At 39.0% G+C, this 121149-nt stretch overlaps 1 protein-coding gene across 4 annotated transcripts; it reads left to right on the top strand.

The window, feature by feature from the left end:
- The first annotated feature begins 45446 nt into the window (after positions 1 to 45446).
- LOC307181042 (gamma-taxilin-like) lies at positions 45447 to 107049 on the top strand. 4 transcript variants are annotated; one of them, XM_079911811.1, is made up of 11 exons: positions 45668 to 46107; positions 46190 to 46282; positions 58274 to 58577; positions 60249 to 60340; positions 93588 to 93758; positions 95238 to 95432; positions 97801 to 97920; positions 99682 to 99756; positions 101725 to 101817; positions 103786 to 103881; positions 104833 to 107049. In XM_079911811.1, the coding sequence occupies exons 3-11, from the start codon at positions 58331 to 58333 to the stop codon at positions 105151 to 105153; spliced, it is 1410 nt and encodes a 469-aa protein (XP_079767937.1). In that variant the 5' UTR covers positions 45668 to 46107; positions 46190 to 46282; positions 58274 to 58330; the 3' UTR covers positions 105154 to 107049. The 4 variants fall into 4 exon arrangements, with proteins under 4 accessions (XP_079767938.1, XP_079767937.1, XP_079767936.1 ...); XM_079911812.1 differs by lacking the exons at positions 45668 to 46107; positions 46190 to 46282 and adding an exon at positions 45447 to 45619; XM_079911810.1 differs by having other exon boundaries at positions 45668 to 46282.
- The last annotated feature ends 14100 nt before the right edge of the window (positions 107050 to 121149 follow it).

Raw genomic sequence — 121149 nt, 5'->3', positions numbered from 1 at the left:
TCCCCATCCCCCCTCTTTTTTTTGTGGTGGTGGGGGGGTACGCGGGCCTCTCACTGCTGTGGCCTCTCCCGTTGCGGAACACAGGCTACAGACGCACAGGGTCAGTGGCCATGGCTCACGGGCCCAGCCGCTCCGCGGCATGTGGGATCTTCCCGGACCGGGGCACGAACCCGCGTCCCCTGCATCGGCAGGCGGACCCCCAACCACTGCACCACCAGGGAAGCACCCCCTCCCCCCTCTTCTTCATCCTCTAGTAATGGACTATTCTTACTTTCTGTCTCTATGATTTTAACCACTCTAAGTACCTTGTATAAGAGGAATAATACAGTAGTGTATGAGTGTGTGTGTGCGTGCGTGTGTGTGTGTGTGATGGGCTTATGTCACTTAGCATAATGTCATGGGTGAGGTTCATCCGTGCTGTAGCATATCGCAGAATTTCCTTTCTTTTTAACGGGGAATAATATTGCATTGTATATATGTATGAAACACATTTGGTTTATCCAGTCGTCCATCAGTGGATGCTTGGGTAGCTTCCACATTGTGACTATTATGAATAATGCTGCAATGAACATGGCTTTACAAGTATCTCCTCAAAACTTGCTTTCAATACCTTTAGATATATACTGAGAAGTGGAATTGCTGTACCATATGATAATTCTATTTTTAGTTTTTTGATAGATTGCCATACTGTTTTATTTTTTAAATTATTAAAAATATTTTACTTTATATTGGAGTATAGTTGATTAACAATGTTGTGTTGGTTTCAGGTGTACAGCAAAGGGATTCAGTTATGCATATACATGCATCTATTCTTTTTCAAATTGTTTTCCCATTTAGGTTGTTACACAGTATTGAGCAGAATTCCCGGTGCTACCCAGTAGGACCTTGTTGGTTATCCATTTTAAATACAGCAGTGTGTACACGTCAGTTCCCAAATCCCTAACTATCCCTTCCCCCCACTGCCATACTGTTTTCTACTCATTTTTCTTTTTTTGGCTGTGTCGCACAACTTCTGGGATTTTAGTTCCCCAATCAGGGATTGAATCCAGGCCCCATGCAGTGGGAGTGTGGAGTCCTAACCACTGGACCACCAGGGTATCTCCCATACTGTTTCCTATAACAGCTGCAGCAATTTACATTCTCACCAACAGCGCACAAGGGTTCCAATTTCTCCATAACCTCACCAACACTTGTTATTAAAAAAAAAATTAGCCATCCTAATTTCATTGCAGTTTTGATTTGTATTTCCCATATGATTGGTGATGTACAACATCTTTTCATATGTTGACTTATATTATTTCGGAGATATGTCTGTTTACCTATTTTTAATCATTTGTTGTTGTGATTGTTTATTGTTGTCGAGCTGTAAGAGTTCTTTATGTATTCTGGACATTAACCCCTTATCAGATAAATGATTTGCAAATATTTTTTCCTATTCTGTGAGTTGCCTTTTCACTGTAATTATTGTGGGGTTTTAATGCACTAAGTTTCTAAGTGTAAGGTAGTACCATTTGTCTATTTGCTTTGGTCGACAATGCTTTTGGTGTCATGTGCCCAAACCCCTTGCCAAATCCAATGTTATAAAGCTTTCTCCCCACTTTTCCCCTAGGATTTATATAGTTTCAGCTCATACATTTAGGTCTTTGATCCCTTTTGAATTAATCTTTGGTGTGGTGTAAGGTAGGAGTCCGATGTCATTCTTCTCCACCTAGGTATCTAGTTTTCACAACACTGTTGAATAGACCGTCTTTTCCTCATTGCACGGGTTTTACCACCATTGTGAGAATTTATTTCTGGACTTTTTATTCTCTTAATCTATTGTCTGTCTTTATGCCAGTCAAACCCTATTTTGATTCTTGTAGGCTTGCAGTATGTTTTGAAATTAGAAAGTGTGAGACCTCCAACTTTGTTATTTCTCAAGATATGTTGGCTATTTAGGGTAACAGACACTCCGGTTTTGTATCTGCCAATGGAAAGGGGTTTCAGGTGTATGATTTTAAGGATTTGTTGGCATTCTTCATCCACAACTGCACTTGCCTCCTTTATAGTACCCAGAGAAGGAAATGTAGGTGTAAAGGAGAAAGAAGATGAAAACTAGTTTTCGGGGCTGGATCATATCATCCACATTCATTTAGGACGTTTTTGTGGCGACTCTACAAACTGCGGGGAGTGACAGCCAGTCTCCCCATCTAAGAGACGGCAAGCCCAGGGCCGGGGTGTCGGAGCCCTCCAGCGGCGTTCTACCCTGGCGCGCCACCTGCTATTCAGCAAAGTGTGCCTTTTCCCCTGCTAATATGGATCCTGGCAATCGCACGTGGTCTTGGAGCTCCATTTTAGGTCGCCTCGCTGCCTCCCTAATACACTTCTGCTGGCACGCTGAGGCGCCACAATTTTGACCGCTCCGGTGGGGAGATAAGGCGGGTCGGACCTGGCCAGAGCCTGCAGCTTTGAGTACTGCTTCGCCCGAGGCCGTGACGGTCTCTGAGTGTGGGTTTGGCAACTTCGACCCTGTCATCTCTTCTTAGCTGGGGGTTCGGTTTCTCTAATCCCCCTGCCCCTTTTCCCCACCTGCGAGATCTTTTGGGGGGCATAATCTGCATAAAAATAAAGCAAGTGTTTCGTTCGTTGCACGGAGAACTCCTTATTGATGCCTCATGTTTGCAGTTTTCGGTTGTTGGAAAGAGTTCAGGGTGTTTGTACTGCCTCTGGTGAGAAATAAGGGGAGTGCGATTACCCCAGGATATCCTGCCCTGTGCCCTGCCCAGATCTGTACATCTCCCGGGCCCCGCCGCGCTGCGTCCACAGTAAGCAGGGGCCACTGGGCGGCATATTAGGACTCAAGTCAGGGCTGCCTAATCACCAGCTGCCAACACGTGTGGCGCTACCCGGTGCTCCCTTTCTCTCCAGCGGGTTCGACCCACATTCCGGCAACTGGCCGCTAGTTTTAGTCTGCACCACTGCTTTTTTCCCCGGGCGACCCCCCAGCACTCGCGGCCTTTCTGTTGCTCGCCGACAGCTCCTCTTGCTTGGACAAGTAGCTGGGATGGCGCCAGCCACGTGGAGCCAGTAAATCAATCATTAACCCCAGGCGAGGTTTGGCAAGGGAGCTGCGATCAGAGCCAAGTCATCGGAGCCAGGGCAAGGCCCTCACCCTGGGTTGGGAGCCGAACAGTTGCCAGCAAGCTGGAAGCCTTAAGGGAGAGGGCGGGTCCTACCAGTGCATTGGGTCGTCTCCAGGAACTACAGTTCTCCAGGCCTTTCAACTGCGCACCTTGCCGCGGTTGGAAAGTCAGTTATTGCGATGCCTCAGGGCAGGCTTGAGCATGAACGAGCTGCCCCTGGCTTTGCAGTCTATTGTCCCCAGCAGAGATTACTTCTTTGCCTCCTATGCTTGTAAATTAAAGTCATTCTAAGATTTTTGCATAACGTTATTTAGTGCAGCTTTTTTTTTTTTCCGGTATGCGGGCCTCTCACTGTTGCGGCCTCTCCCGTTGCCGAGCACAGGCTCCGGACGTGCAGGCTCAGCGGCCATGGCTCACGGGCCCAGCCACTCCGCAGCACGTGGGATCCTCCTGGACCGGGGCACGAACCCGTGCCCCCTGCATCGGCAGGCGGACTCTCAACCACTAGCGCCACCAGGGAAGCCCCCTAGTGCAGCTTCTTTATAGCATAAGATTAGAAACAATGAACATGTCCAGCAATTACTTTGATGATACATTCATACAACACAGTATTCTCTAGATGAGAATATCAAATCTATTCTTGATTAAATAGATCTGTACTTTAAAATGATCCCTTGATAATGATCCCAAGGACTGTTACTAAGAAAAAAAGGGGTGGCATACAACAATTTGTATAAAATGTGTTTTAAATATCTCATTGGAAAAAGCAAGAAATTGGATCTGGGAGGTCACGCAGCAAGAATAGGAGACACATTCCATTTCTCAGCCATTTCTCTATAGGCTTCCCTTGGTAACAGTGGACAAACAAGCATGAAGGCATGTTTCTCCTGTTTTCATAAATGAGAACCCGTTATTGCTGTTTGGTATCTCCTTTGTGAAATTTGTAGACATGTCTTACAGCATATCTTTGCCAATGATAACAGAAGGTGGTGCTATATTTTGTGGTGCTATAGATAACATCAATTTCAACTAACTCCTCCATCTTTCCACCACATTCTGCAGAAAGTATTCAGTATCAGTACATACTTCCTTCTTTTCAAAAATGATGGGCATTTGTCACACCTCCCCTTACTTGGCCTTTCAGGAACACTCAACAAACATGAGCACTACTTCTATAAATTACTTGATTCTCTTGGCTTCAGCATACACAGCCCTGCCCTTATAGAGAAGTGTATACAGTCTTGTTGGTGAGATAACTGTCCAAGGAAGACCTCTCAGAACCTATTAAGGAGCCGACAAGTGGCCTGTGTGGTTGCCCCTTGGACAATGAGGTAAACCGTGGCAAGCACTGACGTGGCATGGAGTGTAAGCTTTGCTAAGAATTTGGTATTTTGTTTCCAATGCCGCGGGAACTACTGGGACAGTGACATCTGACATGTTTTTAAAAGATCTTCCTAGTTGCCCTGTGGAGGATGGCCTAGAGGAGGATGAAGCAGAGATCAACTGGAATAATAATCATGGATAATAAATATGGATGTGAGAGAATGGAGAGAAGTTAGGCTTATTACAAAATTTGGAAGTAAGTTTATCTTACTTTCTGTTCCCTGGGTTTCTGAACTTTTTCCAATCTCCTTCTTACTCTTCTCTGTACTCTACCCGTTGCCTTGGGCCTTGGGCCTCCCCTATTCCCCACCACCATAGAAAAACCCATGCCTTTAAATATCACCTATTTCTGATGACTCCTGGACAGAGAAGGAACTGCATTTCAGGGAACAAGTTAGTTGTAGGTGTGTGTTATAGGGAAAGGGGAGTGCCTGGATTTTCAGGTAGGGCTTTGTAGTTCTGCTGAGGATTGAAGCAGAAAAAAGTGGAAAGTGAAGTTTGAAACCAGAAGATTCTCACCCTCTGAGAAAGGCCCAGGGGACATCCATGGGAATATGTGATGCCCTATAAATCCTATCCTTGTAGAACATCACGACCAAGAGACGAGAGAAGAGCACCCTAGCCACAAGCAAAATGAAGCCAAAAATCAAAGACTTGTTTTAACACTGTGCCTGTTGCCAAGCAGTGGGTCCTTACTTGACAGCAGAAGACCACAACTGTCATTCCCTGTGACCTGCTAAAACCAGAAGAGTGAGTTGAGATCACATTTGACCTTCGGGTGTTGAAGTACTTTTAAGTTACGCCATTTGAACTGTAACAGTAACAGTATGTCTACAATGCATTTGATAGCAAAACAAGTCCTTCTTAATTATGAGTAATTTCTGCATGAGTGCCTCACTGTTATAAATCACATTATTAGGTACATTTTGCTCTGCATTTAATCCCCAAAGTAATCCTATTTGATAGGTATTAATATTCACATTTTATAATAGAAAAAACTGAGGTTGTACAGTTACCCTCAAAACAGATATAGCTTCTACAGGCGTCTACCTGTCTCCAAACCTAGGATCTCTCCAGTAGACTGTACTCTTTGCTCCCATGTACCTGCACCATTCTCCCAAACCTTAAACTCTTTCTGGGATCAGATCTTACATAACTTCTTCAATTATGTACTTCAATACCATCCTGGCAACTTGCTAACTGTGATAAATACCACAAAAGAAGTCTGTTCCTTTCTGGGATCAGCAGGTGTCAGATGATACATTTTGTTCACCATAGGACATAATAATTTATAGAATCTATTATCCAACTAAAGAATTGCCTTCCTCAGAGGATTCTGGGGAATTGCAGAGTAGAAGCACCAGAAATCTGCCTCCCCACATAGACAACAATAGCACTGGCAGAGTCTGTAAAACTGTTTTGGAACTCTAAAGTCTATTGAGGCTTGCAAGTTCCAGAAGACTTATATGGTAAAATGCAGATAATTTTGGTCAACTTCTGCTCTTAGAAAAACAGCAGCTACCCAGTCAAAATGCTGGTGGCAGGAAGCTGCCCATGTTCCAGGAGGAGCTTGCATACAGCATGCAGGAACAGGGTGAGCAAAAATGACCTTGTCTCTAAATGTTGATGTCGATTGCTGCTTATGATCACGAGGTACAAAGAAGCTGGCAGCCACTGCTGTTTCTCTTACTCTCATTGCTGTAGGTCCATCCCTTTGGACCTGAAATGACTTCTAGAGGATTTAAAGAACCTGTGCCTTTTTAGTTGCTCTTCATTCTCTTTTTCCACTTCTGACAGCCAGACATTAAAGACTATGACATTAAAAAACAACTGCATAATGGGGAAAATTAGAAAGTGACTGCACATGCCCCGGAAAGACTCAGAGAAGACCTTAAGTTTATACCTTAGGTTGATCCCTGGGCACAGAGACAGCCTACAAAAATCAAAAATAAATAAATAAACAAAAGCAATAACAAAATACAGTTGACCCCTGAAAAATGCATGGGTTAGAGGCACTGACCCCTATACAGTTGAAAATCTGTGTATAACTTGACAGTCAGCCCTCCATATCCACGATTGTGCATCCACAGACTCAAACAAGTGCAAATCATGTAGTACTGTGGTACATACATATTGAAAAAAATTTGCATATAATTGGATCCACAGTTCAAACAGTGTTTGAGGGTTCTTCAAGAGATGACTGAAGAACAAACCTTGACAAGGTAAGAATATACTTTCTTAAGTTACCATTTTATTAGATTCAAATGTCCAGTTTTCAAAAACAAACAAGAAAAAAAAGGCATACAAAGAAAGAGGGAAATATGACTCATTCAAAGAGAAAAAAAATAAAACCACCAAAACTTCCCTTGAAAAATAACTAATGGCAGATATAATAGACAAAGACTCTAAAGCAACTGTCTTAAACAGCTAAAGAAACTAAGGAAAATGTGGAGAAAATCAAGAAAATGAGGTATAAACAAAATAGCAAATCAATAAAGAGATAGAAAACCTAAAAAGAAACAAAACAGTTCTGGAGCTGAAAAGTACAATAACTAAAATGAAAAATTCACTAAAGGGATTCAAAGTCAAATCTGAGCAGGCAGAAGAAAGAATCTGTGAACTTGAAGGTAGCACAATGGACATTATCAGGAACTGAAAGAAAAATTGAGTGTTATAATTTTTAGATGTTAAATATAATTGCCATAGTAACCAGAAAGAAAACAGCTACATAATATATAAAAAAAGGAAAAGGGAATTAAAACATTTCACTATAAAGTAACAATTAAATTTTTTAAACACAGTAACAGGAAAAGAAGGACAAAAATAGTTATAAGACATATAGAAAACATATGGCAAAATGATAGAAAGAAGTCCCTTCTTATCAGTAATAACTTTAAATATGATTCAACTCTTCAATCAAAAGAGAGAGATTGGCAGAATGAATTTTTTAAAAACATAATTCAACTACATGCTTGCTATAAGAAATTTACTTTAGATCCCCAAACACAAAATGGTGGAAAATGAAAGGATGGAAAACTATATCCATGCAACTAGTAACCAAAAGAGAGCAAGACTGATGTACTAATATCAGATAAAATAGAGTTCGTTTCAAAAAAATGGTTACAAGAGACAAAGAGGACATTATATTGCCTATGAATAAAAAGTTCAAATAGCACAATGATATAACAGTTGTTAACATTACGTACACAATGACAGATCATCAAAATATATGAAACAAAAACTGATAGAATGGGAGGGAAAATAGACAATTCTACAATAATAGTTGTATATTTCAATACCCCACTCACTACACTGAATAAAACAGCCGGGCAGAAGATAAGCAAGGAAACAGAGGACTTAACACTGTAAACCGACTAGATCCTACAGACATACACAAAACACTCTGCCCAATAAAAACAGCATATACATTCTTCTCAAGTGCAAAAGGGACATTTTCCAGAATAGATCATATAGAGCACAAATTATCTCAATAGAGATTAAAAAATAGATATTATAGAAAGTATACTCTCCAACTACAAGAGAGTTAGAAATCAATAACAGAAAACAATGGAAAATTTACAAGATGGGCGAATTACACACACTTTTAAACAAGCAGTGCATAAAAGAAGAAATTACAGGAAAAATTAGAAAATACAGATGAATGAAAGCAAACAGAGAATATGCCAAAGCTTACCGTACACAGTGAAAGCAGTACTAAGGGCAAATTTATATCTATAAATTCTTACCTTAAAAAGCAAGAAAAATATCAAGTAAACAACTTAAATTTACAAATTAAGAAATTTGAAAAAAGAATAAACTAATTCCAAGGTAGCAGAATGAAGGAAATAATAAAGATTACTGCAGAGATAAATGAAATAGAGAATAGAGAAATAACAGAAAATCAACAAAATGACAAGTTTGTTTTAGGATTTACTGTATAGCACAGGGAAATATATCCAATATCTTGCAACAACCTATAGTGTAATATCATCTGAAAAAAACACCAAATTACTATGTTGAACATCTGATAGTAAGCCAATAATGTAAATCAACTATATTTCAATTTTTTAAAGTTTGTTTTTTAAAAAGAACAACAAAAATTGAGAAAACTTTAGCTAGCTGTATTAAGAAAAAAAGAGAAAAGTTTCAAATTACTAAAATTAGAAGTGAAAGTGGGGACATTACCACTGATTCTACAGAAATAAAACTTATTCTAAGAGAATACTACAATTATGCCAGCAAATTGGACAACTTACATGAATGAATGATTCCTAAAAATATAGAACCTGCAAAGGTTAAATCACAAAGAAATACAGGGTGTGAATAGACCTATAATTAATAGGATGATTGAATCAGTAACAAAAAATCTCTCAACAGAGATAAGCCCTGGACATGATGGCTTCATTGATTAATTTTACCAAACATTTAAAAAAGGACTAATACCAGTCCTCTCAAACTTTTCCAGTTGAAGAGGGGCAAACATTTTCTAATTCATTCAATGAGGCCAGTATTACTCTGATACAAAGCCACATGAAGACATTACCACAAAAGAAAATATAGATCACTATCCTTTATAAATCTTGATGCAAATATTTCAACAAAATAGTAGAAAGCTAAATTCAGCAGTATATTAAAAGGCTTATAAGCCTAACCAAAAAGGATTTATTGTTGGACTGCAAGGATCATTCAACATAAGGAAATCAATCAATGTAATACACCACATTAACAGAATGAAGGGGGGAAAAAAAACACATGATCATCTCAATTGATGCAGAAAAGCATTTAACTTAATTCAACACTGTTTAGTAATTTACAAAAAGACTCAAAAAACTAGGAATAAAAGAAAACTACGTCATAATAAAAGCCATACACAGTGAACGTTATACTCAACGATGAAAGACTGAAAGCTTTTCCTCTAAGGTAAGGAAAAGTCAAGGATGCCTACTTTTACCACTTCAATTCAACATAGTATTGTAAGTTCTAAGCAGAGCAATTAGGAAAAAAATAGATATAAAAACACATAGATGAAAAGAACAGGATTGATGGAACCTTCCTTGTGGTCCAGTGGTTAAGATGTCATGTTTCCACTGCAGGGGTTCGATCCGTGGTCTGGGAACGAAGATCCCACATGCTGCGCAGTGCAGCTAGGGAGAAAAAAAAAAGAAAGCAAAAAAAGAAATAAAGAAAAGAAAAGAACAGAATTGAGAGTGCAGAACTAAACCCACACTTTTTTTGCCAATTAATTTACAGCAAAAGAGCCAAGAATATAATACAGGGAAAGAAAATCTCTTCAATAAATGGTGAGGAAATTGGACAGCTACATGCAAAAGAATGAAACTGGACTACCTTCACCGTTCACAAAATCCAACTAAAAATGGATGAAAGAGTTGAATGTAAGAGCTGAAACCATATAACTCCTAGAAGAAAACATAGTTCGTAATCCCCTTGACATTGGTCTTAGCAATGATTTTTTTGGACTTAACACCAAAAGCAAAGGCAACAAAAGCAAAAACAAACAGTGGGACTATACCAAACTAAAAAGTTTCTTCACAGCAAAGGAATCCATCAACAAAATTAAAAGGCAACCTATGAACTGAGAGGAAATATTTTCAAATTATACATCTCATAAGAGGTTAATATCCAAAATACATTAAGAATTCATACAACTCCATAGCAAAATAAGAAACATTCTGATTTAAAATGGGCAGAGGATCTGAACAGACATTTTCCCAAAGAAGTCATATAGATGACCAAAAGACATGTGTAATGGTGTTCAACATCACTAATCATCAGGGAAATGCAAATCAAAACAATAATGAAATATCACCATACACCTATTAGAATGGCTATCATCAAAAAGACAAAAATCAAGTGTTGACAAGGATGTGGAGAAAAGTGAACACTTGTGCACTGTTGGAGGGAATATCAATTGGTACAGCCATTATGGAGAACAGTATAGAGGTCTCTCAAAACAAAAACACAAACTTGAAAAGATGTCTGCATGCCCATGTTCATTGCAGCATTATTTACAGTAGCCAAGATACGGAAGCAACCTAAGTGTCCACTGATGGATGAATGGGATAAAGAAAAATGTGATATATATGCATATATATAGTGGAATATTATTCAGCCACACAAAAAGAACATGGATTTTTGGCAACAATGCATGACCTTGAGGGCATTATGTTAAGTAATAAGTCAGAGAGAGACAAATACTGTGTGATCTCTCTTATATGTGGAACCAAAAAAGAAAGCAAGCAGGCAAGAAAGAGAGAGAAAGACAACACCCCCCCAAACTCATATACACTGAAAACAGATTGGTGGTTATCAGAGGTGGGGGTGGGGAGTGACTGAAATGGATGAAGGTGGTAAAAAGGTACAAACTTCCAGATGCAAAATAAACAAATCCTGAGATGAAAAGTATAGTATGCTGATTATTCTATAACAATACTGCATTGTACATTTGAAAGCTGCTGAGAGAGTAGATCTTAAAAATTCTCACCAAAAAAAATTTTGTAGCTGTATAGTGATGGCTGTTAACCAGACATTGTGGTGATCATTTCACAATATATACATGTATTGAATCATTATACCGTATACCTGAAATTAATATGTTATATATCAATTATACCTCAATAAGAAGAAAAAAGTTCATCCAAATTGGGAAGAAAGAAGTAGATTTCTCTCTTATCATATACGTCTGATCTTATATACAGAAAAGTAATGACTCCATAATAAAACCGACTAGGACTAATAAATGAATTCAGCACAGTAACAAGAAAATAAGTCAAAGAAATACAAAACTCAGTTTCATTTCTTTTCTTTTCTTTCTCTTTTATAAATTTATTTATTTATTTATTTATTTTTGGCTGCTTTGGGTCTTCGTTGCTGCACGCAGACTTTCTTTAGTTGCGATGAGTGGGGAGATACTCTTTGTTGCAGTAAGCGGGATTCTCACTGCAGTGGCTTCTCGTGTTGCAGAGAATGGGCTCTAGGTATGCCAGCTTCAGTAGTTGCGGCACACGGGCTTCAGTAGTTGTGGCACGTGGGCTCAGTAGCTGTGGCATGCAGGCTCTAGAGCGCAGGCTCAGCAGTTGTGGCACACGGGCTAAGTTGCTCCGCGGCATGAGGGATCTTCCCCGACCAGGGCTCAAACCCGTGTCCCCTGCATTGGCAGGAGGATTTTTAACCACTGTGCCAACAGGAAAGTCCCTCAGTTGCATTTCTATACACGAACAATAAACAATATGAAAAAGAAATTACAAAAACAATTACATTTATAGTAGTATCTTTTTAAAAATTCTTTTATTAATTTTTCTTTAATATCTTTATTGGAGTATAATTACTTTACAATGGTGTGTTAGTTTCTGCTTTGTAACGAATTGAATCAGCTATACACACACATATATCCCCATATCTCCTCCCTCTTGTGTCTCCCTCCCATTCTCCCTATACCACCCTTCTAGGCGGCAACAAAGCACTGAGCTGATCTCCCTGTGCTCTGTGGCTGCTTCCCACTAGCTATCTATTTTACATTTTGTAGTGTATATATTTACTTGCCACTCTTTCACTTCATTCCAGTTTATCCTTCTCCCTCCCTGTGTCCTCAAGTCTATTCTCTATGTCTGCGTCTTTATTCCTGTCCTGGCCCTAGGTTCTTCAGAATCATTTTTTTTTTTTTTTTTTAGATTCCATATATATGGGTTAGCATACGGTATTTGTTTTTCTCTTTCTGACTTACTTCACTCTGTGTGACAGACTCTAGGTCTATCCACCTCACTACAAATAACTCACTTTCATTTCATTTTATGGCTGAGTAATATTCCATTGTATATATGGGCCACATCTTCTATATCCATTCATCTGTCGATGGACTCTTAGGTTGCTTCCATGTCCTGGCTATTGTAAATAGAGCTGCAGTGAACATTGTGGTACATGACTCTTTTTGAATTATGGTTTTCTCAGGGTATATGCCCAGTAGTGGGATTGCTGGGTCGTATGATAATTCTATTTTTAGTTTTTTAAGGAACCTCCATACTGTTCTCCATAGTGGCTGTGTCAATTTACATTCCCACCAACAGTGCAAAAAGGTTCCCTTTTCTCTACACCCTCTCCAGCATTTACTGTTTGTAGATTTATTGATGATGGCCATTCTGACTAGTGAGAGGTGATACCTCATTGTAGTATTGATTTGCATTTCTCTAATGATTAGTGATGTTGAGCATCCTTTCATCTGTTTGTTGGCAATCTGTATATCTTCTTTGGAGAAATGACTATTTAGGCCTTCTGTTCATTTTTTATTTATTTATTTTTTTTACGGTACGCGCGCCTCTCACTGTTGTGGCCTCTCCCACTGCGGAGCACAGGCTCCAGACGCGCAGGCTCAGTGGCCATGGCTCACGGGCCCAGCCGCTCCGCTGCATGTGGGATCTTCCCGGACTGGGGCACGAACCCATGTCCCCTGCATCGGCAGGCAGATTCTCAACCACTGCGCCACCAGGGAAGCCCTTCTGTTCATTTTTGGATTGGGTTGTTTATTTTTTTAAATATTGAGCTGCATAAGCTGCTTGTAAATCTTGGAGATTAGTCCTTTGTCAGTTGCTTCATTTGCAAATATTTTCTCCCATTCAGAGGGTTGTCTTTTCTTCTTGTTTATGGTTTCCTTTGCTGTGCAAAAGCTTTTAAGTTTCATTAGGTGCCAGTTGTTTTTTTGTTTGCTTGTTTTTAATTTCCATTTCTCTAGGAGGTGGGTCAAAAAGGATCTTGCTGTAATTTATGTCAGAGAGTGTTCTGCCTATGTTTTACTCTAACAGTTTTATAAAACCTGGCCTTACATTTAGGTCTTTAATCCATTTTGAGTTGATTTTTGTGTATGGTGTTAAGGAGTGTTCTAATTTCATTCTTTTACATGTAGCTGTCCAGTTTTCCCAGCACCACTCACTGAAGAGGCTATCTTTCTCCATGTATATTCTTGCCTCCTTTATCAAAAATAAAGTGACCACATGTGCATGGGTTTATCTCTAGGCTTTCTATCCTGTTCCACTGATCTATATTTCTGTTTTTCTACCAGTACCATACTGTCTTGCTTACTGTAGCTTTGTAGTATAGTCTGAAGTCAGGGAGCCTGATTCCTCCAGCTCTGTTTTTCTTTCTCAAGATTGCTTTGGCTATTCGTGGTCTTTTGTGTTTCCATACAAATTGTGACATTTTTTTGTTCTAGTTATGTGAAAAATGCCATTGATAGTTTGATAGGGATTACACTGAATCTGTAGATTGCTGTGGGCAGTATAGTCATTTTCACAATGTTGATTCTTCCAATCTAAGAACATGGTATATCTCTCCATCTGTTTGTATCATCTTTAATTTCTTTCTGCAGTCTTACAGTTTTCTGCATACAGGGCTTTTGTCTCCTTATGTATGTTTATTCCTAAGTATTTTATTCTTTTTGTTGCAATGGTAATTTTTTCAAAAGCTTTTTCTGCATCTATTGAGTTGATCATATAGTTTTTCTCCTTCAATTTGTTAATATGGTGTATCACATTGATTGATTTGCATATATTGAAGAATCTTTGCATTCCTGGGACAAACTCCACTTGATCAAGTTCTATGAGCCTTTTAATGTGCTGTTGGATTCTGTTTGCTAGTATTTTGTTGAGGATTTTTGCATCTATGTTCATCAGTGATATTGGCCTGTAGTTTTCTTTTTTTGTGGCATCTTTGTCTGCTTTTGGTATCAGGGTGATGGTGGCCTCATAGGATGAGTTTGGGAGTGTTCCTCCATCTGCTATTTTTGGAAGAGTTTGAGAAGGATAGGTGTTAGGTTTTCTATAAATGTCTGATACAATTCGCCTGTGAAGCCACATGATCCTGGGCTTTTGTTTCTTGGAAGATATTTAATCACAGTCTCAATTTCAGTGCTTGTGATTGTCTGTTCATATTTTCTATTTCTTCCTGTTCAGGGTCGGAAGGTTGTGCTTTTTAAGAATTTCTCCATTTCTTCCAGGTTGTCCATTTTATTGGCATAGAGTTGCTTGTAGTAATCTCTCATGATCCTTTGTATTTCTGCAATGTCATTTTTTACTTCTCCTTTTTCATTTCTAATTCTATTGATTTGAGTCTTCTCCCTTTTTTTCTTGATGAGTCTGGCTAATGGTTTATCAATTTTGTTTATGCTCTCAAAGAATCAGCTTTTAGTTTTATTGATTTTTGCTATTGTTTCCTTCATTTATTTCTGACCTGATCTTTATGATTTCTTTCCTTCTGCTAACTCTGGGGTTATTTTTGTTCCTCTTTCTCTAATTGCTTTAGGTGTAAGGTTAGGTTGTTTATTTGAGATGTTTCTTGTTTCTTGAGGTAGGACTGTATTGTTATAAACTTCCCTCTTAGAATTGCTTTTGCTGCATCCCATAGGTTTTTGGGTTGCCGTGTTTTCATTGTCATTTGTTTCTAGGTATTTTTTAAAATTTCCTCTTTGATTTCTTCAGTGATCTCTTGGTTATTTAGTAGTGTATTTTTTAGCCTCCATGTGCTTATATTATTTGCCAATTTTGCCCTGTAAATGATATCTAGTCTCAGAGCGTTGTGGTTCGAATAGATACTTGATACAATTTCAATTTTCTTAAATTTACCAAGGCTTTATCTGTGACCCAAGATATGATCTATCCTGGAGAATGTTCCATGAGCACTTGAGAAGGACATGTATTCTGTTGCTTTTGGATGGAAAGTCCTATCAATTAAGTCCAATTTGTTTAATGTATAATTTAAAGCTTGTGTTTCCTTTTTCCAGAAAATAAAACTGCATTCAAACTGCATACATGAGCCAGAATATAAAACTGCATATAGAACTGCATTCAAAACTGAATCTCTGGAGGACACAGCTGAGGATGGAGTGTTAAAACTTATCAAATTCTTTGAAACTACATAATTTACACAATTTGGATGAGCAGGGAATTAAATTGCATATCACCTTAAGATAATAAGTATTATGGCATAATAATATAAATTATCATACATATTTGGCCTAAGGTCATTATTAAGATCAACTTCCTCTGTAATTTACATTTTTCAGCCCATGGCTGGTCACCAAAAAGAGAAACCTACTCCAATTAATTGCAGTAAAAGAGTTTAGTAAAGATAGACCGACACCTGGAAAAGAGGAGCAGTCAGGCATAAGGTCAGAGGAGGTAAGATGGCCTAGGGACCTCTGTATCTGCCGAAGAGCACCGTCACCCCAGAGCTCACCTACTCACTGAGAATCTCCACGTGCCAGTACTGCTTCAGGGTTTCCACAGCCTCCTCTACCAAGATGCTGGTCAACTCTAGTTTCAACCCAGCATGCATTTAGCTCAAGTATCTACCAGCATCTGACTAAACACACACTACCTGTCTTAATTCTAGAGGGCCAAGAAAATGATAATGGCATTGCCGGCTTAGAATTCAGGGTGCAATCGGTTAGTGCAGTGACCCTGAGTCAGAGGAGTTTTCTTAGGAAGAGGGTTAATGCTAAAGTATATTAACCTATATGTAAGCCACATAGCTATTGTTATTAAATAACCTTTTTATAAAAATTAATTATATGTTATGTTGTAATTTTGTCTATTACAATGAATGGATATATGGTATCTACATGTACTTTAGAAATTGATTTGTAAGGTTATGGGCCCGTAAGGAGAGTTTTATTTATTTATTTAAACATTTTATCGTAGTATAATTGCTTTACAATGGTGTGTTAGTTTCTGATTTACAACAAAGTGAATCAGCTATACATATACATATATCCCCATAGATCCTACCTCTTGGGCCTCCCTTCCACCCTCCCTATCCCACCTCTCTAGGTGGCCACAAAGCACCAAGTTGATCTCCCTGTGCAATGTGGCTGCTTCCCGCTAGTTAGCTATTTTACATTTGGTGATGTATATATGTCCATGCCACTCTCTCTTTGATTTCTTCAGTGATCCCTTCGTTATTAAGTACTGTATTGTTTAGACTCTGTGTGTTTGTATTTTTTACAGGTTTTTTCTAGTAATTGATACTTAGTCTCATAGCAATGTGGTCAGAAAAGAAACTTGATATGATTTGAATTTTCTTAAATTTATCAAGGCTTGATTTGTGACCAAAGATATGATCTATCCTGGACAATGTTTCATGAGCACTTGAGAAGAAAGTGTATTCTGTTGTTTTTGGATGGAAGGTCCTATAAATATTAAGTCCATCTTGTTTAATGTATCATTTAAAGCTTGTGTTTCCTCATTTATTTTCATTTTGGATGATCTGTCCATTGGTGAAAGTGGGGTGTTAAAGTGCCCTACTATGATTGTGTTACTGTCAATTTCCCCTTTTATGGCTGTTAGCACTTGCCTTATGTATTGAGGTGTTCCTAAGTTGGGTGCATAAATATTTACCATTATTATATCTTCTTCTTGGATTGATCCCTTGATCATTATGTACTGTCCTTCTTTGTCTGTTGTAATAGTCTTTATTTTACAGTCTATTTTGTCTGATATGAGAATTGCTACTCCAGCTTTCTTTTGATTTCCATTTGTATGGAATATCTTTTCCCATCCCCTCACTTTCAGTCTGTATGTGTCCCTAGGTCTGAAATGGGGCCCTTGTAGACAGCACATATAGGTCTTGTTTTTGTTTTCATTCAGCCAGTCTATGTCTTTTGGTTGGAGCATTTAATCCATTTACATTTAAGGTAGTTATCGATATTATGTTCCCATTACCATTTTCTTAACTGTTTGGGGTTTGTTATTGTAAGTCTTTTCCTTCTCTTCTGTTTCCTGCCTAGAGAAGTTCCTTTAGCCTTTGTTGTAAAGCTGGTTTGGTGGTGCTGAATACTCTTAGCTTTTGCTTGTCTGTAAAGATTTTAATTTCTTCGTCGAATCTGCATGAGATCCTTGCTGGGTAGAGTAATCTTGGTTGTAGGTTTTTCCCCTTCATCAATTTAAATATGCCCTGCCACTCCTGTGGCTCGCTGAGTTTCTGCTGAAAGGTCAGCTGTTAAACTTATGGGGATTCCCTTGTATATTATTTGTTGCTTTTCCCTTGTTGCTTTTAATATTTTTTCTTTGTATTAAATTTTTGATAGCTCAATTAATATGTGTCTTGTCATGTTTCTCCTTGGATTTATCCTGTATGGGACTCTCTGTGCCTCCTGGACTTGATTGACTATTTCTTTTCCCATATTAGTGAAGTTTTCGACTATAATCTCTTCAAATATTTCTCAGTCCCTTTCTTTTCCTATACTTCTTCTGGGGCCCCTATAATTCACATGTTGGTGCATTTAGTGTTGTCCCAGAGGTCTCTGAGACTGTCCTCAATTCTTTTCATTCTTTTTTTTCCTTATTCTGCTCTTTGGTAGTTATTTCCAATATTTTATGTTCCAGGTCACTTATCCATCCTTCTGCCTCAGTTATTCTGCTATTGATTCCTTCTAGAGAAATTTTAATTTCATTTATTGTATTGTTCATCATTGTTTGTTTGCTCTTTAGTTCTTCTAGGTCCTTGTTAAACATTTTTTGTATTTTCTCCATTCTATTTCCAAGAATTTGGATCATCTTTACCGTCATTTCTCTGAATTCTTTTTCAGGTAGACTGCCTATTTCCTCTTCATTTGTTTGGTCTGCCAGGTATTTACTTTGCTCCTTCATCTGCTATGTGTTTCTCTGTCTTCTCATTTTGCTTAACTTACTATTTTGGGGGTCTCCTTTTCACAGGCTGCAGGTTCGTAGTTCCCGTTGTTTTTCACATCTGCCCCCACTGGGTAAGTTTGGTTCAGTGGGTTGTGTAGGCTTCCTGGTGGAAGGGACTGGTGCCTGTGTTCTGGTGGATGAGGCTGTATCTTGTCTTTATGGTGGGCTGTGCCATGTCTGCTTCTGTTTTTTTTTTTTTTTTAATGTCTTTATTGGAGTATAATTCCTTTACAATGGTGTGCTAATTTCTGCTTTATTACAAAGTGAATCAGATATACATATACATATGTTCCCATATCTCTTCCCTCTTGTGTCTCCCTCCCTCCCACCCTCCCTATCCCACCCCTCTAGGTGGTCACAAAGCACCGAGCTGATCTCCCTGTGCTACGCGGCTGCTTCCCATTGGCTATCTATTTTACATTTGGTAGTGTATATATGTCCATGCCACTCTCTTGCTTTGTCACAGCTTACCCTTCCCCCTCCCCATATCCTCAATACCATTCTCTAGTAGGTCTGTGTCTTTATTCCTGTCTTACTCTTAGGTTCTTCATGACATTTCTTTTCTTAAATTCCATATATATGTGTTAGCATACGGTATTTGTCTTTCTCTTTCTGACTTACTTCATTCTGTATGACAGACTCTAGGTCCATCCACCTCATTACAAATAGCTCAATTTCATTTCTTTTTATGGCTGAGTAATATTCCATTGTATATATGTGCCACATCTTCTTTATCCATTCATCCAATGATGGACACTTAGGTTGTTTCCATCTCCAAGCTATTGTAAATAGAGCTGCAATGAACATTTTGGTACATGACTCTTTTTGAATTATGGTTTTCTCAGGGTATATGCCTAGTAGTGGGATTGCTGGGTCATATGGTAGTTCTATTTGTAGTTTTTTAAGGAACTTCCATACTGTTCTCCATAGTGGCTGTACCAGTTCACATTCCCATGCTGGTGTGTTTTGCGTTATCTGTGAACTTATTATGATTTTAGGCAGCCTCTCTGCTAATGGGTGGGGTCGTGTTCCTGTCTTGCCAGTTGTTTGGCATAGGGTGTCCAGCACTGTAGCTTGCTGGTCACTGAGTAGAGCTGGGTCTTACGGTGAGATGGAGATCTCTGGGAGAGTTTTTGCTGTTTGATATTACATGGAGCCTGGAGGTCTCAGTGGGCCAATGTCCTGAACTTGGCTCTCCCACCTCACATGCACAGGCCTACACCCAGCCGGAGCACGAAGACCCTGTCAGCTACATGGCTAAAACAGGGACTTTAGTATCCGGTAAATGGTGGCACAGACGATGGAAGAGTTTTCGCTTGGTGCTTGATTTCCAGACAAATTGGGAGTGATTTTTGGACTGAAACATGGGAGAGGGGCTTCCCTGGTGGCGTAGTGGTTGAGAGTCCACCTGTCGATGCAGGGGACACAGGTTCGTGCCCTAGTCCAGGAAGATCCCACATGACGCGGAGTGGCTGGGCCTGTGAGCCATGGCTGCTGACCCTGTGTGTCCAGAGCCTGTGCTCCACAACGGGAGAGGCCACAACACTGAGGGGCCCACGTGGTGCAAACAAAACAAAACAAAAAATAGATGGGAGAGGCAACCTTGCTTGACTACGTGTAGCCCAGGAGCCTGGCAAGAAACTTTGCTATATATGAGCAGTGAGGCAGGGGCTCTCCTGAGGCAACGGATCCATCCTTTCAGTATGGGAGAGCCCAAGCGCTGAGGTCTCGACTGCAGCCCGCCAGCAAGCACCTATAGTACTATCTTAAAAAATAAAGTACCTTGGAATTAATCTAACCAAAGAGGTGAAAACTGCAAAACATTGCTAAGAGAAATTTAAGAAGAAATTAATAAATGAAAACACACCCATATGTTATGAATTGGAACACTCAATATTATTAAAAATGTTCATATACTCAAAATGATTTAGAGATACAATTCAATCCCTTCCAAAATCTTTGATGTTTTTGCAGAAATAGACAACCCATCCTAATATTCATATGAAATATCTACTGACCCTAAATGGCCAAAAGAATCTTGAAAAAGAAGAACAAAACTGAAGGACTCACATTTCCTGAGTTTATTTTTATTTTTTAGATTTTTTAAAATGTGGACCATTTTTGTTTTTTGTTATTTTTGTGGTACATGGGCCTCTCACTGTTGTGGTCTCTCCTGTTGTGGAGCACAGGCTCCAGACGCGCAGGGTCAGTGGCCATGGCTCACGGGCCCAGCCGCTCCGCGGTATGTGGGATCTTCCCAGACCGGGGCACTAACCCGTGTCCCATGCATCGGCAGGTGGACTCTCAACCACTGCGCCACCAGGGAAGCCCTGTTTTTGGTTTTTTGGTCGCAAGGCATATGGGATCTTAGCTCCCTGACCAGGGATTGAACCAGCACCTTGTGCATTGGGAGGTGAAGTCTTAACCACTGGACCAGCAGGGATATCCCCACACTTCCTGAATTTAAAACTTTCTACAAAGCCACAGTATTCAAACTGTATGTTACTGGCATAAAGCCAGACATACAAACCAATTGAATAGGTTAAAAGCTCCAACTATATGCCAATTAAAGCAGTGCACCAGGAAAAAATAGATAATATGACTAGTAATGCAATTGAATCAGTGATTTAAAAAAAAAATGACGGGCTTCCCTGGTGGCGCAGTGGTTGGGAGTCCGTCTGCCAATGCAGGGGACACGGGTTCGTGCCCCGGTCTGGGAAGATCCCACATGCCGCGGAGCAGCTAGGCCCGTGAGCCATGGCCGCTGAGCCTGCGCTCCGCAACGGGAGAGGCCACAACAGTGAGAGGCCTGCATACCGCAAAAAAAAAAAAAAATGACAACAAATGAAATTCCTGGACCAGATGGCTTCACAGGTGAATTCTATCAAACATTTACAGAAGGTTAATATCCATCCTTCTCAAACAATTCCAAAAAATTGTAGAAGAAGGAACACTTCCAAACTCATTCTATGAGGCCAGTATCACCTTGATGCAAAAACCAAAGTCTGGGAGCATTATATCTGCAGCTTTATTCTTTTTCCTCAGGATTGTTTTGGCAATTCTGGGTCTTTTGTTATTCCATATAAATTTTAGGATTCTTTGTTCTTTTAGAACAAGTATATTTATAATAGCTATAAATGGAGTATAACCTTTAAAAATTGTGAATCACTCTATTGTACTCTTGTAACATATAATATTGTGTATCAACTATACTTCAATAAAGAAATATATATATATCTTGTTTTCTTATTTTTAGACATCAATCCTTTTTTCCTTATAAATAGGAAGGTTCCAAAAGGCTTCAGTTTGTACTATACCTATTGATAGCTACTGAAGCTGAGACGTGGAGATGCAGTAAGAAAGTGGTAGCACAGACCAGAAAGAGATCCACGGGAATTTCAGTAAGTTCTTTTACCCAGGGTAATGGGAACTACTTCAGTGTTTAACACCGAAGTAGTCAGTTGGCACGACTTCTAATAACCTTCCTCATTCCCTTGGAATAAGTGAAATAAGAGTTTAGACTTCAAATCTCATATGGTAATGATTAATCAAAACATAGAGAAGAAGGCCAATTTTATAGAAATTATGTCTGCTTCACTAACGTGCTAGAACCAGGGAAGTCCTGGGAAGTTGCTTAATCATGCCAAACTACATTGTTTGTACCAATGGTGAATTTTCAATAGGAGAGGGTGCTCCAGAGAGGCCTGTGTAAGGTGGGTCTCTTTAGGGACCTGCAGAAGGGTGGCCTGAGCACATGTTCAGGCCACTTCAAAGTTATTTATTTTTATTATATTTTCACTATCTTAAGCCAGAGTTTCCATCTTTCTTGTTCATTTTATTGCCAATGAAGCTTATTTACTGAACAAACTTTTAAGGGATCTTTTACTTTGTTCTTCAGAGTTGACTTGCTAGGACTTGAGCCTTTTTTGCTTTTGTGACCAGATTTTACTCTCAAATTCTGTAGGGTTTTTTCACCTCTAAATCCTGCTAGTGTCTTTCTAGGGTAGATACGATTCACTTCATTTCATCATTGTCAGGTTCTCAGGTTGAAGGAAGGAGAAATGATCTCTTGGCCAGTGTGGTCAGATTTCCACATGAAAAAATCAACATATTGAAAAAGCTGCGAATCTGATTTGGTCTACTTGCTAAAATATAACTTCAAGCCCCTTCTTTTCATACTTTCTAATTTTTCTTATACACAAATTAGACATTTTCTCTGGAAAATAAATCAGGCCTATTTGTAAGGCTCCCTGGAACTAATAAAGGACAGGAATGCAATGCAAGTCCTTGGAAAGCAAAGAGAGCAGAGCTGCCAGGGGTCGGTCGCCAAGCATGGAGAGCACACATGACGCACTCCACATGCTGTCAGCGGCCGCATTTCAGCCGCTTACTAAACGGGCGTATTAGAAAGCGTAGGAGTGCAGCCCCTGCCGGTGCCCTTGCCTGCCGCCTCCTCGCGAGCTTTCAGCGCAGACTGCCCTTCCCGGGGACTGGGCATATAGACACAGCCACCTAATGTCATTAGTGGCTGAAACTTGACACAAGCCTTCCCCGCCTCCCCGGGCAGACACTCTTGCACATCCTCTCCCTAGCCCCTCGTGGCAAGTTTACTTTCAAAAAATTGGTCCCTGTTTCCGCCGCGAAAGCTCACAGTGTGCTGTACAGGGGATAGGAGAGAACTCCCTGCGGGCTGGGAAGGATTTCTTCACCAGCACGGAAGCCTAGGGTGTTCTTAGGCCTCCGGCTGGCCTCCTTCCCAAGCGCAGGAGTCTGGCAAATTTCCCCCAACGCTACCGGTAATTGACCGAGAGTGCCTGTGATGCTATGCGAGCGTACACCTACACACACACACACCTACACACACACACACACACACACACACACACACACACCCACCTCTGTCACTCCTACCCGGGCCAACAGGTCCCGCGAACTTTCAGGCCAGTGGCGGTACCGTGTGCTCAAATTCTCCACAGTAGAGAGACGCCAAGGTGAGCCCAAGCTGAGGAAAGTCAGTCCAGTACAGAGGCCGCAAATGCTGTTAACAGTAAGCTGGTGTTAAAGCGAGGACATACTAGGTGTGGCAGAGCACTGTAAGTCCACACCAGACTCTGGTAATGGCAGGGCAGGGGCTGATAGCAAGACAAAGTGGAAGGAGAGAGCCAGAGAGGGCCTATGACAAATGCAAGAGTGCCAGCCGCGCAGCCGAGACGCTGAGGCATGCAGCCAGGCGCTGACTAGCTTGCCCAGTTTAACCTCGCCAGGGGACCAGGACACCAACTCCCCTGAGATCTGCTGTGGAGGGGGTGGTCATCACTGATCCGTCCCACTCTTTTCCCTCCCCCTCCCTGAGCCCGAGATAATGTGAAGTTTACTGGCACGAGCTCGCGCCTGGAGAGTTCGAGCTCGCATCTCCGCCCTGGTAGATTTGATTAACAAGTTATTTAACTTTGTAGTTCAAGACATGTACACTCCAATTAGTTTCCGTCTGTGGGTCCCTTGACAATGGAAAGAGACCCGTATGACACCTGTCTGAGTAAGTAGGAACCATATAATGTTCGAAGAACCCTTCAATCTCAGGTCCTCTGCTGCCTTCCCCAGGTGATCACAATCACCTCTTATTAACTATAACTTCTCCCAGCCGGTGCAGCCTGGGATGAAACCTGCAGCTTTCCCTCTTGTGCTCGAAGCACCCACCCTAACACATACACATGTTATTCTCACACTTAAAAAAAAAATCTGCCAGTGTACTGGGAAACCGCACAGTCTGTCCTGTGGCCTGGTGATAGCTAGATGGTAGAAGTAAGACAAACAAGAAACTCAGGTGGCTAGACACTCCTGCCATAACAGAATCCAGTAGAAAAAGGCTAGTTCTCAGGGAAGAAAAGCAAGATTATAATTCTGCTTGCAAATAACCACCTACGTAGACAAAAACACAAATTATCTTCTTCATAATGAAAACATAAAAACACATTTTTCCTTGCTCTTAAACACAAGCAAGATTCTCATATACTCATGGGGCACAACCAAAGGAGAATAAACACATCTGAGACATTATTTTTTTTCTGCTCCAGAAAAACAAGAGGAACTAAGGATTCCAGATGATAAAAAACCCACTGAAGTGCCATCTTAGACACCATATAATATTATTAATTTTATAGACTCCCTTCTTTTATCATAGCTTGAAAGTAGTATGGATTGACTTGGAAATTTTTCCCTGGTTATAAGATTGAGAAATCACCTCAGAAATTCATGGCAATAGTATGGGAAATAATAAATGTTAGGTAAAAGGGAAGAAGTATTGGGAAATAACAGTCAATGCACCTATGACTCTTTGTCCTGTAATGATTGTCAGAAAACTATCAAACAGAAAGAACATGCCACTTTTCTCTGAACACAAACAGGTAAAGTTAATACCCTCAGACTGCTACAGATCCCCTTCTGACTTATTTTTAGGCCTAGCAGCCTGTAAGTGCATTAGGTATTTTGAGTCTGGGGTTCACCTATTTTTGGGGACCAACAAGAACCTCTGAAAAACATCCCTCAGAGGAAAGGAAATTCTAGGGCAGATATTGCTATATAGTAACTGCTTTTTCATTTCCAGTAACTTTGAGGATGTGCCACTATTAAGCTCTGAGACTTCCTACAGATGTCCTCCTCCTCCATACCCCACTATTTGCACCAAAAGCTAAGTGTCTGAAGTCGCTGCCATGAGAAGCACACCCTCTATAATGTACCCTAAAATGTTAATTTGTTCCAGATAGTTTTAAACAATGAAGGAAAAATTTTGAAAGCAAATTTTGCTTGACTTTGAAAAGCTATGATATGTTCAGAGATTTTATCCTAGCAAAGTTTACTCAGTTTTGATGGGCTCATTTCCTTGTTTTTTGTTCAACTTCACTGTCAATATGATAGAAAGTGTTATCAAATAAGAAAGGATGCTCAGCCTATGCTCTGTTAAATTTGAATAGGGAAAATCTTATTAACATAAATGGCTCAGAACTTGTATAATTTACACAAAGCTCCTAGAGATTTGTTCATGTCATTTACTTTGACTGATATTAGACAAAAACGATACAGCATTAGCAGTCATATTCAGTTGTTTTTAGTGTTTTCAGTGTTAACTTGATCACTACCCTATTTTTTTTCTTTATTTTTTTTATCTATTTATTTATTTGGCTGCGCCGTGTCTTAGCTGCAGCATGCGGGATCTTTGTTGCAGCACACTGGATCTTCATTGAGGCATAAGGCATCTTCGTTGCCACGTGCAGTATCTTAATTGCAGCATTTGAACTCTTAGTTCCAGCATGTGGGATCTAGTTCCCTGACCAGGAATCGAACCCAGGCCCCTTGTATTGGGAGCATGGAGCCTTAGCCACTGGACCATCAGGGAAGTCCCACAACTCTATTTCTTCTATTGAGTACAGCATCTTTTAGGCCAGTGGTTTTCAATTGGGTTGCATGTCAGATTTACCTATTGAATTTTATTTATTTACAGATGATTATGATCTCTTTCAGACTTACTGATATTCTTCATTTGATGTTCTTGGTATATCCTTAACATATTCTTGGTATATCCTTAATATTTTTGCTATATCCATTGGATAGTATGCACATTGTCTTAGATTTATGTTTTATGTTAAGATTTTTCCACTGTAAAACTTTTGCTTATTTTTGTGTCAAATATATTGTGTACTGCCTTATTTGAAAGTAGCCATATTATTATTTTTTATAGACATTTTGTTCAAAACTTTTATGAGTTAGCTTTGTTTTATATGCTACAGAAACAACCAAATTTCTTTATCAGTTGCAATACTCATTATAAGCTATTATCAGATTTTTCACATTTGAAAATGATCAGTAATAAGTTAACTACAACCATTTTAAGCCTTTAGATGTCTGTCTGTAGATAGCTCTTTATTTGTTTCATTGAAAGTACTTGCAATCATCTACAGGCCAGAATACTTCATCTTCCACAGAAAGGACTGTCTCAGACCCCATGGTTATTCAAACTATTGCCACTTCAAATATATTGTTGGGTAGGCTTCTGGTAATATAGTTTAGACAATATTGCAGTTGTATTGTTGGACAGAATCAAGATCTCCAGCACTCTTTTTAGTAGAGAAAAATTTTCATAATACAACTATCCTAAGATCTAACAGAACATGAATTAAATACACAGGACTGAATGAACTGATGGGGAAATATTGTTGATATTGTTTTGAGGCTCTACTTTTGGTTGTGAGGGAAGCCCTATCTCTTTCTTTTTAAGCTATCTATAATTCAAAACAATTTAGTAGCTTTATTCTGCTTTGCTAAACTGAAATGAAATAGTTAAAAAGAATATCTCACTCTCCCTGCCTGACCTTTCTGAAGGGTCCGACATTGGAATCTCTTATTGAGTATTCTTATTTTCATGGCAATATAGTTATTTGCATAGGTTTGATAAGAACTGTCCTTCCTGTTAACAAGATACAATCGGAAGCACTGTAGACAACCAAGATCTTGCCTGGCATGTCATATTTTTAAATGATAGTAATTTAATATCAAATCAATCCAGGAAAAATCTGCCAGGGCTGGGAACTACTGCCCACAGGTCAAACTTATAGTTCAAAGTCTAAAAGAAAACACCAATCAATCTATGTCTTCTTCCCCAGTGCTACTCCACAGAGAGCCAGGCATGATACATCCAGCAGGGAAGGACACAAAAAGATATGACCAGGGACTTTCAAGGAACTAAGTTTGACCTTGTGGATTCAGTGCTCACAGAGCTGTCTTGGGAAAACTGGACCAGTACCTCATTTAGAGGGTCTAGGTGTACAGTTAGTAAGGAGGGTCACTTCCTGGCTGACCCAATTAACTTAGAGTATTGGGAACCTCAAAAATAGAGGAATCACTGAAATACATAAGTGCTGCAAGTAAAATCTGATGTCAGTTCTTGAATTTGACTTTCTAGATTTAGGGGCTTTTAAATGAGATTTCTTATGAAAACCTTCAGAAAAACAAAATTTCATCTTCTTATGAGATTTAAAAAGAAATCAACAGAAAAGTCATCCTGAAGATGTTGGAGGAGTAAGACATGGAGATCACCTTCCTCCCCACAAATACATCAGAAACACATCTACTTCGGAGCCACAGAGGAGAGTGCAGCAATACGGGTATAGAGGGCAAAATGGAGAGATTCCCACACAGAGGATAGGTGCCAACCAGCACTCACCAGCCTAAGAGGCTTGTCTGCTCACCCGCCGGGGCGGGTGGGAGCTGGGAACTGAGGCTCCGGTTTCAGAGGTCAGATCCCAAGGAGAGAACGGGGGTTGGCTGCATGAACACAGCCTGAAGGGGGCTTGTGTGCCACAGCTAGCCAGGAGGGAGTCTGGGAAACAGTCCGGACCTGCCTAAGAGACAAGAGACCATTGTTTCAGGGTGTGCAAGGAGAGGGAATTCAGAGCACCGCCTAAACAAGCCCCAGAGATGGGTGGGAGCTGCGGCTATCAGTGCAGACCCCAGAGATGGGCATGAAACACTAAGGCTGCTGGTGCAGCCACCCAGAAGCCTGTGTGCAAGCACAGGTCACTATCCACACAACCCCTCCTAGGAGCTTGTGCAGCCCGCCACTGCCAGTGTCCTGTGATCCAGGGACAACTTCCCTGGAAGAATACAAGGCATGACTTAGGCTGGTGCGTCACCCCGGACTCTGCCCCCCCAGGCTCACCCCACATTCCGTACCCCTCCCTCTCCCCGGCCTGAGTGTACCAGAGGCCCCTAATCATCTGCTATTTTAACCCCGTCCTGTCTGAGTGAAGAACAGATGCCCTCAGGTGACCTACACTCAGAGGCGGGCCAAATCCAAAGCTGAGACCCAGGAGCTGTGCGAACAAAGAAGAGAAAACGAAATTTCTCCCAGCAGCCTCAGGAGCAGCAGATTAAATCTCCACAATTAACTTGATGTACCCTACATCTGTGGAATACCTGAAGAGACAATGAATCATCCCAAAATTGAGGTGGTGGACTTTGGGAGCAGCTGTAGACTTGGTTGCTGTCTGCATCTAATTCGTTTCTGGTTTTATGTTTATCTTAGTTTAGTATTTAGAATTTATTATAATTGGTAGATTTGTTTATTTGATTCAGTTGCTCTCTTCCTTTATTTATATATATATATAAATATATATATTTTTTTTCCTTTCTCTTTTTGTGAGTGTGTATGTGTATGCTTCTTTGTGTGATTTTGTCTGTATAGCTTTGTTTTTACCATTGGTCCTGGGGCTCTGTCTGTTGTTTTTCTGTTTTGTTTTGGTTTTTTTTATTTTTTATTGTGGTACGCGGGCCTCTCACCACTGTGGTCCCTCCCGTTGCAGAGCACAGGCTCCGGACACGCAGGCCCAGCGGCCAAGGCCCACCGGCTCAGCTGCTCCGCGGCACATGGGATCCTCCTGGACTGGGGTACGAACCCATGCCCCCTGCATCGGCAGGCGGACCCTCAACCACTGCGCCACCAGAGAAGCCCTTTTTTTTTTTTTTTTTTCACTATGCTTTTGAGACCTTATTATCATTGGTGGGTTTGATTTTTGGTTTGGTTGCTCTCTTCCTTCTTTCTTTCTTGTTTTTATTACTTTTTAATTGTTTTATTTTTAATAGTTTATTTTTATTTTAATAACTTCATTTTATTTTTCATTCATTCTTTTTTTCTCCCTTTTCTTCTGAGCCATATGGCTGACAGGGTCTTAGTGCTCCATGCAGGTGTCAGGCCTGTGCGTCTGAGGTGGGAGGGCTGAGTTCAGGACATTAGTTCACAAGAGACCTCCCGGCTCCAAGTAATATCAAATGGCGAAAGTTCTCCCAGAGATCTCCAACACAACGCGAAGACCCAGCTCCACGCAATGACCAGCAAGCTCCAGTGCTGGATAACATATGACAAACAACTAGCAAGACAGGAACACAGCCACACCCATTAGCAGACAGGCTCCCTAAAATCATAATAAGGACACAGACACCCCAAAACACAACACGGAATGTGGTCCTGCCCACCAGGAACACAAGAACCAGCCTCATGCACCAGAACACAGGCACAAGTCCCCTTGACCAGGAAGCCTACACAACACACTGGAGGCAGACAGCGAAAACAACAGGCCTCTCGCCACTGGAGAGAAAACAACAGGAACTACGAACCTGCAGCCTGCAAAAAGGAGACCCAAGACACAGTAAGTTAAGCAAAATGAGAAGACAGAGAAACACATAGCAGATGAAGGGGCAAGGTAAAACCCCATGAGACCAAACAAATGAAGAGGAAATAGGTAGTCTACCTGAATAAGAATTCAGAGTAATAACAGTAAAGATGATGCAAATTCTTGGAAATAGAATGGAGAAAATACAAGAAACATTTAACAAGGACCTAGAAGAACTAAAGAGCAAACAAACAATGATGAACAATACAATAAATGAAATTAAAATTTCTCTAGAAGGAATCAATAGCAGAATAACTGAGGCAGAAGAACGGATAAGTGACCTGGAAGATAAAATAGTGGAAATAACTACCAAAGAGCAGAATAAAGAAAAAAAAATGGAAAGAATTGAGGACAGTCTCAGAGACCTCTGGAACAACATTAAACACAACAACATTCCAATTACAGGGGTCCCAGAAGAAGATGAGAAAAAGAAATGGACTGAGAAATATTTGAAGAGATTATAGTTGAAAACTTCCCTAATATGAGAAAGGAAATAGTTAATCAAGTCCAGGAAGTACAGAGAGTCCCATACAGGATAAATACAGAGAGAAATACGCCAAGACACATATTAATCAAACTGTCAAAAATTTAATACAAACAAAAAATATTAAAAGCAGAAAGGGAAAAACAACAGACAACATACAAGGGAAGCCCTATAAGGTTAACAACTGATCTTTTAGCAGAAACTCTGAAAGCCAGAAGGGAGTGGCAGGGCATATTTAAAGTGATGAAAGGGAAAAACCTATGACCAAGATTACTCTACCCAGTAAGGACCTCATTCAGAGTTGACGAAGAAATTAAAACTTTTACAGACAAGCAAAAGCTAGGAGAATTCAGCACCACCAAACCAGCTTTACAACGAAGGCTAAAGGAACTACTCTAGGCGGGCAACAGAAGAGAAGGAAAAGACCCACGATAACAAACCCAAAACAATTAAGAAAATGGTAATAGGAATATACATATTGATAACTACCTTAAATGTAAATGGATTAAATGCTCCAACCAAAAGACATAGACTGGCTGAATGGACACAAAAACAAGAAAGGCTGTCTACAAGAGACCCACTTCAAACCTAGGGATAATTACAGACTGAAAGTGAGGGAATGGAAAACGATATTCCATGCAAATGGAAATCAAAAGAAAGCTGGAGTAGCAATTCTCATATCAGACAAAATAGACTGTAAAATATAGATTATTACAAGAGACAAAGAAGGGCAGTACATAATGATCAAGAGATCTACCAGAAGAAGATATAACAATCATAAATATTTATGCACCCAACATAAGAGCACCTCAGTATGTAAGGCAAATGCTAACAGCCATAAAAGGGGAAATCAACAGTAACACAATCATGGTAGGGGACTTTATCATCCCAATTTTACTAGTGGACACATCATCCTAAATGAAAATAAATAAGGAAACACAAGCTTTAAAGTAAACATTAAACAAATTGGACTTAATTGATATTTATAGGACTTTCTAACCAAAAACAACAGAATACACTTTCTTCTCAAGTGCTCATGGAACATTCTCCAGGATAGATCATATCTTGGGTCACAAATCAAGCCTTGGTAAATTTAAGAAAATTGAAATCGTATCCAGTATCTATTCTGACCACAACTCTATGAGACTATATATAAATTACAGGAGAAAATCTGTAAAAAATAAAAACACATGGAGGCTAAACAATACATTACTTAATAATCAAGATATCGCTGAAGAAATCAAAGAGGAAATTAAAAAATACCTAGAAACAAATGACAATGAAAATACGACTCAAAACCTATGGGATGCAGCAAAAGCAGTTCTAAGAGACAAGTTTATAGCAATACAATCCTACCTCAGGAAACATTTCAAATAAACAAGCTAACCTTACACCTAAAGCAATTAGAGAAAGAAAAACAAAAAACACCAAAGTTGGCAGAAGGAAGGAAATCATAAAGATCAGATCAGAAATAAATGAAAAAGAAATGAAGGAAACGACTGCAAAGATCAATAAAACTAAAAGCTGGTTCTTTGGGAACATATACAAAATTGATAAACCATTAGCCAGATTCATCAAGAAAAAAAGGGAGAAGACTCAAATCAATAGAATTAGAAATGAAAAAGGAGAAGTAACAACTGACACTGCAGAAATACAAAGGATCACAAAAGTTTACTACAAGTAACTCTATGCCAATAAAATGGACAACTTGGAAGAAATGGACACATTCTTAGGAAAGCACAACTTTCCGACCCGGAAACAGGAAGAAATAGAAAATATGAACAGACCAATCACAAGCACTGAAATTGAGACTGTGATTTAAAATCTTTCAACAGGGCTTCCCTGGTGGCGCAGTGGTTGAGAGTCCGCCTCCCGATGCAGGGGACATGGGTTCGTGCGCCGGTCCGGGAGGATCCCACGTGCCGCGGAGGGGCTGGGCCCGTGAGCCACATCCGCTGAGCCTGCGCGTCCGGAGCCTGTTGCTCCGCAACGGGAGAGGCCTCAACAGTAAGAGGCCCGTGTACTGCAAAAAAAAAAAAAAAAAAAAAATCTTCCAACAAACAAAAGCCCATGACTACGTGGCTTCACAGGCGAATTCTACCAAACATTTATAGAAGAGCTAACACCTATCCTTCTCAAACTCTTCCAAAAATACAGAGGGAGGAACACTCCCAAAATCAGTCTATGAGGCCACCATCACCCTGATACCAAAACCAGACAACAATGTCACAAAAAAAGAAAACTACAGGCCAATATCACTGATGAATATAGATGCAAAAATCCTCAACAAAATACTAGCAAACAGAATCCAACAGCACATTAAAATGCTCATACACCATGATCAAGTGGGGTTTATCCCAGGAATGCAAGGATTTTTCCATATACACAAATCACTCAATGTGATACACCATATTAACAAACTGAAGGAGAAACACCATGATCATTTCAACAGATGCAGAAAAAGCTTTTGACAAAATTCAACACCCTTTTGTGATAAAAACTCTCCAGGAAGTACGCACAGAGGGAACTTAACTTAATAAAGGCCATCTATAACAAACCCACAGTCAACATCATCCTCAATGGTGAAAAACTGAAACCATTTTCACTAAGATCAGGAATAAGACAAGGTTGTCCACTCTCACCACTATTATTCAACATAGTTTTGGAAACAGCAATCAGAGAAGAAAAAGAAATAAAATGAATCCAAATTGGAAAAGAAGAAATAAAGCTGTCACTGTTTGCAGATGACAGGATACTATACATAAAGAATCCTACAGATGCTACCAGAAAACTACTAGAGCTAGGCAATGAATCTGGTAAAGTAGTGGGATACAAAATTAATGTACTGAAATCTCTGGCATTCCTATACATTAATAATGAAAAATCTGAAAGAGAAATTAAGGAAACACTCCCATTACCATTGCAACAAAAAAGAATAAAATACCTAGGAATAAACCTATGTAAGGAGTCAAAAGCCCTGTATGCAGAAAACTATAAGACACTGATGAAAGAAATTAAAGATGATACAAATAGATGGGAGATATACCATGTTCTTGGATTGGAAGAATTAACATTGTGCAAATGACTATACTACCCAAAGCAATAGATTCAATGCAATCCCTATCAAACTGCCAATGGTATTTTTTTCACAGAACTAGAACAAAAAATTTCACAATTTGTATGGAAACGCAAGAGACCCCAAACAGCCAAAGCAATCTTGAGAAAGAAATATAGAGCTGGAGGAATCAGGTTCCCAGATTTCAGACTATACTACAAAGCTACAGTAATGAAGACAGTCTGACACAAAAACAGAAATATAGATCAAGAGAACTGGATAGAAAGCCTAGATATAAACCCACACACATATGGTCACCTTATTTTTGATAAAGGCAGCAAGAATATACAATGGAGAAAAGAAAGCATCCTCAATTATTGGGAAAACTGGACAGCTACATGTAAAATAATGAAATTAGAACACTCCCTAACACCATACACAAAAATCAACTCAAAATGAAAAGACCTAAATGTAAGGCCAGACCCTATAAAACTCTTAGAGGAAAACATAGGCAGAACACTCTATGTCATAAATCACAGCAAGATCCTTTTTAACCCACCTCCTAGAGAAATAGAAATAACAACAAAAATAAACAAATGGGACCTAATGAAACTTGAAAGCTTTTGCACAGCAAAGGAAAAAATAAACAAGACAAAAAAAAAAAAAAAACAATTCTCAAAATGGGAGAAAATATTTGCAAATGAAGCAACTGACCAAGAACTAATCTCCAAAATTTACAAGCAGCTCATGCAGCTCGATATCACAAGAACAAACAACCCAATGCAAAAATAGGCAGAAGACTGAAAAAGACATTTCTCTAAATAAGATATACTGATTGCCAACAAACACATGGAAGGATGCTCAACACCACTAATTATCAGAGAAATGCAAATCAAAACTACAATGAGGTATCACCTCCCTCACACCAGTGAGAATGGCCATCATCAAAAACTCTACAAACAATAAATGCTAGAGAAGGTGTGGAGAAAAGGGAACCCTCTTACACTGTTGGTGGGAATGTAAATTGATACAGCCACTATGGAGAACAGTCTGGAGGTTCCTTAAAAAACTACAAATAGAACTACCATACGAGCCAGCAATCCCACTACTGGGCATATACCCTGAGAAAATGATAGTTCAAAAAGAGTCATGTACCATAATGTTCACTGTAGGTCTATTCACAATAACCAGGACATGGAAGCAACTTAAGTGTCCCTCGACAGATGAATGGATAAAGATGTGGCACATATATACAATGCAGTATTACTCAGCCATATAAAAAAACGAAATTGAGTTATTTGTAGTGAGGTAGATGGATGTATAGTCTCTCATACAGAGTGAAGTAAGTCAGAAAGAGAAAAACAAATACCGTATGCTAAAACATATATATGGGATCTAAAAAAAAAGTGGTTCTGAAGAACCTAGGGGCAGGACAGGAATAAAAATGCAGATGTAGAGAATGGACTTGAGGACGTAGGGAGGGGGAAGGGTAAGCTGGCACAAAGTGAGAGAGTTGCATGGACATATATACACTACCAAATGTAAAATAGATAGCTAGTGGGAAACAGCCGCATAGAACAGGGAGATCAGCCTGGTGCTTTGTGACCACCTAGAGGGGTGGGATAGTGAGGGTGGGAGGGAGGTGTAAGAGGTAGGAGATATGGGGATATATGTATATGTATACCTGATTCACTTTGTTATAGAGCAGAAACTAACACACCATTGTAATGCAATTATACTCCAATAAAGATGTTAAAAAAAAGTCAACAAGAGCAATGTATATGTGTATAAACTATGCAAATTACAGTAGTCACTTATATTGATCTGTAGGGATTCTGAGCATTTCATTCCTCTGAGCTATTTCAAATCTGTAAATTTAGAGAACCAATCTTTTCTGTAAACATGTACATTTTGTTCAAGAGAGGTTCAATTTACCCCTCTTCCAACCCCCCTCCACACACACACTCCTCTTTTTTTTTTTTTTTTTTTTTTGTGGTACGTGGACCTCTCACTGTTGTGGCCTCTCCCGTTGCGGCGCACAGGCCCCGGACGCGCAGGCTCAGCGGTCGTGGCTCACGGGCCCAGCCGCTCCGTGGCATGTGGGATCTTCCCAGACCGGGGCACGAACCTGTGTCCCCTGTATTGGCAGGCGGACTCTCAACCACTGCGCCACCAGGGAAGCCCCACACACTCCTCTTTTTAAGAAGTTAAAAGCAACAACAGCAATGCTGAATGTAGCTTTAAGCTTCAAAAATAGTTGTTCTTAGAGTCCCAGGAATAGTAGACAACAGTGGTGCACCCACATAAACACACACCCAACAGGTAATGGGCCTAATATTTTAGACAAATTTTGGGTATGTTCTTTCCATAAACTTTCCTCCTGAGACAATATGAATAGAACGCAAAGTGGTTGTCGGGCTCTTGCTGAGTTCTCTCGGAGCACTTCTGGCATTTACATGCTGCCCATCCCACTTAGCTTTAACTTTCTGATATCCCTGGAGGCATAGGGGGCCGACCACAGCCCCAGGTCACTCAGGGCTCCTCTGGTACCCAGAAAGGAAGCAAACAGCGGCAGCACGTTCGCAGGGAAAAGGGGGCAGGGGAAGGTGAGGTTGCTGGTCACTGTCCTAAGGGAGAAGCACTTCAGAATCCTGCTAATGGGGCGCTCAGCATACTAGGCAGGAGAAATAGCCTAGAAGTGAGGCGTGCCAGTGGCCCTGAGGATCCTTTCCTTCAAAGGAAAGCACTACCACCAGCAAAACAGAGAGAGTTTTAAATTGGAGTGTAGGATGTTAAGGGGTGGAGAGGGAATCAACGTGCCCCACTTCCCTACTGAATATTCTTTTCTTTTTTTCTCTCCACCTCTCCGCCAGGGGGAAACAAGGGAAGCACTTGCCTGTTATCCTCGGAAAGTACAAAACTTTTCAGTCTGGGGAAAGGCAGTTGACTTCGATACAGGGGTCAAGAGGCACACATTGAAGGGGAAAAGCTTACAGGAAGACCCGGGAGAGAGGCCGGCGCACAGGGTGGAGGGAAAGCTGGTAAGGTTAACCGAGCTGGAAACCTAGCAGCTCGACTGAGCGCAAAGGTACAGAGCAAGTTGTAATTAGCCGACCTTGTGACCTAGTGGAGACTACTTAGCCACGGCTGTGGTAACTTAACAACGATGCCAGCCACTGCGGAGCAGCCGGGTATGCGGTAGCCTGGGCAGGAATTGTTGGACCAGTAAGGAGGGACTGGGGAGAAAATCATGAGTAAACTCAAAGTAGTGCTTTCTGCACAACGCTCCTCAGACACACACACCTTAAGAATGGCCTAGAATCAGGCTTCATGCTGAAAATCCGAAGATAGTTTCATGTTTCAGGTTTTATTATTTCATTTTCTTCTTCAACATACTTCAGTATTTCAGGAAAGTTGCCTGGAAGATAAAAATGTCAAATAAATTTTATTAATGAAAGTCGCTGAAAGACTATTCTGCTGACGCATCAAACCACAGTTTATATCCCCCAACTCTCTTTGAATATCCTCCGTGAAAACTCTCCAATCTTTGTACCAGTTAACGCTGTATCGTGTTAAGATCTTTACCCCTTACTAACCAACCAAGTACGCTACTGCCAATTGAAAACACCAGTGTTAATTGAAAAGTGAAATCTTCAAAAATGCATACCAATTTTGTCCTTTCCAGCCCCCTTTAATTCCTACTAATACGTTGGGACCTGTTGAGGTAGTGAACTCTCTTATCGCGGTAATAATGAAGTAAGCTATTTGTTTTACCAACAGGTGTTTAAACTGTATTTTCCAAGAGCCAACACTTAACAGTTTTCAACCTTGGAGAGCCGGGGAGGGTGGAGTAAGCAAAGGTCCACTGAGCTCACTCACACTGAAAGTGGGGGACAGTGTGAGGTCTGAGGGGTGTTTGGTCTCTTTTTAGGATTGACCACAAATCAGATAAGTCCCCTTGCCTGCTCTGGCTCTGCCTTTCCAAGGTGGCGGGTCAGTTTTACCCTAGCGGGTAGGAGCCCTTAAGGGGAATGGCAAAAGCAGACCCAAAAGCCCGGAGTAGAGGAGTTGAGAAGAAGCACAGAGCTGGCTTGTTTTTTATTTTATTATTTTTTAATTATTTTTTTTGCTTTACGCGGGTCTCTCACTGTTGTCCGGACGCGCAGGCTCAGCAGCCATGGCTCACGGGCCGCTCCGCGGCATATGGGATCTTCCCGGACCAGGGAACGAACCCGTGTGCCCTGCATCGGCAGGCGGACTCTCAACCACTGCGCCACCAGGGAAGCCCTGGCTTGTTAAATGAAGACCAGGAGTAGGGCTCAGAGGGAAGCATCCTGGTGAGTGCTGTGTAGGACTCGGTGAAAGGTCCGCCCCACCAAGGAACCGCCCGAGGCTCCGGATGGCAGGACCTTCTGCGCCTGCAGTTCCGGACGCGAAGCCCAAACAAGAAGCTGCTAAGAGGATGAGCTGGCTTGGTAGTGGGCCGTGGGGAGTAATTATAGGGGGCGGCCGCGTCCTGGGACGCGAGGTGGTGGGGGGCACAGCCCTGGGCTGCAGCCACCGTCTGCAAGAGCAGACAGTGCTTTCTTGGCATTTGTGTCGGTCTGTTACGGAAGAAATGAGCGAGTCGGGTAGGAGGGGATCGCTTCGTGCGTGAAGAGCGCAGGGTAGGGATCTTTCCCTGACCGCAGCTGATCAACAGCCTGGGTAAAGCCGAGAGGGAATGGTTTACCCTTTACTGAAAGTCGTCCCTTTTAATATGTCAAATTAATCCGTCCTCTTGGTAACCGGTTAACCTACTCGCAGGCATGCCACCTCTCAGCAACATATAAGCTCCAAGTTTTTTGGAGGAAGCGGGTTGAGTGATCAGAGAAGAGAAAAATAGCCGGGATAGAAGTGGGAAGAAAAGAGGGAGGTACTGTTGGTCCATTTCAATTGTCTACACTTTGTACAGTTGTAAAAAGGTCCGTGACAATAAGGTGCGGATAACTCATAAGGCTGCTGCACAGGATAACCACTAATTTCATAGATTGTCCTCACAAGGACTCCTAGTGTTGGAGACAGCATCTTCAAACCCACTGGCTCAACTTCCTTCGATGCTTGCAGGTATCACCTAGCTGCCCAAGCCTTTCTGAAAGTCACAGTTACACTGACCTTTAAAAATAGTTTTCCAAAACACTTTCGGAGGTTTCCGGAAGATTGTGCTATGGCTTCGAGCTTGACAGAGCAAGTTAAACTCAATTGCGTGGGAAGTGGACGCTTCAACGCCACACATCTTTTATAAGCTCCCACACGTGCATTTCAAGCTATAATAAGACTTTAATTTTGGGTGCTCTTAGTTTCTCTATTTTTCCCCTGTACTAATTTTGCGTTTATTTTTGAATCGACTTTAGCTCATTTATGATAGTGAAATTATTTCCCATTAAAGGTAGCAATGATGGGGACTTTAATTGTATAATCTGATCAGATGATGTTTTCTGTAAAACAATTAGAGGTTTATGGACATCTGGTTAGATGAAAGAATCTAATTTATTAATCTCTGTCTATTTTAGCTCAAAGCAATTAAGAATTTTTCATCCTGTGAAGCAAGATAATAGATCTTTGATATTTGGAATAATGAGTGTTTTGCCTGTTAGTTTCTATGTTTAACTTTTCTTGTAGTTGGAATGGTTTAATTGAAGATGCAAACTTTTGTTCTTGTGTCCCAGTGTCTCTCTGTAACTCAGAAGGTACCTCTCATTTTGTGTTTGTAATTTTTTAGAATACAAAACAAAGGAATTCTGAATTAAATATTTCTAAATATCCAGAAAATAAAATGAAGCTCCTTAAAATGTAACTGTGCTAGGAAAATAAATACTCTTCTTGTAGGAAACAACTCAGAACAGTTTTAAAAATCCAAATTCACAAATCCAGTCAAATTTTTTTCAAATGAGACTAACCATTTTTGTTCAATAAAAACACCTTTGTCTTGTCTGATTAATAATTGTTAAGTAAAATACAAGCATACATTTTATCCTACTTAGGTATTCTTTTTCCAGGTTTACTGATAAGTAAGCTAAAGTTATTTCCATTTAATGTTTAGGCTTACAGAGAAAGTAAATCTGTTTTTTAAACCAAATTGAATCATTGTTATGACAAACTGATTTCAACAGTAATCATATTTTGTAATTTGTAAGTTGGATGATTATTTTCCAAGATATTTAGGTATCTTAAAATGTTGAACTGTTAGAAAATTGAGTAGGTTAATGTTTATTTATTGAATTCCTAGATTACTTCTAAGTAAGATAGAATATCTTATGTATTAGGAGCAACAATGGCAGAGAAATAAATTGTACATGTTTCTGTTTTTCAAGGCAAAATAGTTTTTTCGTTCTAACAAAGTAACTCAGATTTCAACAGTTTGTTGTCTTTATTATTTTGTTGTTGGTGGTGTCCAGACCTTGTTACACTCTGAAGTCTTATTGAAGACACCAAAATATTTTTCTTTACATGAGTTATAATTATCAATAATGAAATAGTAATTTTATCGCTGACTCATTTTAATTATTATTATTATTTTGGCTGCGCCACGAGGCATGTGGCATTTTAGTTCCCTGACCAGGGCTCCAAACTATGCCCCCTGCAGCTGAAGCGAGGAGTCTTAACCATTGGCCTGCCAGGGAATTCCCTGCTGATTCATTTTAAAATAGCACTAATACACATATTGCATGGGTTAACATATGTAAGATGTTATGCAAATAGCATCTTGAATTGTTTTGATCTTGAGTACCCACTGAGAAAAAAATCTCCATGTTCAAGAAAAATGTTAATTTCTTCCAGAATATAAAAAGATATATTTCCAAAAAATTTGGAAAGTGAATTTTACCTGCATTGGTCTATATTACCTGAACGTGAGAAGAAGTGTTACTGATTTTTTTGGCAATGTTTGCTCTGTTTTCATGGCGTTCCTTGTTTTGTCTTACTGATTAATGTGTTTGCCTACAATATGAAAGGATTTTCTTAACGTTCTGTGTTACTTGCCTACATGGTAAAGATTTGTGACTTACCAGAATAATTTCTGTGCTTTAGGTTGACTTTAATATTGTTTTATTATTTAGGAAAAAACAAAGACAGACAAAATATTTCATCACTTACAGAAGAGCTTGTTTTATTTACAGCCATGTTACGTGTATGTTTAAAATATTTTTACTGTCAATTTAATTAAATAGGTGATAAGCATTTATTATCATATATCAAAAAACTAATTTTAATCATGTCCAATTCTGCTCAATGTTTCTGACTTTTGCCTTCTAAAGATACCCTAAGCATAGAAAAAAATTCAGAATATCTTTAACACTTAAAACTATCTTTCAGGGCTTCCCTGGTGGCGCAGCGGTTGGGGTTCCGCCTGCCGATGCAGGGGACGCAGGTTCGTGGCCCGGTGCGGGAAGATCCCACATGCCACAGAGCGGCTGGGCCGTGAGCCATGGCCGCTGACCCTCAGCGTCTGGAGCCTGTGCTCCGCAATGGGAGGGGCCCCAACAGTGAGAGGCCCGCGTACCGCAAAAACAAAAAACAGAAAATGTTATAGAGATTTGTTCTTCCATATTATAAAAAGAGAGATGCTAGAAATATATGCTTATGATATATGTTGCTATTAAAGAATTGCATAGGAAAATTTTCAAATCAAATGAGACACTCAGTCTTGACTAGGTTAAATTTATTTCTGTAAGTGCAATTAATTTAAATTTAATTTAATTTAATTAAAATTAAATTAAATTTAAAGATTTAATTTAAATATTTTATTTTTTGTGAAGAACTTTTTTAAATTCAGAAATTGCATACTTTATCCAATTATACGAGGAAGTTCGTTCAAGAGTTTTGTCAGTGTCATCACTTTCTATATTTTTAGGTTCAAAGAAAACCCTGGTTAAATTGACTATGAGTTAATTAATTTCTGTTGCATTTTTCTCTGTCTTTTAGTGCTTTGCTGGATGATACTAGGCAATAACTATATAGTGTGTAAAGTAATAATTTTAGTTTTTATTTTATTTTAAATGTTTGTTCACAACTTTACTTCAATTTGGATCTAGCATCTTCTACACCACTGTTTTTCACTTGGCCATGCACAACAAACTTATTTATGGAAATTTGTGAAAATCCTTCAGAGTTGCCTATTCAAGTCCTTTGCCTATTTTTTAATTGGATTGTTTGGTTTTGTTGTTGAGTTTTAGGTGTTCCCCTTGTATACTAAATATTAAGCCCTTATCAGAGATATATGATTTGCAAATATTTTCTGCTTTTTTATTCTGTTGATGTCTTTTGATGCACAAATTTTTTAACTTTCATGAAATCCAATTTGTCTATTTTTTCTTTGGTTGTCTGTGCCTTTTGAGTCATATCCAAGATGTAGTAGCCACATCCAATATTGTACAGCTTTTACCCTATGTTTTCTTCTGAGAGTCTTATTGTTTTAGGTCTTACATTTATGTCTTTTATCTATTTTGAGTTAACTGTTGTAGATGGTGTTAGGCAAGGGTCCAAATTCATTATTTTCATGTGGATATCCAGCTATCCTTTCCCCATTGAATAATCTTGGCACTCTTTTAAAAATAATTTGACCATAATGGGATTTTTACTTCTGGATTTTCTATTCTATTCCATTGGTCTCTATGTCTGCCTTTATGCCAGTACCATACTGTTTTGATTACTGTAGCTCTCTGGTAAGTTTTGAAATCAGAAAGTATGAGTTCCTCCATTTTGTTCTTCTTTTTCGAGATTGTTTTGGCTATTTGAGGTCCCTTGAGATCTGCAAAATATGTCATTGTTACTCCCAACTCTTAAAAATAATTATGTCAAAGGACTTAAAGGGCAAAGTCATAACTCATACAAATACACTAAAAAGCACGTTAAAGATTGTGGTTATATTATAAATGTGGGTATCAGTGAGGTACCATAAACAGTACACAAGTCAAATAAGCACCTTTTTAATATGGAGTATAGGAATGTTGAGAAACACACGTAAATGATTTTTCTAGGGCTGCTATAAAAAAATTATCACAAAATAGGTGGCTTAAAACAACAAACTTATTTCCTCACAGTTCTGGAGCCTAGAAGTCTGAAATGAAGGGGTTGATAGGGTGGTTCATTCTATGGGCTTTCTCTGAGGGAGAATCTGTTTCATGACTTCCTCCTAGCTCTCAGTGGTTTGCTGATAATCATGGGCATCTTTTGGCTAGTACATGTAGGGGAAAGTATGAAAATTCCACTTCAGAGAATTCATTTATCTGTCTGTAGAAGAATTTTGCATTGCTGTAAGACAATTAAAGGATAGAATTTTATAACCTGGAAGAATGTAATGTAAACATTGATTAGTTTTACATTGAAGATATCAGGAATCTTTTTGTTTATCCCCCATGTGCTTATTACTTGAGAAACTGAATTGGAAGTAATGTAACAGAGAGAGGTTCAAAATATTAGATTGCTTTGGATTCTCTTTATCTCTTACATTCCTACATGGATTTGCAAAGTCTTTTACCGTTTTTTTTCTTTTTCTTTCTTTAAATCAGGAAATGAATGCCTTTTCCAGGAGAAGGGAGACTAAACATTATTCACAGTGAAAGGGAGAGGTTAGGCCATGTTTACAAAGTGCTTTAACATATTCTATCTTTTGGTCATCAGAAACACATGTGAATTCTGCAGGATGAAGCTATTATTCTCATATTACATATCACATATATAAGTCGTCTCACCAGGTAAGTTTCAGGAAGCTAGTATTACTCACTGACCTTGGTTGGAAACCAGATAAAATTAGCCTCCTTTTGCCCCCACCTGCCGTAAAAGTCAATGTCATCAGTAAATACTGCATCCTTTTCTGAGCTCTGTATGCTTGAGATCCACACCATATTCTGCCCAGGCAGTCCCAGCAGCACACATTTTTAGGCAGCTCCTTCCACAGCCTGGAAATGCAGGAACTGTGTCTTTCAACTGTTTCTGTTCACCTAATGCAGGGAGAACAATTTTTAAAGCTTTCCTGCAGACGGACCCTCTGGACTGTTGCAATAGCTTTTGGGCTTGTGAGGGAGTTGATTCCTGGAGGGACAGCAGGATTGGTCCTGTTATGGGTGGAGCAATATCTGTGATAGATATAATTCTCACAGGAACGGGAGGCATAGGTGTCTTGTCAGTATATGCTCTCCTTCCCAGTAAATTTAGATTTTGCCTGGGCTGGGTGGAAACCCAGTTGTGTGTCCTGGATCTAGTCCATGACCTTGAGTGAAAAACAATGCATGGAGACACAGGGCACGCCATATTTTGGAATCCTGAGAGACAAGTATTCGCACGAAGAGTGCAGTTTTGCATGCCTTTGCACATCTGTTTATTCCAGTTCTGTGGAATGAAGAGCCACACTGAGGAAGGAAGTCATAAAGAAACATTTAATCACTGGAGAAGATTACAGTGCCAGAGTTTCAAGTTCTGGAAAACTCGTGGGGTCTGCCTTGAGGGACGCAGGAGCTTCTCTAATGTCTACAACACTGGCTTGACTTTCTCCTGTCCAGCCAGAAATCTGTATTTTCTGTGTTTGGAAGTCATTAGAGCAGCAGACCGCAAACCGCGACCCACTGGGTTAGGGTGTGAATCTGTTTAACTCCACTCAGCAGGGCATTAGTCTGTCTTTGCAAACTACAAAGTAAGCTTCGGGGGTTTGGAGTGAAACGGATGCTCTTTCACTGAACACCAAGCACCTGTAGGCTCAAGAAAGCAGTAGGCTGCGTTCAGTGCAAAAAATGACTAGTAGAAACTATGGTAGTGTGAGTAGAGGTTGAAAGGGCAATCTCAGAAATAGGGATTTACCGTCAGAGATCCCCATCCTGCTGCGGGCATTACTACTCAGACCCTTCCTCAGATCCTGGGGATGTGGTGGAACACTGAACAACCAGCACACAAATCCCTGCTAACCACCGCAACCTTTTTGGAGGGATCGTGGGAGCTGGCTTTGATCTAATTACCAGCATGCTGCACTTTGGAAGGAGGGCATTGCAGTCTTTCTCATGACTTTTCCTTGGGCGCAGCACACAGAGTGTGTATACATGCATGGGGCACGGGTGTAAGGGGAAGCAGTGCAAGAGTAAGCAACTCGGAACTACCTGTCCCTACCCTAGACTGAAGAGCTGGGGTTTTCCTTCGGATCTCTGGCTCCCAGAGATGCGGTTTGACTGCCCACATTGGGGCCCATGAAGGAGTCGGTCCAATGGTATAATAAGGTAAGAAGATTCCCAGTAGTCTAGTGATAATTGACTGCCAGAAGTTGGATGGATAGTGGGGAGGATGGCTGCTGTCGGGTGGGTGGGCGTGTGGGGGAGTGGGGAGGGAGAGTGTGGAAAAGAGTTCTTTTAAAGACTTTCCCTGACATCTCCTTCACCAAGCAAGAGGCTCTGGAACTTACCTTTACCAAACTAAGGGCTAAATATGTAGTTCTCTGGTCTATTGAAACAGTTGGGTAAGTCTTACCTTGGAAAGTTATGTTCCAGTTATTTCGCTTGAAGCATCCCTCCAAACTTCTCAACAATTGAGCACCTGGAGAAACTCTGGAGAAACAATAACTGGAGGCATCCCAATTGGCAAAGGAAGAAGTAACACTATTTGCAAGACATGTTCTTGTATATACAAGGAACATGAACACAGACACAATGTAATAAATGAATTCTGCAAATTTGCAGTAAAAGATGCAGCGCAGGCTTTACTGAACAGGGTGAACAGGGTGTGGCCCCCAAGGCACATTAACTCAGGACTTGCAAACAATGGTGAAAGTTCTGGTGAAGGGTCAGGACCCTGGGCAGGTGCTGGAGCTGGAAAATTCAAATTCTGAAAGATAATACTCCTCTGCTTTTTGCAAAGTACAAGCATATCTCAGATATTATGCTGGTTTTGTTCCAGGCCACTGCAATAAAGTGAACAGTGCAATGGAGCGAGTCACACACATTTTTTTCTTGGTTTCCCAGTGTGTATAAAAGTTATGTTTCCCCTATACTGTAGTTTATTAAGTGTGCAATACCATTACATACAAAAATCAATGTACAATCCTTAATTAAAAATAATTTATTGCTAAAAAATTCTAACCATCATGTGAGCCTTCAGCAAGTTATAGTAGTAATATCAAAGATGACTGGACACAGATCACCATAACAAATGTAATAATGAAAAATTTTGAAATTGAGTATTTAGCTGAAACAAATAGACTCACGGTTATTTCTCCAGCACAGATGGGTTCTTTTCAGGATCAGCAAAGAATTGTAATTTAGGACCCGCAACAGTGGGCAGGCCACATGTAACTCCCCCACAGCAGGAGAACGCTATTGCAGAGAGGAGAAAGAAGGTGGGAGGGCGGTAGCAAACAGAGTCCCTGGGTTCTCACTGGCTGAGTCCTTGACAAGAAGAGGGCTCTCTTCTTCCTGGGCGGGGCGGAGGGGGGCGGAGGGGAAGGGTCTGCAGTGGTCTTACCCTTTTGGTCACCCAATCCTATTTAACTGAGGTTTCTGTTTGTTAATTTTTTTACACAGGAGACAGGAAGTGAGGAAATAATGTTGGAACATGGTGGCAATAAACTTTCTGGATGCAGGATTACCACAAACCTTCAATTTGTAAAATGATGCAATATGTGTGAAGTGCAATAAAACAAGGTATGCCTGCAGCGCCTCTTACCCCCAATTATTTCAGGATAATAATAGCTAGTAGGGCCCATAATAAGGATAACCTAACAAGAACAAAAACAGGAGATACTCCTGTTTTCACCTGACCCTAAACTCTTCCCTTTTCAAAGTAGTTTCCTTTAGCGTGAAATCGCCCCTAAAAAACTACAAATCCCATTAAGCAGCAGGCGCAGCACAGTAAGTACTCCTCCCGTCTCAGAATGCCGCGGAGTTCCGCCCTAAACCCAATCTGGGCTTGCAAACTATGGCGGGACAGTTTGCTAGGACCTGCAGTTCTTTCCACACTCTTTATCCTCTTCTGCGCAGAGTCACTGGGGCATTCTGTTAGCCCTTTGGCCCTGAGACCGGGCTTGGCCTCCGATGCTCCCCTCCCCCACCTCACTCAATTCTCTGGAGGCAAACATCCAGCCGTCACGTGGAGAGGGCCGGATCGTCGACTGGCTGCTGAGGCTTGGAAGGTAGTAGATAGGCCTTGCGAGCTTCCGTTCTTTGGGTCAAAGGTGCCGGTTTAAGTGCTTCCGTCACTTCTTGGCGACGCAGGTAGGATAAAGAGCGCCGGGAAGAGGCGGCGGAGTGGGGGCTAAGGAGACGATTGAGGCCGGACGCAGCGGTCGACTGAGCAGCCAGAAGCAGGTCAGTCCTGGTTTCCACGGGGTGGCGAGGGTGGAGTGTGAGGGAGAGTATTACCTTTTACAGGTTTGCCTGTGCACTCTCTTCAGTTACTTTAGGTACGGGACAAACATTCTGCTTTCTTCAGACGGTGGCGATACTAGGGCGTTTGTGTGGCGAGGAGGTGGAATCGGAATAAATGGGGTGGAGGGGACCGCTGTGGGTTGGGGAGGGATGTGTGCGGCTTGGGTATTAGAAGAGGCGGGGAACGCAGTCCTGTCTGTGGGTGAAAGGGTGCGAGGCGGGGGTGCGCCATGTGTTGCAACGATGTACTGCGGGTGCTCCGGGGTCCTGTGAGCTTGATGTTCTCTCTCCCAGTTTCTGACGTCCTCGTGCTCCCTCCGTTCGGCGCCACCTTCGGTCGACTAGGGACAGGGATTTGCTCTTCTCAGCTTTCGGCGACTGCATGCGTCGCTCTGCATGGTGCGTTGGGGTTAGCGCCGGCAAGGCTGTTGCGTACTTAGATAATGGCGCGGGGGCCGGGGATGCGCTGCGTTTCTGTTTCCCAGTCCTCCTTTACTCTCTGTTACCACGCAGATGGTGGCCGGCGGTGGCGGAACTGGTAGGGCTGCTTCTTAGCGTCACTGACAAGGCAACATTCGGGGCTTAGGATACAGAGGTGACGCCGAAGTACCTCTTTCCAACCTAATTGGGGAGCATCATCGTGCAATAACTTGTCTTTCTAACTCCTTTTAAAACAAACCAAAACAAAACTGAACACCTTTATCTTTCCTTTGGTTTGTGCTTTAGCGCCTCCCGTACTTTTGGTCTCTCAATCCGGTAGACATGCTGGAACGTTCCCCTTGTCTTACTTTACTTACATCAGGGGCATTTCATTGTTCCTCTGGTGACAGGAAAATCTAGATCTGCTTCAGACTGTAAAAATCCCACTTCTCCTGGGCTGAGTTTGTAGAATCAGGAAGTTTTCCACAATGACTGGGCTGCATACAGGTATATACGGTTTCCAGAGCCCTACCCTAGAGTTGAGAATTGCAGGGAAAGGGCTTGGTACAGTGGAAATCTTTTTTCTTTTTCCGTTCATTTAAACTTGTTGAAGCGTTCATTCCTGTTTGAACGTATGAAATAATATTTTTCTAACATGTTTCATGAACTTCAAAAATCTCAGTTTAGATTTGAGCAAAGTGTCAAGAATTAGCTTTTTTTGACCTGTTTCTGAGGTGAGGTATTTTCTTGTGCCTCTGTATGAAGGTGTCAGTACTTCACATCTTTCTTTCTTTTTTTTCTTTTCTCTCTCCTTGTATTCTGAAAGAAAGATCCAGTTCTTAAAGGATTGCGAAAAAAACTTGAGTGCATAGTACTGTAGAGATTCAAAATGATCACTTTCACTACTTTCTCCAAGGACAACTCTGATTTTTAAAAAAAAAACCAACAACAATGCAGTTTACGATATTCCAACAAAGAAGAGAAATCTTATTTTATAGACAAAAAGGAGAGGTTGTGGGAGGTTTGAATGAAAATCTGTTGCAGAAAAGTGAGAGTTCAGGATGTTGATAATTTCTCACTGGTTGAGTTGTTGAAGTAGTCGATTTCTTGGAGGAGATGCACTGTACATTTTTTTCCCTTTTGGCACCTTTTGGTAGTTGAGAATTTTTTCCTATTGATGATTCTTCTGTTGGGATCTGTAATTGATAATTTCTCCTATGTAGTTACTTTTACTATTGTTCTTTATTTCTTTGTATGGCTTTTGAGTTAATTTGTAATGTCCCTTTATTTTTGTCAGAAGGACTTCCTTTGTGGTGTTTTGTTTTGTTTTGTTTTTTTTTCAGGGCAGGTCTACTAGTAAAGGATTCCCTCAGCTTTTGTGTATTTGGGAATGTTTTAATGTCTTCTTCATTTTGAAAGATAGTCTTTGAGTTTATCATACTTAAGAGTTTACTCATTACTTAACTCATTGGATGTGTAGACTAATGGTTTTCATCAAATGAGAGAAGTTTTTTTTCATTTCTTTGAATATTCTTCCAGCCTCCTTCTCTCCTCTTCTGTGACTTCCATTATGTATATGCTAGTGTCCCACAAGTCTCAAGTTCTGTTGATTTTTATTTATTCCTTCTCCTTTCTGTTTCTCAGATTGTATTTTCAATTGACTTAGATTCTAGTTTGCTGATTATTCTTCCTGCTAAATTCAGTTGTCATACTTTTCAGCCCTGAATTTTTCTTTGGTTCATTTAAAAAATAATTTCTACCTTTTTATTGATGGCTGATTCTTAATTTCTTTTATTCCTATGACTTGCCTATAGTTAATTTCTTCTTTGCATGACTTGTGATTTTTTTTGTTGGCAACTGAATGTTTTTAGTATTATAATGTGACTGTCAAACAAAAACAAATCCTGATTTAGATAACAAGAGACCTTATTCAGAGGCACTCCTGCAATACGGAGAACACTCTGATTTCAGAAATCTGAAAATGTCTTAAAATCAGAGAATGACTTTTATTGAGACAGGTAAACAGGTTAATAGAAACTTTTTAAGGGGAAATCGAGCAAGCAAAGGAGAGTGAGCAGACAGCATAATTGGCATGGTTGATGGGAGATGATTGTCAGCTGATTCTTGGATCCTTGGGATGAGTTGTTACTAGGGGCACGCTCTGCATTTGAGTGCTTGATCATGGTGGGTAAGCCAGTATCCAGGGGTTTATGCGAAGAGAGAAGCTTGACTGAAGTCTGGTTAAGACAAGACAGTTAAGAAATGTGCAATTGTGAACCCTATACTCTGGGAATCAGACTCTCCCCACATCCCTAGGGTTTGTTGTTGTTGATTGTTATGGGTTGTAAATGTTTGCTTAGTAATTCTGTGGTAAGCTGTTCTATAAAGATTGTATTCTTTGTCCTGCGTGGTCTCTGAAGTCTTCTGTGGTAGCTTAGAGGTCAGCCAGGTAGCTTAGAGGTCAGCCAGGAATTTAAAAGAGATTTTCTTGAAATCCTGGAGCAACAAAAATAACAAAAACTAAACTCCACGTCTTTGCAAATTGATTTTGTTTAGGCCACTCCTTTAACGCTTAGGTAAGCCCAGGCTTAGCATGTACTTCCTTCTTGCACAGAGCCAGATACAAAAGTGTAGGGTCTTCTGCGGTCTTTTCTGGCATGTATGTTGCCCTGGACATGCATGTAGGCTTTGAGATTCCCTGGTATACCTGGGGCCAATCCAAAGCCCTTATCCTTCCATGTTTCTTCTTAACACCCTCCTTATTTTGGGGCTTTTCAGTCTGTCTGCCATTTGCCTTGTCATTTTGTCCTTAGCCCACGTAGCTGTGGCTGTTATTTCAACATTTCACACCAAGAAGCTGCACCAACTGTGAGAAAATTTTGAGGCTGGCAAAACAGGAGGATATTCTTGAGCTCCCTTTGGGGGTCTGCCATATAGATCAAAGCCCACTATCAGAACTTTTAAGAACAAGGTTTCTTATCCATCTGGCACCAGCAAGCCACACCAGATATGCTCGCTCCTTCCAGGGTGGGGATTAGGGGGTTGTAGGCAGGTAAAATAAAAAGTTACAATATTCCTTAAGTGAACTGCAGCAGCTTCTTTCCTAGTTAAGGATTCCTCTGGTTGTTGGTTTCAACTGTTTCCCAGAGTTTCCAAAAAGTTGATTTGGACAATTTTTGTCACCATAATCATTGCTTTCATGTAGAAGTGGGAGGTTGCTATCTCACCATTTTCTTTCTTTAATTTTTTTCTTTAAATTTAGGTATAGTCAATGTACAATATTATGTAAGTTTCAGGTGTATAACATAGTGATTCACAATTTTTCAAGGTTATACTCCATTTACAATTACAAAATATTGGCCATATTCCCTGTATTGCACAATATATTCTTTTTTTTTTTTTTTTTTTTGCGGTACGCGGGCCTCTCACTGCTGTGGCCTCTCCCGTTGCGGAGCACAGGCTCCGGACGCACAGGCTCAGCAGCCATGGCTCACGGGCCCAGCCGCTCCACTGCATGTGGGATCTTCCTGGACGTTATTTTATACGTAGGTTATTTTATACAAAGTAGTAGGTACAAACTACTTTGTATAAAATAACCTACAAGAATACATTGTGGGAAGCCCCACAATGTATTCTTGTAGGTTATTTTATACAAAGTAGTTTGTACCTCTTAATCCTCTACCCCTATGTTGTTCCTCCCCTTTTCCCTCTCCCCAGTGATAATCACTAATTTGTTCTCTAGATCTGTGAGTCTGCTTCTTTTTTTGTTTTATTCACTAGTTTTATTTTTTAGATTCCACATGTAAGTGATAATCATCCAGTACTTGTGTTTCTGTCTGACTTATTTCACAAAGAATAATGTCCTCCAAGTTCATCCATGTTGTTGAAAAAGGCAAAATTTCATTTGTTTTTGTGTCTGAGTAGTATTCCTTTGTGCGTATGTGTGGCATGGGGGGCACATCTTTATCCATTTATCTCTTGATGGACACTTGGGTTGCTTTAGTATTTTGGTAATTGTAAATAATGCTATGAAGATTGTGGTGCATGTGTATTTTTTGTTTTTTTGTTTTTTTTTTGTTTTTTTTTTTTGCGGTACGCGGGCCTCTCACTGCTGCAGCCTCTCCCATTGCGGAGCACAGGCTCCGGACGCGCTGGCTCAGCGGCCATGGCTCACGGGCCCAGCCGCTCCACGGCATGTGGGATCTTCCCGGACCGGGGCACGAACCCGTGTCCCCTGCATCGGCAGGCGGACTCTCAACCACTGCGCCACCAGGGAAGCCCACATGTGTATTTTTGAATTAGTGTTTTCGTGTTTTCGGATATATACTCAGGAGTGGAACTGCTGGGTCATATGGTAGTTCTATTTTTAGTTTGTTGAGAAACCGCCATACAATTTTCTACAGTGACCGCACCAATTTACATTTTACCAACAGTGTAAGAGGGGGTTAATTTTCTCTACACCCTCACCAACATTTGCTATTTCTGTTCTTTTTGATGATAGCCATTCTGATAGGTATGAGGTGATAATCTCATTGTGGTTTTGATTTGCATTTCCCTGGCAATTAGTGACATTGAGGATCTTTTCATGTGCCTCTTGGCCATCTGTATGTCTTTGGGAAATGTCTATTTATGTCTTCTGGCCATCTTTTAACTGGATTGTTTGTTTTTTTTATGTTGAGTTGTATGAGCTGTTTATATATTTTGGATATTAACCAAAATGTCAGTCATATAATTTGCAAAACTTTTTTTGCCATCGGGTAGGTTGTCATTTTGCCTGTATTTTTTTCTAAGAATTTTATGGTTTCCAGCCTTACATTTAGGTCTTTAATCCATTTTGAATTTATTTTTGTATATGATGTTAGAAAATGTTCTAATTTCATTCTTTCACATGTAGCTATCCGGTTTTCCCAGCACCAGTCTTTTCTCCATTTTATATTCTTGCCCCCTTTGTCACAGATTAATACGTTATCAATTTTAGTGATATTCCTCTCCAGGTATGAGCTTACCTTTATAAAGTAGTGGTATCTGGATAAATAATGCCTCTTATTTAAAAATTAAAACTTGTTTAAATGACATAGTTCCTAGAGAGTGATTTTCATTTATAATTAATACATGATTAATTGATAGGGCATATGACAGACCTTACTTCATAGTCAGTTGTTGTTTATGTAAAATAAGATTTATACTGATGTCCCAAATAAACTTTATTGCCTCCTTTTCCTTCCCTCCTTCCAATTCCTTTTTCTTTGCTGTTAATGTGATTATGAGTCACTTTCAGATAATATAATGAATGTAGTGGTATTTGACATACCTAACGTGTTAAACAAATTTAATATATTATTGAGTATCAGCTATGTTTAACTTTTTCCATTTGTGCAGTTTTCAGAAGAGAACAAGTATTAGATAAGCTTTAAGTTCCATTCACACCTAGGGATTCTATTTTTATAATTCAGTCCACTTCCTAGTTAAATTTATTTATTTTAATGAATTTCTGTAAGTTCTTTGACTTGATGGAAAAGATTCACCAAACGACCTATGCTGTCTCCCTGTGCTACTGAGCAAGTTTTATTAATATTTGTTGTTTTGGGCTTCCCTGGTGGCGCAGTTGTTGAAAGTCTGCCTGCCGCAGGGGACACGAGTTTGTGCCCCGGTCCGGGAAGATCCCACATGCTGCGGAGTGGCTAGGCCCGTGAGCCATGGCCGCTGAGCCTGTGCGTCCGGAGCTCCGCAACGGGAGAGGCCGCAACAGTGAGAGGCCCGCGTACTGCAAACAAACAAACAAATATTTGTTGTTTTGAGTGTTGATTTGAATCCCATGTAATATTTCCAAAGTATCTCCCAGATGCCCCTCACTCTCCCCAGTGTTTGCCCTTTAATCTGCCATAACTAATATTTACTTGCTAAGATGATACTTTATTTCCTGCTCCTATAGTGCAGAGCAGTTTGGTGGGGTATATAGTTCGTAGAAGTTATGCCAGTAATTTAAAAGATAATTTCTTCTTTAAGAATTGAAGTGTGGACCATGTTAATGTGACAATGTATGTGTGGTAGATAAAATAATGCCCCCCCCCCAAATATGCTCATGTCCTAATCTCTGAAACCTGTGAATATGTTTATCCTATCTGATTAAGTATGATCTTGCGATGAAGAGACTGTCCTGGATTATCTTGGTGGATTCAGTGTAATCACAAAGTTTCTTATAATAGAAAAACAGAAGGGTCAGAATCAGAAGAGATGTAATGATGGAAACAGAGATTAGAGACAGAGATCTGAAGATGTTATGCTTCAGACCCTGAAGATGGAGAAGGGGATGATAAGCTAATGCAGGCAGGTGGTCTCTAAACTTGGAAAAGGCATGGGAATAATTCTTCAACCTCCAGAGGTAACACAGCCCTGCTGATCCATTTTGGACTTGTGACCTCTAGAACTGTAAGATAATAAATGTGAATTTTTAATCCATTTTTAGGTTTGTGATAATTTGTTATAACAGTAGTAGGAAACTTCACAAATTATTATGAAAGTCCTGTTGTGGGCCAGCAATTTATAGCCTTATCTAAACTTAAACTCTGTAAGATATTATCATTAAAACGAATAATGTCAGTTGGTTTATCTTGACAGACATTTTCTGAAAAATGTCTGGCAGATACCCAAATTTGAATATGTAATCATAGCAGCAAGAAACTCTGAAGGGTCAGAGATTTTAATTTACTTGCAAATTCATAATTTTCCCATAACTTATGGATACTGGGAGAAATCTGGAGACAAAGGATACTTTTTTACAGTAGTATTTACTAGTGTCCACTTTTGCACCTGATTCCCGAGCTTTTGTTCCTACAGGGTTATATGAAGAGAACTAGATATTTGCATTACAAAAAAGAACTCCTAAGTTTAGGGATATTAAATCTTTTATAATGGGCAGTGTGGTAGGCAGAATAGTGGCTGCTCAAAGCTGTTTGTGTCTTAAACAGGGACCTGTGAATTATCTTATTGGTTAAAAGGATTTGCATAGATTAGGACTTTGTGGCATTACCCTGGATTATCATGGTATACACAATGAAATCTTAAGTATACTTAGAAAAGAAAGAGGAAGATAAACGTCAGATCCAGAGAGATGGCATTTTGCATGACTTGCCTTGCCTTTTACTAGCTTTGAATATGGAGGAAAGGATCATGATCCACGGAATACAGTCAGCCCCTAGAAGTCAGCAAAGGCAAAGCTCTTTTCTCTCAGGGAGCCTCCAGAAGGAATGTAAGGTAAATAAATGAGTGGTATTTTATTACAACAGCAATTGGAAACATATTGGCAATAAGCAAACCTGCCCATTGCAGATGAGGTAGACATCATTTCTATTTTTTTTCTAAGGCTCTTTGCTGTATGAGCATCCTTGAAAAGATAGTTTGAAACAAAGACAGTCACTACCTCTGTTCACAAGAGAAGCAGAAACACTGTCATGGCTTCTATTGAGTTTTTCCTTGAGTATGCAAGTTCATTGGCCACACTGTTAAATTTGGTCAAAATAGGCTAGGACCAGATCTGTTCAGTTTATCTTATAGAATACTAGGAACAGGACTCCAAGCCTAAGGAAGAGCCCAAAACTTAGGATTGACTTCAGAGTCCCAGACCTAAACAAATGAACAAGTTCCATACATAATCAGAGTCTACCATCTGGCTTCCTTAAGGCTATGTGTTGACCTTCCCACTTAGCCTGATTCACCGATTCAGTTGCAGCAGGATATATTCATGAATGGCCCATAAGAAAAAAGTCTAGGGCAATTTTGCCATAACTGATAACTGTGGCCAGACAGTTCGAGACGCACTTGAATGCAGTCCACTGATCGTTTCAGCTGAAGTTGTGGAGAGATTTCATACTACCTTTCATTAATGAATGGCTCCCGTTGAGAGGATAACTACCTGCAGTGTGACCCTAAGCCAGAGGTCAGTTGCCCCTCTGGTGAGTTTCTCCAAGGAACCAAAAGTGGCCTCATTTTGGAGAGCACTTTGCAGTTGTCCAAAGGCTGCATGACTACTGACTATGTTTTCTGAAACAGTTGATGATCTGTTATGCCCTCCCCTTAATGTGGGAAACAGTGTTTTCTAGAGAGATGCAAGTTAATTCCTGGCTTCCATGTGAGAAAGGGCATACTTGGTACCTCTGGCAAGAAAGGGTTGATTCTGATTGATTATGTAAGTCCTCAAATGGGACTTAACATTAGTATTTCCAAGTGGGCACAGATTTAAAGTGCTTTACATCATGTCTCCCTAGCCAGTTACTAACCTTAGCGTTTCCAGGTGAAAAACTGAATCACATCCTTCTTTTTAAAAGGCCTGCCGAAGGCCACACAGTCCTACCGTCTGGCTCTGATACCAGCTGGATGGCATTTGTCTACCCCTGGAATGACTTACCGATGGCTAGAGAAATGACGGTGTGGGAGACATTCAGTGATGACACTTAAGTGTTTTGCATAGGAAATGCAGTAGCTGGAACATTCCTGCTATTTCTATTTGAATGGCAGTCAAATTGTCACCTGAGCTCTCTGGCTGGAAGGCAGATTCAACACCCTTAAATTCAAGAGGCTTGCAGCAATTTGGGAGAGCCACACTAGGACACCTATTTTTATGATGAAGACTCCAGAGACAGTTTTTAAACATGTGGGAAGATTAATGTTGTTAGGTTTGTTAACAAAGGCTGTATTTCCAGTAGCTATAATTTCAACTTTTGTCCAATCAGTCATCACCTACTCATGACAGTCCTTTGGCTCACAAAGGCCAGGTACTAGAGGAGTGAGGGGATTTTTGTAAGCCTTGCAGAGATCCATTATGCCCCATTTCTTTGACCTGCAAAGGTCACCATAGGGAGGCTCCATAGGCAGTGTATTTAGGAAGGGGTAATTATCCACTGGGTACACTGATCTAGAACCATTTCAGTCTCACAAGAGAATCCAGGTAGTAGAAACCAAGTTTGAATCCTCTAGGTGCCAGTTTGGACTAGAGCATGCCACTTGGGCTGACATGGTTATGGTATTGGCAGAAAGAAAAAAACAGTAGCCTAAGAATGGCTAAGTTTCTTTGAATCTCCTTGACATTCAATGCTGAGTTTTTAAAATGGGTTTGTATAACCCAGCACCCAATTTGTCCTGATCCTTAGCAAGGAAGAGACTGAGAGGGGGTTGTCCCTCTCTGGGACCAGCTCATTCAGTGACCCAACTTGCCTTTCCACAGTTTGTAGAAAAGGTGAAGGTGAGGGGGTTAATATCAGGATTCTTTTCTGAGTCAGTTTTTCAAAAGCAGACCTAATGCTCAATAATTCCGGATGCCTATGGATGACAGGGAGTGTGGATGGGAATGGTGGAGGTACATTGACTACTTTTACTTTTGTGGTAGAATGTGTACCATTTTCAGACTGCATATTATCCAGAAAGCTGACCACATGGCAGATCAGTTCAAAGGCTACAATGATGTGGCCAGAGTCAGCTGATTGGTGTGGACCATCAATCCCATGACCTGAAATGGTGGTCAACTATGGGGCATCCAGGATGAATAGACCTGAATAGGTTTAAAGGTTGGATGCACTCAGACTTCCAGAATGAGGAGAATCAATGCTCTGTGTGTCATGGCCTTCCCAATCTGGAGACAACTGGGTCACCTTTCAGCATGCGTCACAAGGTAGCCACTGCAAAAAAAAAAAAGACTCTTTTACTTGGTGCCCTTTCTGTGAGGGTAGACACACAGCCATAATCAGTGCAAAGAGTGTAGTGCAGATAGCAATCATACCCATCTTGATCGTACCCAATGATCAAGGCAGTGCAGGCTTGATCAGTAGCTTGACTTCACTCAGCATACGTGTCTGTGTGAATAAACCATATGATTCCCGTAGTAGCCATGATTTATTTCTCCAGTTTGTGGTACTTTTATCCACCAGTCTGTGTGTTCCCAGTGAATTTAAGGTTCCTGCCTCATCGTGGAAGAAATCTGGAGATGAGACAGCGAGGTTAAGAAGTAAAGTGAGGATTTATTTAAGCAAGAATATGCTCTCAGAGGGAGAGCAGGCAGATAGGTGGGGAGCTGCTGCCCTGGGTTCCATTGGCAAGCCAGTTATGAGGGGCATACAAATGAAAGGTTGGCATACTTATTGGGGAAGCAGGAGTTTGGAGGTCATATTTCCCTACAGAACCAGATGGAACAGTGAGTGACTTGGATACCTGTTTCCAAAGAGCCATAAATGTTTGAGTCCTTCTAGTCTCCACAGCGCCCCAGCATACTAAAATGGGTTCCATTTGGGGGTGGGGAGAATTTGGTCACAATCCTAGCCACCTTTCTGCGTAAGGTGGCTAAAGTCAGGGTACACACAGAGTACCCAGGGAGAAATCAGTGGATGTGAAGACAGATTAGTTTCACATCAGTAAGCAAGACATGTTTTCTCTTTTACTTTTCATCAGCTTAGAATACTTAGTCAGGGTGTTTACAACTTTACCTTAGCCTTTAATTCTGCTGGAAGGCCAGACTGAAGGCCAGGCAGAGATAATAAGATTAGTCTAATGTGGGAGCTTTCATATGCCTATGTCATCTCCTTTCTCAGTCTCTCTCTACTCAGATATTTATGTTTATTGCTTTTTCCAAGTTTTTGCCCCATACCCCAGGCTGCTGAAGTCAGTACTTTCATACTTGTATCTAAAGCTATCCTGGAAGCTGCCCTAGTCCTGAAACAGCTCTTCCAAGGACGAAACAAAGGCAAACTCCTGTACAGATTTCTTAGGGAGCTACCCGAAAGAATGAATGAGACCCAGTCCTTTGAAAATAATGTTTGTATTGTTCCCTTTGGCACCAGTAGCCTTCACTGAGAGTGTGGGCTGCTCTCCTTATGGTCTTTGTTGACCTAGGGTATGCATGATGGTAGACAAGAAGTTTAAAATCCTATCGTGCTCTCCTAATTTTTTTTTATTCACTAAGCTGTAAATTTGGGCTGTAAATTTGAATTATCTTTTGCAAGCTTTTAGCAGATTCTAGAGTTTTGCAGAGGTTGATTCTGATAGATGCTGCTAGCATATTATTTGTCAGAGGGACATAAACTTGGATTTTTTCCCTGTTCCACTATTACAGTAGTCTCTTCCCCTCCCTTTTCCTCCTTTGATTCTAAGAAGCACTGCTGTTTTATGAACCAGTATGAAAGGGAAAAAATTAAACTAATAGTGACATGCCTGTTGATTGTACCACGTACAAAAAGTGAAAACTACATTTAAGCATGAGCAAAGTGGGGAATTCTCTGGTGGTCCAGTGGTTAGTACTCCACGCTTCTGCTGCAGGGGGCCCCGGTTTGATCCCTAGTCAGGGAACTAAGATCCCACAAGCTGTGTGGCCAGGACAAAAGGAAAGGAAAACAGGTTGATTTCACTGTTAAAAAAATGAGCAGAATGGGGTGAACACTGAGCTTTTATATACTGCATTGTTTTCCTCCCTTGATTACATTTGATTTAATTCCTTTCTCCATATTTTTTTCTGCTCTTTTTCTGTAGCTTGTGATTGGCACAGTTGAAGAATCTAGAATTTACAGACTAGGAGTAAACGCAGATATGTTGCATAACTCTCAATCAAATGATATTCCTCAACGTCGTGACTCAAATTACAGTAGCCCAACTAACAAGCATTCACTGGAAGAGGATGAAAGCAGTAACTTTATAACACACAGCAGGGATTTGCTGAGTCCAGTGTACTGCACACAAGAGTCAAGAGAGGAACCTTCAGGGCCAGAAGCTGGAGCAGATCCCTCTGATGGTCAGCAAGATTCAGAATGCCGCAGAAACAAAGGAAATATCTTAGGTAATAATCTCTGCTTAGGGTTTGGACATTTGCACATGCTGCTTGTTTAACTTATATTTTCTGCAGCACAGGTAATTATTGAGCATGACCATTTTTGAGGTAGATGTTTAGCTAATACACATCTAGTTTCTTTGGTCAGGTCAGTATGCCTGTCTCCTGCAATTATGTGCAGGAGGCGCAAGTAGCAGAGTGGAAAGCTTAGTTATGGGTACCTTGCTTCTTTCTCTCTCATTAAGACTTGTTTTCCAGAAAGAGTTTGTGGCCAGTTTGGCAGAAGTAGTATTTGATTTGCTTTGTTGTTTGATCATTTAAAGTAGTCTGACTAATAATTACTATGAAAACTGTTATAATTGCCTAGCTTTTTAAAGAATATTCACTAAAATTTGGAAATGATATTTTTTTGCAGTTTAGAAAGTAGCTTAATAAGATTGCTTCTAGGATATGTTTTATCCCTCTGCTTAGTTAGTTTGACAGTTCAGACTAAGAATGTGATATGTTAAATTTTATGAATGAAACCTGAAACCCTATTTCACCTTATTGGTTACCCCTCAATTTTTCATTCCTATTGTACCTAATATTTACCTTGTTTGGTTTCAGTGATTTGTGCATAGGATTGTAACTTGAAATTCTCTTTCTTAATCTACTTTCTGCTACATTCTAAAGACTTTAAAATTTATATGAATATGAGAAGTGTTTATAATTCCTTCCGTACAAGACTAATACCTTCAGAGTCATTAACCCCACCGCTATGCATAAAATGTAGCTTCAGGTTAAAATCATTTAAATAGCTTAAAATGGTTAGAGTTTAAAATCTTCACATACTGAAGTGCACATTACTGTTATGTCTAAATATTCAATCATTATATTTCCTCTTTTTTATTTCATCTTGACCTGAAGGTAAAAAATTTTCAGTACTAAAATTTTATGTGGATAGGAAAGTATTCTTTTTGAAAGTGGCCTGTTCCTCCTCTCTCCCACCCTTATAGCAGCATGTAAAGTATATCAAATATAAGTTTGATATCAAATCAAAGTTTTCTTCAGCTTTTTAGATGAAATAGTCTACATACAAGAGTGAACATTTTAGGAAATAAAAAGTTTTCTACCACCAAGGTAAGCAATAGAACGTTATTTCTTACTTTAAAGCCCATTTGCCTTCACCTGTCTTGATCACCTGCTTCTCCCTGCCAAATCTATTAAATTACTCATTTAAAACTCTTTAGGGCTTCCCTGGTGGCGCAGTGGTTGAGAATCCGCCTGCCGATGCAGGGGACACGGGTTCGTGCCCCGGTCCGGGAAGATCCTACATGCCGCGGAGCGGCTGGGCCCGTGAGCCATGGCCGCTGAGCCTGTGCGTCCGGAGCCTGTGCTCCGCAACGGGAGAGGCCACAACAGTGAAAGGCCCGCGTACCACAAAAAAAAAAAAACTCCCAAAAAACCAAAACTCTTTAAAGTGTTGTTCTCACTGTTCAAATGCTAAATAGCTAACGGGTAGCAGTGTTGGTAAGTGAAGAAATTTGGATGATGGTGAGGCTAATAAACTGATTTGAAAATAGCTTCTTTAATTTAGTAGGTGAATCTCTATGTTTAATTATAGCCTTAAATTGTAAACATTAGTTTTATGTTGAATTTAAGTCATCCTTCTGCTACCTTTTTTCTTTTATAAATCATTAGGAAAAGAAGTAGTATTATTGATGCAAGCCTTAAACACTCTTTCAACTCCAGAGGAGAAGCTGGCAGCACTGTGTAAGAAATATGCTGATCTCGTGAGTATTAAGGGAGTGAGACCTGTATATAGTAGGGCAAAATATGTGTAACTTCTTAATAAACTTTAAAAATATAATTTTGATATAGTTTCACACGTAAAATTATATTTTATTACAAAATTGAAGGGAAGAATTAAATTTCTTGGCACTGTTGTTGATAGTATGGCTTAGTTTTATGATACGCTATATAGTATATTACAGTGCTTTCTGAGATGTATCCTGAGAGTCAGTCAGCCTTAGTGTTTCCAGATCAGCATTTTAGATGCCTCCCAGTTGGGAGGGAGTGGTTTCTGTATTCAAGTTCAGGAATTCTATACATGAAAGGAATGTTAGAAATAAAAGTGTTAACCATTTTGATTGAAATTTTGAGTTACCTGGAAAACAGTACTGTTTCTCAGGAAGTATTTACTGAGCATCTACTATATGCTAGGCATTGTTCCTTTTTCCATCTTCCAAAGAAATTGACTCATGGAAGAGTTTGTTCTAACCTATGTTATTTCAAGTAGCACTCTTCTAGGATTATGGAAGCATTGTCAACATGGAAACCTTGCTAGCTTTTTAAAAGCAAAGAATGGAAAAGGCATAGAATCTTTTGAAGAACAGATGTGGGAAATTTTTAGAATAGTTGGTTCTAATTTAAATGCCAAAATTCTTGATTTTGTGAAGAACTTGTGTGAATTATCACTGATAAACTTTGTGCATTTTCATCTATTATTAAAAAACTATCCTGTATCATAAATTTTACTATATTTTGTCAGTAACGGTTCTAAGAACAAAGCTGGAACAACTTTAGTTACTGTTTCTTCAAGTGGTACATGCATGTCTCATTTAGGAGCCTGGCATCTTCTGATATTTTGAGAAGTAGGAACCCCCCGAGTATCAATGAAAATGACCTAGAGCCATCTGAATGCAAAGATGGCAGCAGTCAGTGTTGATGCATTGCTGGCCTCAGAAAAGAATGCTTGCATTGGATATCAAAGTCTCTAATAGTATAGTCACATGATGGAAATCAAGTAAGAATTGGCAGAAAAAGAAAAAAGGGGAGAAAAGAAAAAGGAGAAGAGTGAAATTTGGGTAGGAAAAGCAGCAGAATAGGTTAGTTTGACTTACTGAAGTGACAGCAGCAGCCAGCCATGAAAGGATTAGGGAAGAAAGAGAAATTAACTAGCATAGTGGGCTAACTCAGTCCTTCTCAGACTCATACATATCACCTAGAGATCTTGTCAAATTGCAGATTCTGAGTCAGTAGATATAAAAGACACTTTACAGTAGATTTTAAGTGGAGATGGGGAAGATGGTTAAGATAGACTTGCATTTTAACAAGTTTCCAGTTGATGGCCAGAGCTGCTGGTCCAGGGACTAGACTTTGAGAAACAGGAATCAAGTTATTTATTTATTTAGATATGTTTTTGAAGGAGGAGGATATGGCAAGTAAGAGTTACTGCATTTGTTTGCAAAAGTGATACATTGGAGAGTTGACTGAGGAGTAGCCTCTTTTTGATGTGGTTTTATCCTTGTGGAGATCAGTAGTTCTGGTGAATAATACAAAATAGGTGTATTTTGGTTTAAAAAATATGTTCAAAAACTGTTTCTTGAAAAACTCATTTTCTAAACAGTTGGATCACCTTGGGAGTATAACATCACTGTCAAATCAAGGTGGGTTGGAGAAGTTGAGTCACAGACCTCACCCTCAGGGTAGCAACCCACAATTAAAAGAGAACAAAAAAACCTGGAGCAAAGGGTCTGAACCCCACATCAGGCACCCCAACATTTTTAAGTCCTGCACCTGAAAGAAGCCCCCAAAACATCTGGCTTTGAAAAACAACAGGGGAATCGCACCCGTGTGACCCCGAGGGCTGTAGTTGACTGAGAAATGCTTCTTAAAGGGAAGCTGCACAGACTTACTCTCCCCGGGGCCCAGTGCAGATGCAGCTGTTTGAAAAGCATGCAGACTTTATGTGAAAGAGATTGATTTGCTAATCTCAGAGCATGGGCCTGAGAAGAAGGGGCTGGTTGAGATACTCTCCAAGGATGGAGGTGCAGGCACCATTTCTGTACTCTCACTCTAAAGCCAATGGGTGCCTTATTTTTCCCTCTAGACATTTTTCTTCTAGGGAGGGTGCCATTTCTGCACTTTCACTAAATCTTGTTAAATGTTGCTAAAGCCAGTGGGAGACGTTTTCATGCTCCCTCTGCTCCACTCCAGTACCTCCTGGAGAGGAGCTTTTATACATGTTTGGTTCTCTGATTTTGCAGCTGCAGCTCAGGGGATGCCCTGTGATCACCTGGCCCTGCAGGCCAGCAGTCTTGGGTTCCTGGGTACCTCAGGACTATAACAATTGGAGAGACAGTTCTTGGCAACCTGCCACTTGCAAGGCACTGCACAGACAACAGACTTAAACCCAGCCTTAGTCTTTCTGAGAAAGAGGACTGTTTGCTTGTCCAGGAGCTTTAGCTTGAGGGGAAGGCTTCTAGTGTGGCACACTTCTAAAGGCCTGTGGAGTTGCTGTCAGGGAACAGAGGCTGGAGGACAGGATCTTTGCACTCTCCCTCTGCTTTGCTTCAGGTTGCTGCTATCTTCCATAACGCACCTTATCTGGTGCCCCAGTTGTTGTGTCTGCTGCCAGGGGACACCTCTACATTGCTTGGTTCTGGGGGCCAGTGATGGTCAGTGGGTACCAGAAGACCGTATCCAGTGGAGGAAAGTTCTTAAACAGCTACCATCCCAGAGCACAGCAGGAGGCAATGGAACAGGGAGCTAGGGCTTTCTGTGAAAGAGGCTGATGAGCTTATTTTCATGGCTATGGACTGAGGGGCAGGCTTCTAAATTAAACACACATCAAAGGGCTAACTGTAAGCCTTCCAGAGACCTAGGAAAGCAGGTGTTATCTTTGAGCTCCCCCTCTTATGCTCCAGAGTGCTAGACTCTCTTGGAGCGGAGCTCTTAACACGTGTCTGGTGCCTTGCTTTCGTGGCTGCTGACCATGGAATCCCCCCCGCCCCCAATGAATGCCTGGCCTGTTGACGAGGGAGGTTTGTGTACCTGGGTTTCATACGAGTCAGAGACACAGCTGGCTACCACACCCAGGGCACTGCACAGATAGCACACTGAAAACACCCCCTCCTTCTGTGGAAGACGCCTGTTTGCTTGTCCAGGAACGTTGGTGTGAGGGTCAGTCTTTGGGTTTTGCACACATCCAGAGGCCTATGGACTCGCTCTCTAGGAAAACAGGCTGAAGGATGAGATCTTTGTACTCTCCCATTGCCTCACTACAGCTTACCATAATCTACAAGAAGGTGCTGATCCATTCTTATGGAGGCCTGAATTTTACAGCTGTCACCAAAGGGGCACCCGCAGATGGCCTGGTCTGGTGGCCAGCAGAGCTTAGCTTGCAGTTGTACAGGACTGTACATATTTGCATTCTTTAAAAACTGCTGCCTTTCAGGGTCAGGCTTCCAATCAGCCTGAACCTAGGTTGTGCTGAAGTCTCCCCTGACCTCTTTGGGACACTGACAGGTCCTGGAACACACTCAACAACTGGGAGACATTAAAAATAAAATAAGCTGCTTGCACAAGCAATCACCAACGTTTGAGAGACAAGCAAGAGCTGCAAGGTTGAAGGATAAGATTCATCTCCTAAGTGAGGCCACTCCTCCAAGACTGGGAGAGGTGGCTATTTCATGGAGTGTATAAAAGCAAACACAGAAAGTCAAGCAAGATGAGGAAGAGGGGAAATATGCTGTACGTGGAACAACAAAATAAAACCTTGGAGAAAAACATAATGAAGTGGAGATAGGTAATTTTCTTGGTAAAGGGTTCAAAGTAATAATCATAAAGATGCCCACTGAGCTAGGAGAAGAATGCATGAACACAGTGAGAACTTCAACAAAGATAGAAAATATAAGAAAGTAAAAAATCAAAGTCACAGAACTAGAAAATTGAAAAACACTGAAAAATACGCTAGTGGGTTCAACAGCAGACTAGATGAAGTAGAAGAAAGGATCAGTGAACTTAAAGCAAGGGCGGTGGAATTCACCCAAGCAGAGCGGCAAAAGGAGAAAAAAATTTAAAAAGTGAAGGCAGCTTTAGGAATGTGTGAGACAACATCAGGTGCACTGATATGCATATTATAGGGGACCCAGAAGGAGAAAAGAGAGAGAAACAGGCAGAACACTTATTTGAAAAAGAGTGATTGAAAAGTTCCTTAAAATGGGGAAGGAAGCACATCCAGTTCCAAGTTCCAAATAAGATGTACTCAGAGGAACCCACAGCAAGACACAGTATAATTAAAATGTCAAAAGTTAAAGACAGAGACTTCGGGCAGCAAGAGAAAAAGCAACCTGTTACATATAAGGCAATACTCAGAAGATTATCATTAGATGTTTCAGCACAAACTTTGCCGCCCAGAAAGAAGTTGCACAATATTATCAAAATGCTGAAAGAAAAAAAGAATACGCAGTAAAGTTACCATTCAAAAGTAAAGGAGAGAGAATTTTCCATACAAGCAATTCTAGAGGAGGTCATTACCACTAAACCAGTCTTATAAGGAATGTAAACGGGATTTCCTTAAGCTGAAAAGAAAGGGCACTAATTAACAGGAACATATATGAAAATATGTCACTGATAAAGGTAATTATGTAGGAAAGACAGTGGATTAATCTTGTAAAGCTAGTATGAAGGTTAAAAGACAAACGTAGTAAAAATACTACTTTGGTATTAGTGGATAATAATTGGTATTAGGGGATACACAAGATAAAAGATATAAAACATGACATCAAAAACTTGAAAAGTGTGTGTGGGAAGATAAAAATTTAGAGCTTTAGAATGCTTTCAGACGTAAGTTGTTATCAACTTAAAATGGAATGGTATAATTTGTTACCTCATGTAAACCTCATGGTAACTACAAAGCAACACCCTGTGGTAGATAACACAAAAAATAATGACAAAGGAATCTAATAATACCATTTGCAAAGTGCAAAGGAAGAGAGCAAGAGACAAGAAAGGAATGCTGGAATGAGAAAACAATTAAAAAAAAATTGAAATGGCAATAAGTACAAATGGACTAAATTCTCCATTCAGAAGTAGTAGAGTGACTGAATGGCTAAAATAAATAACATTTATACGCCGCCTACAAGAGACTCACTTCAGGTATCAGGATAGGCACAAACTAAGAGTGAAAGGGGGGACAAAGATATTCCATAGAAATGGAAACCAGAAGAAAGCTGTGGCAGGTATATATATATATCAGACAAAATAGAGTTTATGAACAAAGACTGTAATAAGAGACAAAGGGATTACATAATGATAAAGGGGTCAGTACAGTAAGAGGATATAACGTGTAAACATTTATGCACCCAGCATAGAACCATCTAAATATATGAAGCAAATATTAACAGTCCTAATGGGAGAAATGGACATCAATACAATAATAGTAGGGGCTTCTAATACTCCACTTACATCAACCATATAGATCATCCGGACAGAAAATCAGTAAGAAAATGTCAGCCTTAAAGAACATGTGAGATCACATAGATTTATCAGATATATACAGACCATTCCATCAAAAAAAAAGAAAAAGGAATCCAGCAGAATCACACATTTTTCTGAAGTGCACATGGAACATTCTGGAGAAGAAATGTTTTAGGCCACAAAACAATTCTTAATAAATAAAGGAAGATTTCAGTGTATTGAGCATCAGGTATAAAACTAGAGATCAATTTTGAAACAAAACTAGAAAGTTTACAAATGTGTGAGATCAAACAACATGTAGTGAACTGACCATGGGTCAATGAGGAAATCAAAAGAGAAATTTAAAGAAAAACAACCTCGAGAAAATGAGAATACAACATAACAGATTTATGGGATGCAGGAAAAGCAGTTGTAAGAGGTAGGTTCCTGGTGATAAAATGCCTAACTCCATAAACAGTCTAACTGTTACACACCAAGAAAATAGAAAAAGAAGAATAAATGAAGCCCCACGTTACTATAAGGAAAGAAAGAACAAAGATCGGGATGGAAATAAATGTAACAAAGACTCAAAAGACAATAGAAGAGGTGAATGAAATTAAGAGGCTTTTTTTCTTTTAAAAGATAAATTGATGAACGTTTAGCTAGACTCGTCAAGAAAAGGACAGGGCTTAAATAAATAAAATCAGAAATAAAAGAGACAGACACCACAGAAATAAAAAAGATTGTAAGAGTGTACTGTCAACTGAAAACAAAAATGCACAACCTAAAAGTTGAGAATTACGTTTTATTTGGCAGACTTTCTGAGTACTGTAGCCTGGGAGACACCCTCTCAGATAGCTCTGGGGGACTGCTCCAGAGAGGTAAAGGAGGAGCCAGAATATATAGGAGTTTTTGCAACAAAAACCAGGTAGTTGGAACATCAGAAGCTTTCTGTTATTTAAAGAAAACCAGACATCTCAAGTGAATGAATTTAGCACGTTTCTCTCTATGGGGAGGTGCAGGAGTCTGGGCTGACGGAAATCATTCCTTTGATACACACCTTAGCTATGTAGGGTCACTATCCTGTTGTCTCCTATCTTGAGTCCCCTCAGGGTTCACAGTTGGGGGCAATTGGAGTGTTTGATGGCTTGATGGCTGCAGCATCCTTTGTTTAGTGCAATGGCTGGTGGCATTCTTAGTCCACACTAGTATAAACAGTTATATAGTAGCAAATTGTAGAGGAGATGGATAAATTCCTAGAAACATACCAGCAAGCGGGACTGGATCATGAGGAAATAGAAAACTGAACATACCAATAACTAGTAGAAAGATTGAATAATCAAAGATATCCCAGGAAACAAAAGTCCAGGATCAAACAGTTTCATTGGTCAGTTCTACCAAACAATCAAAGAAGATTTAATAATTAATACCTCTTTTTCAAACTCTTCAAAAAAGTTGAAAAGGATGGAACACTTCTTAACTACTTGTATGATGCCAGCATTACCTTGTTACCAAACCTGACAGGGATACCACAAGAAAAAGAAAATTACACTCCAGTATCCATGATGAATATAGATAAAAAATCTTTAACAAACTATTAGCAAACTGAATCTAACAATACATTAAAAGAATAATACACTATGGTCAAGTGGGATTTATTCCAGGGGTGCATGGGTGATTCAGCCTCTCATATCAATCAGTGATACACTTCATTAATACTATGAAGGATAAAAATCATAACATCCCCTCAGTAGATGGAGACAAATCATGTGACAAAATTCAACATCTATTTATGATGAAAACTCTCAACAAAGTGAGTGTAGAGAAAATGTACCTCATAAAAAAAAGTCAATGTATGAAAATTTTGCAACTAACATACTGAAAGATGATGTATTGAAAGCTTTTCCTCTAAAACAGGAACAAGACAGGGATGCTCATTCTCATCACTTTTAGTCAACACAGTATTGCAAGTCATAGCCAGAGCTATTGGGCAAGAAAGAGAAGTAAAAACTGTCACTATTTGCAAGTGGCATTATATGATACTGTACAGAATCCCCTAAAGACCCTACCAAAAAAACTCAGAACTAATGGACAAATTCAGTAAGGTTCCTAGATACAAAACCAATTTACAAAAATGAGCTGCATTTCTCCTCAGCAAGAGCTATTAAGAAAACAGTTCCACTTAAAATTGTATCAAAAAGAATAAAATAGGGCTTCCCTGGTGGCGCAGTGGTTACAGTCCACCTGCCGATGCAGGGGACACGGGTTCGTGCCCCGGTCCGGGAGGATCCCATGTGCCGCGGAGCAGCTGGGCCCGTGAGCCATGGCCGCTGAGCCTGTGCGTCCGGGGCCTGTGCTCCGCAACGGGAGAGGCCACAACAGTGAGAGGCCCGCGTACTGCAAAAAGAAAAAAAAAAAAAAGAATAAAATACCTAGGAATAAAATTAATCTAGGAAGTGAAAAACCTGTACGCTGAAAACTGTAAGATATTGATGAAGGAAACTGAAGAAGACACAGCTAAATGGAAAGAAATAAATTTCATGCTCATGGATTGGAAGAATTAATATACTAAAATGTCTGTACTGCCCACAGCAGTCTACAGATTCATTAAAATTGGTATGAAAATACCAATGGCATTTTTTTTACAGAAATAGAACAAACAACCTTAGTTTTTTTTTGATGTAATCACAGAAGACCCTGAATAATCAAAGCAAACTTATAAAGGAAAAACAAGCTGGAGGCATCTTGCTCCCTGATTTCAAACTGTACTACAAAGCTATAGTAATCAGTGTGTTATTGTCATAAAAACAGACACATAGATCAGTGAAACTGAACAGAGAGCCCCCAAAAAACTCATGCATACATGGCTAAATTATTTTATAAGAAAAGAGCCAAGAATATACAATGGGAAAAGGACAGTCTCTTGCATGAATTGTCTTGAGAAACCTGGACAACCACATGTAAAAGAAAAAAAGGGGACTTATGTCTTAGACCATATACAAAAATTAACCCAGAATGGATTAAAGAATCCATTGAATGTAAGACCTGAAACCATAAAAGTTCTAAAAGAAAATATGAGTGGTAAGCTCCTTAACATTGGTCTTCCCAGTAATTTTTTGGATTTGATGCCACAGCAAAGGTGGCAAGAACAAAAATAAATAAGTAGGACTATGTCCAACTAAACAGCTTTTGCATAGCAAAGGAAATCATGAAAAAATTGTAAATGTGATTTACTGAGTGGGAGAAAATATTTGTAAATCATATATTTGTTAAGGAGTTAATATGCAGGATATGTAAAGGTAGATAAAAAATATATAAATACATATACATAAAACTCAATAGTCAAGACCAAGCAATTCAGTTAAAAATTGGGTAGAAGATTTGAATAGACCTTTTTTTTGTTTTTTTTTTTACTCAAAAAAGACATGGCCAACAGGTACATGAAAAGTTGCTTAACATCACAAATTATTAGGAAGTGCAAATCAAAACTATAATGAGCTATCATCTGACATCCTTAGTATGCCTATCAAGAAGATACAAGATAAGTGTTGATAAGGATATGGGAAAAGGAGAATCCATGTGCACTGTTGGTGGGAATGTAAATACATTATGGAGCTGTATCCAGAAATTAAAAATAGACTTGCCATATAATCCACCAGTTTCTCCTCTGGGTTTTTTTCCAAAGAAAATGAAAACTCTAATTTGAAGTTAAGTATTCTTTGCAGCATCATTTGTAATAGCCAAGGTTTGGGACAACCAAAGTGTCCATCAGTGGATGTATGGATAAAAAAGATGTGGGAAATGTATACATGTATATCTGGGAAATATATATACAATATATATACATACGAACAATGAAATATTCAGTCTTGATCACTAAAAAATAAATCTTGTCATTTGCATAGACAGCATGGATGAACATTGAGGGCTTTATGCTAAGTGAAATACGACAGACAAATATATAATCTCACTGATATGTGGAATTAAACACACACAAGCTCATAGGTTCAGAGAACAAATTAGTGGTTGCCACAGGTGGATGGGAAGTGAACAAATGTGTGAAGGGGGTCAAAAGGTAGAAACTTCCAGCTATAAAATAAGTCATGGGGATGTAAGGTACTCCTTGATGGCTACAGTTAATAATACTGTATTGCATATTTGGAAGTTGCTAAGAGACTAGATCTTAAAAATCCTCCTCAAAAGAAAAAAAAAAAGTTTTGTAACAACATATGGTGATAAATGTTAAATATACTCATGTGTTGATCCTTTTGCAGTGTATACAACTATCAAATCATTATTTTGTACACCTGAAGCTAATAGAATATTATGTCAGTTATACCTGAATTTTAAAAATCAAAAATATAAGAAAAATAAACTAAATTGTTTGCGATAATAATATACATAAGTACTTTTCAATTTTGAACCAAGGAATTCTTTAAGAAACCAAACACACTTATAAGGGAAAATAATGGCAAAGTGTGGCTTTATTCAAATTAACCCTGTCTCATTAAAGACACCTTAGAGAAATTTTCAGCAGATACCCAACAAAGGATTAGAATCATGAATATATGAATAGCATGTACAGAGTGGTAAGGACAGGCAAATAACCCAGTAGAAAAAGGACAGGAGACATGAGGCATTTTATTGAAGAAGAGAAAAAGTTTTGGTTTGTACATTTTTTAAGTGGGAGAGATAACAGAAAAAGTATGGATAGAATATATAGAAATTCCTCAGTAATGCTTATTAAATGGAAAATATCTTTGCACTTCGTTGACTTTAATATTTTCTTATGTATTGATTAATTGTGTTTCTGTGCATATTGATTATCTAGTTTCCTTTGCCCCTTTTCCCCTTGGAATGTTGCTGTGCACTTTTTATTACAGCGAAGAGAACATAATTTTACTTCTTTGACTCAAAAGCCATGTTTCAAAAATCTCAATCTTATCCACCTACTTCCCGCCAAAATAGGACAAAAAGAACAGAGATAGGCCTTTGAGTTGCCACTTTTATTATCTTACAGTTTTATCAGTGCCTCTTCCTATGGGGCAGACATTTAAGTAGCAATGAGTCCCTTGTGGGACTCTAACCATCTTTGAGGTACTTTCTCTGTTGGAAACACTGGTTGTGTGTCTAAGATGAGATTAGATGTTGCAGAATACCTTCTGCATTTGCCTGGAATCTCTCCTGGACTACCCCAGTGTGGTGAAGCTCGTGGGTTATCTACATTTGTTACTATTTATTTTATTTTTATTTTCTAACGTCTTTATCGGGGTATAATTGCTTTACAATGGTGTGTTAGTTTCTGCTTTCTAACAAAGTGAATCAGTTATACATATACATATGTTCCCATATCTCTTCCCTCTTGCGTCTCCCTCCCTCCCACCCTCCCTATCCCACCCCTCCAGGCGGTCACAAAGCACCGAACTGATCTCCCTGTGCTATGCGGCTGCTTCCCACTAGCTATCTACCTTATGTTTGTTAGTGTATATATGTCCTTGCCTCTCTCTCGCTTTGTCACAGTTCACCCTTCCCCCTCCCCATGTCCTCAAGTCCGTTCTCTAGTAGGTCTGTGTCTTTATTCCTGTCTTACCCCTAGGTTCTTCATGACATTTTTTTTCTTAAATTCCATATCTATGTGTTAGCATACAGTATTTGTTTTTGTCTTTCTGACTTACATCACTCTGTATGACAGACTCTAGGTCTATCAGCCTCATTACAAATAGCTCAATTTCGTTTCTTTTTCTGGCTGAGTAGTATTCCATTGTATATATGTGCCACATCTTCTTTATCCATTCATCCGATGCTGGGCACTTAGGTTGTTTCCATCTCCAAGCTATTGTAAATAGAGCTGCAATGAACATTTTGTTACATGACTTTTGTTTTTTGTTTTTTTTTGCGGTACGCGGGCCTCTCACTGCTGCGGCCTCTCCCGTTGCGGAGCACAGGCTCTGGATGCGCAGGCTCAGCAGCCATGGCTCACAGGCCCAGCCGCTCCGCGGCATGTTGGATCTTCCCAGACCAGGACACAAACCCGTGTACCCTGCATCAGCAGGTGGACTCTGAACCACTGTGCCACCAGGGAAGCCCCATGACTCTTTTCGAATTATGGTTTTCTCAGGGTGTATGCACAGTAGTGGGATTGCTGGGTCATATGGTAGTTCTATTTGTAGTTTTTTAAGGAACCTCCATACTGTTCTCCATAGTGGCTGAATCAATTCACACTCCCACCAGCAGTGCAAGAGTGTTCCCTTTTCTCCACACCCTGTCCAGCATTTATTGTTTCTAGATTTTTTTGATGATGGCCATTCTGACTGGTGTGAGATGATATCTCATTGTAGTTTTGATTTGCATTTCTCTAAAGATTATTGACGTTGAGCATTCTTTCATGTGTTTGTTGGCAGTCTGTATATCTTCTTTGCAGAAATGTCTATTTAGGTCTGCCCATTTTTGGATTCGGTTGTTTGCTTTTTTGTTATTGAGCTGCATGAGCTGCTTGTAAATTTTGGAAATTAATCCTTTGTCAGTTGCTTCATTTGCAAATATTTTCTCCCATTCTGAGGGGCGTCTTTTGGTCTTGTTTATGGTTTCCTTTGCTGTTCAAAAACTTTGAAGTTTCATTAGGTCCCATTTGTTTATTTTTGTTTTTATTTCCATTTCTCTAGGAGGTGTGTCAAAAAGGATCTTGCTGTGACTTACATCATAGAGTGTCCTGCCTATGTTTCCCTCTAAGAGTTTGATAGTTTCTGTGCTTACATTTAGGTCTTTCATCCATTTTGAGCTTATTTTTGTGTATGGTGTTAGGGAGAGAACTAATCTCATAATTTTACATGTACCTGTCCAGTTTTCCCAGCACCACTTATTGAAGAGGCTGTGCTTTCTCCACTGTACATTCCTGCCACCTTTATCAAAGATAAGGTGTCCATATGTGCATGGATTTATCTCTGGGCTTTCTATCCTGTTCCATTGATCTTTCTGTTTTTGTGCCAGTACCATACTGTCTTGATTACTGTAGCTTTGTAGTATAGTCTGAAGTCAGAGACCCTGATTCCTCCAGCTCTGTTCTTTGTTCTCAAGATTGCTTTGGCTATTAGGGGTCTTTTGTGTTTCCATACAAATTGTGAAATTTTTTGTTCTAGTTCTGTGAAAAATGCCAGTGGTAGTTTGATAGGGATTGCATTGAATCTGTAGATTGCTTTGGGTAATAGAGTCATTTTCACAGTTTTGATTCTTCCAATCCAAGAATGTGGTATATCTCTCCATCTATTTGTATCACCTTTAATTTCTTTCATCAGTGTCTTATAATTTTCTTCATACAGGTCTTTTGTCTCCTTAGGTAGGTTTATACCTAGATTTTTTGTTGCAATGGTAAATGGGAGTGTTTTCTTGTTTTCAATTTCAGATTTTTCATCATTAGTATATAGGAATGCCAGAGATTTCTGTGCATTAATTTTGTATCCTGCTACTTTACCAAATTCATTGATTAGCTCTAGTCGTTTTCTGGTAGCATCTTTAGCATTCTCTATGTATAGTATAATGTCATCTGCAAACAGTGACAGCTTTACTTCTTCTTTTCCAGTTTGGATTCCTTTTATTGCCTTTTCTTCTCTGATTGCTGTGGCTAAAAATTCCAAAACTATGTTGAATAAGAGTGATGAGAGTGGGCAACCTTGTCTTGTTCCTGATTTTAGTGGAAATGCTTTCAGTTTTTCACCATAGAGGATGATGTTGGCTGTGGGTTTGTCATATATGGCCTTTATTATGTTGAGGATGTTCCCTCTATGCCTACTTTCTGCAAGGTTTTTATCATAAATGGGTGTTGAATTTTGTCAAAAGCTTTCTTCTGCATCTATTGAGATGATCATATGGTTTTTCTCCTTCAATTTGTTAATATTGGTATCACATAATTTGCATATATTGAAGAATCCTTGCGTTCCTGGAATAAACCCCACTTGATCATGGTGTATGATCTTTTAATGCGCTGTTGGATTCTGTTTGCTAGTATTTTGTGAAGGATGTTTGCATCTATGTTCATCAGTGATATTGGCCTGTAGTTTTTCTCTCTTTGTGACATCCTTGTCTGGTTTTGGTATCAAGGTGATGGTGGCCTCGCAGAATGAATTTGGGAGTGTTCCTCCCTCTGCTATATTTTGGAAGAGTTTGAGAAGGGTAGGTGTTAGCTCTTCTCTAAATGTTTGATAGAATTCACCTGTGAAGCCATCTGGTCCTGGGCTTTTGTTTGTCGGAAGATTTTTAATCACAGTTTCAATTTCAGTGCTTGTGATTGGTCTGTTCATATTTTCTATTTCTTCCTGATTCAGTCTTGGCAAGTTGTGCATTTCTAAGAATCTGTCCATTTCTTCCAGGTTGTCCATTTTATTGGCATAGAGTTGCTTGTAATAATCTCTCATGATCTCTTGTATTTCTTCAGTTTCAGTTGTTACTTCTCCTTTTTCATTTCTAATTCTATTGATTTGAGTCTTCTCCCTTTTTTACTTGATGAATCTGGCTAATGGTTTATCTATTTTGTTTATCTTCTCAACCAGATTTTAGTTATATTGATCTTTGCTATCATTTCCTACTTTTCTTTTTCATTTATTTCTGATCTGATTTTTTGTTTGTTTGTTTTTACTGTTTTAATATTTTACTAATCCTGTCAGTCAAAAATGGTGATGTCATGAGAAATGACAGTTTAGGTTTAATACGAGGAATGGAGTTTGCCTCATAATTAAAAGAAGTTTAAAAAGTTAAAAGAAATTTAACTTTTAGGTGGAAAGACAAATATTTACTTATGAAACAACAGAATTCAATACAGTTCATAATCAAGTACTGGATTATATGGTGGAGATTCTAAGAGGTATAGACATTCTTATTAGTAATAATGTTTTTTTTTTTTTACATCTTTATTGGGGTATAATTGCTTTACAATGGTGTGTTAGTTTCTGCTTTATAACAAAGTGAATCAGATATACATATACATATGTTCCCATATCTCTTCCCTCTTGCGTCTCCCTCCCTCCCACCCTCCCTATCCCACCCCACCAGGCGGTCACAAAGCACTGAGCCGATATCCCTGTGCCATGCGGCTGCTTCCCACTAGGAATCTACCTTACGGTTTTTAGTGTGTATATGTCCATGACTCTCTCTCGCCCTGTCACAGCTCACCCTTCCCCCTCCCCATATCCTCAAGTCCGTTCTCCAGTAGGTCTGTGTCTTTATTCCTCTCTTACCCTAGGTTCTTCTTAAATTCCATATACATGTGTTAGCATACAGTATATGTGTTTTTCTTTCTGACTTATTTCACTCTGTATGACAGACTCTAGGTCTATCCACCTCATTACAAATAGCCCAATTTCGTTTCTTTTTCTGGCTGAGTAATATTCCATTGTATATATGTGCCACATCTTCTTTATCCATTCATCCAATGATGGGCACTTAGGTTGTTTCCATCTCCGGGCTATTGTAAATAGAGCTGCAATGAACATTTTGGTACATGACTCTTTTTGAATTTAGGTTTTCTCAGGTTCTATGCACAGTAGTGGGATTGCTGGGTGATATGGTAGTTCTATTTGTAGTTTTTTAAGGAACCTCCATACTGTTCTCCATAGTGGCTGAATCAATTCACACTCCCACCAGCAGTGCAAGAGTGTTCCCTTTTCTCCACACCCTGTCCAGCATTTATTGTTTCTAGATTTTTTTGATGATGACCATTCTGACTGGTGTGAGATGATATCATTGTAGTTTTGATTTGCATTTCTCTAAAGATTATTGACGTTGAGCATTCTTTCATGTGTTTGTTGGCAGTCTGTATATCTTCTTTGCAGAAATGTCTATTTAGGTCTGCCCATTTTTGGATTGGGTTGTTTGTTTTTTTCTTATTGAGCTGCATGAGCTGCTTGTAAATTTTAGAGATTAATCCTTTGTCAGTTGCTTCAATTGCAAATATTTTCTCCCATTCTGAGGGGCGTCTTTTGGTCTTGTTTATGGTTTCCTTTGCTGTGCAAAAGCTTTGAAGTTTCATTAGGTCCCATTTGTTTATTTTTGTTTTTATTTCCATTACTCTAGGAGGTTGGTCAGAAAGGATCTTGCTGTGATATGTCATAGAGTGTTCTGCCTATGTTTCCCTATAAGAGTTTGATAGTTTCTGGCCTTACATTTAGGTCTTTAATCCATTTTGAGCTTATATTTGTGTATGGTTTTAGGGAGTGATCTAATCTCATACTTTTACATGTATCTGTCCAGTTTTCCCAGCACCACTTATTGAAGAGGCTGTCCTTTCTCCACTGTACATTCCTGCCTCCTTTATCAAAGATAAGGTGTCCATATATACGTAGGTTTATCTCTGGGCTTTCTATCCTGTTCCATTGATCTATCTTTCTGTTTTTGTGCCAGTACCATACTGTCTTGATTACTGTAGCTTTGTAGTATAGTCTGAAGTCAGAGAGCCTGATTCCTCCAACTCCTTTTTTCATTCTCAAGATTGCTTTGGCTATTCGGGGTCTTTTGTGTTTCCATACAAATTGTGAGGTTTTTTGTTCTAGTTCTGTGAAAAATGCCAGTGGTAGTTTGATAGGGATTGCATTGAATCTATAGATTGCTTTGGGTAATAGAGTCATTTTCACAATGTTGATTCTTCCAATCCAAGAACATGGTATATCTCTCCATCTATTTGTATCACCTTTAATTTCTTTCATCAGTGTCTTATAATTTTCTTCATATAGGTCTTTTGTCTCCTTAGGTAGGTTTATTCCTAGGTATTTTATTCTTTTTGTTGCAATGGTAAATGGGAGTGTTTTCTTGTTTTCAATTTCAGATTTTTCATCATTAGTATATAGGAATGCCAGAGATTTCTGTGCACTAATTTTGTATCCTGCTACTTTACCAAATTCATTGATTAGCTCTAGTCGTTTTCTGGTAGCATCTTTAGGATTCTCTATGTATAGTATCATGTCATCTGCAAACAGTGACAGCTTTACTTTCTCTTTTCTTATTTGGATTCCTTTTATTTCCTTTTCTTCTCTGATTGCTGTGGCTAAAACTTCCAAAACTATGTTGAATAAGAGTGATGAGAGTGGGCAACCTTGTCTTGTTCCTGATTTTAGTGGAAATGCTTTCAGTTTTTCACCATTGAGGATGATGTTGGCTGTGGATTTGTCATATATGGCGTTTATTATGTTGAGGAAAGTTCCCTCTATGCCTACTTTCTGCAGGGTTTTTATCATAAATGGGTGTTGAATTTTGTCAAAAGCTTTCTCTGCATCTATTGAGATGATCATATGGTTTTTCTCCTTCACTTTGTTAATATGGTTTATCACATTGATAGATTTGCATATATTGAAGAATCCTTGCATTCCTGGAATAAACCCCACTTGATCATGGTGTATGATCCTTTTAATGGGCTCTTGGATTCTGTTTGCTAGTATTTTGTGAAGGATGTTTGCATCTATGTTCATCAGTGATATTGGCCTGTAGTTTTCTTTCTTTGTGACATCCTTGTCTGGTTTTGGTATCAAGGTGATGGTGGCCTGGTAGAAGGAATTTGGGAGTGTTCCTCCCTCTGCTATATTTTGGAAGAGTTTGAGAAGGATAGGTGTTAGCTCTTCTCTAAATGTTTGATAGAATTCACCTGTGAAGCCATCTGGTCCTGGGCTTTTCTTTGTTGGAAGATTTTTAATCACAGTTTCAATTTCAGTGCTTGTGATTGGTCTGTTCATATTTTCTATATCTTCCTGTTTCAGTCTCAGTAGGTTGTGCTTTAATAAGAATTTGTCCAATTCTTCCATGTTGTCCATTTTATTGGCATAGAGTTGCTTGTAGTAATCTCTCATGATCTTTTGTAGTTCTGCAGTTTCAGTTGTTACTTCTCCTTTTTCATTTCTAATTCTATTGATATGAGTCTTCTCCCTTTTTTTCTTGATGAATCTGGCTAATGGTTTATCTATTTTATCTTCTCAAGGAACCAGATTTTAGTTTTATTGATCTTTGCTATTGTTTCCTTCATTTCTTTTTCATTTATATCTGATCTGATTTTTATGATTTCTTTCCTTCTGCTAACTTTGGGGTTTTTTTGTTCTTTCTCTAATTGCTTTAGGTACAGGGTTAGGTTGTTTATTCGAGATGTTTCCTTTTTCTTTTTCTTAAGGTGGGCTTGTATTGCTATAAACTTCCCTCTTAGAACTGCTTTTGCTGCATCCCATAAGTTATGGGTCTTCATGTCTCCATTCTCATTTGTTTCCAGGTATTTTTTATGATTTCCTCTTTGATTTCTTCAGTGATCACTTTGTTATTAACCAGTGTATCATTTAGCCTCCATGTGTTTGTATTTTTTACAGATCCTTTCCTGTAATTGATATCTAGTCTCATAGTGTTGTGGTCCGAAAAGATACCTGATACAATTTTAATTTTCTTAAATTTACCAAGGCTTGATTTGTGACCCAAGATATGATCTATCCTGGAGAATATTCCATGAGCACTTGAGAAAAATGTGTATTCTGTTGTTTTTGGATGGAGTGTCCTATAAATATCAGTTAAGTCTATCTTGTATAATGTATCATTTAAAGCTTGTGTTTCTTTCTTTATTTTCATTTTGGATGATCTGTCCATTGGTGAAAGTGGGGTGTTAAAGTCCCCTACTATGAATGTGTTACTGTCGATTTCCCCTTTTATGGCTGTTAGTATTTGCCTTATGTATTGATGTGCTCCTATGTTGGGTGCATAAATATTTACAATTGTTATATCTTCTTCTTGGATCGATCCCTTGATCATTATGTAGTGTCCTTCTTTGTCTCTTCTAATAGTCTTTATTTCAAAGTCTATTTTGTGTGATATGAGAATTGCTACTCCAGCTTTCTTTTGGTTTCCATTTGCATGGAATATCTTTTTTTTTTTTTTTTTTTTTAAACTTTACATGGGCCTCTCACTGTTGTGGCCTCTCCTGTTGTGGAGCGCAGGCTCTGGATACGCAGGCTCAGCAGCCATGGCTCACGGGCCCAGCCGCTCTACGGCATGTGGGATCTTCCCAGACCAGGGCACGAACCCGTGTCCCCTGCATCGGCAGGCGGACTCTGAACCACTGCACCACCGCGGAAGCCCTGCATGGAATATCTTTTTCCCCTCACTTTCAGTCTATGTGTGTCTCTAGGTCTGAAGTGCATCCCTTGTAGACAGCATATATATGGGTCTTGTTTTTGTATCCATTCAGCCAATCTGTGTCTTTTGGTGGGAGCATTTAGTCCATTTACATTTAAGGTAATTATCGCTATGTATGTTCCTATTCCCATTTGTAAATTGTTTTGGGTTCGTTATTGTAGGTCTTTTCCTTCTCTTGTGTTTCTTGCCTAGAGAAGTTCCTTTAGCATTTGTTGTAAAGCTGGTTTGGTGGTGCTGAACTCTCAGCTTTTGCTTGTCTGTAAAGGTTTTAATTACTCCATCAAATCTGAATGAGATCCTTGCTGGGTAGAGTAATCTTGGTTGCAGGTTTTTCTCCTTCATCACTTTAAAAATGTCCTTCCACTTCCTTCTGGCTTGCAGAGTTTCTGCTGAAAGATCAGTTGTTAACCTGATGGGGTTTCCCTTGTGTGTTATTTGTTGTTTTTCCCTTTTTGCTTTTAATATGCTTTCTTTGTATTTAATTTTTGACAGTTTGATTAATATGTGTCTTGGCGTATTTCTCTCTGTATTTATCCTGTATGGGACTCTCTGTGCTTCCTGGACTTGATTAACTATTTCCTTTCCCATATGAGGGAAGTTTTCAACTATAATCTCTTCAAATATTTTCTCAGTCCCTTTCTTTTTCTCTTCTTCTTCTGGAACCCCTATAATTCGAATGTTGGTGCGTTTAATGTTGTCCCAGAGGTCTCTGAGACTGTCCTCAGTTCTTTTCATTCTTTTTCTTTATTCTGCTCTTTGGTAGTTATTTCCACCATTTTATCTTCCAGGTCACTTATCCGTTCTTCTGCCTCAGTTATTCTGCTGTTGATCCCATCTAGGGTATTTTTCATTTCATTTATTTTGTTGTTCATTGTTGTTTGTTTCATCTTTAGTTCTTCTAGGTCCGTGTTAAATGTTTCTTGCATTTTGCATATTCTGTTTCCAAGATTTTGGATCATGTTTATTATCATTATTCTCAATTCTTTTTCAGGTAGACTGTCTATTTCCTCTTCATTTGTTAGGTCTGGTGAGTTTTTATCTTGCTCCTTCATCTGCGGTGTGTCTGTCTTCTCATTTTGCTTATCTTACTGTGTTTGGGGTCTCCTTTTTGCAGGCTGCAGGTTCGTAGTTCACCTTGTTTTTGGTGTCTGTCTCCAGTGGCTAAGGTTGGTTCAGTGGGTTGTGTAGGCTTCCTGGTGGAGGGGACTAGTGCCTGTGTTGTGGTGGATGAGGCTGGATCTTGTCTCTCTAGTGGGCAGGTTCACGTCTGGTGGTGTGTGTTGGGGTGTCTGGGGCCTTATTATGATTTTAGGCAGCCTCTCTGCTAATGGGTGGGGTTGTGTTCCTGTTTTGCTAGTTGTTTGGCATAGGTTGTCCAGCACCGTAGCTTGCTGGTCATTGAGTGAAGCTGGGTGCTGGTGTTAAGATGGAGGTCTCTGGGAGATTTTCGCTGTTTGATATTATGTGGAGCTGGGAGGTCTTTTGTTGACCAGTGTCCTGAAGTTGGATCTCCAACCTCCGAGGCACAGCCCTGATGCCTGGCTGGAGCACCAAGAGTCTTTCATCCACACGGCTCAGGATAAAAGGGAGAAAAAGTAGCGAGAAAAAGTTAGTAGAAATAGGAAGAAAGAAAGAACGGCAGGAAGGAAGGAAGAAAAAAAGGAAAGAAAGAAAGAAAGGGAGGGAGGGAGGGACGGTTGCAGGAAGGAAGGAAGGAAGGAGGGAAGGAAGGAAAAAAGAAAGAAAGAAGATAAAATAAGTTATAATAAAGTTATTAAGTTAAAAAATAATTATTTAAAAAAAAAAAGGACAGATTGAACCTTAGGGCAAATGGTGGAAGCAAAGCTATACAGACAAAGTCTCACACAGACGCATACACATACACACTCACAAAAAGAGGAAAAGGGGAAAAAATCATAAATCCTGTTCTCAAAGTCCACCTCCTCAATTTGGGATGATTCGTTGTCTATTCATGTATTCCACAGATGCAGGGTACGAGTTGATTGTGGAGCTTTAATCTGCTGCTCCTGAGGCTGCTGGGAGAGATTTCCCTTTCTCTTCTTTGTTAGCACAGCTCTGGGGGCTCAGCTTTGGATTTGGCCCCGCCTCTGCGTGTAGGTGGCCTGAGGGCGTCTGTTCTTTGCTCAGACAGGATGGGGTTAAAGGAGCAGCTGATTCGGGGGCTCTGGCTCACTCAGGCCAGGGGGGAGGGAGGGGCACGGAGTGTGGGGCAAGCCTGCGGTGGCAGAGGCCGGCATGACGTTGCACCAGCCTGAGGCGCGCCGTGCGTTCTCCCGGGGAAGTTGTCCCTGGATCCCGGGACCCTGGCAGTGGCAGGCTGCACAGGCTCCCTGGAAGGGGGTTATGGATAGTGACCTGTGCTCGCACACAGGCCCCTTGGTGGCGGCAGCAGCAGCCTTAGCGTCTCCCGCCTGTCTCTGGAGTCCCGCGCTGTTAGCCGCGGCTCGCGCCCGTCTCTGGAGTTCCTTTAAGCAGCGCTCTTAATCCCCTCTCCTTGGTCACCAGGAAACAAAGAAGGAACAAAAAGTCTCTTGCCTTCGGCAGCTCCAGACCTTTTCCAGGACTCCCTCCCGGCTAGCCGTGATGCACTAACCCCTTCAGGCTGTGTTCACGCCGTCAACCCCACTTATCTCCCTGCGCTCCGTCCAAAGCCCGTATCTCAGCTCCCAACCCCGCCCTCCCTGGCGGGTGAGCAAACAAGCCTCTCAGTCTGGTGAGTGCCGGTGGGCACCGATCCTGTGTGCGGGAATCTCCCTGCTTTGCCCTCCGTACCCCTGTGGCTGCGCTGTCCTCCGCGGCCCTGAAGCTCCCCGCCTCCGCCACCCGCAGTCTCCGCCCGCGTAGGGGCTTCCTACTGTGTGGAAACTTTTCCTCCTTCACAGCTCCCTCCCACTGGTGCAGGTCCAATCCCTATTCTCTTGTCTCTGTTTTTTCTTTTTTTCTTTTGCCCTACCCAGGTACGTGGGGAGTTTCTTGCCTTTTGGGAGGTCTGACGTCCTCTGCCAGCGTTCAGTACGTGTTCTCTAGGAGTTGTTCCACGTGTAGATGTATTTCTTGTGTATATGTGGGGAGGAAGGTGATCACCGTGTCTTACTCTTCCGCCGTCTTCCCCTTGTCTCTGCATTTGTTATTGACTCCTGCATAATCACAGCTGCCAGTGCCAGTTGTCTTTGAGAAATAAATTTCTAGGTCTTGGTTTCCCAGTCTGTATACCAAACTGTAGCAGATTTGTCGGCTCTGACTTGCCCCTTGTTCTTTTTTTTCCTAAATGTTGGGGGTAGGAGTTTATTAATTAATTAATTTATTTTTGCTGTGTTGCATCTTCGTTTCTGTGCTAGGGCTTTCTCTAATTGTGGCAAGCAGGGGCCACTCTTAATCGCGGTGTGTGGGCCTCTCACTATTGCGGCCTCTCTTGTGGAGCTCAGGCTCCAGACGTGCAGGCTCAGTAGTTGTGGCTCACGGGCCTAGTTGCTCCGTGACATGTGGGATCCTCCCAGACCAGGGCTCGAACCCGTGTCCCCTGCATTAGCAGGAAGATTCTCAACCACTGTGCCACCAGGGAAGCCCTGCCCCTTATTGTTCTGTAAGAAAGCCAGAATAAACCTTGCCTTCTGAGCACAGTGAAATCCATAGTATCTTGGACTGGGGGGATTAGGGCTTGGAAGATGGAAGGTATCTGAAAAGGTCCTCCCCTGCCCCGCCTTTCTCCAAGGAAAAACAAAGAATAAAAACTTAATGGTTTTTTGAAATGGCAATCTCCAAAACTCATGGCCACTTCTGTGATCAGTACTTCAGCTTGTATTTATTGAAAGCTGGTTTTCGCCTTAAGACCTTACTCCATTTTGGTCTTTTCTTCTGCGTGTATCTCAGTGCTTGTAAGTGGACCCTTCCTGTTTCTGTGTCCTCCGTTTATCTTAAGATTTAAGACAAATCTAGCTGTTCTGCTGTTCTTTTTGTTGCTGTCACTTACCAACTTTCCTGATCATTTCTCACACACTGAATGCTTTTGCACTGACCCACTGTGGTCCCAGTAATTACGCTGCTTCTTCACTGTGAACAGTCCAGATGAAACTCTGACCCTTGCCTTTTGTTTTCGTTTCTGTTGTGGTAAAATATACATGACATAAAATTACTGTTTAAAAAATGTTTTTAATTGCTATTTAATTTTTTTAAGGAATTGTCTTCTTCACAGGACCTGCATTCTTTTAGTCTTACAGTGCACAAGGGCTTCAGTTTCTCTACATTCTTGTCAGCACTTGCTGGGTTCCCCCCATGCCCCTGAGGAACTTTTTGAATTGTGGTTAAATATCTATAATATTATTATCACTTTAACCATTTTAAAGCAGTGGTACTAAAAACATTCACATTGTTGTGCAACCATTGACCACTGTCTTTTTCCAGAAATTTTCATCATACCCAAGTGAAACTCTATACCTATTAAACAATAACTCCTTATTCTCCTCTCCCTCAGCCACTAATTGCAATCATTCTACTTCCTATTTCTATGGTTTTAACTAGTCTTGGTATCCCATGTAAGTGGAATCATACGGTATTTGTCCCTTTGTGCCTTGTTTAGTTTACTTAGTGTAATATCTTCAAGATTCATCCTTGTCCTAGCCTGTATCAGAATTTCATTCCTTTCTATCTAACACTGCGTTGTATGTATATACCACATTTGTGTGTTTGTGTGTGTGTGATTAGCGATAATTATTTACTTAATTATTTTTTAAGAGATCTTTATTGGAGTATAATTGCTTCACAATACCGTGTTAGTTTCTGTTGCACAACAAAGCGAATCAGCCATATGCATAGACATGTCCCTATATACCCTCCCTCTTGAGCCTCCCTCCCATACTCCTTATCCCACCCCTCTGGGTCATCGCAAAGCACCGAGCCGATCTCCTTGCGCTATGCTGCTGCTTCCACCAGCCAACTATTTTACATTCAGTAATGTATATATGTCGATGGCTACTCTCACTTCGCCTCAGCTTCCCCCTCCCACCGCATGTCATCAAATCCATTCTCTGTGTCTACCTTTTTATTCCTGCCTTGCAACTATGTTCATCAGTACCATTTTTTTTTTAGCATTCCATATATATATGTTCGTATATGGTATTTGTTTTTCTCTTTCTGACTTACTTTTCTCTGTATGACAGACTCTAGGTCCATCCACCTCACTATAGATAACTCCATTTCGTCTCTTTTTATGGCTGAGTAATATTCCATTATATATATGTGCCACATCTTCTTCATCCATTCATCTGTCAGCGGACATCTAGGTTGGTTCCATGTCCCGGCTATTGTAAATAGTGCTGCAGTGAACATTGTGGTGCATGTCTCTGTTTGAATTATGGTTTTCTCAGGGTATATACCCAGCAGTGGGATTGCTGGGTCATATGGTAGTTCTATTTTTAGTTTTTTAAGGAACCTCCATACTGGTTGTATCAATTTACATTCCCACCAACAGTGTAGGAGGGTTCACTTTTCACCACACCCTTTCCAGCATTTATTGTTTCGAGCTTTTTTGATAATGGCTATTCTGACCGGCATGAGGTGATACCTCATTGTAGTTTTCATTTGCATTTCTCTAATAATTAGTGATGTTGAGCATCTTTTCATGTGCTTCTTGGCTATCTGTATGTCTTCCTTGATGAAAGTCTATTTAGGCATATTTTGTTTGTATCACATTTATCCTTTGATGGACATTTGGATTGTTTATGTCTTTTGGCTGCTTTGAATAGTGCTGCCGTGAACATGGGTGTACAAACATTTGTTCAAGTACTCTGTTTTAATTCTTTTGTGTGTATTCCGAACAGAAGTGGAATTGCTGGATTATATGGTAATGCTCTGTTTACTATGGTGACTGCATGCCACTAGCAATGCACAAGGATTAAAATTTCTCCACATCATAGCCAACACTTGTTTTCTGTTTTTCTGGTAATAGTCACCCTATGTGGGTATATGATTATCTCCTTGTGATTTTGTTTGCATTTCCCTAATGATTAGTGACGTTGTGTATTTTTGATGTATTGGCCATGAGTATGTCTTCTTTAGAGAAATGTCTGTTCAAGTCCTTAGCCCATTAAAAAAATTTTTTTTGTTCTTGAGCTTTAGGAGCTATTTATATATTGTGAATATTAATCTTATATCACCTATATGATTTACAGATATTTCCTGCTTTTCTGAGGGTTGCCTTTTCATTAATTTGATGGTATCCTTTGATGACATTTTGATAAAGTCAGATTTGTTAGTTTTTTTCTTTTGTTGCCTTCGCTTTTGCTGTCAGGCTCAGGAATCATTGTCAGATCCAATGTTACAAAGTTTTTTCCCCTAAGTTTTCTTCTGCGAGTTTTATAGTTTTGGGACTTACATTTAAGTCATTGATCCACTTTGATTTAATTATTGCAGTAGTGTTAGGTAAGGGTCAAATTCTTTTTTTTTTTTTTTTAAAGAGCAAAGGATTTTTTTTTTAAATTTTTTTGCGGTACGCGGGCCTTTCACTGCTGTGGCCCCTCCCGTCACGGAGCGCAGACTCAGCGGCCATGGCTCACGGGCGCAGCCGCTCCACGGCATGTGGGATCTTCCCGGACCGGGGCACGAACCCCTGCGCCACCAGGGAAGCCCGGGTCAAATTCTTTTTTGAGTGTTGATGTTCAGTTTCTTCAGAGATAGTCCTTTGACCACATATTTGAAAATTTATTTCTGTGTTTACTCTATTCCCTTTTTTGTCTTTATGCCAGTATCACATTATTTGATCACTCTAACTTTGTAGTAAGTTTTAAAATGAGCAAGTTTGAGACCTTCACCTTTCTTCTTTTTCATTATTATTTGGCTATTCTGGATCCCTTGAGATTCCATAGGATTTGAGGAGGAATTTTTCTACTTTTGCAAAAGACATCATTGGTATTTTGATAGGATTCCATTGAATCTGTAGATCGCTTTGGGTAGTATTGTGATCTTAATGATATTCTGATTGGTATAGCTACCTCCACACCTCTTTTGGTTTTGTTTACGTGGAATATCTTTTTCTGTCATATACTCAACCTGTTTATGTTTTAGATATAAAATGAATCTCATAGATAGTATATAGTTCAGTCGTGTTTATATATGTTTATTTATATTTTTCATTGAGATGTACAGCATAATGATAGATATGTATATATGTGTCAATATATAATGCAAAATGATCACCACAATAAGTCTAGTTAGCGTCCATCAACATATATAGTTATACATTTTTTTCCTATGATGAGAACTTTAGATCTACTGCCTTAGCAACTATCCAGTATAAAATACAGTATTATTAACTGTAGTCACCTGCAGTCATTTATCTGATAACTGGAAGTTTGTACCTTTTGACCATCTTCACCAATTATGGCCCCCCTCTTGGCTCCCTGACTCACTTGCCAACCACCTATCTGTTATCTGTATCTGAGTTGTTGTTTTAAAGATGCCACATATGAGTGAGATCACATGGTATTTGTTTTTCTCTGTCTGATTTATGTCACTTAGCATAATGCCCTCAAATTCCATTCATGTTGTCACAAATGCCAGCATTTCTTTCTGTTTTTGTAGGTGGATAATATGCCATTGTCTGTGTGTGTCTATATCATCTTCTGGCTGTCTATATCATATATATATGTATATCATGTGAGTGTATGTGTGTATATCATTGTAAAATTTAATTCATCCATCCTTGGACATTTAGGTTTTTTTATGCCATGGCTATCCAGTTATGTGTTAGTATTTTTGGTTCCTCAAGAAAAATTTTCCCAAGTAGAATTTCTGGATCATGTAGTAGTTTTATTTTTAAATTTTTGAGGAACTTCCATACTGTTCTCCATAGTGGCTGCACCAGTTTACATTCCTACCAACAGTACACAAGGGTTCCCTTTCCTTTTCTCCACATCCTCTCCAATACTTGTTATTCTCGTCTTCTTGATAATAGCCTTTGAGCCAGGTGTGAGGTGATATCTCATTTTGTTTTTTGTTGGCATTTCCCTGAAAATTAGTGACCTTGAGGATTTTTATGTACCTGTTGGTTAGCTGAATGTCTTTTTTGTTTGTTTGTGCTATTGAATTGTTGAATTTGGATATTAACCCCTTATCAGATATATAATTGCAAATACTTTCTCCCATTCAGTAAGTTGCATTTTCATTTTGTTGATGGTTACCTTTGCAGCTAGTTCTTGTATATGATATAAGATAGGAGTCCTCTTTCATTCTTTTGCATGTGGCTGTCCAGTGTTCTCAACACCATTTATTAAAGAGACTCCCCTTTCCCCAGTGTATATTCTTGGCCCCTTTTTCATAGATTAATTGATCATAGGTGTGAGGGTCTATTTCTGGGCTGTCTATTCTCTTCCATTGATCTGTGTGTCTGTCTTTATGACAATACCAAACTGCATTGGTTACTATAACTTTGTAATATAGCCTGTGATGCCTTCAGCTTTGTTCTTCTTTCTCAAGATTGCTTTGGCTATTCCAAGTCTTTTGTTCTATACATATTTTAAGATTGTTCTAGTTCTGTGAAAAATGCCATTGGAATTTTGATAGAGATTGCACTGAATCCATAGATTGCTTTGGGTAGTATGGACATTTTGAACAATATTAATTCTTCCAGTCCTTGTGCATGGAATATATTTCCATTTGTTTATGTCTTCAGTTTCTTTTATCAGTGTCTCATAGTTTTCACTGCAGGTCTTTCACCTCCTTGGTTAAGTTTATTCCTAGGTATTTTATCTTTTGGATCAATTTGTAAATGGGATTGCTTTCTCATTTCTCTGTTAGTTTGTTAGTAGTATATAGACATGAAGCTGATTTTTGTATATCAAATTTGTATTCTGCAACTTTACTGAATTTATATATCATTGGCAAATATTGACAGTTTTTCTTTTTCCAATTTCAATATGTTTTTTTTTTTTCCTAATTGCTCTAGCTGGGACTCCCATTACCATGTTGATTGAAAGTGGTGAGAGTGGGCATCTTTGTGTTGTTCCTGATCTTACAGGAAAAGCTTTAAGCTTTTTACCACTGAGGGACATTTTAGCTGTGGGCTTGTCATATATTTGTCTTTCTTGTAATGACATACTTTCCCTGTAATACCCACTTGTTGGGAAGGTGGTTATTTTTTTAATTACAAAAGGATGTTAATTTTTGTCAGATGCTTTTTTTCTGTCTATTGACATGATGCTATGATTTTTATACTTCATTTGGTTAAGGTGATATATCACATTGATTGATTTGCAGATACTAAATTATCCTTGCATCTCTGAAATACATTCCACTTGATCAATGGTGTAAGATTCTTTTAATATTGTTGAATTTAATTTGCCAGTATTTTATTAAATTTTATATCTATGTTCAATAGAGATATTGACCTGTAATTTTCTCATAATATCCTGTCTGGTTTTGGTATTAGAGTAATGCAAGCCTCATGAAATGAGTTTGAACATGTTCCCTCTTCTGATTTTGGAAGAGATTGAGAACAATTGGTATTTCTTTGTCAAATGTTTGGTAGAATTCATCAGTGAAACCATATCATCCTGGATTTTTGTTTGTTGGGTGTTCTTTCATTACTAATTCAGTCTCCTTCCTTGTAATTGATCTGTTCAGATTTTGTTTCTTTGTGAATCTCTTTTTAGGTTGAATGCTCCTGTGAATTTATCCATTTATTCTAGATTGTTCATTATTGGTGTATAATTATTCACAGTAGTCTCATAATCCTTTGTATTTCTGTGGCATTAGCTGTAATGCCTGCTCTTTCATTTTTAGTTCTATTTATATGAGTTCTGTTTTTTTCTTGGTGCATGCATGGTAGTCCTTTCAAACTACCAATGGCATTTTTCACAGAACTAGAACAAAAAATTTCACAATTTGTATGGCAACACAAAAGACCTCAAATAGCAAAATCAAACTTGAGAAAGAAAAACAGAGCTGGAGGATTCAGGCTCCCTGACTTCAGACGATATTACAAAGCTACAGTAATCAAGTCAGTTTTGTACTGACAGAAAAACAGAAATATACATCCATGGTACAGGATAGAAAGCCCAGAGATAAACCCACACACCTATGGTCACCTAATCTATGACAAAGGAGGCCAGAATATACAATGGAGAAAAGACAGCCTCTTCAATAAGTGATGCTGGGAAAACTGGACAGCTACATGTAGAAGAATGAAATTAGAACACTCCCTAACACTGTACACAAAAATAAATTAAAAATGGATCAAAGGCCTAAATGTAAGACAGGACACTATAAAACTCTTATAGGAAAAACACTCTTTGACATAAACCACAGCAAGAGCTTTATTGCCCACCTCCTAAAGTAATGAAAATAAAAACAAAAATAAACAAATGGGACCTAATTAAACTTCACAGCTTTTGCACAGCAATGGAAGTAAGAAAGAAGATGAAAAGAGAACCCTCAGAATGGGAGAAAATATTTGCAAACAAAGCAATGTACAAAGGATTAATCTCCAAAATATACAAACAGCTTATGGAGTTCAATATCAAAAAAACCAAACAACCCAGTCAAAAAAGTGGATGGAAGACCTAAATAGACATTTCTCCAAAGAAGACATACAGATGGCCAGGAGGCACAAGAAAAGGTGTGCAACATCACTAATTGTTAGAGAAATGCAAATCAAAACTACAATGAGGTATCACCTTACATCAGTCAGAATAGCCATCATCAAAAATTCTACAAACAATAAATGCTGGAGAGGGTGTGGAGAAAGGGAATCCTCTTTCACTGTTGGTGGGAATGTAAATTGGTACAACCACTATGGAGAACAGTATGGAGGTTCTTTAAAAAACTAACAATAGAGCTACCATATGACCCAGCAATCCCACTCCTGGGCATATATATGGAGAAAACCATAATTTGAAAGGATGCATGCACCCTGATGTTCACTGCAGCACAATTTACAATAGCCAGGACATGGAAGTAACCTAAATGTCCATCAACAGAGGAATGGATAAAGAAGATGGGCACATATATAAATGGAGTATTAGCCATAAAAAGGAATGGAATTGGGTCATTTGTAGGGACTTGGATGGACCTAGAGTCTGTCATACAGAGTGAAGTAAGTTGGAAAGAGAAAAACAAATACCATATATTAACGCATGTATGTGGAATCTAGAAAAATGGTACAGATTAATCTATTTCTAGGGCAGGAATAGAGACATGTTGAGAACGGACATATGAACACGGACGGGGGAGGGGAAGGGGAGGTTGGAACAAATTGGGAGAATAAGTTTAACATATGTGCACTACCACGTGTAAAACAGATAGCTAGTGGGAACCTGCTATATAGCGCAGGGAACTCAGCTGGGTGCTCTATGATGACATAGATGGGTAGGATGGGTGGGGGTGAAGGGAGGTCCAAGAGGCAGGAGATGTACATATAGCTGATTCACTTCATTGTATAGCAGACACTAACACAACATTGTAAAGCAATTATACTCTAATTTTTAAAAAATTAGATCATCTTAATGGGATCCTTTGTATGTGATGAGTTGTTTTTCCTCTTGTTGCTTTCAAGATCTGTCATTGACATTCGACAGTTTTATTACTATCTGTCTCAGTGTGAGTGTGGTGACTTTATCATTCTTAGAGTTTGTTGGGCTTGTGTATTCATATCTTGGAATCAGATTTGGGAAAGTTTTGGTCATTAGTTTTCAAGTAACCTTTCTGCCCCTTTCCCTCTCTCTTTTTTCTTCTTGGTCTCCCACAATGGGTGTGTTGGTCCACTTGATGGTGTCCCACAGGTACCTTAGCTCCTAGATCGTTCCTCAGTCTATTTTATTTCTATTTCCTCTGAGTTGATAATTTCTATTCTACAAGTTCACTGTTTCTTTCTTCTCCCTGCTCAAATCAGATTTTTAATCCCTCTAGTGAATTTCTTGTTTCAATTACTGTACTCTTCACTCCAGATTTTTTCTTTTGGTTCCTTTCTGTGGTTTCTGTCTCCTTATTGATTTTTCCATTTTACTTATACATTGTTTCCTGACTTTGCATCTTTCTTTAACTCTAGGCATTTTAACTACAGTTATTTTAAAGTCTCTGATAATTCTACCATCTGGTGTTTCTCTAGGGCAATTTGCTTGATTGGTCTTTTTCCTTTGAATGGGCCATACTTTATTTTGTTGTATGCCTATTGATTTTTTTCTGGTTGTTAAAAACTGGACATTTGAATCTTACGGTGTGGTTGTTCTGGATATGAGATTCTCTCTCTTTGCCAAGGTTTGTTGTTTTGTTTAATTTTGTTTTGTTATTGTTGTAGAGTGTCTCTTTGTTAGAGATCAGCCTGTGATGCAAATCTAAGGTCTTCTTACGTCATCTTTGATCCTAGACTTGCATGGTGACTTTCTAAATTTCCCCAGATGGGGTTGGTTTTGCATGTTCTAGTGCTTAATGTCTCTTCAAAGGGGATAAAAAAGGATAAATGAAGGGGAAAATAATAAAATTGATCCTGTTTCCTTCAGTCCCCTACATGCTTCTTCACATGGAGGTGTTTGCAACACTGGTGGCTCACCTCTGTGTCTACCCTTTTATGATCAGGTGTATTTATAAATCCAGAGTCAGAACACAGATCCCTGACATTTGGAGGACTGAGTCTTCATTGCCTACCCTGGCTCATGTGAGTCGCTCCAAGAATTTTAGTATGGCCACCTGCCATGGCGCTGTGGAGTGGAAGAATAAGTACTACTACACTGCTTTTGGTTTAAATGAACCAAAATTAATTACAATTTACTGACCAAGTATTTCTCTTGAAATTGCAAGCCTTTGAATAGACCTCAGAGTTCCAAAATAATTATATCAGTTTCTGTCAGTGTAGTTGTTGTCTAGATGTGGAGACAGATTCCTGGCTCTGTCCACTGTGCCATCTTCCCTGATGTCACTTCAGCTTCTTGTTCCTGACTACCTCATCACTGTGCCCTCCCTGGCTGTCCTCTGCTCCAGAGGTGAAAAGTCAAAAGATACTCTATTCAGACTGTAACCATTGGTGCAGCATACCTGTTGAAGTATTCCCATTGCAGTTGTTTTCTGTAACTGCTGTAGCCACCTCTACATTCTCTGCTTTGTCTTTACCCATACCACCTTCTGTCTTTATGTCTGTTTTTTTCCCTTAGGTTTCATACATCATCATAATCAGTATTTCTCTTTGGAAATACTCCTTATCCCCTTTGTTCATTCCACCTGCCTGGTGTAATGCCAACTCTGGGTATCCAAAAATATAACTAGGCAGATGAAAATGCAACTGGATCTTCATCGCTGAAGATCATTTTAATACCTGTTTCTCCACAGTCACTATAGTATTATAAAAGTGCCACAGTGAGATGATACCTTTTTTGTTAAATATTAATCCTCAAATTCCCTCTACCTCTCTGCAGTATATTTCTGTAGAGAAACCATCAATCTGTCAGTGTCTCCACATCAAATAAATACAGGAACTTCCCTGGTGGTGCAGTGGTTAAGAATCCGCCTGCCAATGCAGGGGACATGAGTTCGATCCCTGCTCTGGGAAGATCTCACGTGCAGTGGAGCACCTAAGCCCATGTGCCACAACTAGTGAGCCTGCGCTCTAGGGCCCATGAGCCACAACTACTGAAGCCCACATGCCTAGAGCTGGTGCTCTGCAGCAAAGAGAAGCCACTGCAATTAGAAGCCTGTGCACCGCAAAGAACAGCACCCGCTTTCTGCAACTAGAGAAAGCCCATGCACAGCAACAAAGACCCAACGCACCAATAAATAAATAACCAAACAAAAAAATTAATTGCATTTGTGCCCATCTTCTGGACGCTCATTCAGTCTTTTTAATCATTAATGTTTATTAATGTTTATTATTTCAACGTCAGTACCTAATCAATTCAGTGTAATATATCAGCTTCTGAGATGCAGTACCAGTATTTTTTTAAATTATTGTTGCCATTGAAGAGTATAATTACAATAGGCACAATAGAGATTATACTAATCCTCTGGTATGTGAGAACTTTGGACGGGGAAAGAAAGAGGTCTGGTTACAGATAATTTGTATAGAACCTATGGAACCTGTTTAACCTACACTTAAATTAGTGTGCTCTGCTCATAGACCATAGTAAGATACAAAAGCAAGATTATTTTTTTCCTGCAGGAATTTCAATAAAGCTGTTTTTAGTAGCTGTAAATATTTTACCTGTAAGGAGACTTGATAGGTTTCTTGGATATGTTACTTTTGCACTTGGAGTATTTGGGTGAACGTTTATTCGTTTTGAAAGCTTTATTGAAATGTCTGTTAGCATAAAACAGAAGAATTTGCTCTAACTCTAAAATTGCCTTCTTTACTCACAAAGACTCCTGAGTGCTGCTTACCCTTTTCAACAAAGTGTGTTTCACATTTTTCTTTTAGAAAAATAAAACTCTAGATAGTGTTGATTCATAAGAAGTGTTCTTAAGAGATTTAGTTTTTAATAAAATAATAGACAATGAAATTGGTTTTCTTCCTGCATTAAATGATTTGTGTACTTTCTTGTGACATCTGAGTAAAAAAGTAAGAGAAAAAGTTCCATGACTATAATTGCTATTTTTCCAGTTTTAATTCAAAAGTTTTTACTTTCTAAACCTAAAGAAAGTGCTTATTACTTTTAGCTGGAGGAGAGCAGGAACGTTCAGAAGCAAGTGAAGATTCTGCAGAAGAAGCAAGCCCAGATCGTGAAAGAGAAAGTTCAGTTGCAGAGTGAACACAGCAAGGCTATCTTGGCAAGAAGCAAACTAGAGTCTCTTTGCAGGGAACTTCAGCGTCACAATAAGACATTAAAGGTTAGTTGGTTTCTTTTTCTGTTTTACAGGAGGTACTTAGGCTGATTTTATAATTACCCTGTATGTATTTGAAGTAAATCCTTATGTCATTTGCTTTAGTGGGACTTAGTTACATTAATGGGTGCTGGTTGATAAATCCTGGGTACAATTGCTCTGGTAGATTAGGTTCCTGAGCAGACCAGTCTGTGGGGTCCTCAGAGACAAACTACCTTGCTTTTTATTTTGCTTGGGCTAATGCTGTGTGTGATGTCATTGTAAATCAAAGACTTTTTATATCTAACATTTGGTTTCAGATTCAAGGAAGAGCTCCTTACCTCATACTTGATCACAGGGAAGCTAGAATGTACTGATGTTTATGTCAATAATCCCCCTGCTTAGGAAGTTTAAGGCTGCTGCATAGTCTTCTGACCATTAATGTAGTTGATTACCATGTTTCCCCTGGATAAGGAATGAAATGGCTTGGCTGAAATGAAGAAACTTACAGACTTGAGTCAGAATGAGTTTAAAGGAAAAGCATGTGGCAGAGCTCTCCTATGGATGCTAATTGGGTAGTTTGCTTTCTACTCAGTGCATTTTCAACTATTTAGTTGCTGAATACTTCAGAATACTAGTCATACCTGAGCTGATATAAAGGAATTAGTAAAGGAAGTGAAGGAAGAGGGAACAGGTATCAAAATTTGTATCAGTAGGGGAAGAAGGACAAAGAGTAGACTCTAGAAAGAATCTACCTCCTATAATGGGAACATGTCTGCCTTTAGCAATAAAGAGGTACAGTTGGAGTATGATTTTGATTGAGCATGGTTGATCTCTGATTACCCCTATCTCTGAAAGTCTCAAGGACCTAGAATATAGGACAACTCAAGAAATAATCATCTAGTGTGTGGGTATTTTTTTCCCCTTTGCTTTTGAAACCTTGGATTTAGATATAGTAAAAGTAGATTTTTTTTCTTACAACAGGTCAAAATTTTGACTGAACTAATAATTGTTTAGGTAAAGGTCTTTTGGCATTTGAAAGAGTTGAAAGTAAGCTTTTTAAAATAAAGATTCCATTTGTCCCTTGCCCTTTAGGGAATGTGACTCAGAAAGTAAGCTGCTAAATGGGATATATATCACTTGAGGCTGATCTAAGAAGATGCTCTGCTTAACCAGTGAGGAGGATATTTGGCAAAATAATGTGGAAGAAGCACACTGTGTGGACAGGCTCCTCACTTGTACTGTAGTATAGTGATTATGTAGATGGTCAGATAACACTTTATTTATAGCAGGGCAGTTTGTGTTTCTATGATTACTCTGTCTAGTTTGGAAAATCTGCTTGATTTTCAGTGAGAGCTTTCTGGCTGTAGACCAGAAGGGAGAAGATTTTAGTTCAGAAGTAACACTTTGGGCAGCATTATATGAACCCACATAGCGGCAACATCTTTTTTTTCAGCATTTGCGCTATAGTTTCACAGTATTAACAAAAAGATTTTGGTTAATTAGGAAGAAAATATGCAGCAAGCAAGAGAAGAAGAAGAAAGACGTAAAGAAGCAACTGCACATTTCCAGTTTACTTTGAATGAAATCCAGGCACAACTAGAACAACATGATGTACACAACGCCAAACTCCACCAGGAAAATATTGAACTGGGAGAGAAACTGAAGAAGCTCATTGAACAGTATGCACTGAGGGAGGAGGTAAAGATGTTTTCTGTGTTTAGACATCTTGTTATTTCCAAAAACTTTGTGCCACTTCTTACAAATTTTATTGTCACCGGACAGTTTTAGAACTTATGCATATTTATAGTGGAAGTCAGTGATTTCTTAGGAGAAGGTTAGGCACTATGTGAACTGAATTGGGATCATCACTTGATGTCCCAGGAGTCAGTGGATTTGGATATGTAAGGTAATTTCTAGGAGATATGTTAAGTAGTACTTGTTTCCCATGTAGTACTGGAAGAATATGATTTTAGCACAGAGACAGTTTTTCCCATATCTGACCTAACAATAAATAAATATTTGGCACCCAAACACTGAATATCTCAGACTTCTGTAATAATCTGTACAGTACAGTACCATTGCTTTCCCCCTACTATATTGTATTTGGGAGAAGAAAATAACCCATTACCTAGTCCTGTTGGTATACTTAATGAAGTAAAAAGTTAATAGGAATGATCTGTGGCTGCAGAACCTGGTCATTGCAATTACTTTACAAACTAGTCTGGAAGTTGGGTGGTGTCTAGATTAAAAGCAAATTGGTGATAACCTGCTCATCTAAGTTTTGTTACTTTCACAGGTCAAATGTGCAGGATGAGAGGCTTTGGGTTTTCCAAAGGGTGCATACCCTGTCTTTAATGTGCTTTAAGCTAGTAAAATATTATTCTTTTATGTATTTTGATCCTTATGCAAACAGGTAAAAATTGCTAACTAAAAAACATTATCTCCAGTTAAAATGGAAAACTTCATATGTATTTTACAACAACAGAAAAAGATTGTGGCATTTGTGCAGTTTCAAATTTCAGATTATTTCAATTTATAATTTTATGTAGTGTTTGAAAACATTTTTAAGATTTTGAGCATTTTCCAAACCATTCTTCTATCTTTTAACAGTTTTCTAACTTCCATAATTTGAAAATTAAAAGTAGAATTCATCAGTTTCAGCAGTTATTCACTTTTGTGCCTAGTAACATTTTTTATCTACTTTCAAGCAAATCCAAGATGATATATTATTTCAGTCCACTGTTTAAATGCATATCTTGAAATGGCAAGACTTTTTTGAAGCAGAATACAATACCATTTTCATACCTAAAAATTTCACAATAACTAATCAAATACTTTATCACTGTTTACATTTCTCCATCTCCCACTTTATAAGATTGTTTGAATCAGGTCCAAATAAGGCTTAAACAATTGATTGGTTGTTACGTCTCAAGTCTTTGTAATATATAGGTTTCCCTCTCTTTTTTTCTCCTTGGATTCTGCTTATTGAAGAGACAGTTTTTAAGCCTATGCAGTGAATTTTCTTTTTTCTTGTATTTATTTTTATAGAGTCAGCACTTTCTTAAAGGAGTCTTTTATGTTTTGTTGTTTTCAAGAATGACAGTCTACCTGGCTATTAATGTAGTGAATTTGGAAAATGTATGTCCAAGTCATATTACTTCTAAATCTTTTTTGAGATATTACAGAATTTTGTCTTCCTTTGGGTAAGAATATAATTTAATAATCAAACTGTCTGCAATTCAAGACAGATCTGGTACAGTCCTCAAAAGCTAATTAGGTTATGTCTTATCAATTAGCCTTTCTTTCTCTTACATGGGTTATTTAACTAAGAGAGTTACTATTTCTCTGAGATGGATGTTCTGATTACTTTATTGTACATGAGTGCCACTTAACAGTTTAGTTTGGAAATATGACATCTTCTCTTACCAAGTGTTTACTAATGTGTCAGGCACCAAGCCCCTTAGTTTAACCATTGCATTGATTTGTACAATAACTCTGCAAGGTAGATGTGTTTATCAACCTTTTTAGTTAAGAAAACTGGGATTCATCAATGGGGAGAATTTGTCCAAGATCCTCCACTAAGCCAGGATATGACTCCAGGCTATTCCTACCATTATGCCATGGTACTACATACTACTACCTACAGTATGAAATTCTGGAAAATTTAATGAGGAGAAAAAAATGTCCGGGAGTCCTGTGTATGTTGAATGGGTTTAATAGTTTGAGCTCCTTTTCAGTCTTTTTCTTGATAGTTTGAGCCTAATATTCAATATAGAGCAGAAATAGGATATACAAAACTGTTGATGGTAATAGCCCACCTCCAACAAGGAACAAGTATGGGGAAGTAGTCAGAGGGGATATTTCTTGTAGGTGTAGGGTGGTTTGCAAGGTAATATAAATAGATTCTTCTTCAAGCATATGCACAGAAAGACCCAGTGTTGTTAGCTATCATAGTATTGGTAGGAACAACAGGGAGGCAAGATACTGTAACTTGTGTTATATACTTCCCTCACCAGTGTGTACCCTTTTTCATTAAGTGATGGAAGAAATTTTATTTTCCTTCTAGCATATTGATAAAGTGTTCAAACACAAGGAACTGCAACAACAACTTGTGGATGCCAAGCTTCAGCAAACAACACAGCTCATAAAGGAAGCTGATGACAAACATCAAAGAGAAAGAGAGATGGTAAGTTAATTATAGTGTCAAAATTGTTACCAAAGCCACTTAAATCTCTTAAACTCATTCAACATTATTTTACGTAGATCTTGGGTCATGTGATTTGTTTTTTTACTGTCTAGATTGAGAAATGTAAGAATACATTTGGTTTTGTATTTCTGATGAAATTTTCATATAAAATATATACTGGAACTATTATACCAAGTTTAATGGAAAGACCTGCACATGTTTGATTTTCTGTATGTAGAATGTTGTCTTGATTTTTAGATAGTGAGTCACCAGGTTCAAGATTTATGCCAGTTATTGGGAAATTAGGCCTTGAGAGTGAGGGGCAATTAAATTTCACACCAAGTTTTTTCACACCAAAAATGGGTCTCCTACACTCTCTGTTACATTTTTTCTAAAAGTTTAAGGCAGGTAAACTGCTTGTTTAATTACTCTGGTATAACTTTCTGATGAAATTTAACAGAATTCTCTATTTCCTAATCATATGGTATTGTTCCTTGAGTCTGCTCAGATTATTTTGCTTGTCAATTGTGAACATAGTGAAATCTCATATTTATCATACATAAATTAAATCATCTGTGCTTAACTTAATAAAGTGAGAAATGATTCTAGTAATGTGGACTATTCCATCCAGCATTTCATTCAAGTAGCCTAGGCACTGAGGTAAACATGGTATGGCATACATATACCATGAGTAGTATTCCTGTGTGTCCCTCATGATGTAAACAACTCACCCTTAGTGTGAGTCTAGGGTTTAGAGACATACATTTTTTACAGCATGGACCTTCAGTACAAAGCCATAGACAGTGAAGATACAGTTGCTGTTTTCAATGTGGACTATGAACTGCTTGCACACATGAGTGTACGTGAATGTGTCTGTGTGTGTACATATATAACACATGTACATACATACATGTATTACATAAGTATACTTTCTGGTTGCTTTGACGACATTTTAAGCCTTATTTACACTGTATGTAACATTATTTCAGAAGTTCAAGGATTGAATTTCACAGCTGCCTACCAAGAAAATTTACTGTACCATTTTCTTAAAAACCCGGGTGTATTAACTAGATACTCATCTGTCCCACTTTTAAAAAGGTAATTAGAGACCCAGTTTGTCTTCATTGCTTTGCTACACATACTTTCTACCTGCCTCATCTTGCCTCTCATGACGTCAATGAGCTTTCTCAACCACCCAGATAAGGTCAAAATTCATCACCCTGTTTTCTGCTTTGAAGTGTAGACATCTGATTATTTTCACCTATAACAGAACAATTTAACTCTGAGGTTTTTTTTTTTTTTTTGCGTTACACGGTCCTCCCACTGCTGTGGCCTGTCCCGCTGCGGAGCACAGCCTCCGGACGCGCAGGCTCAGCGGCCATGGCTCACGGGCCCAGCCACTCCGCGGCATGTGGGATCTTCCCGGACCGGGGCACGAACCTGTGTCCCCTGCATCGGCAGGCAGACTCTCAACCACTAAGCCACCAGGGAAGCCCAACCCTGAGTTTTATAAACCTTACTATGCCTCTCAGGTACTTTTTATCTGTAAGTGGTTTAAAGATTATTTCTATATTCCTAAGTATTAACAAGGGTTTAACAGATCAAAGATAGGGATAATTGGCAATTGATGTAATAGGATGTTTCACTGACCCATGATTCTTGTTAAAATAATGAAGGAGAGGCTTAGTGTTCGGCCATCTGACACTTTAGTCAAATGTGTAATTACTACTAGTGTTTTGCCAGAATGTTTCTGTTTTCTAGCTATTAAAAGAAGCAACAGAATCGAGGCACAAGTTTGAAGAAATGAAACAGCAAGAAGTACAGTTAAAACAACAGGTAACTTGACAGTAGAGGTTAGCAGAGTTTGTGAGTCTCCTGGTTCCCAGCCAGAGCCAGAGCTGAACTGAATAATAGGTCTTTTGGCCTCCTGAAATTTTCCTCTTCACTTCGGGTGACTTACTTATCATGTTTTGACTAGGAATTTTCTCTGGAAGTCCTGTATCCCAAGAAACCCCTCAGTTCCAGGCAAATTGGTATGTCTGGTCAGACTGTTTTCAGTGTTCCCATTCTATCAATACTATCCCGGATAGTTTCTCCAGTATCTTTTGAGTTTCTCCTATGAGGAAAATAAAACAGTAGAAAGTACATATTTTGTTGTATGTGTAGTGTTAGGTCCACTTCCAGGTAAGGTTGCATGTTTGTTCTTTTTAAAAGAATTGGAGTTCTCCCTGGTTTTCAGTTCAGCCTTCTTGTGTTGTCCTTTCCAGTTTCTAATTTGGTTGCCTTGAGCAGATGCTGCATCCTTGCTTTAAAGGAAAGATATTGGAAGGATTATGCTTCTCATCTTGTAAAGTTTTACCAGTTTATTTACCTTCTTTATTATCCCTGTATACTCAGTGATTCATATAAATGGAGAAGAGAATTGATGTGGAGAGTGTATAAGAAAGTCTGTATTTGCTTTGGGAGATGGTCTTTAATGTGGGAGTCATTGATAATTTCTCCAGGATGAGACACCAAGAGGACCTATTTACCAAGCTCACAGGCCAGCTCTGATTCTGTTGTAATGTTATCAGTGCAATTTCTGTTGTTAGGGACGTGTCACTTTTTGACATTTCCTATCTAATCATTAGTTTTCTTTACTGCCACCTGCTCCCTAAATGTGGCTGTCCTTTCCAAGTATTAGTCTCATTGTATGTTCTTACTATGTCAGTTTCCAGCTTTCATTGATGATTTCATAGTCTTACTGGTGTGTCTTGACCACTGTTTAGTAATGTAGGCACATAAGTTCAAGTGTATGGTAGTTACCACTTACTAACTACACAGTATTGGCCAGCACTGAACTCTCAGGTGGAACAGGATACTTGGATGTTCCATTTTCAGTAAAAATGGACCATGCTAAAACTGCCATAACTTCTAATCTCCCTTAAGTGTCATTGCATCGTATCCTACTCCCTCCCCATCCTATTCACATGGATCTATTTAATATTCCTAATATAGCACTAATGAAAGTGGAAAAGCCACTTTTTTTGTCCTCCATCTTTTATTCTTTTCTACTTCTCTGGCAAACCACTTTATTTTCTGAACCTCTGTTTCCTCGTCTTGAAGATAATACAGTTATATTACAGTAGCACTCCCCTCCCCAACTGAACTCATTTTCTGTGGAAGAGGAAAAGGTGACTCTGCATTCTGTATTCTCTTTAGTCTTGTCAGTTAGCATTATTTTCCCAGCTAGAATAAAAATTCCTTGAGGATAGGGGTTAAAATAAAAATTGTTGTTTCTGCCTCTTTTCGAAGATCTTTTTCTCAACCGTACTCCCACTAAATTCTTTCTCCTTCAGCCAAACTATTCTTTGACTTCTGTTGTATTTTCCTGCTTAGGTACGGAAAGACATAGCCTTGATATCAAGCTAATAATTATGCAGGTTGTACTCTGAAAGATTGATCTTTTTCTAAGAACAGTTTTACAAATGTAAGGAGAAGGGTAGTGCATAAAGCATTATAATTATATGAAATGTGTAGTTATACCACTGTAGTTTATATTGGTGAAATGGAGCTAGTAAATGTACATTTTAAACATGTACAGTTACATTAGACCAACAAAATTTCGTAAGTCTCAGTGCATTTCAGTGAGTTATAAGAATTTTAGCCATTTATGTCTGCTCAAAGATTTATTATGCATTTGCCCTCATTTTTTATCACTTATAACAAGTAACTAATGTTTCGCCACACTGTGTTATTTTGATAGTCTTTGGGATTTTATGTCACTTATCTGGAACTCAGAATATTTGATACTTTTTTCTGTAGCTTTCTGTTTATATGGATAAGTTTGAAGAATTCCAGACTACCATGGCAAAAAGCAATGAACTGTTTACAACCTTCAGGCAGGAAATGGAAAAGGTATTTACATATTTTTAGTAGAATATCACTACTAAATTTATAAGAGGTTATTTTAAGCATAATTACTATTTGGATGGAGTCTGATCCTGATCTTAACTTTATCTTTTCTTATCCTCTGCTGGCTTATTTAGAAATTTTGCCCTGAAATTACCCCAAGTTGCTAATGATCTTAATACTCTTAAAATTAAATTTTTGTACTAAAGGCGAATTGTTGTTAGGAGTAGATTTTTAAAAGAGTCACTTCAGATGATCACTCCCAGTTCTTTCATAAAACATTGGTAGATTATTTGCCTAAAATGTTTTTAGTCTTTTAAATTTGATCTCTATACATATAATATAGAGAGACATCTTTATAAAATTTATAAAGTAGTTAAAGTTTGGTGTACAAAAATGTTTTGGGTCATTCTAGTTCAGAATATGGGCTAAAGGACAATTTTAAAGTGTATAGTTACCTGCCTCTTTCTCAAAATAAGCAGGGAGTACCTTGGTTTGGAGCATGGATGCTGGAACTGAGATCTCTTGTTTGCGTTGTGTGAATTCCTTGGGGCAAGCTGTTTAGCTTGGCATTTCCCCTTAAAATTGGGATTTTTTATAAAAGGTGGTCAATGGAGGATAAGTAACAGTAGGGCCTGGAATTTTGTAAGCGTTCAATAGGTATTAGTCATGATTATTATTAAATCTTAACAAACATAGTGGTTTAGAGCACATGCCTGGCAGTCACATTTCTTGGATCAATAATTGTTGTCATTTATTGTAGACCATGGGCCAGTTGTTTAACCTTTCTATTCCTTTTTGTTCCTTTATTCTTAAAAATGAAAGTAATAAATGTATCTGCTGTATTTCAAATAGTGCTTGGCGATGTTAAGTGCTCTGTTTACCACCTTCAGGTATTTTTACACCCAGTAATGTGGAGAATTCAGTGACAGTCCTCTCAGTTGAGGCTTTGGTCGAGGGACACAGTGGAAGTGTCAGCTGGACTCCAACACATGTATGCTTTTGATGAAGGACAGTTTAAGACGGGGACTCCCAAATTTGTTATCCTGCTGGAGAATCCTTTGGACTGGAACACATTCCTCTCTGCTAGTGGCTGTAGAGGTTACTACAGATCAGCACTCAAGCCACATAGTCTTTGTCTCACTGCATGGTGGTATTTTGTGGGTAATTAAAATACCGTGGCACACGGCATTGGCTCTGTCTTATCCTTGTTTCCCTCAACAGTGCCTGACTCAATATCTCTACCTAGAAAAGACCTAATGTGCAGACCAACAATAAAGTATTATTAGAAACAAGGGTGATAGACCAGCATACCTGAATCTTATTCTGAATTTCTGAAAACTGAGATCTTGTAGCATGGGACGTCATTTTTTGAATCATTTTATCTTTAACAAAGTCTGAAATAAAACTGTCTTGTGAGTTGTGAGGATGATTAAAGCTAAGGATTTAATAATTAAAGTATTTTTCGTGATCACTTGTTATCCTGCCTCTAGTTCTGATACTAATATGTCTTATGATTCTTAAATCTGTTGGGGGCTGTGAATCTCTGTCCTTCCAAGAATCTGATGAGTTACTCGAGAACATGGACACTTTTTTCGTACAACTTGGGGAGAAGGAGTTCTCATCTCTTGTTACCTCCAGCTGGAATGAATTGCACTCCAACCCTAATTGAGAGTTCAGAATGTGGTATCTGAAGTTTCCATGTGCTGCTGCTTCCTGTGAAACTGAGGAGATCAAATATGTTTTTCTCATAATATGCAGGTCTCAACTTTGGTTCCTACTGCTCTACCATAGGGACTTCTGTTAGCTCTGCATGTAACAGACCATCACAGCCACTTTTATAAAGATATAAATAGCTATCAGCCATGTGAGACAAGTACAGTGAGTGTTGAGGGATTAGAAGAACATTATAAAATGTTTTTGTGGTGGGTCAGGCAGTTTAGAATTTAAATTTGCAATTTTGTTGGTTCACAGATGACAAAGAAAATTAAAAAACTGGAAAAAGAAATGATAATATGGCGTACCAAATGGGAAAATAATAATAAAGCACTTCTGCAAATGGCTGAAGAGGTGAGAAGATTTTACATGACTGAATAGAAAATGCTCATTTATTTCAGTATTAATGCAGGCTAGAACTTACGAAGGTTTGCTAGGTAACTGTAGGTTTGATTATATGTTCTCTTTAATACAGTGATTTAGATTGTTGTGAGAGAGGCGTTTAAACTTTTTTTCTTAATCAGTTAGCTCATGTTTATGGTGTAGACAGCTATAAAGTATCTGGGTTTGGCTTTGTTCCATAGCAAACTTGAACTTTTGCAGAATAAACTTGTTAAACCTGGTGTGCTGTTCCCCCATAGTTAATTAGTTAAATATCTGGTGTGGTCCAAGAATTTGCATTTCTTTCATGTATTATGGTAATACTGATGCTCTCGTTGGAAGGCTGCAACCTGAGAGACTCTGCTCTTCAGAAAACACAACTTTCTTTATATTTTTTATGGAGAGAGCACAAACTCAGCTGCTTTTCTACCTTGACTTATTATTTTACAAAAGGCAACACTGTACTGTTTGTCTGGTTTGCTGTAAATAAGGTTGAAATGTATTTCATTTGCAGTTAGTAATTTTCTCACTTTAATATACTTGATAAGAGTAATTTATAATATTTCACAAGAGAAAATATTGGAACTCAAAAGTGGTGGAAGGAAAGAAAACTTGTAGAAATAAGAACTTTCATCTTCTTACTTATAGCATTTTAAATTAAGATCCTGAATTTCCATAATACTTTATTAAGTCTACTTAGTACTTATTAAGTCAAGAAGTGGATTTTGCTTGCTTTCAAGAAATACAAGAGAATTTAATTTTTGCATTGCTCCCGAATAGTTGTAACTATTTAAATATAGTGGTGTTCAAGAAATGATAAAAAGTAGTTTACAGATTGGCTCAGATAACTTAGTTTTGTACATAATAACCTAACTTGTGTTTCCAAATATGAAGGTTCCATAAATTTTGTCTTTTTTTCCCCAGAAAACTGTCCGTGATAAAGAGTACAAGCCCTTTCAGATAAAACTGGAACGATTAGAGAAGCTGTGCAGAGCTCTTCAGATGGAAAGAAATGAGCTCAGTGAGAAGGTGGAAATCCTGAAAGAGCAGGTCTGTGTAAAAGCAGCGGATGTAGATTCAGCAACACCTGTAATACAGCCCTGCACTGCTCTTGATTCTAAGAAAGAGCTGAACACCTCCTCTAAAAGAGCTCCAGGAGGCAACCTGAAGGCTAAGCCCAAAGGAACAAATGAAACAAAATGCAGCTTAAAAGATCCTCTCCACGTGATCTTTTCTGGGCATTGATTCAGTTGACTAAGATGAAGTGTGATCACTGTAATGAGAGATATATTTTGCATATAACTTTTCTATAGTAGTTCCTCTTCCTTTTGTGATGAAAATTTTCTTACTTTTTCTACCATATCTGTATTTTCTTAGCTGTTGTACTACATGGTACAGGAGGCTGCTTAGCAGTTAGGTGTTGTTTTAATGTATACATTTTTCCAAAGCTGTATTATACACATCTGCCTTCTTTTTCCTTCATTGGACTGTATGTGTTCATTGCCTTCTCCTTTGAATGTATCGGTTCATCTGCTCATTGCCTTCTCCCTGCCTCTTGCATATATTTATCAGAATTAAATTGACACTTGTCTGATAATGGTTCCTTTTTGTAAAAACTAATACTAATTTAAATTCTAGTTCATTAATGTAAAAGAAAATATAAAGATGATTACTTTTGTCTAGTAGCTCGTTTAAATGCCAGGTAGAAATAAAAGTGCAGTATGTGATATGAAAAAACACAGCATATTTGATTCAGATTAGTTTTTGATAATATTTTTATCACTTAAACTGAGATAACTGCAAGTTTTGACTCCTTCAAAGTTGTGGCAGAATATGTAAATGAAGATGTCATTTGTAGAGAAGGCATTATATTCAGGCAAGTTGTTGGACAGACAGGTTGAATGTGAATTAAAAATATTTGTATTCCTTTAGTTACAGGTTGGAACAGATGATTGAAGAAAAAAAATAGTATTTAGAAGGGGGAAGTTTTCTGAAGTTTGTTCTTTATTTAACTTTGTTAGTTTGATATCTAACAGCTGAATAATCTTATTTATATGTTCCTGTCACATTTATGATCTAAAATGGATTCAAAATTTAATTATATAATGGGAAAGAGAGCCCCGAATGTGAGATACTTAAAAAGTTCCATCACTGACCTTGATGATCAAGGGACCAGACAGTACATGAAAGCAAAACAAAGTACATGAAAATTGACTAACTACCCTACCAAAATTAACAAAAGCAGATAAAGTTCTTTAACAAATTTTTATAAATATCTCCTTTAGTTACTGAGTTAAATATTGGACTCACTTCTATGAGAGGAAATGAACATGTATGTTAGAAGTAAGAATTTACCTTAAAACTAATGTGATTGATCATATTTCACCAGAATCCTGCTGCATGTAAGATCCTGACATTTAATGTTAAGGTAGTTGTGTGGCACACCACACTTCTTTGTGGCACTTGTTTTCTGTGGAAAGTAAATCTTGGGCTGAAAGCAATGTGGTTGACAACATTTAAGTCTACTGTTTTGGGTGTAGCTAGGTATATTAGATAATTGTGTGAAATAATACAGAGATATACAAAGGTATATCTGGGTTATGTTTGGGATGTATTTGGTTTCCCTTCAGAAATCTTCCTCTGGCTAATTGTTATTATATGACCCTTTTTTTCCTCAACCCTTGTTTGAAAACACTTTAGCTGGATGATGAAAAGTTTAAAGGTTGCGAAGAGTTGAATTGTGCTCGTTGCACCATTTTATGGAATTTTCTAGAGTTGTAAAATCTATAGTGGCAGTGGATACCAAGGTACAGAAAAAATGTGGATGTAGAATAAATTACCATTTTATTTTGAGATGTGTAGGAAGACATTCTGTGGTTATGAGACCAATTTTTTTTAGTTACTTTTGAAACTTTTATTACAGTTGGCTATCACCATACATTTCTCAGGTGTTGCAGAATTACCTACCTCTTTCAAACTGTAAATGAAAAACTGAAAAGTGCTAAATACACTGCTTTATTTTTACAGCTTACATTTTTCCTGAAGATAAAAAATTGAGACAGTCTTATTTTGCAATTCAAAGACATTTTGTAGATTTTTCATAAATGTGAATTTTATTTCATCTACTCTGTTAAAGGTTCAGTAAATATGTAATGACTAATTTAACTGTCTCTGTGTATTCTTTTAACTTAATGTGACTTCATATGACAATAATCAACTGAAAAGATAATTGTGAATGGCTGATTTCTCAGGCCTTGGAAGCATAGGTAATTACTGTACCATTTAAATAAGTGGGTGGGGTGTGGGGTAAAGGATACCACCCCCTGACTGACTGGCAGAAGTCATTTTATTCAGCCAGAGTTTGGTTCACACCTTATTTTTTTCTTTTAAAGTAGGTGTTTTAGAAGATAGCTGTAGTGTAACTTTTGCCAAGGCTTTAAAAACTATGAATTTCTTTAGTCTTAGATGACCTTAGTAAGGGATATCTGTATATGGAGTTTCAGTGTCTTTTATTCAATTATGTTTTGATAACCAAAAATTGTGTTTACCTAAGTCTACATAAGCAAAGCAGCAAATTTTTATTTTTTGGTTGAACAACCTAGAAGAAAACTAATATTTGTCTTGAGTGTCCAGATACATCACTAAACAATAGAGGTCAAGAGAAATATTGTGAACAATGGTTGGAAAATGCTGAGAGTCAGCCCCTCTATTGCAACAACTAAATTTACAAAAGTTTACATCAAAGAACATTTTCTAGAAAATGAAAAGCTAATTATAAAATGAGAGAAAGTATTTCTTAATCATATGTTGCATAAGGTTATACTAACCAGAATATACAAAGAACTCTTACAACTCAACAACAAAAAGACAACAGTAAAAATTTTGGGAAAGAAAGTGAATAGACACTTCTCCAAAGAAGGTATGTAATAAGGTAGGAAATGAAACTTTAGTAATCTCTAGGGAAATGCAAATCAGAATCATGAGGTACCTTTTCATACCAGCTAGTCCAAAAATGAAATAGGCAAAATAACAATAAGATGAAGTTTTGGAGAGATTAGAACTCTTGTAAATTGCTTAGGGAAATGTAAAATTGTGTAGCTGGTATGGGAATGAGTAGAAATTCCTCAAAATTTAGTCAGGAGGTGAGATGATGTCACCAAGATTGGGACATGGGTCTTTCCTGAGTTTGCTCCCCCACACTGGGAAAATTAACAACCATTCTGAACAAGACAACATAGAATCCTAAAATATGGTGGGGGGGAGGTGAGCCTAAAGCACACCCCTGCATCTGAGACCAAGACAGAGCACATTAAGAGGGTAAGAGGAAACTTCCCCCAGTCAAACGCAGCACCATGTGAAGAGGTTCCTCTGACCCTCTGGTTGGTTACCCCATTGGGAAGAAAGAACCCAGGAGGGACAATTAGCATTATCCTCAGCATTGTGGGTTGCTTTGCGGGAACCTGTAATCTGAGCTCACACTGTGGGCAATGTAGAGTTTTTTTGGGCACAACCATTGGGTATCTGACTGTGATGGAGCAGGGACTTGCAAAAACCAGCATGTGAGTTTTGGCAGGCTGAGTTTACGCCTGCAGCATCCAGTCAATCTCAACCACTGATTTTCTCATCCGCAGAACTAAGTTGGCACGTTCTTGGCAGGTAACTTGGTGGGGTGCATATCTGCCTGATGAGGATCCACAAACTAGATTTGCCTGCCCTAGATATCAGTTTGTCTTTGCCCAGTCAAGGTGCTGAGTCGAAGCACCACCCACTGGAAAGTGCTTTCAAGTCCCATGACCAGAAGGGTCAATGATAACTGGAAGCTATGCAGTCCAGGGATGTTCAAGCTAAGAGGCAGTTGGGCAGAGCTGATTACTCCCAGATTAAAGTCAGTGTCAGCCATGGAGGTGTCCCCTGCTACCGATAGGTAGGGGGTTAATTCATAGCTAGGGCTGAGTGTAACCCTCAGCCCCTCCCAACCAGTGAGGCTGTTTTGGAAATTGAGATATGCCTGAAGCAGCACGTCCTCTTCCCATCCAGGCAAGGGGGCTGGAACATAGCCACAACTCCTATGGAGAATGCCTTTCAGTTCCATCTCACCAGAAGTCCTGACAAAAAGACCTGAAAGTTAGGGGGCTCAGCAGCACTGTAGTGAGAGTATTGCAGACAAAAACATGGTTTAGAGAACAAAGACAGTGGCCCAGTTTGGCCAGGGAACTAGAATGGGGGTTGGCATGGGATAAGAAAACAAGAGCTGCTGGTTTTAGAGCGGCTTCTCCCACTGCAGGGAATCTAACCTGTAACCCCATTTTTTGTAGAACACAGCCGTCAGCATGTCCAGACTGGAGACCAAACCAGATCACATGGGAAGCTGCAAAGCCCATGCAACAGCCTATGTTTAGTGACACTTGAATAGAGAGTATGACCTGACCAGGGAATTTAGTGCACACTAATGGCTGACTTGGATCCCCAGACAATGAGCTGTGCAGGTCCTGGGATACACCTTGCTGCCTGTCATGGCAAAGAAGCTAATTCATAGCCTCATCTACTACTGAAAAGAGTACCCAATCCTGACCATGTAGTAAGCCTGACCAGAGATCCTAGGCAAATGTGTAGTGTACTCTATAGCTTAACCTGCATAGAGAACCAGGAAGCCTAACTGTTCTAAGCCAGGGTCGCATCCCTCCATCCCATTCTCAGAACTTGAAGAATTGTTCATCTCCCAAATAAATAATAAGAACAGGACCCACCTGCCCAAGGACTTTCCCAGAAATGGTTTTCAGAAAACCAAACCCAGAAAACCAAACTGAGCTGACTGGTGAAAAACTCTCTCTGCCAGAGTAAACCTGTAAAGTCTGGAAGAGGAGTTCCATTACTCAAATGTACAGGTAACAACATAAGAAATAAAGGTTCACAGAAATCAGGTAGATGTGACATCAAATAAAACACTAATAACTGACCCAAAAGAAAAGGAAAACTGTGAACTGTCAGACAAATTCAGGGTAACTCACTTAAGGAAGTTTGGTGAACTACAAGAAAACACATACTGACTGTGAAACAAAATTAGGAAAATGATGACTGAAGATAAAAAGTTCAATGAGGAAATAGCAAACATCAAAGAAGGCAAACAGAAAGCTCTGAGTTGAAAAATAAAATAACTGAAGAATTCAGTAGAGATTTACAGAAAAATCAATGACATGGAAGGTAGGAGGTCACAGGAGTAAAAAGGAAAAAAAAATTGAAAAGGGACAAAAAGACTGCAGGAATTATGAGCCACAATGAATATATACACTACCAAACGTAAAATAGATAGCTAGTGGGAAGCAGCTGAATAGCAGAGGGAGATCAGCTCAGTGCTTTGTGACCACCTAGAGAGGTGGGATAGAGAGGGTGGAAGGGAGGGAGATGCAAGAGGGAAGAGATATGGGAACATATGTATACGTATAACTGATTCACTTTGTTATAAAGCAGAAACTAACACACCATTGTAAAGCAGTTATACTCCAATAAAGATGTTAAAAAAAGAAGTCCTTACTTATCAGTACATAGACCTAGAATGGCTGAATGAATAAACCATAAGTTCCAATAATACAATATCTAAAATAGACACAGACCAATAGTGAAGAGATGGTAAAAGGCATTTCAAGCAAAGGGAACCTGAAACAAAGAGAAGACAAATGAGAAGGAGAGATAGGAGGGGGAGGAAGAGGAAGAGGCAGAAGTGTTAGCCATATTTATATCAGATAAAATGGAGTTTAAACTAAAAATGACAGACAAGGAATTTCATTATGATAATGAACATTAATCCATTAAGAAGATAGAACAATTATAAATATTTATGCAACCAACAGCTGAAAATGTGTGGGACACATAAATGTATAAAGCAAACACTAAGAGAGCTAAAAGGAGAAATAATAATACAATAATGTTTGGGGACATTAATATGTACCCTCAATAATGGATTGAAGAGTGTGGCCAAGGTGGCAGAGTAGCAAGACCCTGAGCTCACCTCCTCTCACAAACACTCTATAATCACAACTGTCTGCATAATGACCATCAGAGAAAAAGTCTAGAATCTACCAGAAAAGATTTTCCACAACTAAAGATGTAAAGAAGAAACACAACAAGAGGGGTAGGAGGACCAGATTTTCAATATAATCAAGTCCCGAATCCCCCAGGGCAGACTCTATAATAATTATATTATAGAGGTTCTCCCACATGAGTGAGAGTTCTGAGCCCCACATCAGACTTCCCAGCCAAGCCTGTGGAACATTTGCCTTTGAAGCCTAGTGGGGCTTAGCTGCAAAAGTCCCAAAGACTAGAGACTTTACTATTAAAGGATGCACACAAAACCTCACGTGCACAACGACCGAGGGCAAACCCTGTAATTTTATAGGAGCTTGGGCGAGCCCTACCTGCTGATCTTGGAGAGTCTCCTGGTGAGAGAGTGGGAAGCTACAACTCACCCTGGGGACTTAGACACTGGTGGCAGCCATTTTGGGGAACATTCAGCCATGTGAACACTCCTGGTACCTCATATCTTGGATCATTAATGCAAGACCTGGCCCTACCCAAACAGCCTGTTGGCTCCCATCAACAGACAGGCTGCCTAAAGACTGAAGAGCCCACATCCACCTCTAAACATGTCCCTAAAAAGAGTCCAGCCTACCAGCAGGCCAAGAGCCAGATTCATGAACAACTGGACAGGCACCAGCACCTCCCACCTTGAAGCCTGGCAAAACCTCTAGATCAGCCTCACCCACCAGAGAGCAGTCCTGAGAAGCAAAAAACTATGATCCTGCAATGCATGCCAGACCTTACTCTGACCAGCTGGGCCCTGGCTCTGCCCACAAACAGGCCAAAAACGATCATTCTGACATCCTGGGCCCCATACCCAACAGTATCAGAAATCTTCCCTCCCCACGTCCCCCACCATGATCTGAAATGAGCTCTAGGATCCCTGGGCCATACAGCCAGACTCCAGGAACCAGCTCTGCCTGTCAGTAGTCTGGTACTAACCCCAGGGTCTGCATTCACCTGTCACTGGGTGGGCAAAAGCCCCAGGGTCCCAGTCAGGACCCTGCTCCACCAACAAATAGACCAGCACTAGCTCCAGGGGCCCCTAGGATTCGGCAACCAGCCACCTCATGACAAGGCCCCACCAAACTGTAGGCAATAGCATCCACATAAGGCAGGACCAGGGGCCAAGCAAGCCTACAAGACCATTGACATGGTCAGCTAACCGTGAAAGAAGGACCATGCAGCCCTTTGAGGGGGAACCCCTGGAGCATATACCTCAAGCAATGAGAGGAAAGTAAACTGCTGGCAGGAATAGGATGTCTCCTACAGATTGCCACTTCTCCAAGAAACGTAAATACCCTACAACATACAGAAAAATGCCAATAGAACCTTAAACAAAATGAGACAGCAAATGAATAATTTCCAGATTATTGATCAAGATTAACCCCCCAGAAAAAGAACTAAGTACAGTGGAGTTACGTAATCTACCTGAGCAAGAATTCAGAGTAATGATAGTAAAAATTATCAAAGAACTCGGTAAGAGAATGGATACACAGAGTAAGCAGTTAGAAGGATTTAACAAAGAGGTAGAAAATATAAATAACAACCTGACAGATGAAGAATACAATAACTGAAATGAAAAATACACTAGAAGGAATCAATAGTTGACTAAATGACTCAGAGGGAGGGACCAGTGAGCTGGAAGATAGAATAGTGGAAATCACTGCCACTGAACAGAAAAAAAAAAGAAAAAATAATAAAAAGAAGTGAGGACAGTTTAAGAGATAACTGAGACAATATCAAGGGCACTAATATTTGCATTATAGGGTCCCAGAAAGAGAATTGAATGAGAAAGTCCTTGAGAAAATATATGAAGAGCTAATAGCTGAAAATCTCCTAGACCTAGGAAAGCAAACAGTCAACCAAGTCCAGAAAACACAGAGAGTCTCATACAGGATTAACCCAAAAAGGAACACACTAAGACACATAGCAATCAAAATGAAAAAAATAAAGATAAAGAGGGAATATTACAAGCAGTATGGGAAAAGCAGCAAATAATATACCAGGCAACTCCTGTTAGGCTATCAGTTGATTCTTCAGCAGAAACTCTGCAGGCCAGAAGGGACTGTAATGATATATTCAAAGTAATGGAAGGGGAAAAGCTACAAACAAGAATACTCTAAACAGCATGGCTCTCATTCGGATTGGATGGAGAAATAAAAAAATTTTACAGACACTCAAAATCTAAAAGAGTTCACCACCACCAAACGTGATTTACCACAAATTTGAAAATACTTCCTCTAGAAAAAAAAAAAAGAAAGAAAAGAAAAGGAAAAGGAAAAGCCACAGCAGGAAACAAGAAAACTATGGAAGGAAAAACTCCCCAGTAATGGCAAGCATACAGTAAAGGTATGAAATCATGCACACACAGAGCTAGTTAAAAGGTTAAAAAGTTAAAAGACAAAACTTTTTTAAAATAATCTGTGTCTACAATAAGCAATTGAGGGATACAAAAACAATTAGATGTAAAATATGATATCAAAAACAGTAATCATGGAAGAAAGAGAGTATGAATATAGGGAATTCAAAATGCATTTGAAATTAAGAATCCAGCAGCTTTAAACAACCATGTATGTATATAGTCTTCTATACAAATACCCATGATAACCACAAACCAGAAAAACCTATAATAGATATACACAAAAGAGAAAAAGATATCCAAACATATCACTAAAGTTAATCATCAAATCTCAAGCTAAAAAAACAAAGAAAAAGAGTGGGGGGAAGACCTTCAAAACAACCCCAAAACAATGAACAATATGGCTATAAGAACATATTGATAATTACCTTAAATATAAATGGAATAAATGCGCCAAACAAAAGACATAGAGTGGGTGACGTATAAAAATACAGGACCCATATAGACTGCTTACAAGAGACTCACTTCAGATCTAAAGACACACACAGATTGACAGTGAAGGTATGGAAAAAGTTATTCCATGCAAATGGAAATAAAGAGAAAGCTAGAGTAGCAATACTTATATCAGACAAAACAGACTCTAAAATAAAGACTGTTATAAGAGAGAAAGAAGACCACTACACAATGATCAAGGGACCAATCCAAGAAAAAAATATAGCAATTTTAAATATAAATGCACCCAACATAAGAACACCTCAGTATATAAAGAAAATATTAACAAACATAAAAGGGGAAATTGACAGTAACACCATAATAGTAGGGGACTTCAACACCCCACTTACATCAAAGGACAGATCATCCAGACAGAAAATCAATAAGGAAACACAGGATTTAAATAACACACTAGACCAAATGGACTTAATGTTTATAGAGCATTCCATCTGAAAGCAGCAGAATATGCATTCTTTTCAAGTGCACATGTAATATTCTCCAGGATGGATCACAGACTAGACCACAAAACAAGCCTTGGTAAATTTACAAAAATTAAAATCATCTCAAGTACCTTTGATGATCACAACACTGTAAAATTAGAAATCAACAACAAGAAAAAAAAACCAACCCTTCAAAATAGTATGAAGTTGTGGAGGCTAAACTATATACCACTAAAGAAGTCATAAAAATCAGAGGAGAAATAAATAAAATAGAAATTAAAAAACAATAGAAAAGATTTATGAAACTAAAAGCTTGTTCTATGAAAAGATAAACAAAATTGATAAATTCTAGGCAGACTCAACAAGAGAAAAAGGGAGAGTGCCCAAATCAATAAAACTGGAAATTAAAAGAAGTTACAACTGACACCACAGAAATACTAAGGATCATAAGAGACTACTACAGGCAGCTGTACACCAATAAAATGGAAAACCTAAAAAAAATGGAGAAATTCTTTGAAAGGTACAATCTCCCAAGACTGAACAAGGAAGAAATAGAAAATATGACCAATTACTAATACTGAAATTGAATCAGTAATTTAAAAAACCCCAAGAAACAAATGTCCAGGACTGGTTGGTTTAACACGTGAATTCTACCAAAGATTTAAAGAAGAGTTAACACGTAACCTTTTGAAAGTATTCCAAAAAACTGCAGAGGTGGAGACACTTCCAAACTGATGATGATGAGGCCTTCATCACCCTGATACTAAACCAGATACGGATATTTCACACACACACACACACAAACGCACACAAATACACACACCTTACAGGCCAATACATTGATGAACATAGCTGCAAATATCCTAAACAAAATACTAGCAAACAGAATCCAACAGCAAATTAAAAGGCTCATATACCATGATCAAGTGGGGTTTATCCCAGGAATGCAAGAATTCTTCAATATATGCAAATCAATAAGTGTGATATACCATATTAACAAAGTAAAGGATAAAAACTATATGATAATCTCAATATATGCAGGAAAAGGTTTTGACAAAATTCAACACTGATTTATGATAAAAACCCTCCAGAAAGTAAGCATAGAGGGAACTTACCTCAACATAATAAAGTCCATCTACGAAAAACCCACAGCCAACATCATTCTCAAAGGTGAAAAATTGAAACCATTTCCTCTAAGATCAGGAAAAATGCAAGGTTGCCCACTCTCACCACTATTATTTAACATAGTTTTGGAAGTTTTAGCCACAGCAATCAGAGAAGAAGAAAAAGACATAAAAGGAATCTAAATTGGAAAAGAAGTAAAACTCTCACTGTTGGCAGATGACAAGATAGTATACACAGAGAATCCTGAAGATGCTATCAGAAAACTACCAGACCTAATGAAGGAATTTGGTAAATTAGCAGGATACAAACTTAATGCACAGAAATCTCTTGCATTCCTATACACGAATGATGAAAAATCTGAAAGAGAAGTTAAGGAAACTCTCCCATTTACCATTGAAACACAAAGAATAAACTACCTAGGAATAAACCTACATAAGGAGACAAAAGACCTGTACACAGAAAACTAAAAGATACTGCTGAAAGAAATTAAAGATGATGCAAATAGATACAGAGATATACCATGTTCCTGGACTGGAAGAATAAACAATGTGAAAATGATTGTACTACCCAAAGCAGTCTACAGATTCAATCCATTCCCTTCAAACTACCAATGGCATTTTTCACAGAAGAACAAAAATTTTCACAATTTGTATGGAAACACAAAAGATCCTGAAGAGCTGAAGCAATATTGAGAAAGAAAAATGGAGCTGGAGGAATCAAGGTTTCCGACTTCAGGCCATACTACAAAGCTACATTAATCAAGACAGTATGGTATTGACACAAAAATAGAAATATAAATCAATGGAACAGGACAGAAAACCCAGAGATAAACCCACACACATATGGTCACCTTAACTTGATAAATGAGTCAAGAATATACAATGGAGAAAAGATAGCCTCGTCAATAAGCAATGCTGGGAAAACAGGACAGCTACATGTAAAAGAATTAAATTAGAACACTCCCTAATACCATACACCAAAATCAACTGAAAATGGATTGACATGAAAAAGACCTAAATGTAATGTCAGACACTATAAAACTCTTAGAGGAAAACATAGAACACTCTATGACATAAATCACAGCAAGATCCTTTTTGACCCACCTCCTAGAAAAAAGGGAAGTAAAACTAAAAATAAACAAATGGGACCTACTGTAACTTCAAAGGCTTTGCACAGCAAAGGAAACCATAAACAAGATAAGAAGACAACCCTAAGAATGGGAGAAAATATTTGCAAATGAAGCAACTGACAAAGGTTTAATCTCCAAAGTATACAAGCAGCTGATGCAGCTCAATATAAAAAAAACAATCAACCCAATCCAAGAATGAGCAGAAGACCTCAATAGACATTTCTCCAAAGAAGATATACAGACTGCCAACAAACACATGAAAGGATGCTCAACATCACTAATCATTAGGGAAATGCAACTCAAAACCGCAATGAGGTATCACCTCACACCAGCCAGAATGGCCAACACCAAAAAATCTACAAACAATAAATGCTGGAGAGGGTGCAGAAAAAAAGGAACTCTCTTGCACTGTTGGTGAGAATGTAAATTGATAAAGCCACTATGGAGAACAGTATGGAGGTTCCTTAAAAAAGTAAAAATAGAACTACCATACGACCCAGCAATCCCACTACTGGGCATATATCCTGAGAAAACGATAGTTCAAAAAGAGTCATGTACCACAATGTTCATTGCAGCGCTCTTTATAATACTACATGGAAGCAACCTCAGTGTCCATTGACAGATGAATGGATAAAGCAGATGTGGCATATATATACAATGGAATATTACTCAGCCATAAAAACAAACGAAATTGAGTTATTTGTAGTGAGGTGGATGGACCTAGAGTCTGTCATACAGAGTGAAGTAAGTCAGAAAGAGGAAAACAAATACTGTATGCTAACACTTATATATGGAAACTAAAAAATATATATATTGTTCTGAAGAACATAGGGGAAGGACAGGAATAAAGATGTAGACATAGAGAATAGACTTGAAGACATGGGGAGGGGGAAGGGTAAGCTGGGACGAAGGGAGAGAGTGGCATGGACATATATACACTACCGAATGTAAAATAGATAGCTAGTGGGAAGAAGCCACATAGCACAGGGAGATAAGCTCCGTGATTTTTGACCACCTAGAGGGATGGGATAGGGAGGGTGCAAGGGCGATGCAAGAGGGAGGGGATATTGTGTTATATGTATACGTGTAGCTGATTCACTTTGTGTTACAGCAGAGACTAACACATCATTGTAAAGCAATTTCAACTTACAACATAATGATTTAATATTTGTATATATATTCCAAAATGATCACCATGATCAATCTTAACGTTCATTACCATACATGGTTATTTAAAATATTTTTTGTGTTGGGTTGTTGTGTTGCATGCAGGCTTTCTCTAGTTGCTTTGAGTAATGGATACTATTCGTTGGGTGTGCAGGTTTCTCATTGCAGTGACTTCTCTTGTTGCAGAGCATGGGCTCTGGGCACGTGGGAGGCTGCAGCCCATGGCTCAGTAGTTGTGGCATGAGGCCCTAGAGCACATGGGCTTCAGTAGTTGCAGCACAAGGCCCCAGTCGTTGTGCCTTGTGGGGGCCCTAGAAGGCAGGCTCAGTAGTTGTGGTGCATGGGTTTTGTTGCTCTGTGGCATTTGGAATCTTCCTGAACCAGGGATCAAACCCATGTCCCCTGCTTTGGCATGAGGATAATTTTATTTTAAACATCTTTATTGGAGTATAATTGCTTTAAAATGTGTGTTAGTTTCTGTGTATAACAAAGAAAATCAGCTATATGTATACATATATACCCATTTCCCCTCCCCCTTGAGCCTCTCTCCCACTCTTGCTATCCCACAACTCTAGGTTGTCACAAGACACTGAGCTAATCTCCCTGTGCCATGCAGCTTTTTCCCACTAGCTATCTATTTTACACTTGATAGTGTAAATATGTCAATGCTATTCTCTCACTTTGTCCCAGCTTACACTTTCCCCTCCCCATGTCCTCAAGTCCATTTTCTGCATCTGTGTCTTTATTCCTGTCCTGCCCCTAGGTTCATCAGAACAATTTTTGGGGGAGTTATGTGTTAGAATATGGCATATGTTTTTCTTTTTCTTACTTACTTCACTCTATTGTAAGTAGTGCTTCAATGAACATTGTAGTACATGTCTATTTTTGAATTATGATTTACTCAGGGTATATGCCCAGTAGTGGGATTGCTGGGTTATATTGTAGCTCTATTTTTAGTTTTTAAGGAACCTCCATACTGGTCTCCATAGTAGCTGTAACAATTTATATTCCCACCAACAATGCAAGAGGGTCCCCTTTTCTCCACACTCTCTCCAGCATTTATTTTCGGTAGAATTTTTGATGATGGCCTGAAGGTTGTGAGGTGATACCTCATTGTGGTTTTGATTTGCATTTCTCTAATGATTAGTAATGTTGAGCATCCTGTCATATGTTTGTTGGCAATCTGTATACCTTCTTAGGAAAATGTCTATTTAGATTTTCCGCCCATTATTGGATTGGGATTTTTTTTTATTTTGTTTTTGATATTGAGCTGCATGAGCTGCTTATATATTTTGGGTATTAATCATTTGTCAGTTGCTTTTTTGCAAATATTTTCTCCCATTCTGAGGGTTTTCTTTTCATCTTGCTTATCTTTCCTTTTGGTGCAAAAGCTTTTAAATTTCATTAGGTCCCATTAGTTTATTTGTTTTGTTTGTTTAATTTCCGTTTCTCTAGGAGGTGGGTCAAAGAGGATCTTGCTGTGATTTATGTCATAGAGTGTTCTGTCTTTGTTTTCCTCTAAGAGTTTTATAGTGTCTGGCTTTCCACTTATGTCTTTAATCCATTTTGATTTTATTTTTGTATACAATGTTAGTAAGTGTTATAATTTCATTTTTATACATGTAGCTCTCCAGCTTTCCCAGCACCACTTATTGAACAGGTTGTCTTTTCTCCATTGTATATTCTTACATCAAAGATAAGGTGACCATATGTGCGTGGGTTTATCTCTGGGATTTCTATCCTGTACCATTGACCTATATCTGTTTTTGTGCAGGTATTATACTGTATTCATTACTGTACCTTTGTGGTGTAGTCTGAAGTCAGGGAGGCTGATTCCTCCAGCTCCATTTTCCTGTCTCATGATTGCTTTGGCTCTTCGGGGTCTTTTGTGTTTCCATAAAAACTGTGAAATTTTTGTTCTAGTTCTGTGAGAAATGCCACTGGTAGTTTGATAGAGATTGCATTGAATCTGTAGATTGCTTTGGGTAGTATAGTCATTTTCACAATGTTGATTCTTCCAATCCAAGAACATGGTGTATCTCTCTGTCTTTTTCTATTGTCTTTAATTTCTTTCATCAGTGTCTTATAGTTTTCTGCATGCAGGTCTTTTGTCTCCTTAGGTAGGTTGATCCCTGGGTATTTTATCCTTTTTGTTGCAATGGTAAATGGGAGTGTTTCCTGAATTTCTCTTTCAGATTTTCATCATTAATGTATACGAATGCAAGAGATTTCTGTGCATTAACTTTGTATCCTGCTACTTTATCAAATTCATTGATTAGCTCTAGTACTTTTCTGGTAGCATATTTAGGATTCTCTATGCATAGTATCATATCATCTGCAAACAGTGACAGTTTTACTTCTTCTTTTCTGATTTGGATTCCTTTTATGTCTTTTTCTTCTCTGATTGCTCTGACTAAAACTTCTAAAACAATATTGAATAAGAGTGGTGAGAGTAGGCAACCTTATCTTGGTCCTGATCTAGTGGAAATTGTTTCAGTTTTTCACCATTGAGGACGATGTTGGCTGTGGGTTTGTCATATATGGCCTTTCTTATGTTGAGGTAAGTTCCTCTATGCCTACATTCTGAAAGGTTTTTATCATAAATGGGTGTTGAATTTTGTTGAAAGATTTTTCTGCATCTATTGATATGATCATATGGTTTTTCTCCTTCAATTTGTTAATATAGTGTGTCAGATTGATTGTTTTCATATATTGAAGAGTCGTTGCATTCCTGGTATAAACCCTAGTTGAGCATGTTGTATGATCTTATTTATGTGTTGTTGGATTCTGTTTGCTAGTATTTTCTTGAAGATTTTTGCATGTCTGTTCATCAGTGATATTGGCCTGTAGTTTTCTTTTTTTATGACATCTTTTTCTGGTTTTGGTATTATCGTGATGGTGGCCTTGTAGATTGAGTTTGGGAGTTTTCCTCCGTCTGCTATATTTTGGAAGAGTTTGAGAAGGATAGGTGTTAGCTCTTCTCTAAATGTTTGATAGAATTCACCTCTGAAGCCATCTGGTATATAGCTGTTTGTTGGAAGATTTTTAACCACAGTTTCAATTTCAGTGCTTGGAATTAGTTCATATTTTCTATTTCTTCCTCGTTCAGTATTGGAAGGTTGTACTTTTCTAAGAATTTGCCCATTTCTTCCAGGTTGTCCATTTTATTGGCATATAGTTGCTTGTAGGAATCTCTCATGATCTTTTTTAATTCTGCAGAGTCAGTTGTTACTTCTCCATTTTCAATTCTGCTTCTGTTGAGTTGAGCCTTCTCCCTGTTTTTCTTGATGAGTTTGGCTAATGCTTACCAATTTATCTTCTCAAAGAACCAGCTTTTAGTTTTTTTGATCTTTGTTATTGTTTACTTCATTCCTTTCTCTTTTCTTAACATCTTTATTGGAGTATAATTGCTTTATACGGTATATTAGTTTCTGCTTTATAATAAACTGAAT

This window comes from Stenella coeruleoalba, assembly GCF_951394435.1.
Source record: "Stenella coeruleoalba genome assembly, chromosome: Y".
Classification (NCBI taxonomy): Eukaryota; Metazoa; Chordata; class Mammalia; order Artiodactyla; family Delphinidae; genus Stenella; species Stenella coeruleoalba.
Note: the sequence above shows the minus strand (reverse complement) of the source record. Positions and strands in the feature narration are given on the sequence as shown.

Coding starts and splice junctions, on each gene's coding strand:
- LOC307181042 (XM_079911812.1), top strand. CDS start 58,331: ATGTTGCATAACTCTCAATCAAATGATATTCCTCAACGTCGTGACTCA. Junction 97,921..99,681: donor ATCAAAGAGAAAGAGAGATG/GTAAGTTAATTA, acceptor TCTGTTTTCTAG/CTATTAAAAGAAGCAACAGA. Junction 101,818..103,785: donor TCAGGCAGGAAATGGAAAAG/GTATTTACATAT, acceptor GTTGGTTCACAG/ATGACAAAGAAAATTAAAAA.